At 45.6% G+C, this 121896-nt stretch overlaps 6 protein-coding genes across 8 annotated transcripts; 4 read left to right on the top strand and 2 right to left on the bottom strand.

Moving 5' to 3' along the window:
• Nucleotides 1–7986: 7986 nt before the first annotated feature.
• On the bottom strand, nucleotides 7987–12202 carry DMP1 (dentin matrix acidic phosphoprotein 1; the record flags this gene model as incomplete). The annotated part of the gene is given in 8 exon segments (XM_081999615.1): nucleotides 7987–9300; nucleotides 9460–9714; nucleotides 10201–10248; nucleotides 10349–10422; nucleotides 11263–11299; nucleotides 11303–11353; nucleotides 11355–11773; nucleotides 12142–12202. Coding segments are annotated over 8 exon segments (2259 nt in total).
• Nucleotides 12203–36490: 24288 nt separating this feature from the next.
• Nucleotides 36491–47395, top strand: SPARCL1 (SPARC like 1; the record flags this gene model as incomplete). The annotated part of the gene is made up of 10 exons (XM_081999487.1): nucleotides 36491–36544; nucleotides 36673–36726; nucleotides 39092–40261; nucleotides 41408–41477; nucleotides 42111–42229; nucleotides 42838–42958; nucleotides 43773–43909; nucleotides 44705–44853; nucleotides 45782–45930; nucleotides 47367–47395. The coding sequence occupies 10 exons, from the start codon at nucleotides 36491–36493 to the stop codon at nucleotides 47393–47395; spliced, it is 2052 nt and encodes a 683-aa protein (XP_081855613.1).
• Nucleotides 47396–58650: 11255 nt separating this feature from the next.
• On the bottom strand, nucleotides 58651–67578 carry NUDT9 (nudix hydrolase 9; the record flags this gene model as incomplete). The annotated part of the gene is made up of 8 exons (XM_081999112.1): nucleotides 67437–67578; nucleotides 65485–65721; nucleotides 63941–64036; nucleotides 63057–63143; nucleotides 61653–61764; nucleotides 60545–60691; nucleotides 60209–60293; nucleotides 58651–58826 (listed from the first exon to the last, which is right to left on the bottom strand). Exons 1-8 carry the CDS (start codon nucleotides 67568–67570, stop codon nucleotides 58651–58653), a joined length of 1074 nt encoding a protein of 357 aa, XP_081855238.1. The 5' UTR covers nucleotides 67571–67578.
• A 798-nt stretch (nucleotides 67579–68376) lies between these two features.
• Nucleotides 68377–74543, top strand: LOC309404681 (estradiol 17-beta-dehydrogenase 11-like; the record flags this gene model as incomplete). Its single annotated transcript, XM_081999204.1, has 7 exons — nucleotides 68377–68586; nucleotides 69643–69750; nucleotides 70384–70515; nucleotides 71711–71817; nucleotides 72423–72560; nucleotides 72824–72940; nucleotides 74448–74543. The coding sequence occupies 7 exons, from the start codon at nucleotides 68377–68379 to the stop codon at nucleotides 74533–74535; spliced, it is 900 nt and encodes a 299-aa protein (XP_081855330.1). The 3' UTR covers nucleotides 74536–74543.
• Nucleotides 74544–78619: 4076 nt separating this feature from the next.
• LOC309404624 (estradiol 17-beta-dehydrogenase 11-like) lies at nucleotides 78620–86104 on the top strand (the record flags this gene model as incomplete). Its single annotated transcript, XM_081999134.1, has 7 exons — nucleotides 78620–78829; nucleotides 80734–80841; nucleotides 81470–81601; nucleotides 82780–82886; nucleotides 84000–84137; nucleotides 84401–84517; nucleotides 85895–86104. The coding sequence occupies 7 exons, from the start codon at nucleotides 78620–78622 to the stop codon at nucleotides 85980–85982; spliced, it is 900 nt and encodes a 299-aa protein (XP_081855260.1). The 3' UTR covers nucleotides 85983–86104.
• A 19670-nt stretch (nucleotides 86105–105774) lies between these two features.
• Nucleotides 105775–121169, top strand: KLHL8 (kelch like family member 8; the record flags this gene model as incomplete). 3 transcript variants are annotated; one of them, XM_081999205.1, is made up of 9 exons in its annotated part: nucleotides 105775–106349; nucleotides 109639–110187; nucleotides 112772–112958; nucleotides 113658–113801; nucleotides 114943–115054; nucleotides 117157–117325; nucleotides 119224–119383; nucleotides 120410–120611; nucleotides 121046–121169. In XM_081999205.1, the coding sequence occupies exons 1-9, from the start codon at nucleotides 106140–106142 to the stop codon at nucleotides 121167–121169; spliced, it is 1857 nt and encodes a 618-aa protein (XP_081855331.1). In that variant the 5' UTR covers nucleotides 105775–106139. The 3 variants fall into 3 exon arrangements, with proteins under 3 accessions (XP_081855331.1, XP_081855332.1, XP_081855333.1); XM_081999206.1 differs by having other exon boundaries at nucleotides 109867–110187; XM_081999207.1 differs by lacking the exon at nucleotides 109639–110187.
• Nucleotides 121170–121896: the final 727 nt, after the last annotated feature.

The following is a 121896-nucleotide window of genomic DNA, read 5'->3' on the forward strand; positions in this document are numbered from 1 at the left end:
TGCCCCGCGCCTGGCGGCAGGGGACGGGGGCACGCGGGTGCTGCGGCTGCCCCCCTGCACCCATCTCCGCAGGGACATCCTTTCTCCTTCCCGCGTATTTATCGTTCCCTGCTGGGATTTCAGCCGCCCCCCCTCCCCAGCGCAGCCCCTGCTCCCCCTTCCCCAGATTTTCCCTCCAGCGAAGGCCCCTGGCAGCTCCTGCTCGCGGCCGGGCTGCGGCAGCTCGGGGCAGCGACTCCTCGCCGAACGCAGCGGCGTTTTCCACGGTGGCAAGAACTGCAAATCCCGCCCGACGCCTCCAGCCCCACGACCCTCAGAGAGGGAACGGCAGGGCTGGAAAATGCATGCCTTCAAGCAGGTCGATGATGCGCAGGTTAGCCAGCGACAAAACTACGCTTATTCAGGGCAGAAAAATCCGCTTTGCAGTGGAAGACCTGGACGCTCAGGTTTCTGCTCAAAACTGGGGGCTGCGCTTGCCGAAAGCCTCACCTCCATCCAGCGGAGCCCAGTTTGAGTCTGAATTTGATTGGGAAGCAAAGGATTTCCAGTTAACCAAATTCCCGGGTTAGGACCAGAACGACAAAGTTTTTTCTTTTGTTGTTACTTTGTCTTCTTGCTCATCACTACATCACCGGGTACGTCGTGGGGAGCCGCGCGCTGCTAACGAAACGCCATGCTCATCACACGCTTTTGGGGAGGGAGAGGTCGCTTGCAGCCGCCCTGGGGTCCGGCAGCCCCGGCAGCAAGCCGGGCCATGTGCTGGGTCTGCAGGACGGGGCTGCAGGACGCAGCTGCGCCTGCCCCACGGGCTTCAAAGCCCGTTGTGTCACGGTGAGGAGCCCTAATTACAAGGGAGGCCGGGAGCTGGCCATGGCTTTCAGCTGGCGCCGCGGGCCAGGAAAACCCACACACACCAAAAAAAAAAAAAAAAAAAAAAGAAAGAAAAGAAAAAAAAAAAAAAGGCAGCCGTGCAGTTTTCCAATGCCAACACAGCAGCCTCCGGTAAAGAGAGACACCAGCACCATGAGGGACCCGGCACCCCCCAGCCCCACGGGGCTGGGGGCGGCTGGAGGGGCTGCCCTGCTGGGGGGTGATGCAGGGGCACAGGAGAGAGGCAGCCCTGCTTCCCGCTTCCCCACGCCGTCACGGGCTGCCCCATGCCTGAGAGCAGCGGGCAGGTGCCCAGCTTTGAGCTTGAACTTCATCAGGCCTAGGGAACAGAGAGCGCTGGTGGGAGGTGATTTTTAATGTAATTAAAGGGCTGCTGCTCCGGGTTGCTTAAAAAAAGAAAACGGACTATAAAAACGCGGATTTCACCCAAGATCCCTAAAAAGCACCAGGATAATTAACGTGTGCCGAAGTGCCTCGTGCGGCCAGCACCTATGTTTAGCTCCTGGTCCGGGGAGCGGGTGCTGCCTGGGCAGGCCACCGGCAGCAGCAACCTCACGGCACCATGCGGGAAGACCAGCAGGGAAGTTGGCCAAGCGTATCCAAAACATTCCCATTTAAAATAAGAATATTACTACTGCCGCTGCTGCTACTACTACTACTAATAACAAAAATTTTAAAAGCATCACATCTCAGGGTTGGAGCGTTGTTCCGCTAATGCTTTTGCAAGAACTCCAGCTCTCCAAGGCAGCACGGCTTGTGGAGAGGTCACCTATTTGCCCAAAAGCAGCGTTTGGTACCTGTTACTAGAAGTGATCGCAGGATCTGGCAGCTCCCTGAAAATAATCTCGCCTTTGTAGAGAAACAGCTGGAAACAAAACATGGAACAGCTCGCCCGCCTCCAGGGGATGTGCCAACAGGTGACAGCAGCAAAACCCCGTTTTTCGGGAGCACATCAAGGTGACGAGGCAGGTGTGCAGCCCACCTGCGCAAGCGCAATGGTTTCCCTTCCGCCCTCCCATCAGCTTTTTCAACGCGTACAAGTACGCGGCCGCGCTGCTCCTTACAGGCTTTGGTGAGCGAGCTGGGGGCTAGGCAGGCAGCCCGCTCCCCGAGCCCGGCACGGGCGCACCGCTGCCCTCGCCCAACGGACGGCGACGAACCCCCCAGGCAGGCGCTGCCGCGCCCCGGCCCTGCCGCCGGCCCCGCCACCCAGCGCCGGCGCGGTTTGCGCCAGCCGCCGGCACCGGCTTCGCGCTGCGACCGGCTGGGCTTGCGCCCGGCGCGGCCCAGCGAGGACACTGCGCACCGCTTCGATGTAATTGCCCGAGCCCGAGGGGACCTCGTGGTCAGGGCGTCCCTGTCTGGCGCAGGCTGACATGGCTCCTTATGTCCAAATTTAATTATTATTTTTGCAGGGCGGTAAACGAGCAGAGCAGCCCGCTCCCGTCCTGCCCGGGTCCACCGCGGGGCCGCGGTTGTGGTCGGGGCTGCACCGTCCTATTTCCACGCCCTGGAGCTATTCTGGAAGGAAACCTCAGGGCCAAAAATAAGTAAAGAAAACAAAACCAGAAGGACACTTTGAGCGTGGTGGGGAGAGGCTGAGGTGCTGCTGCGGCCAGGGAAAGGGGCACCTCCAAAAAGTGCGTGAGGGGCACCGCAGGCAGTGCTTGCCCCGGCTCCCAGCTCTGCCCACGCGCCGTCAGGGACAGGAGCGTGCGTTCCCCGGCCATGATCTGGGGAGCAAAGTGATGACCAAGGAGAGGGTGCACCAGCAACAGCGTAAGGACAAGGGAGCCCTCTCTCATCCCCCCTTACCTCTCATGGCACGAACCCAAATGCAAACCTGCACCAGCTGGGCACGCAGCTGTTATTATTTTAGACTAAAAGCAGGAGGGGAGAACACCGAGAACGTACCACGTTATCGGCCTCAGTCATCGGTATACACGACCTTTATATATTGGTCCCCTGCAACTAAACATTTCATATGATTTTCCTTTCTCTCTGAGGCAGGAAATCAAATAAAGGAAATTAATTCTATTTACACGCCTGTCAAAACGTGGCCCACGAGTAATCCAAGTGCTTCGAGGCAACCTGAACTCTGGGAACAGAAACCCAGCAAATCACCGAGGCAAGGTCACAGTGTTATCACAAATCACAGCACTCACCACCACCCAGGTCCTCGTGCATGTGAGCAATCCGTATGTCGTATTTCCTCTGGTTTTTTACTTCTTTTGTTTTTTTTCAGGAGGAATAAACTGCACGTCAGTTTCTTCAAACCACACACTACAAGAAGAAGTTACCAGAGCTGGTCCCACCACCAGTCTGCTGCCTCCATCCACGTGTGAGAGCCCTCAGACACAGCCACATGACAGAAACAGGTTGGAAAAAACCAAATAAACTCCCAAAAAGCCTCATTTTCAGGAGCAAAGCAGGTAGAGAGCCCAGGGTTCACTGCAGAGGTACCCACCAACCACCTGCACAGCCAGCTCAGGAACTAAGCTCTCTCCCAGAGTCAAAGCAGTGTCCCCGCACAACCAGGCGTCTGGATGGCGCGGAGGCACGCCGCTCCCCGCGCCGCGCCGGCTGCCTACCTCCCCGCCACTGCACGCCTGCTCGAGCCTGCAAAAAACACCGCGTTTGGCCTTAAAAAGTCGCCATTTGCAGCAGAGGCAGAGCGCACTGTGTGTGTCAGCGGGGAACTGCTGCGCTTGCGCTGGTTGTTATTGTCTACATACATGAGTTGCACAAAACTTGTATACGTATCCATGTACGTGTCTTAACACCCAGGCAGTCGTTTTATTTTTGAAAAAGAAGGCTTTGAAATTTTTCACGCTATAATGAACCTGCTTTTTGCTCTGCAGGTGAAACAGCATCAGGTCTGGGGACAGGAGAGGGCTGGTGCTGCCTCCACTCCCCAGCTGCAGGTTCAGCTCCTGTTTTCAGAAACCTGATGCCTTCTGCTAAAACAAAACACCAGCTCTTTGCAGCTTTGTATTTCAGGGTGTGAAAACAGACAAACCTGAACTGCAAACCCCCTTGCTGACCGGGCGGCTTTAAGGTCTCCATAGAGAGTTTGGGGGTGCACAGCAGTAAAAGGAGCTGGAAGAAAAATTTCCTTAGAGCATTTAAAAGGTTTGTAGTATTTTGGGGTTCCACCACGGGCAGAAGTTGTTTTCCCATAGCTGAGACATTTCTTTTGTTCAGATTGGCTGCAGCAGCGATTCCGTCAGAGGGTTTTCCTCCCCATTGGAAAGGGCAGAGAAACGCAATGGAACTCTCCCAGGCCCACCGTGCGCTTGGCGAGGAGCGGTTCCCGTCAGAGAAATCCGTCATGGGGGACACAGGAGAGATGATCCCATCAGATTGCTTCTTCCACAGATATTCCCATTTTGCTAAAGACGAACAGGGGCCAAGGAGAAGCCCTGCAGCCGCCTGCGGCGTTCAGCCCACCATGGGAAGCCCAGGGTGCTTGGCAGCACTGCCAAAAAAGCCGCTGCTGGCTGGAGAGGTGCTCTGCAGGTCGTGAGGGTCTCTGTTTCTCCCACCAAATCCAGGAAAATAAGGGGGTTGAATAAATGCAGCTTGCGTGCTGCGGCTGCCCCAAGTCCAGCTGCTGCAGCCGGGCTCGGTGCTGCTGCCTCCCGACCACACTGCTACGGCCACACTGGCTACTTATTAAAAACAGATTTTTTTCTTCTTGGAAAGGACAAAAATATAAACAAGAAAGTTTTCTTTTAAGATGATGCAGACTTGTGTTTTCAGAAACCCAAATGTGACCAAAAATATCTACTTTAAACCCCAATGCTGATTCCTAGGTAATTCACTGCGTTCAGCTCTAGAGGCCACCCCCAATGCACAAAAAATGCCATGTGGGTGGATAAGAAAAACGCATACGTTGATGTGGGTATTTTTTATCCTTGCCTAACCCACCAGGCAAGCTGACCCTTACTACTCCATCACACAATCAACCCGAAACGGGATGCAGGAACACCTCCAGCGACGGCAGAGTCCGCGGCCGACCTTCCCGGCTGCTTTTCCTGCCTGGCAGAGAGCAGGAGCACTCCCCTTGGATGCTCACCACGCCCAGGCACGTACTGCAAAAAAGAAACACACGGGCTGCTGCTAAAAATGCCTTAAAATCCTCAAAGCGAGCATCTTTCGGCCGCACCATCTCTGTCCATCTAAAACCTCACCCCGTGAAGCGCTGCCTGCCACCAAGCCCCTCCGGATGGCAAGTGGGGTGGCCCTGCTCACACAGGGATGAACAGCATTTGATGGGGACAGCCCCGCGTCCCCAAAAACCTGCCCGTCCTCGCAGACACGTGCTGCCCGGTGCTGGGCATGTCCCTGCACGGGGCCAACACGAGCAGCTCCCTCCCTGCGGCCAGGCGGGAGGTTTCCCCAGCGAAGGGCCGAATTTCCCTGGCACCGGGAGCGACGGTCCCGTGGGAAGCCGTCCCGGCCGGCAGCAGCCAGCTCTGGCACCAGCTCCCCGGCCTTTGGGGAGCAGCCAGCCAGCGGGAGGCAGATTTCGGGCGTTGCTGGCGGGGCCGTGCGTGCAACCGCAGCACGTCCCTGGGAGGGCACGTGCAGAGGACCCACGTGCTGGGGGAGCGCAGCCGGCTGCCCGCCCAGCGCCGGGCGCCGTGGGGTGCTGCATGCCTTCTTTCCAAGGCACACACCCCGCCTGCTCAAACTAAAGTCAAATCAACCCTGTTTTTCTCTCCGTGCATGAAACAAGAGGAGGACGAGCGCTCGTCATGCCCTTTGCGGGGGGGGGGGAAGGTGAGCGGCCCCCTCCCAAGCCATGCCGCGCTGCCGCTCGCCCCAGCGCCGCTGGCACAAGGGTGAGGACGGACAGAGGGTCGTGCACAGCCTAAAGGGTCATGCACAAACTGCAAGGAGCAGCTTCACGGAGCCTGTTTCATCCCGCGCTCGCGACGTCTCGGCCACCCTGCTCACGGGCTGGGCTCACGGCAGGAGCTGCGGGGCACCCCTTGCTTTCCTGGAGGGACCCGAAAAAAACTCCCAGTCCCCACCAGCTGTCCCCACGCAAACACCACCTCTGATGGCCCCGGGGACGCGACCCAGCCCCACAGTGCCCGGAACGTCCCGGCCGCCGGCACAGCAGCAGCGCTCGCTCCACACGGGAGAGTTCACAGCAGCGCCCAGCCCTGCGCTGCCGCGCAGAGGAGCAGCAAACACATCGTTACCACCATTTTAAACCAAAGCAACAGCTGTCACCCAGACCTTCTTGCACCTCTGGGCTGCAGCCAAACCCGTGCTTGCTGTCCTTCACCCCAGCAATGGGGCTGTGCACCAACATTCTGGTACCCACGAGCCTGACAGGCATTGTCACCATCACAGTATCCCCAACTACTCAGGCAGCTAATGCAAGGGGTCCAAAAAATAAGGGGCAAGTCATAGCCAAGGTATCTACCGTGAAGTGGGGATCAGTGGGGCGGAGGAAGCAGGGTCAGGAAAGAGGCTCATTCCCACGGCAGCAGCGTGGGGAAGCTGGACATTTCAGAGCTGATGTTACACAGAATTAGAAAAAGCTTACACAGGGTGGAAATTAAAACATAAAGTCCACTAAAACCAGGAGCTGTTCAGCTCCCAGCTTTTGTAGTGGTGGAAAGAGTCTACAAATTAAGTGCAGTTCTGCTATAAGTAGTAAAAAATGATTTAATTTCTTCACCGGTTCTTGAATTTTTGCAAAAATACCGCTGACCCAAGGCAGCTGAAAGGCATGCAGCCGCTCGTGCTGAGCCCTTGGAGACTGTCCCCTGCAGAGCCACAACTTCATCCTGCAAAACTGTGCAGCTACGCGCAGTTCCGGCTACTGCAGCGGCTGCCCCCATCAGCATTGATACCCATGCTGTACAGCTCGTCACACACACCTGAACAAGTAAGAAGGGCCTGGAAGGGATTTTAAACAAACAATGTGGTGTTTACTTGCTTGCCGGTAGGAGAAAAAAAAAAAAAAAAAAAAGGCACACTGAGTAAAAGAGGCTTCGCCCATGATCTACAAGCCCACGAGCGCCCATGTTGCTGCTGCAGGGGACCTGGTGCCCGGGGCCCCCCTGGGCACCCGGAGCCAGCGGTCCGGGAGAGCCCCCGTGCCCTGGGCCATCTCCTTCCCAGCGCCTCAGGAACAGCCCTTGCTCCCATTGCAGCAGGCGATGGCCATAATATAGCAAAGCCCCAGGCCCAGCTTGCTGGGGTCACTAGCCAGCTTTTCCACCCCGCTGCTGGGATGACCCTTGGGGAGCCTGGAAATGGGGGGGTAGGAACACTCCTCAGCCTCTGCTTTCCCCCTCACCCCAGGATGCTGCGGCTCCCCATGCAAACAGCCTGCCCTTTGCCCCCCGCTTGCTTCAGTCCGACCCAGAATCGCAGCACCCGCCTCCCCCAGGAGAGAGGAAGAGGAACACCTCAAACTGCACCACTGTGGAGTTGAATGTTTTTAATGGCAGTTAAAGAAACCAACAGGGTACGTTTCAGCTTTGAAATACAAGTGCAAAAAGGATACAATAGAATGTTTTCTGTACATTTCTTACAAAATATTACATACATCCCGTCCTGAAGTGGTACTTCACACGCTGCTGACCCCACGCACCACGTGTGCCCACCAGCTGTAGCTTTGCCTCCTTATGTGCAGGACATGGAGCTAACGCAAAGCTCCCGTTGGAGTCTGGGCAGACACTTTTAGGTCAGTGGTAGGTAAATACCAGGGGTGAGCGCAGGGACCTCTCTGCCCAGCGTGCCCAGGCGCGGCTGCCTGAGTCCTGAGCCGCCGCTGTGCCCCTGTGGCAAGCGGGCAGCACCTCCCTGCTGGCACTCACAGCTCTCGGCTGCTCGCCGGCTTGGTGTAGGAAATGGCTTTTCTCGCTGCGGTTTGGCATCTTCCCTGTGTCTGGCATCACCCCCGGCTTTGCGCCCCATTGAGTGTGGCCAGGTTGAGCCCTGGTGAACCCGCCTCCATTTTATCCACAGTATCTTCTCAGGAAGAAGTCAACCAGGCTATATAGCAAATAAATTAAACCCCTCCTCCTCCCCATACCCCCCAGCACCGATGAGGCTATGGGGCACACATCAGTACCCGTCCTGGCAGTCGTTGTCATCGTAGTCGACAGCAGGCTTGTTGCGGTAGACACCCAGCCGCCGCTTGCGGCTCCCGCTCTCCAGGCTCTGCGGTGAGCTGTCATCCCCGCGGCTGCTGGACTCGCGGGTTACGTCCTCCTGGGAGTGGCTGTCCTCATCGTCATCCTCCTCCTCCTCCTCCTGGGACTCACTGTTGTTGCTCTCTGTGGACCTGCTGTCCTCACCTGCATTGTCCTCTTGGCTGCCGTCATCCTCCGGGGATGCGCTCTGGCTCTCGGCTGATGTGCTTGGCACATCCCCATCAGGGTCAGAGTCATTCTCATCCTCCTTTGACTCCTCCATAGTGTCCTCTGTGGACAGGGTCTGGTCACCGTCATCTTCCCTGGACTTGCTCCGGTCGCCCTCCGTTTCCCTGGACTCGCTGTCAGGCAGAGGCAGCGCACTCCTGTCCTCCTCAGACTCTGGGTCCTCCCGCCCTTCCTGGGACCGGCTGCTGCTGCGCTCGCTCGACGTGCTCACCACCTCCCGGGAGATGTCCTCCAGGGACTCCCCCAGCTCTTCATCTGACCGGTCGGCAGTGCTCTCCCTGGACTCACTGTCCTCACCCTCCCTGGAAGGGCTGTCTTCCCCATCCCCATCCTCCCCGGAGCGGCTGGTGCTGTTTTCCTCTGACTGGCTGGTGACAGGCTCTTCTGACTGACTGTTGTCCTCCATGGATGGGCTGTCTTCTCCTGAGTCAGTGTCCTCCACATCTGGGGACCTGCTGTCGCCCTCCTCCCAGCGGTGGGAGCCAGCCCCGTGGCCACTCTCGCGACTGCTCCCGGGGACACGGCGGCCAGCACGGCGGCCCTTGTAGCTGCTGCCCGGGCCATCAAAGACGGAGGGGTCATCACCCTGCATGGCTTCGTCCTCGAAGTCGTAGCTCTCCTCCTCCTCCTCCTGGCTGCTGCTGCTGCCCCGTCCCTGCCTGTAGGTCCGCTCATACCGGCTGCCGAGGTAGTTCCTGTACCGCCAGTGATCCGCCCCGATGCTCTCGCTGCTGCTACTGCTGCTGCTGTCGCCGTGCCCTCTGCCAGCCCCAGCATCCCCACGGCCAGCGTCACGGCCATGTTCGCCTGCCCCGTCGGCACCAGCCACGTAAGTAGGACCTTCGCCTCCCTCCTCTTCCCCGTTCTCATCGAAGGTGTCGTCCCCGCTGTCATCCTCCTCATCTAGGAGCCCGCCAGTGCCGGGGGGAAGCCCATTGACTCCAGTGCCGTGGTGCTCTCCGTTGTCACCGTCAGCAGCATCACGTGCGTCCTCCTCCTGTGGTGGTGACAAACAGAGTTGAATGCAAAGGCTTGCAGGTCACAGGCGCTACCAGCACTGCTCACCATGCAGGCCAAGCGCTACCCTGACCGACACCAGATTTGGGGCTAAGTGCGCTTTCCTGGCAGAGAAAAACGCCCCTCCTCGCTCACTCACCAGGAAACCAAGGCTGTTCCCCTCCCGGGTACTCGCATCCTCGTGGTCCACCCAGTTCAGCTGCTGAGCCTCCCCAACTCTGCCTCCCTTGTCTCGGCCACCGCGCTTGACCAGCTCCTCGCCCACAGTGTTCCCATCCGCCGAGTCCCCAGCAAGGGCATTGTCTCCCCTCCCTGCACTGGCAGGAGGATCTCTGCCATCTCCACCACCCAGGAGGTTGCCCAGCTTGTTGATGTAATCTTCACTTGTGGTGTCCTGGAGGCAAAACATGACACGGTGCTTTGGTTCATTAGATACCACTGCACATTTACTGCTACCGCTGCAGGATGATGTATCGCTCCTAAGCCATGCAAGTCCTCAAGCCTTTTTCACTGCTCACACCTCAGCCCTTCAGTTGTTTCTGCTGATGCAAAAAAAAAAAAAAAAGCAGCCACCAACAAAAGGGCAACCCAGAAAAGCCCAAACCATGATGGTTTAGAGCACAGAGACTCATTTTTCAGGACCAACACAGCAGAACTCGTCAGCTGAATTGGGAATGTGCACAGGGAGGCAAGGTGAGATGAGGTGAAGCCAACCCAGCTTGAAAAGACTGAGTAGACAGGCAAAGCTCAAAGACCAGCAGAAGTGACAGCTCTTCCCCCAGGTGCCTGGTCCAAGGATGCCTGCCCAGGGCTGGTTCCCCATCCCAGACTTGCCCCAGAGCAGCTGCCACCTGCGGGACCGGGGCACCCGCCGGCTTACCTGCTGCTGGGCGCTGCGGCGGGGGCGGGCGGGCTCGCGGCTGGGCACCTAAACATGTCCAGGAGACATCTGATGAGCGATTGGTGCGCCTTGGCTGGGAGAAACTGCCGGGGTTTGGGGTTTGGGTACCTGTCCAGTGGGTACTTACAGGGTGAGCGCAGGCTACGGCCCAGAGGAGCAGCACCAGGAACGCAGCCCTCATGTTAGTTGTGGTCCCTGTGGCTGCAACGGGGAGCAAAGTGTTTGCACACTAGAGTAAAGCATTTGCACGTGCCCGTGGCTGTAACTTGTCCCCACAAAGTCCTTCCAACTGATAAAGCCTTGCCGTCCTGGCACGCGGCGCTCAGCCTGACATGTCATCAAACAAGCCAAGGACTTTGTCCTCATGCCCCCTCCTGGCACCTCCCGTGCAGGAACTTCCCTTCAGTTTGGGATGTGAAACACCTGGCCATGTTCTTGCAGATTTTTTGTCTGAGCATCATTAAAGAGCGGGAAAGCTTCTCTGAATTCCCTGTTCCTGCAGTACTGTCACCCGCCACCCAGCCGAGCTCGGTGGCCATGAGGGGAGCCGGCACCACAGGTGGGCAGCGCTGTGAGACCACGGGGTGCAGAGCTGCGCCTCCCACCCGGCGTGGTCCCCACGGCCCCAGAAAGCCTCCCGCCGCCCCAAGCAGAGCACCCCACGGATCAGATAACCCCACGGAGAGCTGCATCCCCAATGGCTGCTGGGTCGGTCTGGCACCCCCAGCGGCACTGCTGCCTGCGCAGCGGGGTCTTTCCTCCAGCTCTGCTCTCATTTTCCATTTCCCTTCAGCAGCCCAGCAGCACATCCCCATGGAGCACGCTAACGGCACTGCACGTCACCCTGCACCCGAAACACGCTGGTGCAAAGAGCCGCGCTCCCCATTTCTTCCCTTATGAAGCAACAACTACATCCCAGCTTGCAAGTCTCTCCCGCTTTCCACCAAAACTTGCAAGGAAATCTACAATCCCCCGTCCCCAAACATCACCGTTTTAATCCCAGACGATGCCAAAGCAACCCAAAGAAACCAAAACCTTTACCTTGAGGTGTGGTGCAAGCCGGCGTCTCCTCCGGTGCTCAGGTTGGGGCGAGCAGGCTGCCTGCGTTGGGATGCCCCGGGCTGTGTGTGCCCCGGTGTGGCTGCGCAGGCATTTAACCGCTGGCTGGCGCCGGCCCCGGGCAAGGGGCAGCCAATGGCACCGGCGGGCAGCGCTGCCGCGCGCGGAGGTGTCGCCGGGAACTGGCCTCCCACGCTTCCTCCGGCCTCCGCCGGGACGCCGGCCCTAAAAAAGCTCCTTGTGGTTGCAGGATGACGAGACGGGCTGGCAGTTAATGACTGACTGTGCCGGCCCTGTGTTTTGACTGCTAAATTTATGCCGTTCACACACTTCCCGCCGTGACACACGCAAACAGCTATGGCGTCACCCACGCCGAGCACCGGACCCTGGCCCGGGGACAGCATCCTCCTAACGCATGCGCTTGGGAGTGGCGTTTGCCCCGTGCCGTGGGCCGGGGTGCCAAAACCCGCACGGGACCGGTCCCCCGCCAGGGCTCAGCCTTCCCCCGCGCCTCGGGGCGGGAGCGCAGGACCCCGCGCTGGAAGGGGAGGACATGCTTATTTTCACGTCCCTGCAGGCGCTCGCGCAAGGGAGAAGGGAAATACTCAACAGGGGCACGCAGGGAGGGTCCCACCCCCCGCACGGAGGGGCCGTGGCACCCTTGGCGCTTCCTCCAGCTGCTGGCCTGGAGGTAAAGCCTCTGCTCTGGAAAACACAGGCATATGAATACATACCCACGCACCACATACGCCCCAGGGTTTCTCGGTTTAGCATGGGTCACCCACCCCAAACAACGCAGTAAGCCGGCGGCGCAGGCAGCCCTTGCTCGCCCGCAGATGGTACGAGAGGGAGCCGACAAACCTCCACGTGTGCACACACGCACACTCCCTGGCACAGCGCGGTTTTCGGGCAGGACCGGCATGCCCCAGCTGTACAGCCAGCTTTTCCCTCCGCCCCAGCCTGGGCTGAAGGAAGGCGACTTCCTCGCCTGTATTTGGCCGCCGCTCAATCCTCCGTGCCCGAAACACCTGCTGATAAAAACATGCCACAAGTGCAAATAGGTTGCTTCGAAGCAGGCTGCGTCAATCCGCTCTGCAAGCGGGGCTCTCCCCACAGCCAAGCTGTGGGCGATGGGCACAGCCACGGGGCAAGGGGGCCGGGAGGAGGGTGCCTACGGGTGTTTTATTGAGGGGGAAGCGTAAATGACGGCATTGATGCTCTTGCAAGGAGCGTTTGCATGTCCTCCCCAGGCGGGAGGAGGTATTTCTGCTGCCCTGTGCAGAAGAAAAAGGCCTTCAGAGAGCAGAGCCCGGCTCTTAGGGAGCCGCCGTGGCAGCGGAAGCCCGTGCAACGCGGTTCGCCTTCAGCGGCAAATGGCTCCTGGCCTGCCCTGCTGCAAAGCCCTGGCGAACCAGAGCCGCCTGCAATGGCCCCTCGGTGCAGGGACCCCGATGGCCAGAGGTGGGGGCAACAGGCCAGGGGACGTGTCGAGGGCTGCTGCTTTACAGGGACTCGCAGGAGGTGCTGGCGCTGCCAAATAAGTGACTTAAGGAAACCTGAGCCGGGTCAGGATTGAGCCAGGGCTCTGCAGGCTGCAGATTACCTGCGTTTGCCCGGGATGTACCGCCCGCAGGCAGCAGCATCCATGAAGCATCCCCTGTGCTGCGACACGCCCGCAGCTCGACAGAGCATCTTGTGAAAGTAGACGTGTAGGTCTGCTGTCGCTTAACTCCTTCCTCCAAAATCTCCCGCCTTCTCCCCCGTTTCCAGCCAGGGGCCCCTGTGCGTCTGCCCTGCGAGGGCTGTGCAAGGACCGTGCTGAGCCCAACCAGCGTCTTTTTTCTCCTTCTTCCTGCCCGCCATGCAGGGAGGCCCCAGTGCTGCCCTGGCCCCACTGCTCTCCCCACAGCCCCTCGGCCTCGAGACAGGCATCGTCAAGCTGCTCGCTTTCATGCACACACCCCCCACACCCCCCTTTGGCAGATGTTTTCCCTCTTTTTCCCTACCCGACCCCTGCTGCAGATACTGTGGGACTTATTTTCGTCTTGACCTGCGACAAAATTATACCCCTCTCCCCAGCCAGATATGAGTTCACGTTGCCAACCTTTTTTAGGCACCTCCAACAATTACCATGTTTTGTTCTTTTTTTTTTTTTTTTTTTATGTCAAACCTGCATTTAACTCAGCCCCCAAAGACCTGGTGCTGCCTCGCCTCGCGTCCAAGCGCTGCTGTGCAAGAAGGGGATAAACACCAACCTGTGCGTATTCAACTTTTTTATAACACAGGTCACTCGTTGCCGCACTGGCCACCCGCCCCAAGGTCATCTCCTTCCCCTCTGGTGTCCCCAGAATGCCCATGGCACCAGGTCACCCAACAGCATTCGCTGCCAGCACCCCAACCTGACCCCAAATCCCTGAGACCTCCAATAGCCCTGAGTGGAAAGGGTCCGTCCCCCAAACCCCTTTCAGAGACCATCCCACAGCATCAGCCAGGCTGCCCAAGCAGCTCTGCCTTTGTTTTCCAAAGGCAGGCAACCCCCGTCCACACATCAGCCTTTAGAAAAACCCCAAACAAAACAAAAATATCTAGGATTATTTTTGTTACACCAGAGGTGAGAAATGGACTGTGGGTGGAGGAAGCGGCTGCCTGACTGGTGTTTTAAAGGTCCCTGTGCGTTACCCCAAGTCCTGCTCTCCCAAGGTGCTCAGTCCCTGGAGATGGCCAGGATGGGAAGCAGTGGGGCAAGGAAGATGGGAGAAACCTGGCCAGGCTAATGCTGGCACCCTCAGGCTACCAGGGAGGAGGTGGCTGAGTCAGAGACAAGAGGACTGGCAGAGCTGGCAAAAAGATGCGGGTATATCACTTTTCTTTTTGACAAGTTGGACGGTGCGGTGTTCATGAGGACAGAGAAGAGATACGAGTGCAGACAGCAGGAGGGATTGGAGATGCCAAAACCGAGAGAGAAGTTGGCCCTGCAGGGAGCAAGGTGACAGTGGAGGACGTAACAGCTGCTCTCCTCCACCAGCTGAGACATCTCAGCATTGAAAACTCAAGAAATTAATATTGTTCCAAAAAACCACCGTCCTCTCCTTTTTTTCAGTCCAAGGTATTTTCATAGTATTTATGCTGCTGGTGCACTTCTCTCCCGATTATACCTATGGGTTTTGACAGCAGCATCAAAGGGAAAAGGATCGATGAACGAGCTGGAGCAGCAGAGACCAGGATAAGAGCAGGACTCAAGGCACACGTGCTCGGCCCTTTCCCAAACACTCGACACCAGCTCCTGCCTCAGGCTCAGATCCGAGTTGCTGAGCGCTCACTGGCAGCAGGTGCTACAGGGCAGTGCTGCGTTTCCAGTTTGGAGCAGGCAGGAAGAACCTTGCCTCCTAAATACCCGTTTCCCCCGTAGGGGCCGTGTTAGCACCAGGAACTACCCAGCACCCAATCCCAAGGGATTCATTCCCACACCGCTCCTCCAAAATAGGCTGCTCAGCCTTGCGAACCAGCCAGGTTGCCACGTGGCAACCTGCTTTGCAGGTGGACGGACCACAGCTGGCGGCTGCGGGCGAGCGGGGGGAAGCAGCGGCTTTGGCTCCTCCGCACGCGCGAGGGACCTGGGCAAAGGCGTCGTGCCTGTCCCCTCAAGTCCGAGTAAATATTACCTGCGCTTCATAGCATCAGTGTGACACATAACGCAGTAGCTAATGATAACATTTTAGGTGATTGAAGAACAGCATTGCTATTTCAACTCCTCCCGGCAGCAAGCCTCGCAGTTACAAGTGCTGATGGAAGTTTACCGCCGTGTTTTTTTCACAGCGCGGAGGCGTGCACAAGTTTGGTTTATGCTAAGCCTTTAAAATTCGCTATTTCTCCTCACTGGAAAAAAACCACATCATCGGAGCCTGACTCCTGGAGCCCTGAATTACAGACACACACGGGGCCCCCCTAATGCTAGACCCCTGCACAAGACCAACAGCCCTCTCCCCTTGCCCCCCGACAGCACAGGGGTAGGATCATTAACCCCCGCTTAGGTGTCTACCATGGAGTTTCCTTTACAGCCAGAGAAAACAAGCATTTTTAAGGCACCAATCATTTGCCCTATTTCAGGCTGAAATGCATCGCAGGCTGTTCGAAGTCTCCGTGACGCTGCTGAAGGAAGGCGGCAGGCATGCCGATCTTGTCCTACCGACAAGATGCTCCGTGCTCTTTCCCAACACATGTGCAAGGCAAGTTCCCAAGGCCCCTCTTCTCCCCACCTCCCATGCCAGCCCCACGCTCCCTTCACTTCCATTTCCAGCATTTTCATACCACCCTCCTCTGAGCAACGGGCTCCAGGCTCTTCACAAATGTTTTTCCCCCAGAAGAAAATGCCAAGCAGAGGCACTTGTCAAAACTAGACCTGTGTGTCCCCCGTCCCTCCTGGAGGCTGCAGGCAGACGGGCTGGACAGTGAGGACCCAGCCCCGCAGGGACTCTCAAAATTAACTCTCGAAATTAAAAGCAGCTATGGGAGGAACGACGCGATTACTTGTTCCTGATGCGAGATGTGCTCACCTAACAGGTGCCAGCTCCATTTCTGGTACAGGAGCCGCAAGTGCTGCTTGTGGGTACGCTCCTATTGCCGGCTGCTGGTTTGCGGGCACACCCAACCACCACGTACAAAAGCCCCTTCCCAAATGCCTGTAGCAGCCGGCAAGTACAAATGGTGTACTTGCTCAGCCACTTGCACCTACATTTTTGGGGACAGTACAAGGCTGGCCCCTCCACGGCCCCCCTCCCTCCTCACCACCGTCTCCACACACATGGGTCCAGCTCTTCGGGGCAGGGGAGCTGCAAAACCGGCACATCACCTTGGGGGTCTGCTTGGAGGAAGGCTCACAGGCGTTGCACTTGTTCCGCACCCCTTCGCAGTTTGCGCTTCTACTCGTTGCCGGAGCAAAATGCAGGGAGCAATATTTGGTATCCGCATTGCGCCCGTTGCAGCTGGAAGTTGTGGCTGGGCGAGTACCTTGTGCCACCTCCCCCAGATGTGCCCGACCAGATTCTCAGGTCCTACACATCCACCTTTATCAGCCGGCTTGGCCCAATTCCCTAATTTGAGGCCGTGACTTCACCAGCTGTGGACCAGGTGCCCAGTTTCTGTCTGGCCACTGTCAGATCTAACGTGTCTTCCTGCACACAGGCACTACTGCAGCTTGCTGCTCGCAGTCAAAATAAGGGCAGGGACAGACGCCGGGCTCTGCCCTGCGTCGGGCACTGGTCTCGACACGGGTGGCACGGGCACTGGGCAGCCCCGCTGCGGCTGGGCTGTTCGGGCTCAGCGCTAACAGCGGTCATCGTGGCAACAGCAATGGGTAATTACAGCTCCTAAACTTTCATTCAGAGTACAATTACCTTCGACAACCATTCCCTGTTAGTCCCTTGGGAGGTGGGATCAATAAGTATTTGTCAACCACAAGCTGGAAATGGAGCGATAACAGAGCCTTAGTGTGAAAGGCCCTCTCCGGCCCTCTCCCTGCGCTCACCCCTGCTCCAGCCGGAATTGCAGGGATCTGTGCCAGACGCCGGCAGAGCAGCACGGCGTCGGTGCTCTCGGGAAATAAAACGCAGCGGTGAGCTGGGGCCGGCTTTGCCCGCGCATCAGCTGCCAGCGTGGGGTGACCTGCTCCAAGCTGCAGGTGTGAAATGGGGCCAGCTGCGCTGCGCCTGCCTGCCAGATGTCCGCGAGCGTTTCACAGCACCCTGACTTCTTGCTGGACGGAAAAAACCCATCAGAAGGAAATGACTGATTGAAATGACTGTATGGAACAGGGACGGCACGAGTGCGAAGGGGTGATGCGGAGGCACCGGCTGCCTGGGGTGGGCAGAGAGGGTTGGCAGCTCCAGGGATGAAGACATCTGTACGGAGAGCCAGACCCTCCTCCTGGAGGGCGGTCAGCACTCCTCTGGTTCCTGGACTGTCATTATGACTCACTCGGTCTAAATTTGTCGCCGCTCGGTGTAGCTGGACAGGAAGCATTACCACAGTCCCCTGGGAGCCCGGAAAAGCTGGATAGACACCGTCAGCGCAGCCCTGAGGAAGAGGCCAGCAGCAGTTTGGCTCATACCGCCAAAGGACAGAAGCCAGTTTGCAGCATTTTCTCCACTACGAGCTTCATCCCGTGAAGACGCTGAGCAGCCGCGAGCTGTGGCAGCCCAGCCTTCGGCTGGCCGCCTGTGTGTGCAGAGTGCACAATCCCGTCAGAGAACATGAGAGGAAGGTGGTCGCCGTCACTAACCTTTCAGTTAGTGAAGTGGTTCACTTCAGAGTGGGAAGCCTGCCCCAGAGTCAAAGCATCATCTCTCATGACAAGGTCTGCAACTCTCCCTGCAGATGGGCCCTGCTCCAGGCCCCATTGGAAAGAGGGTTGCCAGACCCTTAGTCTGGCTTGGGATGATAAAACGTATCTCCAAGTTTGTCCAGTTTGCAATGAGCTAAATCCCTGAAATGCTTGAGCTGAGATGTTCTCCCCTAGTGCTGTCAACGTGCTTTTCCCTAGGCTTACTCATCCTTTGTTTTTAATCCTCAAAATGTTAATAACAATTTTTTTTTTAAAAAAGACCCCCCAAAAAAACCCACAACCGAAACAAAAGACCCACTACCAAACCCTAAACAACCGCCCAAAAAAACAAAACAGAGAAGTCTCAACCGATACAACTGTAGAAAATAAAAGCATGACAGAAGTTATTGAGTCTCCGGGACAGCAGAAGTGCTTTCCAACAATCAAGAAGTCCTATTTCATTATATGCAAATTACCTCCTGTGCTCACAGAGTAATTAAACCCTCATTGTTCAAAACCTATCAAAAGCTCAGCTGCAGGACCACATCACGCATTGGGTGGGTTTCCCTCTGAGCTGAGCTCACTCAGCACCGCACCCCTGCCATGCACAGCCAAACTGCTTGTCCCACGGCAGAGAAGGGAGTCAAACCTTCCGGGAAAAGATGCTCAGGGCAGAAGAGACAGGAGAATAGAAAGTCCAAAGTTGCCTGTTTCCTTGGAGTAGGAAGGACGGAGAAGGGGGAGGAAGGAGGAATCCAGATGTGTCCTTGTTCACCCACAAGCACCCTAAGCAGGCGCGAAGCCTACAGCTTTGCAATAAGCTAAGGAGTCCCATCACTGACCTTCTGCCCTCACCAGCCAGGAGAAACACTGTGCCTTTCTATTTGATTCATCAGGAATAGCCCCATTTCTAATGTCAAAATGCTTAGCAAACCCTAAAGGCATTTCACAGGTGTTTTGGCAAATCCTCTTCACTTAGTTGATGATCCAACTCTTCATTAACTATTATTACGAGCCCTGTAGCAACATCTTTCATGATATCCCGTATTGTATAATGGTCTATATAATAAAAATCCCTAGAATAGAAATTATCCTACATTATTTAGGAATCTACGTGCTTGCATTAAACCACTTTCAGTAAGAAACAAGTATTAAATCCAATGAGATGTTTCTTGGTTTTCCTCAGCTCCTAAGAGAGTGTATGAATACCGCGGGGGTGGGGAGGGGACGAGGTGGGGCGGGGGGGAAGCAGTGGTTTGAATGTCAGAGGGACAAAGGAAAACCTGGAATGATTAACTGCAAATGCTTTCCCTGAAAACAACCCGTGGGGCTGCAGGTGACAAACCCGTACGAGTGCTCGACCAGCAGCCACGGCGCGGGGTGCGTTTCCCAGGGAGGCTGCGCACAGCGCACTGCCAGCGCACCGATGGCAGCTCGGGAACATCACCCCAGCACTTGACAGCAGCCACCCCCGATCCTGAGGCAAGAATCTGCATTTCTGCTCCACATTCACATGGAATCAAATCTTACTGCTTTTAAGACCTAGATTTAGAAGATCTTCTATTTTATTCTCCCCGTGAATCAGTTTACTCAATTCAGATATGGGTTATAGAACCGGATCAACCATTCCCTCTCAACAACATGATGACTTTAACACTCTTCCTCATTTGATCTATTCATGAATAAAGCTTCCCCCCCCGCCCCCCAGTTGTTCTTTGTAATTCCGTACCAATCAACTTAAATGAGCACACTGTAAATGACAGACTGAAGTCTTACACAACAGACTAATTCTGCTGGACAAGTACATTCACACTCTGTTAAACTTCCAGCTGAATTCAACGGTACACCTCAAAGGAGTTAGATGCGTGTGATTGCACGTGCTAATCGCTACCTTTTGACTCGGGCTATTTCCTCTTCACTACTCTCTCTCGAAACCCCTCTTGTCACACAATGCTTTTTTTCTGCATGCTGAATGCATAGAAGAATATTGCACAGGAAATAATACAAGCAGAAATCTTAAAAAAAATGCTCGTAAGCAATGAATACTGGATAAACAATTACCCTCATGCACAGAATTCACACTTTTGCATGACCAGTCGCAAATGAAAAGATGTGGAGATACGTTTGATAACCAAGCAGGGAGGACAGATGCAAACAAATTCAGGCAAGGTGCTGGCTGGGGAAGCAAGGGCAAGAGCCACTGCCTGTTCCCAACATGTGCGGTCCCACAGCTGGAGCAGGTACACAACACTTCCCTGCAGGTTTGGTTTTTTTTTTAGTAACTTCAGGGTTCAAGACATTGACAAAAGCTTTCCTGAGGGTTTCTAGCATTTGCGCCTCTTGAAATGTCTGCAAGTTCCAGCACTGCCTGCCTTCCCAAGTCACGTATGCACCGTAAGGTGCCGGTGCTGCGGGAGCAGCCCTGCTCTGCCCAAATGTAATTACAAAGTACACGTCGTGGCTTTCGGTAAGGAAGTGGCGTCACCACCTCTGTCTTCCGCCAGCCACCTCTCCAGAAGCAGCCCAAATGGGAACGCAGAGCCATGAAAGGACTTCCTCCGTCCTCCCAGCCACGCGGGGCAGGAGCGGGAGGGTCCCTGGAAGCATCACCCCGGATTACACGTCCAGGCGTCCTCTGCCTCTGCCTTCTCTTCGCTGAAGAAATCGGGCTAGAATCACAAAAACTGATCCATCTCACCCGTACTCCTCTCAGCATTGTGGGATTAAGCACTTCGCTACCCAGCCCACATTCAGATCTTGCCTATGCCCACAGCCATCATCTCTTCATACGACTAATGTGCTCCAGCTCCAGCAGGTAAGCTCAAATCTGTCCATCCCCTCCAACGCCCAGTCACACAACTGAAAAATAAATGGAATAAAGGGAGGTTTCGGTTTGATTCTCCTTGCAATTTTTTTTTTCCTTTTAATGAAACCAAAGCCCAAAATAAAATTAGCGTGAGCTGGCCGAGCGTTAATGCAAACAGTGCACTCCAACAGGCACTGTCCAAAACCACTCACTTTTGTGAACTTTTCAAGAAAACCCACTTCCCAGCGCAGATCCATTAGCAGAACCAGCCCACGCCGGCTGCGCGCTGTACTGGAGCAGCCCTGCAGCACAGCATCGCCGCTGCCGCCGGCGGCCCTAAGCTTTCTGCTGAGCTGGCGACCGACGCCAGCCAGGCTTGCCCTGCCTAAGCTTTTCCTGATCCGCCCAGTGTTGTACTGGGTTTGGCTGGGACAGCCTTTTCGTTAGCTGACCAGGTGCTTACGGCCACGACTCCAAGACAGTGATGCAGCGTAGGGAAATGCTGCCGTGATGGAGGCGCGGGATGCAGCACGGAGGGGCAGAGGTGTGCGAGGCGAGAGACAGGCACGTGCTTGGGTGCTGCAGACCCCTCTGCCATGCACAGCCTGGAGCTTCTGCCCTTAAGGGTGACAAAGAAACTAGCAAATGTATAGTATTCTTGAGAATTTTACACTTCGAAATAGTCTAAATTATTCTTCCTTTCCTTTTCTCTAAGGGTTAGATCCTGATGTAACAGCCGTGGAGATCTTGCTCTACAATGCGTGCTGCTGCTGAAAGGCTGTTTTTTTCTGTCTGTGGACCTCAGGAGCTGAATTTCTGGGGCAAGCCATGTGGCAGTCACAGCCCCCTGCAAGGTGGTGCCTCTGCAGAGTGCTCTGTTTGCTGCTGGTTTGGGTGCTGCTTCCCTCTGAGCACAGGGAGACAGGCACCCGTGCCCACGCAGGGAGAAGGTGCAGCATCCTTCTCCTTCCCACCACCTCATCCCATGGTGAAACTATAATTTGATTCCTCTCTCCACAACTATTTTTGGATTTTCAGCACTGAAATTAGTATAACTCATTCAGACAGGAAGCCGTTGCTACAGCGCTAGAGAAGGGTACTTGGAAATGAATACCAGTCTTTGATTAAAAGATAGATGTCTAAAACCCTTTTCATAAAACATACCGAAACAGACATATAAAAAAGGGCCTATGAAAAGAATGCTCTACTCCCTTATCTTTACTTCATTTAGGGAAAAAGCAGTGGAAACACTTTTAGAACAGTATAATTTACCAAGGAGCTTCTACAATGGCGAGGAAATGATCAAACAAAGCTCTTTAAGTAAAAGTAAATAACAAGAAAATGAAATAAATAGAAATCAAAGTTTTAGTATGCAAGACACAGCTTGAATGTCCAGTGTAAACACAACCATGCTCCACGTGATTGTGTTTGGTCCACATGGTCGTCTACAAAGCCGTCACCAAAAACTAATGTAGAACCCATACAAAAGGGGTGAGATGGATTTGTGTAAAAATCCAAGGAATTGACTGAAGAACAGTCAGACACACCACTTAAACCAGCTCAACGACATCGAGCCTTCACTAACCCCAAACTTTGCCTAAAGAGGAAACAAGCTCATGTAAATGCCTTCTGCGTTTCTGATGCTGGTGGAGCTAGAGATGATGGACATCTTACGGCAAGAGTGTTTCCCTCTCCTCACTCCTCCCTTCTCGCCAGAAGGCCCCTGTCACCCATGAAAAGCAAGCTGCCGGCTGATTCCCCTCCCAGCTCACCCCATCTCATTGCCCCTTTGCTCCCATCTCCCCGATACACTCTCCGGTGACCTCACTACAAGAAGGATGTGGAGGTGCTGGAGCGTGTCCAGAGAAAGGCAACGAAGCTGGTGAGGGGTCTGGAGCAGGAGGAGCGGCTGAGGGAACTGGGGTTCCTCAGTCTGGAGAAGAGGAGGCTGAGGGGAGACCTTATCGTGCTCTACAACTACCTGAAAGGGGGTTGTGGCGACGTGGGTGTTGGTCTCTTCTCCCAAGTAACTAGTGATAGGATGAGAGGAAATGGCTTCAAGTTGCGCCAGGGGAGGTTTAGATTGGATATTAGGAAAAATTTCTTTACTGAGAGAGTGGTCAGGCATTGGAACAGGCTGCCCAGGGAGGTGATGGAGTCGTCATTGCTGGAAGTATTCAAAAAACGCGTGGACGTGGCACTTCAGGACATGGTTTTGCGGGCTTGGTGGTGTTGGGTTGATGGTTGGACTTGATGATCTTAGATGTCTTTTCCAACCTTAATGATTCTGTGATTCTATGAGCTACCCCAAAGAGGCATTGGGACTGCAACGAAAACCACTAGCCGCTGTAACACTGATGCTGCTCAGGTCTGCGAGATATTTCTCTCCTCCCAGCGTCCTGTTCCCTGCACGTTAGTTAATTTTGTTTTGAAATAAACACCTCTTCAAATACCTTTCCCTCCAGAGACCTAAAATGTGTCGGGCGTGGACTGCCTTCTAAAACTGCTCCCATCTGGTAATTCACAAGTAGTATTTTTAAACTCATTGCTCGCTGAACAACAGACATTACACCCACCCACCCACAGACACTTCTTTGCCTTGCGCGAGGCTGTAAGCAGCGAGACGTCACACACGCAGATGGCAGGTTTGATAGGAGCCTGACCTTCATGCTGTCACGAATAACACACGCTCCTCGGTATTTATTTCTGGTTGAGGAAGAGGCAATTGCAGAAAGTCAAGGATGCACGCAGCAAGGGAAAACCCAAGGGAAGAGAGGAGCAGTCACTCAGGGCAGAAGCTGGGGGCACAATACCACGGGGGCTACCAAAACCCTCCTGTGCCCTGCAAACCCCTGAGAGCAGCTGTCCTCAGCCAAGGGAAAAACCCCCAAGAGCTGCCATCCCAGAGGTCCCAGCAGCAAGGGAAGCTCCCCGAAATGCTGCCTTGGCGGCAGGGCAAGGGGACCCAGGAGCAGGGCAGGGCTTGTTCAGCTATACAAAACCACACTTGGTTTTTGCTGATTCCTGAGCAAGAGGGAGCCAGCATTAGAGCTGAAATAAGCCACTTACAGGCTCTGGGGAATATTAGCAGCAGAACCAGGACCATGACAGGAGATGTTGATTCAGGATCAGCATGGCCTTAGCCTGGCGTACCAACAAGGAACAGATCAAGTGCAATGTTGCATAATCTTTATGTCTCCTTATGGAGCCTTGCTGCTTGTCATCACCAAAGATAACAGCACTTATTAAATAAATAGCCTTGACAAACTCCTTTGTGAGCCTTGACATACTTTTTACATCAACTTCCCCATCACAAGCGGGTATGGCTTTTTTCTCCACTCACATTTGTTTCATGGTGTTCCCAAACAGCTGCTTCACGTGGCAGTCAGGTTCAATACTGGATTAAATGGCATCCATCCATAATATGAAACGTGTTTGACCCCCCACACTGAGACTTAAACCTATCTACACAGGCAGCCTTAGGGCAAGTACTCAGTGGAACATCAGCAACAAGGTAGATGAGCCACAACAACGTCCGACGCTATTCGGACAGCAGTCTCCGCTGTGTGACTGCCTGCGTCCGTCTTACGCTTCCTCGAAAGCCTCTAACTGCACGGCGTGTCTGAAATGATTAAGTGCAATAACCACCAACTCTTCAGCCACACGTGGAGATTGCATGACTTGCGCGACATGAGGGCTTTCAGCAGAACTGCCCTTAAAATATCCACGCTGACCTCAATCTCTGTGTCTCGTTATTAAAGCAAATGCACAACGTGAATAATATGGCAAGACAAAGCACATCTCCGCAGCCCTGAACGACAGAAGGGTTCAGGTACAGATAAGATCTTCTCACTTTAGGGCCATGTCTACTTCTTGCTGGATTAAGGGCTTCTCCTGTTCTTTTTTTTCCCTCTTCTTCTTTTTAAGAATTTGGTCAACAAACCGTTGTGAACAATATAGACCATTAGCTGAGTCTGTCTGGCTGAAGGGCAAAATAACTATCCCTCAGTCTGAGCTTTAAAATAGCTCCTCCCCAACGGGAGTCAAATGTTCCCCGGCTGGGAAAGATGTTTATTTCTCTCCCTCTTTTTTAAACATTTAATTTCAGCTTAGGTAGGCAATGTGGTCAAACATGACACAGCCCAGCGCAGCAGCTCACAGGAGACAGGATGAGAGTCTCTAATACACTAACTGCATCACGCCTTGAGAGACGAAAGCCGGATTTAGCAGCAGCACACGGGCAGCCTCATCAGAGCCTCAGCCCATTTTGGAGTCAGTTCCCCTGCAGTGTAGGTGTGACCCATGTCCATACATGCAGGCAACAAGAGTCCTGGCTGGCACTTGCTCTCTTCTCAGACATCGTGAAAATCATACACAGAAATATGTTCAGTACAGCATTTAATAAAGATAGATCTCTCGATATTAAAGAGCAGCAATATTTAAAAATAGCAATATATGGGTTTGGCAAATCGAGATTGCTGAAGGATTGGAAAACGCCACGTAAAAAAATAAAGGAAGTATAACGTGCAAGCAGACAGAACTCCTGCTATATGGAATAAGACATTGATGATGGGGGGTTCCTGGATGAGTGCATCAGGTAAACTGTGAAACCACATAGCCTGTACGGCTCTTGAACCTGTTTTTAGATGCAGAGTTGATCAAGTAACAGGCTGAAAAGAACACATAGGAGGACTTTTAACTTAGTCTCTCTGTGATTTTTAAAATGTTTTTAATGCTATGCCACACTTTGTTGAGATTTTTCACTGAAAAACCTCTTAGGACTTACCTCAGTTTCAAAATATTCATCATCAGCTCATATCCATTTATTATTATGCACCATCTTAAGAAATGCCTGTTAATCTCGAAAGGACTCAGGACATTCCTGATCTCTAATTGCAAAGGGCAGCTTTCAGAGTCAAAAAAGCTGTGCTGAAATTTAATTTTTCAGAGTATAAAAATTTCAGTCCAAATTCAATACAAGGAGCCTTCAGAAGGCAGTCGAGTTTTCTTTCTTTTGAGGTAGAATAGAAGGAAGGGGTAACGTACTAATATCACTTAGTCCAGAGGATGTAATATACATGCATATATTTACATACATGTATATTATATAAACACTCTAATTATCAGTGATTTATTTTCAGTAGATAAATTAATTTAGAAAGCAACGCATGTAAAAATACTCGGGTGAACTCCCCTACCAGAATATCTATTATAAGATACCTAAAGAGCCACGACTGGCCATACACTGAAATATCTAGATATTCTCCGGCCTCCTCAAGAACAAGGCACAGAAGACCCCTCCTGGTATTCCTTCGGCACGGCACAACCGAGCTGAGGTTGAACAGAGGTGGTCAGAGGCACCAACTGCCTCCTTTCCCCAGCACGATCTCCAACCAGCTTTTCTACCCAGCTAACTCCCAAGGAAACTAAACTCCCCATGAGACGCCTCTAATGGTCCACACCAACCCAAGCAATTATTTCCAATAGGAAAGGCCAAGTGGTACTTGCCAGCATTTCCAATGGGAGCTGCTACAGGCTGTGGCCTTTTGAAAAACTATATATATAGGTGTCCTAAATGAAGGGCGTTTCACAGGCTCATGATAGGCTTCACGTGGACCATTTGGTGAGGAAGTTACAGAGACTCCCCTTAATTCCCTGATCAGCTGTTAACTGATAACTAACCAGAGATACGCTTAGAGCCTTATCAACCCCATCTGGCAGACTACGATCTGCTACAACCTGGGAAGCCATGGCACATGCACATCAGCACCGCGTGACCAGTCAGACCCAAACTGTCTTATGCCTGTCTGCTGTTTTGCGGTTCTTCTTTTTTCCCTCCAGTAAAAAGAGAAAAAACAGGGACACATAAGCTAGGTACTATATCATGGCTACAACAGCCAGTGTACATGCACAGTTTCTTTATCTACTCTAAAAACCCCATCTGAATTCCAATTTGCTTATGTTTTTTTTCATTTCAGGGTAGAACATATTTGACGGACAAGTCAAACTTTATTTGTGCACCAGAACTAGCACTGAAGTCAAAACCTGCTTTACATTTAAAAAACCTGTAAATTGAACCCTTGCAGCTGGTACGGGAGTGGATGGCTCAACACCACTCTCTTGCGGGCAGAGCTCCGACGGCCTGCAGCTGTACGGAGCATGCAGATGTGCAGACAGCTCCAATAAAAACAGACGTCTTCCCAGTCCAAGTCCCTCTCCCCCGCAGTCACTCATACCCACAGACCTTTTCTGCCAGGGAACACAACGCAAGACAGACATATTAACAAATGTAGCGTAAACTTCTCTGAGTTTTTCCTCTCCTCCTTCTGTTTCAAGTGTCTGTTTAGCAGCTGTCACTCACAGTGAGACACAGATAAATCAATCTTTTTCACCTCCCTGTACTCATCTGTCTGTCTTCCATGTTTAATCTTTATCGTTTGCTGAATATTCCCCCCCTTCACTTTCCTCTACGTGTAGGTTTTTTTTTCCTTCCAGCAGCCATACTCCTCCTCACTGCAGGTCAGACTTACTGAAGACCAGCACATAATATTCACCAGTATAAGCACTCATTTTGCCCGAAAATACTCTTAAGGAGAACTCCACACATCCAATTTTCCCACCCTCCTGCTGGATAATGAAGAACTTCACCATGACAGTGTGGGCTGCCATTCAAGAGCTGAGGTCTAAAATGAAACAGAGCATTTCATGTGAGGTACATCAGCAATTGCAGAGCACCGCAGACAGCCAAAATGGGACCCACCGATGCTCCGGTCACAGCGATACATCATGTTGATGGAAGCTGGCACGTTCACTGCTGTCTAACAGCCACGCATGGCTCAGGCAATTTGAGGAATATCTGGTCTTAACTAATTAAATCAGGGTTTAGTCCAAAGTCTACTGCAACGAGAAAGCGTCTCTCCACTGACGTGGCTGCCGAGATGGGTCCCACGGTTCTGTATCCAGCACACAGGCTACAAGCACAGCACTGAAACACGAATGGGAACCAAAGCAAAGATCAAGCCAGGATATCAGGACCTCTGGCGTAATACTGGTATTAAATGAATTCATGCCCTTCTATTGTTGAGCCAGAATTGACGCAGCCATATACTTCGCTAAAAGGTCATCTAGCTGTCAAACACACTCGTGCTCAAGTACTTCCTCCCGAGCAAAATAGAAGCCGGGACAGGATATAATCATTCTGTTTCCAAATGAAATCATCCTAATGAGTCACAACAGTAATTTCTAGGTTGCAGTTTTCCAGCACAGCAACTACGTGGCTTCCCCCTCGCCCCCGTGCTTTACCACGATGGTACAGCACCTCTTCCTGGTGAGAGAACTCTTAATCCATCAGTGAAAGAGTTTCCAAAAATTATGCCCCCTGACACAGTGGGACTGGCTACAGACTTCCTACTAGTACTGATGGCTCTCAGACAGGCTCGATCTGCCTGATGACACTCAGAAAAAAAACAGGGATCTTTTCTCGGCCAATGCATTTTGTCATCAAATGCAAAACCAGAAATTTTGATTTAATGAAGCGTTTTGCATCCTTCAGCATCCTCAAACCCAAAACATTTCCTCCCCCACCACCCTGTTAAGTCCCAAGAAAGCTGTTTAAACACAGAAACAGGCAAAGCTTAGAAATCACATACATATTTTCCAACAATAATCTCCAAACCCCTACAAATTTCAGCTTCAAGTTCCCGCACAGCTCTTAGCAGCCTGGCACTTTTTTGTGAATTAACAATTTCAAGGCAATATTAATAGCCATTATCTGAAAACTTTACGAGAAAAAGAGCTAAATACTTAGCTAACGTAAGGTTATCATTGATGTATTTGTCCTAATTTCTGGGGAGCCACCTGAATTTTCTCTATTAGCTGAGGATCTGTCCATACCTGGAATATTTAAAAATCACAGACGAACACTTCTCTTTGATCCCCTAATAAAGCTAATCTGATAGTGCAAAGAGGGATGCTCATGGCACAAAACAAAGTTTTGAATAGATAAAACCAATCATCTTTTAGTAATGCACAACGAAAGGAAAAACAAATGGGAAGTTCTGAAATATCACCACTCCTTTCAGATGCTGACTGGCTGACAGAGCAGCAGAATTTCAACTCCAATAGGCATTAATTAGTTTCCAGGCAGAGAAGCAGAAATAAAAGGGGAAGGGATTTAAAGAATTTCTCATGGGGTTTTGTCGAAGTTTTATTTTCTGCTTGGTCTACAGAGAGAGGGCTCAGCTGTGATTTCAGCCTCTCTCTTTTTTTTTCCCTTTCCTTTTATTAACAATAAACTTCACAGTGGGCCACAAAAAACATGGTAAATTTTTGTACCTTTCTCACTGTATCTTGTCTAATCACCTTCACAATGTCTATTACCTGTTGGGATGAACAGATGTTGGGATTCACAGCTAGTAAAACCGTAACCTTAAAAAAAATGTTAAAACATTATCTAAAATGACTGAATTTTCAGCATTTGCATTACAGTTCCTACCATTCATACACTTTATTTCATTTTACTTTGACCTTTCTTCCAATCATGTCAGCACAATATGCAAAGCATCCTTGTTAATAAGACATGATATCGGCAGAATGGGAAATGGGAGGCCTGATCTGCCGACTTTACCGCTTACGCCACTGGAAATGCCTCTGCTCCTACACTGGTGCATCTGCTTCACTATTTCTGATCTGAGAACCTCCCAGAAAATATTCCAGGTCAGGAGGTGCATTTTATGGAATAATGAAATGAGGGGGGGGAAAAAAAAAAGTTAAACTCATTAATACTGCATCATTACAAAACCAAAAGCCACAAAGCATCTGTTGCAGGCAGGCACCACTTGTAGAGGTTTTCACACTTACACCAGCTTGCTCTGTACCGCTGCTATCAAGCAGACGGCATACCCATGGCAACAGCTTCAAAATAGCTAGCTCCTAAGAGTTATGCAAGACTCTTCAACCGACCCTATTTTTTACATTTTTACTTTAGAGCTTTGCTCTTCACTCCTCTACCTTCTTCATTTTTTACAGGCTTACGTGCGCCAGGTAGAGAATATTGAAAAAGCACTGAAAAGTTTAGCAAGGACCGGCATCCTCCATGCTTCATTTCCCCCCAGGCCCACAATGTGACTGCCCTGGCTGATCCCTCAGTTCAGCTCTTCCGGGGCCAGCCAATGCAGCAGAAACTATCGCACCCTTTGGCTCCCCTCCCCACAAACCACTAAATATGTCCTTCCCACACAACGGCTGAGTTCCACTGGCCCAGAGCCTGTGAACACTGAATGGTCTTTCTGATTCGATTAATTCAGCAGAATTACGCTAGCCCGCTGCCCCCCGTCTCATCCCATGGAAGCCTAGGAGGTTGTTTCCTTTAGTTTTACCAAGACCCATAGAGAATCATCTTCCTTCATTGAAGCTTACAGCAAAATACACTTGCTGAGAGAGTCCATATCAGACACCAAAATATAACACAGGAAAAGCAGCAAGATTTTGCAAGGCTCAAGGACTTCCAGTTCATCGGGGGCTAACCAAGAAGGAGCACCTCTTCTACTGCTATGGTACGGTTTCGTCTTTATTTTTAATTAAAACCTTAGAATGCCTTGTATCTAACTCTCTGCAAATTTTTTTCACTTACTGTGAAATAGCTGAAGCTTTCATAAAGTATTGTTGTTTGTTTTAAGGATAAATCATTTCAGACGTTTATGCCTAGAACAGAAAGAAATGTTCTTTATAAGAGAAAGCACTGTATAGTTATTGTGTTGAGGAAGATGACCTTTATCTTGCTGCTGGGACTATTATTTTCCCTGTGATCCTGCAATACAATAAAGCATTATGCAATGGCCAAGAAGAGTCAAGCAAAATACATGCCTCTTGCAGAAGCATACAATCTTCCAGCTGAAAGCCACGGTGCGACCTGATTTCCCAATACTTGTCACAGTCTCCTGTAATATCAATTCAGGAACCTTAATCCAATAGACAAGGACACAAAACGCAGATTCACCCTCTTCTTTTCCCATAGAGGGGAAGATAGAAAGAGGCTATTTCCAGGGCTCTGGAAAAAAAACCCAAACCAAACCTAAAACCCCAGATCTCAAGATGTAGAAAATAAAACGGTAAAAGGGAAGCATCACAGATCAAACCATTACATTAAGTTAATGTGAATGGCTTATTTAAAAACTGTTTTAACATGTCCTGAAATACTTTTGACTTGGGTTATTTTTTTGCATTCAGCCATCAAGGACTTATGGCTGATGGCTTTTGCAGCTGTGAAACTGGTAGCATCAGAGAGATCAATTCTCATTAGCAGCTATTTACTGGTACAGAATGATTCATGCTTTGGTATTTACTTTCTTATTACAATCTCTTCTTTTACTCAGATCAGACCTCTGCCTCAAACTCTGCCTTTTATTTTTATATATTGACACACTTGTATAACATGGATACACACATGCTCTCACAAGGGCTTTTGAAACAGACCTAGACATGAGAATGTACTGTACCAGTTGTAATTTAAGAGTATCATGTGTACATCCTGGTTATAGAAAGAACAGACATTGCACAGAGAATTCTCTGTTTCCACATGAAATTATCATTAATTTCCCCTCGTACACAAATACTTGTACACAAAACTCCATCCACTTAGAGCGTTACAGCTGTGCTCATCACCTGGCTATGAAATCTACACCTTTACAGCGTTTATCAATGAGGATGTGGGCATCAGCATTTCTTGCTAACAACCTTGATGTAGCACCAAGCAGAGACCTTTTACAATAATTACAAGACATCCAATTTTACTGCAGTCCAAAAAAGTTTCAGTGGGGTGATTTTAAAAAATCACATTACATGGTTTCTCAATGATACTTTGGGGATATATGAATGAAAGCTCAATTCCGAAACTTCTCTATCATTTTAATAATTAGGAAAATCATAGTGTCTTAAAACCGACTAGAGGTTTTACAAAAGCTTATTACCCCAGTCTCATCCGCATGAAATGAGCATTCATGCCCATCCTACACAATAAGAAACTGAGTTCCAAATTTGACCCGTTGTCTTCCAGATGTCTTTTCTAAACGCCAGACAACATCCACACTCATTAGCGATGGCAAGGGATCAGGCAACTTCATCTTCTAGAGTTAGGTCCAACGACAAAAGCCTACGCAAGGGTTTCTGCCAATGCTAGAGCTGAAAGTAGGTCAGTCTGCATGATTTCTTTTGTTAAACATGAGGCATTTGTCACCTTCACCCACAGCCTTTGCAAGTTAATCACTTCTGGGTGGCATTTATAAAAGCAAGAGAACCTGCTAGGTCGCAGCTGCATGAGGTTTGCTATTTCAGTGGCTGACAACAATGCTGAATCAGAAACAAAATACAGACACAGCAGGAAAGACTGCACTTGGCATCTCATCTATTCTTGAAATTCTCTCTAGTTTTTGATTAAAGGTGCAGACTTCCTGCTATGAGCAATGAGAAACAGTGAACCCTGATGAAATTCCTGGGTGACTGGCCTGGACTGGTGGACAAAATACATGTGGTACAGCACAGCTGAGAAGGACAGATGCCATTCAAGCCCTCTAGATAAAAATATCATTGATCAGTATTTCAAGTGAGTGCTGACACACGATTAGAACAACAGCCCTTGTGCAGTCTTCCCGTCAGGAATAAGCTCACAAGTAGTCTCTCTGCTCCCCAAGAGTGCACTCCTCAAGTTTCAGCAAAGACGCCAGCAACTGCGGAGCCATGAGGGGTGAAATAACCCCTGAGCAAGAGTCTCCACAACTGAAGGCTGAAGGACATGAGCAGTCTTCTCAGCTAAGACTTGAACTGTTGAGTTATAACCTTTGGGTTTCCAAAGAGAAGACAGGCAATCATGAACCTTTAAACGGAATTTTTTTAATGCCTTTATCTTAAGGATAAACTGACATTCAACCTGTGATCCATTTTTCCACCTCTCCTTACTGGAGGGGAAAGTGTTACCGTTTGCAAGTTCAGCAAACCAAGTAGATGGATAAGCATTCAATCTTTTAAAACCTACGGATGTATCAGAGGCTTCGGTTACCCCATCATATACTTCTGTAAGTCTGACCACAGGCTGGGACTGATGTTCACCATGCCCAGCAGGCCCTCAGATGCATACAGGGATGACAATGCAGGGCTGTCACGTGCAGCCCGTACTCAGAGAGGCAAGTCCTCTTCATAAAACAACTCTTCGCAAGTCCTGGCAGAGGCTGTCACGAGCTGGACGTACTCCGCTGTGCAGCAGCTGCAGGATCCTACCTTGGAGCTGTCTAACATGGCCCACTGCATCTGTGTTCAAGAAGACTGAGTGCACCAAAGCACCCTTAGCTCCATCTCAGCTCAGCAGCTCTGTGCTGTCCTCTGAAAAAGGGTCATTCAGCGGTTGTTTACTCAGAGCAATTATCACAACCACATCAAGAAAAGCAATTATTTTTTTTTCCATTTTAAGCTGAGTTACGTGTATCCTGCTGGGAATCCACTGTGATGGAATAAATGACTTGGAGCTTTTGCCTTCTCCAAGTTTCAGGCAAAACATATTCTTCTTTCCAGGCCTGAAAACGGGTGGAGGGCTTGTGCTGCTGTCTCAATATTCTGAGCTGAAGTATTGTTAAATTCTTTATTTCTTGGTCAAAAAAGAAAACATTCAAGAAATTTCATATTCATCTTTTGGCTAAGTTTTCCTACAGATTTTCCTGCAGAGTATAGTGACTGCATTTCTCCAGGGGGATATCTGCTTGCTTTTAAAATAGCTTCTTGTGTAACAGTTCTTTACTGACAGTTCTATTGATCTTATGTTACAAGAGCTTGTTTTTAGAAATTCTGTTCTGTAGGACAAATTTGGAAATTAACAAAGTGTCTTCACGTTTAGATTTCAGTGTAAAAAAAAAAAGTAAATGTCACAGTGCAGACCCTTGCATCTTATGACAATCAGCTAATCCTTAATTTCTTCCATCACCATCTTCTTAACTGCCATATATTACATACGAGACACAAGAGCTTTCTCATCTCTGCACCTGCTCAGGATGGCTATTCTATTACTTCAGCAAAAATGACTTTTCCTTCCTAACACTGAAAGATTAAATGAGCAAGTGCAAAAATCCCATTGCCATGAGCCACAACCTTTGCAGCGAGAAGGGCCGTAGGCTTGCAAGAAGAGTTCCTCGTGGTTTTTTCCCCCCTCTTAGCTTTACCCTTCAAGCTGCAAATCCCCTGGTTCCTGCTCCAGCAGCTAAAGCCCTTCACATGGATGGCATGTAGCACGCAAAAATGTTCTCCTGGATTCTGGCAAAAGGTCTTGGCATATTGCACAACCTGGAGCCTAACCTAATGTGGAGTGACACCAACAGAAACACTCCTTTCACCCCTGGAGGACAGAAGAGACCACTGACCATTGTACCTCTTGAAGTGGTGGTTGTGATTGACTGACTGCAGCTTTTATAACAGTCATCCCAACTTCCCCTGCTGCTCTCCCTTCGTGAGTACTGTCAGCATCGAAAAAATCTTTGTGACTTGAACTTGTCTGGCAGTTTCCAGCCACCAGTTGCAAACAGCTACTGGCTGCACAATGGGACTGGTATCACAGGAAGGAGACACAGAATTACATGGTTAACTTAGAGCAGGCAGGTCTACTACCAGGCACCATCTAAACCCCAAAATTCCGTGCTCTGAAAACAGCAGGAGGAGACACTTACTGCACAGGAATTGGTATTGCTGCTAGAAAGGCAAAAACCAGGAATTAACACTGGCAATACTTGCACATGCATTACAGTTTAAGAGCGTGGTTTGAAATGTTACTTAATGTTTAGTGCAGATTATCCTATGGAGGAAATATCCTCCAATCCTTGCAACTCATTTGGATTATCATGACTGGAAAAAAAAAGATACTCAACTGGACTATGTTCCTACACTCCATTCAAGGTGGTCAGATTTCCCCAATAATTAAAGACTTATGCTTCCTATGGGCCACTGTGGGCTAGTTACTAAGAGAAAAATACAAAAGCCCCATCCTGCCACCTTAACTCAGATTTACTCCAACCACTTTTTCATTATTTGGACAAAGGTGGCAAAGGCACCAGTCTCACAGCTGGTTACAGAGCCAAATTCAAAAATTGTAATTATAGATAAAATACAACATGCAGAGCTTTTTGTTTATAGCTGTCAAACTAGTTTACCAAAACAAATGCAACAAATAAGATTTTTAGAAAAAGAAACCCAGTTAAGTGACATGCCCAGAGCTGTTTTGCTCACCAGGTGCAGAGAGAAATAGAAATCAAGACTACCTAATTCAAATACTTCTTTCCTCAGTCACTTGCCAGGCCTTCAAATGCATGGTATACAGTTTTTAGGGCCATACATGAAACTGGATTATGCCCTGTGTATCTGGCTAGTCGCCTGCATGACCCTGAGTCTAACAAAATTTGCCTTGATCTGAAGTGACTGACATGCACAGTCCAGTGAGGCATTTTGCATAGGCTCATTAACGGCTTTTGTTGTATCCTGCCTCTCCCTCTGAAAACATCTTAAACAACTAACTCTGGATGCCAAAGAGATAATTAGATAAGAGATAATTTGGGGACTACATCAGTTAACTGCAAGAAAAATGGTTTGCATAGCAGATATGCCCTGCTAATGAAGTATTTTGCTCTTCATTAACTAAAAAATATTGACATTAAATAATGCATAACACAGGGATCTTCCAACATCTAGATCTTCAGATCTAAGCACAGCAGTAGCCAGGATGCTTTTGCAAGCTTCTACACCAAAAATGAATGTAATGCTCAAAGTCTTGCTTCTTGCTTCACCATTCTGGCTCCCATAAACACAAGCTCCTCTGCAATTCTCCTTTTGGGGTTTCGGGTTCCTCCCCTGCCCCAAGAAAAACCATCTGGGTGAACAACATTTTAAAACCATACATTGAGCCTCATGTGACTGAATACAGTTGACCTAACTGGCTGAAACCACTACCAGTTTCTTCATATGCCAGGGAGTCCAGTCAGCAACAGACGACGTTCGTCAACGAAGGACAACGTGTTTCGTTAGGAAAGGGGGAAGCAATGAAAAGGGACATGTGTTAGGCGGAAAGTGACAGTATTTTAAAGGGCAAGGGGCGATGAAGACCGAGAAGACAATTTCCAAGGAAGACCAGTCAGCAGAATAATAGCAGAAACCCAAGCAGATTGATAATCCTACCGATTCCGTATGAATACAGAAAAAAGAACATGAGGAAATTAAAAGAGTAAGAAAGCAATGCAGTAAAAAAAAAGAAGAAGGGGAAACAGAAACAATATGACTTGTTTGTTTTTGCTTTTCCCAGTGATACAGCTAAACTTCCAGTTCATGTGCACTGCAAAAGTGAGAAAATCTGCTGGTGACATCCGAGGTAAAAATGAGTTGCCTGTCTTTCACTCACATTAAGATATTAGCATAGACTGAGGAAATTCCCAGTGCATTGCAAGTTCTTCCAGCTATCCGTCTCACACACTACTGCGTAGCAGAGTTGGGTTTGTTGCTTCCAAAGCAGGACGGCACCTGTCTGTCAAGCAGCCCAGACAGCATTTCTGGGCTCTGAGACCTGCTGAGCAGAACTTTACCACTTAATTCTTCCCGCTAGAGCCACAAACGACAGCAGCCAGGAGACACCTTGGCTGTAGAGATGCCACAAACAGGCATTGTCTTAGAACTACATAAAAAGGGACATTATTCACAAAGTAGTATCTCAGAAGAGTGGATGAGGATTTACATGGTTGAACCTATGTACAGTCATAACTCTGCCTTTCAGTAACACCACTCGAGTTTGTGAACACAGCATACAGCTTGAGTCCTGTAAAAGAACGAAGGCCAAAGTGTCCTCTAGATCAGCTGGTCTAACACCTGAGTTTACATACACCTGGACACTGCATGGAAATTGCGTGGGTTTTCAGACTAAGCAAGCGACTACATTGCTCCCATCCAGCATTTCTAGACCGTTATGCCCAAATCCTAACTTTATTTCTTTTCATGTTTCTTGCAGAAAGGAAACCTCTAAACTCTACCACTGCACCGTTAACTATTGTCCTCTACGAGATCTGGAGAGCATGAAGGCTGTAGCTCTCTTCATTTGTCTTGTAGGATCAGCTTTTGCTATTCCAGTAAGTCCTCATCATGCTATTATTACTGGGCACTTAATTTTCCATTCTGTGAATACTCTATGTTATCCCATTGACCTATACAAGACTTTCATTTACATATAGATATTGAATATATTTGTCTATTCTAGACCCATCCCTTACACTACAAACTCGGAACCCGTGGACAGAAAACTCCAGAAAAGGTAATCTTCTTGTTCTATAAACATTAAGAGGCAACCTATATTATTTATTTCAAATATATAAAACACAATAGCACATATGCAGCAATTTGATTTAGGTTAAAAAAAATATAGGCCCCCTCACCGCAAGAATTAGTACCAAGCATCTAATGCCTCGCATATTACATAGCTAGAAACAGAACGGGATAAAATCTAAAGCTCACAAGAAGTTTCACTTATTTGAAAAAATTACTGTAAATGAATCCCCACATATAATTATTTCACCTGTATTTGTACAAACAGTAAGCTTCGCTGACAGTCGAACTGGTGGTTATGGCTGCTTGAGTAAACAAGGAAGACGCATTCCTCAATTTATCACACCAAGTGATCATATGCAGTCTCAATGATGTAAGAATTTTAGCCACCATGTATTTCATAATATGAAATAATATGTGAATATTTCATATTCACGATGCAGAGCATTAGGTACAGCTCATCTTGGAAAAGTACACTGTGGCTGACAAGCCAGATTCACTACCGTCGGGTCTGTGTGACAGATGACTTCAGCAGCCCCATGCCATATACACATGCTAATAACAGAGCTCACAGTTTTGCATTCATGGTTGATCAGAATTAAAGTTCCTTTTTATTGCACCATTCTGGTGAGCATCTCTGGTTCAGACACAAATGGACCTTGACTCCAAGCCAATTAATGTTTTGGAATAACTAAATTCAGAGCATGCTCTGTAGTAAGAAATGCAAAATCCCAACTCTTACGCTAACCTTTTTTTTTTTTTAATTGTGAATTATATCCCACTCTGTGCAGCTTTTCAGATGCATTTCATGTTGATTCGGATGGTGCTCTGCATTATGAAAACCAAAAAATTAACTTTTCCTAATGAAGTATCCAGCGGAACAAATTATGGTATAAACACTAGTTTGCAGCCTACAGCTGTCTCCCAGAAACAACTCATACTGAAGACACTTGCATCAAAGCAAAATATTGCAAGACCCGGCTTGGGTCTCTTAACATGATGGCAAATTTCAGTCAATGTAGCTGTAATTAGCTACTGATAGGGGATAATTGGCCTTTGATAGATGTTGCATATTCACTTGGAACTGATGATCACTTTTTGTGAGGTCTTCAAGAAATGTGCATTTAATCTGGAAAAGTTCTTCACTGAATTTGTTAGATGTGAGCAAGCATACAATCTTTCCCTGAAAAAGTGAGAGTTGGAAATGACTTAGTGAATTTATTGCCTAGTACTTTTCCTGCATCAGCAAGTACCGTAGGCAAAAGACAAACCTGTAAAACATTCAGATACCTTGACACTAGGAAATAGGATATAGCTGATCTGCCAAGAGCTGAATTAATGTTTCTTATCCTACCATTTTTTAAAATTTGTACGGGTATTTGTTAACGGAGTGTTTGCTTCCAAGCAGTCACGACTCTGCCCACACCAGAGAAAATGCTATACCAGCAACTTGGGCACGGAGAAGGTCTGATCTTCCTAAATAAACCCCCACAAAAGCTTTAAGGGAAATGAGCATCAGTAAGCGATAAGTAACACTGGACAGCCATAGGTGGTGTTCAGAAATACATCAGACGTTGCTGCTATTGGAAGCGCCTGGGCTCGCCCAGCGGCTGCTGTGATGCAAAGAGCGGCAGAAAGGCAATTGCTGCAGCAAGAGCTAATGGTCACTCCAGTACCTGCTTTCTCCTCAAGAATTTGAACCTTTTCCACTGAAGTTACTAGTTTTGCTGTTGGCTTGGCAGCAGTCAGCAAACACCTACGACTCCTGCCAGTGAGCTTGCGATATGGTAGTTGCCAACAAATACAATAGTTCCCGATGAACTCAGCTAGGAAGCAATGATGTATCAGACTCAAAGTAGATTAATACGTTGATTATGAAATAGTTAAGATGCAGTGCACTGCTCCGGAATTACTACCCCAACACCTTGTGAAAAGTGCTCTCTCTCTCCCTGCCTCGCTTTTCCCAGGCGTCCCATTTATCTATGTAGGAAAATGAATATCTGCAGTGATAATTACTGCAGCCTACAGGCGCCTGAAGTTATGACACCAAATTACTAACTAAGCATTTTGAGATTTCACAAGACATCCCCTATGCATCTCTCTCTTACGAGATCTAAAACAGGCTTCTTCAGAAACTCCAAGTATAAAAGAAGGCGCAGATAAACAAATTTGCTGAGAAATGGAACTTAAATCAGCTGTGAATTTGATGCTCTGGGCTAGCTTGAGCGGAGCATTTACAAAGAAAACAAATAAAGTCAGTGTCATGCTTTGCAGTACAAGGAAAAAATAACATTGTATTGACTTCAAATAAATTCTAAGATTTATTAATCTAGTTGTTAATTTATTTTTTTAAGACTGAAGATATTAATCCTGAAGCCCCAAAGGAAGAGAACTCAGGGCATATAGACAAGGGTGATTCGCTGCCCAGTCACAAAAACCTAAAACCAGAGTTATCAGTACCAGATGCTGAGCACAGGGATGAGCCCCAAACCACTAGAAAACAAGGAAGAACTGGTAGCGAGCATCAAGTGAAAAACAGCCTAAAAAGCATCAATTTCCTTGCGCTGCACAATAAACCAGATTTGGCTTCTGATAACCGGGACAGTGACTCTGGAAGCAGCGGCAGAGAACAGCCCAGCTCTGAGCATTACCAGTTCAGGAGGCATGAGAAACACAGCAATACAGCCAACCGGCATGTTCTGGGCAATACAGAAAATCCAGTGGATGCTCTCAGTCTTGATCATGAGCGTAACACGTGGAAATATAATAAAAATACAGTTGGCCTATCTGAAAAAAACAGTGAAAGTGATGAAGAAGGTGTGGAAGAAGAGGATGAGGAATGGGGTGAAGAAACCGATTACAGTGATATGAAGAACAAAGGCCACCAGACAAATGAAGGTAACCAATATAAAAGACAGCAAAATGAAAACAGCATGCAATCTGATGAGATCCTGAGAGATCCCAGCCAACCAATCCAGATAACCAAGAGACATGGTGAGACGTTTGACCTAGAGGAAGAAGAGAGGGAGAACAGCCAGACGAAGCCCTATAAAGAAGAAATCCCCCTCTCTCAAAAAATCAGTAACGAAGATCAGGATGACAAACAGCAAAGCCAAGATATGAGAGACAACATTCAATTAAACTATCAGAGTGATCATGACACAGTGGTGAAAAGACAACATACGGAGGACAGTAGTGTTGATGACAATGGTCACGACAGTGGTGATGTTGATGGCGAGGAAGATCGCAGCAATACCTGGAAAGAAGCAGCCTATGAGGAAGAGGAGAGAATCCAGAGTAATGACCAGGAGAGCATCAGTACTGAGCATGACGGGGAAGGAACCACCAAAGATGACACTGCGGTTCGTAGAGAGACCGAGGATTACCCAGATGTCAAGATTAAAGATCTTATTCACTCTGGACAAGATAACTACGATCGTGAGCCACCTAATTCTGACAGCAAGCAACAACTGGAAATGAGTAGCTCTGTTCAGAGCATGAATTCAATGGAAACTGAAGATAAGGTAAATTCTCTTTAAAATACATTTGGAATACTAGAAAAAAAGGTGGGGGGGGACCAGTGCCAAATTTAAATTCCTGATGATTGTAAGGACATTTTGGAGAAAAAACAGGTGTAATAATTTATTAATATGCAGAAATCTCATCTCCCCTCTTATCCACTATTCCTCTGGTTCATGCTGTGTGACTTCACATGTAACATTTAGATGACTTGTACTAGAAAGGAAGTGAGCACCACTCATGTAAGGGCTCCAGCCCTGATGGGCTGTATAATGAAACACACAAATACATGTGGATACACAGGTACAAAACCGGGAACCTAGTCTCGAGCCAGCTAGGAAAGCCTGTTCACTTCTCTCTCCCAAAGACTTTAAACACTACCGTACAAAAGTGAACAGCTTGGAGAGGCAGGGACAGAGTCCCCAGAATAACTACCATCCTCGTGGCTAGGGCACTTTCACTAGGTGGATGTGGGCTTTGTCCCTTCAAAGGAGGATGTTGCACTTACTTAGATCTTCTGCACCCCGGTTAGCCATTAGATAACCAGCGGACTATCAAGGGTGTTCTTCAAAAGAAAGGAGTGAGTTTTCCTACGGCCGTTACATAAGGATCTGTAATATTAAAAAAAAATTACGGGAGGCATCTGTTTGAAAGAGGGCAGGCACCTCCCCACGGCACCAAAGAAGAGTCAGAACTGAAGATGCATCCTTCCCTTCTCCTGCTTCATGCCTCTGGCCCGGCAGCTCACGGTGCCGCTGCTCCCCGGCACTACCGAGAGGCAGCTCATGCTCCCTGACCTGGAGGTCCCCAGTGCCAACTAAGACTTGAAGCACCAATTCTGCCAAGCCCAAGGCACTCCGCTGCTCTATGTCACGGACGGCAGAACCTCCGGGTGCTCAGGCCTTACTGAGCTCCTGCTTCTCTCTCTCCACCTCCTACTTTTTTTTCCCCTCCCGAATAACAGAGCGCTTTGATCCTACCAGAGGCTTTATGCACGTCCCGCGCATTTTGCACAGCAACCTCTTTCTGCTGCAGACAGAACAGACTGTGCCTCAGTCAGCTCCAACTTGTACCTGAAAAAACTTTGCCCAAGCGTTTTTTTCTTCCCGAGATTTACCACAACCTCTGCTTATATCTCTGTCACTGTACAGGTTAAGACTACAGGCAGTTCCTACGGTGAGACGGAAAGTGCAAACAACCAGAGTGAGGAGGCTCTCCTGGGTAAGCCATAAGCAAAGCCATCACGTAACTGCTAACTCTCTGCGGCTGGGGAATCTGCTGGTCTGCATTTCTTTTCTGCCTTTGGCAGCGCACTATTTCACATGGCTGAACTGTGCTTGTGCATAATCCTGCACCACAGTCGTGTTCCCAGAGAATCCCTTCCATACAGCCTTGGATTTACTCATTTGTTTGTGAAAAACATTTGTAGACAGTGCACAAATTTTTGTGTCAGTTATAAAGGAATGGGAATTACCGTGCATTGAGGCTGTTCAGTTTCAGAACAGTAGCTTGAATCCAGCTAGGAGTGGGACAAGTGCCAGTGCTGTATTCAGCAAGGACGGATGGGGTGTGTTTCACCAAAAGAGGCTTGGAAGTGAATGTCAGTCCTTATAGCAGAAATAGCTTTTTATGAGAAATTTATTTCCCCATCCACCTCAAACCTGGAACTGCTAGAAGTCTCACAGCAATCCTCACTTAAAGTTTGGTCTGCATTTTAAGAAACTTACAAAAAGCAGTTGACTTCTTGGTGAATACTGGGCTGTATTTTGCTTTGACTGTCAGTAGTACCTGACAGAGACATTTGGCTTCGTCCCATCCCCTCTAACAGCCCCTCCTTCTTGCTATGATCACTAGACCCATGTAGGAATTTCCACTGCAAAAGAGGTAAGGTCTGCCATGCGGATAAACAAGGGAAACCCAGCTGTATTTGCCAAGACCCTGCTGCTTGCCCTTCTACCAAAGACTACGAGCATGTAAGTACTTCATTCAGTGCACAGCATGGGGGAAAGCTGACTACAATGTTTACAACATAACACATTCCCCTGCTATTATTTAGAATAAGTCTACCCGCAAAAGCATGCAACTGGGTTTGGGTGATTCCAGTAATTGTAAAAGTAAGTAAGTATGAAGTACCCAAACTCACTGACTATAGTTTGAGAATAGCATGAACACATGTAGCTACGTAGTACCTGAAGTGATTTGCTTCACTTATGCTCTCAGGGATCATAGTTTTTCCCTGTCACTAAAAGTTCTATTTATCCATTTGATGGTTTAGAGCACGTACTAAATCCTAGTACATATTTAGTATAATAATCCTGTACCATTGCAGAAACTATATTACTACCACACAAAAATAAATTCAAGTGTCTTGAAACTGGGTGTGTAAGTTCAGACAACTAATCCTTATGTAGACACATAACAACTACAATTTTCAATGCTTCTGATCACATGTATTCTCTGTGAGTATTCACAATTGCTACACCATATGTTAACAATAGTTTTATTATTGTAATGCCTATATGAGTGACCAGAATTTTTCTCACCACAGTGGGGGTGGTTTTGTTTTTCACTCCTCCTCTAGGTTTGTGGTACGGATAATAAGACTTATGATGGCACATGTCAACTCTTTGGCACCAAATGTCAACTTGAAGGGACAAAAATGGGACGCCAGCTGCACCTAGACTATATAGGCTCCTGCAAATGTAAGGCTTGTTTTTCTATGAAGAATTCACTTAGCTATAAGGAGCCAGTAGTCTTAACTTAGGGCTAGCTGGTGGTTATCTGCTTTCTTCCCATGCTCTCCCCCTTCTGCATCAATTATTTGCTAATTAAGACGTTCAAACCCTAAACATGTCTAAAAAGTCACTTTTTCTATAATTAGAGGGTATTAAACATCTGAATCCTAAAGACATCCCTTGAGTGCTTACACCGATTTGTCATCAACCCTGCACTGTCTTACATGCTCCCATTGCTATAGCATCTGAAGATTTTTTTTAAAATACCTTGATCAGAAAACCAGTATTTACAGTCAGTTAATAAATGAAAATGTCAAGTAACAAAAAAAACCCCCAAAACAAACAAACAAACAAAAAACCAACAAAAAACTACTGAGATGCCAAATACAGAAGTCTGGATCTAAAAGCCCAAACTGATTTCCAAGCTCTTCAACTGCTGCATACCCTGGGAGGAAAATGCACTCTCAGTCAGAATATTCCTTTGCTGCCAAGAACTCGGCTTTCATGCAACTGACTGATAAGAGTTTCACTGCACAACTCAGCTCAGAAGCTGCGCAGATACGTAAAGGTTGTGGCTTGCACACTTGGTTAAGCATGTGCACCAAAGACTTGTAGATTTATAGTTGAACCCATTATTTGCATTCCAGATTTTATGTATTAACAGTTCCATCAATTTTAATCTTGACTGGAAGTTTGCTAGCAAGACTCAAATCTAACCTGGCTCAAAAATATGAGGACTTTGCAGATCACTTGTTAACAAAAGCTTTCCTGTTTGGCACAGACATCCCCCACTGTACTGATTATGAAGTGGATCAGTTCCCTCTCCGGATGCGAGACTGGCTCAAAAACATCCTTATGCAATATTATGAACGTGATCTGGGTACTTCTGGATTTCTAACTGAAAAGCAAAGGAGTAAGGTCAGCAATCCTTTTCAAATAAGACCATGCAGTTGCATTGTTAGAGCCAGACTAACCATGTGAAAAAAAAGTAGTTTACATCTTACGAGTTTTCCCGTTTCCTATGAGCGTTCCCTTTGTGGTTAATGCAATTTAGACTTGATTAGATTCACAAGTTGCAAGTGAATTGGTGACAGTAGTTTGTTTTTGAAGATATAGATGCCATAACTGCCTAAAAAGCCATAGCTGTTAGAAAACAGTGTAAGTTAAACCAAGACCTGGCTTCTCTAACTCTGGAATAGGAGGTACATGCAGTAGACCACAGCAGGTTTATACAAAATATCCTTGAGCAACACCAAAGACTACTTACACAGTTATCCGGAGGGACTTTGACCTACCTGGAACGTCTCGTACTAAGGGATACAAACTAGGTGACTTCTGAGATGGCTTATTTCACACCAAAAGCTGAGTTGCTTGCCTCAGAACAGAAGATCAACAAATGTGATCAAATTGGTTTAATCTCCTACCAACCTGAGGCTACTGCCCAGCTTAGCTGAGTCTGACAATTAGACCACAGGAATTTCAATTCCTTTCTAGTTACCTCCAAAGTTGACATAGACAGCAACAAAAATCATCTGGACTACTTGAAACAAGCCTTTCATGCTTTGTATGGTCACAAACACTAAAACTCACTTCCCCGGTGGTATTTTATCATGTTTCATTTCTCCAAACCATTCTATTCTCTTGCTGGATAGTTCTCTTCAGGACAGATCTTCATCCCTCAACAAAAAATATCAACTTTTCTGTTATGTTCAGGTAAAAAAAATCTATCAGAATGACAAGCGCCTCATGGCTGGTGACCACACAGTTGAGCTGCTCCTGCATGACTTTGAGAAAAATTATCACATGTATGTGTATCCTGTGCACTGGCAGTTTCATCAGCTTGATCAACACCCTGTTGACAGGTAAAAAAAATAAATCTTTGGGTTCTGTTTCAATTTGCTGTTTAAGCTCAGGCTGGTTTACTTTTCTAAACCACTTTAAAGATTCTCTACACACAGGACCAGTCTCTCAGCTGATAGAAGCCAGTAGCCTCCTCTTTCTAAGGCGGCATTCATCTCTACCACAAAACTTCTCTCATTGTTTTGCTGAAGCGATGTCTTAGGTCAGAACCTGCTATCCTCTTGCCTTTCATAATCACCATGTATGACACCTTAAGGTCTACAGTGTCGTAATAGCTACTAATGCCCTGATCCTGGAAGAAAACAAGGCTCATAAGATCCTTGTTATTACTGAAGCTAAAAGCAACCGGCTAAGTACAAAGGACAGAGGCCTGTCAGCAATAATTCACTAGTGAGGTACCCATAGTTTTCAACTAATACTACACAAGTCTTTCCATTTAAGGAGCAGCTACATTAAGACAGCACCAGTGTCACAATTCAGAGGAAGTCCCCAGCTTCTGAGAACGTGACTCAGACTTCAGGCTTTTGGTCACGACGCTCGGTGGTGGGGTCCATGTTTCAAGGCTGCAGGCCCTCAACACCTTGTGCTGATTACAACTACTGTCCTAGAACATAGCTGAGGGCCTTTGCAAGCTTGATCTCCTGAAGATTAAGGGCAAAACTTCACAACTGATGAGTTGTGAACTAGTCACAGCAATAGGTCTAGAAAAATAAGTTAGTGAACAAATAGTTAAAACATTTTAGTTTACTAGGTATCGTAATCATCATCATAGGAATGAGGGGACAGATTCACTACAGAATCACCATAACAGAACCCACCAGGGCATCTGTCAAAGCCACTGTTGTCATCTTCTAGCAGCTTCAATCATCTTTGATGTTTCTGATGATTTATTAATGAAATACAGCTCTACATACTTGCTCTTTCTTTCAGATTGTTAACACACTCAGAGCTTGCACCTTTGAGAGCCTCCCTTGTTCCCATGGAACACTGCATAACCCGTTTCTTCCATGAGTGCGATGGAGACCAAGACAAACTCATTGCTTTGAAGGAATGGTGCCACTGCTTTGGGATTAAGGAAGGTAAACCTAAAAGAACAGGCAGATGTACAGGACAAAATGTTCCTATCAAGACTAGGCACATTCTCAGACCACAACATACAGGAAAGAAATTGTAGCCAGAAGCTCATGGCTACTGTGCACAGAGGCAAAAGGAACATAAATGGCAAGACTGCAAAAGGTCCAAGGTTCTGAATTGTTTTATAGAGATAAGAAAAAGTAATCTTTTCCATGAGGAAAAATCTGGGAGGTAGTGTGTACTAAGTATGAATTCATTCCTGTGTGGTGTCTGAGCCTGTATGTTCTGCATGTCTGTCTCTCAGGAAACACTGTTTTATCCTTCAGTGCCAAAGAAAAGGCAAAGCAAGCTTGTACTTTTAAATTAGTGGTCAAAGCATAAAGTCAAGCATAAATGCCTTGACTTAAAAGGCATTTAAAGATCTCAAGCCAAGTAGGGAAAACAACAGAAATCTCTCACTGATCAAGAAATTATGCTCACCTCTAGATTACCATATACAACATAAACGCTGTCAATCACACTGTAGTTGTGGGCCAAACCGTCTATTTTACCCAATCTGTCAGATGCAATATATGGTCAGATGGTGCCCACCAGACTGCATGCATCAGGAGGCTTAGGCAGAGGCAAGGACAGCTTCTGAATCCTAAATGGACTAGCAAGGTATATGTTTGGTTCAGCTCAACCCACGTTGAGACTTCTCTAGGTACTACTGTGCTGGTGATGTCTCTATAATTAGGCAGCAGCTGAACAGAAGCTGTCATGACAGCAATTTGAGATTTACATGACTACATTAAACCTAAGGCATTCTTTTGCAATCTACCTTCTGATCTAACCCTGAGTGACAGCTGAACAGTACTGCCAGTGATTAAGCAAGGGTAGCAGTAGCACAGGTTATTCTAGAACAGTTATGGGACAGAAGGCGCTTGGCCAAGCATGTGGACTGAAGAAATGTGTTCAAAATCCTACTAGCATCTCCCTAATTTTAAGTGGAGGTTGATTCTGGTCAGACGTCAGACATGCAGAGCCTTCACTCTCCCCAGAATTTTTCCAGCTCTTCCAGTGACACTTTACCAGTCACAAACCATGTGGGGAAGTAAGCTGCAAAGAGTTATCATAATACACATGTACTGCTGCCAATGATTGTTCCTCCAAAAAGGGTTTAGGGTCTGTCATTTGTGAAGATGGGGTGGAAGGGTTTCTTGGCTCACAAACAGATCAAGGAGACCTAACACTAGAAACAAGAAAGCACCTATCAAGAAGGGTCTAAATGAACGGTGTCTGAATATGATAGCAGCAACCATACTTGTTTTTTTGTTAGGGATAGCGTCTCCTTATATGAGCCCTCTGAAACTTTAGTGTATCACTTCCTCGGTAGTGATACAGAATAAAAATGTCTCTTTGGCATAAATTATTAATAATATTTTCTTCTTCTTTGTTACAGAAGACATAAATGAAAATCTCTTGTTCTGAGCCTGGCTGAACAGAATCCCAGTGCTGCCCTAAAACTGCTGAAATACGTGAATCCCATTTATTTCTGTAATTAACAGCTTCATAGTTTTCAAGGCGAAGGTGGCATAAGGTTCACTGCATTCTTATCAAACATCACAAATGCAGAAAACTTCTACATTCATTAACAGCAAAAAAATTTATGTACTCCAAATGGTCCATAGCTAAACAACCAGTGTTTTACCTGGTTACATCGGGATACATTCCTAGCATGTATGCATGATATCTCTGAACCAGTAAGTAGTACTAACCTGATGACCGAGTTGTTCACAGCACTCTTCAGTAGAATTATAGGAGGTGAATTTTACCATACACTGAAGAAAATCACCTTAAAATAGGACTTGTTTCCTTTATTCACTGTACTGTCGGTTTAATTTTCTGCATAGAAGCCTCAAATAAAATAAAAATCTACTTAGATATATGGGTTTTGTCACAACTTTGTCAAAGAAAAGGTATCAAGGCAATGGTTAAACGGAAATTTCATTTTAGGTTTAAGGCAGAAGAAACTAGAGTGTAGATCATATACACCAGACCTTAAACCATAATTCCTAAAATACATAAAAAATCAGCACTTTTCAGATACTCTTCCCCCAGCTCTCGAACAGTAATAATACCAATGCCATACAGCAGAACTCCTGTTGACAAACTGTGTAACAAGCTAATTGTATGAGCATCGTCACTGAGGATGAATGTCAAAAGACTGATTAGCAACAGGTCCACCATCACAAGGAGCAGAGGATATCACAGCTCCAATGTCTCCCTATTCTCCTTAGCAGGCACATTCTTCCTTCTTCCCACAGGAGCACCAACTACTGCTACCATTTTTTCTGAGAAACAAATGCTAACTATTTCTTTTACCATCTCCCAACTTCTGCTTGCCTGAAGACAGGCACAATTTAAGCACAAAAACAGGACAGAATGAGATTATTCATGAATCCCATTAACTTTGTGGTTTTAAGCCAAGCACTTCACTGGAAACACTCCAGGCATGCTCTGCTGTAAGCAAGAAACCCCAAATGCTACTCCTACAAAGGAAGATCAGAAAACACCTTTCACCTGAATCATGTCTCCTTTCCAATGAAAGGAAAATGGGATTCAGAAATGCTCTTTTGGTAGCTGAAATAGCAGAAGACCACTTGCCCCTTGCTAATTTGCTCTTGAACCAGCAAGGGCTGCTAATCCTAGCCCAACCCCAGCCTGATGCCCTGGGAGACGATGAATTAAGCTATGATTATTTTCAACACAGGAACTTCTTACACAAACACAAGATTATGTTCCACCAAAACCAGTTTCACTGACCCACAAGCCTGACTTGTCGCCCACTTCACATTCTGTAACATCACACAACAGTGTACATAAATCAACCCAGATTGCAGGTACAAAAGCATATTCTCTGTGCTAATTCTATTTGAAAAAGATCCTTTTTCTGGGACTTCAAATGTCTCAAGGAAAAAGTAATTTTGACAGCATTTTGTCTGCCTGACTGCAGCCTATTGCTTATTTGCTCTTTCTGCAGCCCAGAGTCAGCCACCTTAAAACAATCAAATATAGTTCACACAAGGACAACTCACGAAGGATTGACCTATTTTCCACTGAGGCTAATACTCACCATTGCTCCACTCAAACCAAGTACTAGAAAAAGATACAATTAAATTAATTTTATCAAGGCAAACAGGGAAAATTTTCCTTTAAACAGTCCAAGTTCTGCAGGGCAAACAACCACCATCACCAAGATGATTACAGCTGTGGATATATAAAGCACCTAACGTATTAAGGAGCAGATCAGCATCCCACCTGTTTTGAAATTCTCAGTGATGCTGCCACTTCCAGTTTTCCACTGCAAGACACAGAAAAGGGGCATTTGATAATGCATGTATATATAGATGCTACAGTCATAGTACGAAAAAAATTTTCACCTGAGCTCTTGTAGTCTGCAAGGAGGCAAGCACCACCAGTATTTAATCTACAAATTACAAAAACAGTAACAGTAAGAATGATGAATGAAAGCTAGTTTCCCCATCAGCGCTTTAACTATATTGTTACTATTCTATCTTAACTTATAAATATTTTAATTTTTATTATTTCTTTACTTTTTGAAGTAGATAAGATAAAGCTTGTGATAATTTTATTGACCTTATGTAGATTTGATTGTTTCCACTTAGTTTTAATGAACATAAATTAAACATGTGTTTAGTCATAAATAGTCCCTCTGCAAGAGAGAATCAACAGTGAAATCACATTCCTACCAAAGGCAGCCTTTGAGACACACACACGTATTCACATACACATGCACATATACAGTACACTCATAAATGCACTCATTGCTCACACTTAAACCATGGCACAATCTTATCCACTGCGTGCAGCTGGTTATAACATGAATGGGACTAAAATTATCTGACCTACTGACTTTCTATTTCAGCTAAAGCAGCAGGACAGTATTAAATGAGAAGAAAAGCTAGATAGATGGATAGATGTTTTTAGATAGATCCATTAAGGGATATCAAAGTCCAAGATGCAAACATAACTTCCAAGCCTAATGGAAGACGGACAATATGTGGGATAGTCCAGGAGAAACATCAACCTGCATTTCCTCTCTCCTCCTATTCTAAGCCACTGCTGCAGACATAACACCTGAGCAGACAATCCTTCCCTCTGATCCAGGACAACCACTAAGTCCTTTGTAGATCAAGTCTGTCCTCAGGACCTAGAACTGTATGTGTCAGGGCAAGTATTCTCATCAGCTACATGCACTAATCCTCGCAACAATCAGTTCAGCAGAAGTGGCCTGCTCTCATCCATTTAGATCTCACCTGCTATGAGGCAGGACATTCAGCTCTCAAGGCAAGCATGAGCTCCTTCTTCGTTAAATGTGGCTTGAGTCACTGCGAGTAGAGCTTTCAAGACAACACAAATAGGCTTAAAAAAAGAAAAAAGTTTAGCTATATTTTGTTAGTTTAGGCTTAAGAACAAACAGAACGCCATAAATACCACAAATGAGCAATACCACCTCTGTCCAGATTCCACCAACTGGCACCAAATAGCAGTTAAATCACAAAACATTTCCTCCAAAATTTAGTGAAATCATTCACTTAAGTGGTTGTGAAGAGGTGCATGGATCTGATCCAACATTAACAAGCCAGAAGGATATAGCTGCCAAAGGCAAGCTGTTTTATCTCTTTTCACTGACTTGGCCATATGAACCTCCTTTTCAAAGGAGATCAATCTCCTTATCAGTGCTGTACTGATACCAGATATGTTTGCATTAAGTTTAATTTTCGGTCCTCCTGCATGGCTACACGGAAGACTCCAAAAAGAAGGAAATACAGGTAACCACCACACCGCCTGTGGATTCTGGCTCAACAGTCCATGCCAACAGGTGTGGGGTTGCAATTTTGTACTTTGTGGCAGAACACTGATAAGCTTTGCTTGAACGCTGTCCTAAAAAACCATCCTTACACTATAAACTCTGGATAATGTGTTCTTCCTCTTGACGGCCTTGCATGTACTCTACAGGAAAAGAAACGATTAGCATTTCAGCACATTTCCCAAATATATCTGAAGTGTATTTCCATTTCTATCTGGTTTTGGGTTTTGTTTCAGGTTTTTGCTTTGTTTTTTACATTCACTGTTAGTAGTTATTTTCACTGAGGATGAGAACAATCTTTCCTACTAGTCAACAAATCACTGTGCAAACGCAAACATGCCAGTGTAGAAAATCCTATAAAAAGCATATTTTCTTCTTTCTGCTCTTTAACCCTGTGCTTTATGACCAATATCACAGAATCATAGAATAGTTTGGGTTGGAAGGGGCCTTTAAAGGTCATCTAGTCTAACCCCCCTGCAATAGCAGGGACATCTTCAAGTAGATCAGGTTGCTCAGAGCCCCGTCCAACCTGACCTTGAATGTTTCCAGGGATGAAGCATCTACCACCTCTCTGGGCAAACTGTGCCAGGGTTTCACCACCCCCATTGTGAAAAATTTCTTCCTTATATCTAGTCTGAATTGGCTGTCTTTTAGTTTAAAACCATACCCCTTGTCCTGTTGCTACAGGCCCTGCTAAAAAGTCTGTTTCCATCTCTCTTATAAGTCCCCTTCAGGTACTGGGAGGCTGCAATAAGGTCTCCCTGGAGCCTTCTCTTCTCCAGGCTGTGAACAACCCCAACTCTCTCAGCCTGTCCTCACAGGAGAGGTGTTCCATCCCTCTGATCATTTTTGTGGCCCTCTTCTGGATCCGCTCCAACCTGTCCATGTCTTTCCTGTGCTGAGGGCTCCAGAGCTGAACGCAAGACTCCAGGTGGGGTCTCACCAGAGCAGAGTGGAGGAGCGGAATCACCTTCCTCCACCTGCTGGCCACACTGCTTTGGATGCAGCCCAGGATGTGGTTGGCTTTCTGGGCTGCGAGCGCACATTGCCAGCTCATGTCCAACTCTTCATCCACCAGTACTCCCAAGTCCTTCTCGGCAGGGCTGCTCTCGATCCCTTCATCCCCAGCCTGTACTGATACCGGGGGTTGCCCTGACCCATGTGCAGGACCCTGCACTGTATCTATTCTATGATCTACTCTATCTGTATCTACCTAATATCTCTATCTATCTATTACCTACTCTATTGCCTCCACAACAGGCAAATAGGATGCTTTGTAACAAGTTTACACTTCACCTCACATCCTTATGAAGCTGCAAGAGCAAGTGTGATCCAACAAGTAAGCATTACACTTTACATCCTCAGGCATATCCCCATAAAAAGAGCACGGGAATGAGCTGTTCATGTCAGTGGTCTCAAACAGATCCAACTTAATGCCATCTTCTGAATTGCATCCTACAAGCTTTTCCCCAGATACATGTATTAATTTAAGCTTCTTATTTACCAGTTCAGACTTTTCTACTAAAATAATCACCAAACAGAAGGACCAAGCAAACACCGTAATTGAAAACTTATTTAGAGATTTGCCTTTCAATAGCTTTTTGCTTAACCTGCTTATAGTCAGATGTCAGAAAGCACAGCTCGCACACTGCAAGTATGCTGCCGGTGTACAGCTGGCCTCAAAAGGTAGCAGTGACTTTAATTCACAAGTTTCCATTTCTTCAGGAAAAAGGAGGTAATTTTTGCATTTGTAACACTCCCTCTCAGTTAGCAGCTTCACTGCTCCAGGCATTATCACCCAAGTATTCCTTCAGCAGAACTCTACAGTCAGAGTACCTATGTTAAAAAAATACACAACAAATATTCCTTTTATAACACACACACTTCCATTGCCAAACCCATCAATCCTCCAAGGATTAGTCGGGGTCATAAAAAAAAACAAAAGCAAACTGGCTTCTTTATCAGCTGAGCAGTAAACTAAACATCCAAAAGGTCTTAAGAAGTTATGATTCATGACCTCTTGTGGTTTGCTGATGTAAGCCATAGTACTCAAAACTGTATATATAGAGACCAGCCATCCACACAACACTATCACTGGAGCTGACTTCGTCTGATCCACTGACCAGCTGTTCACTATGCAATCCAAAGGTAATATAGATGCTTTAATGTTACCTGGACTAAATTCCATAACAAAAGTCATTTGGGCTATGGCAGTAGACTGCATGACTGTGAATGGGAAGGAAAAACTTTGTTCCCCTGGTGAGCGTGGTCAGGCACTGGCATAGGTTGCTTAGAGAGGTTGTGGATTCTCCATCCTGGGAAATGATCAACACCCGAATGGACAGTCCTAGACAACTTGCTCTAGCTGACCCTGTTTGACCATGTCTGGGAAATGGACTAAATCTCCAAATGTCCCTCAACCCTGCCAACCTCAACTATTGTGTGGGTCTGAAAAAAAAGCATGTGACAACAACTACTCAGAGAAATACCAATGCTCTGCTGTTATGCCTGTTGCTTTAAAAAAAAAAAAATTGCAAAAGGCTTCCATAAGTATTGTTAGGAAAGAGTAAAATTAGGGAGAGGTAAAACCAGAGGCAAAAATAATGAGAAGTAAAATGCTGATGAGACCTCAAAGCACAGACAAGGCAGCAGGATACAGAAGAATAGCAAGCTTTATTCCATAATGACTTAGCCTGACCATGTACATGAGCAACTAAGATAGAGAGGTTAACAGTTAAGGTCACACCACAAGTCATACTCAACTAGGAACAGCTCCTGCTGTCCGATTTTCCTTTCTCTCTACACCGAGGAGAGCCATACTCCCCACAGGTCTTTCCTTTTGCCAAAACCAGGACACTGTAACTCTTTGTTTTCAATCTGTTTCACAGGACTCTCTCTCAAAATGCAATTCCTGTTGCTTTCCTGTGTTCTGAGCATGGTTCTTGCTGTTGCAAACGCAGTAAGTACTGACGAAGAAACTAAACGGGCATCCAATGTGGGAATTGTTTACATTGTAAACTGGAAATCACATGCTTTTTATCTAACACAGCAACCTTAAAAATACTCCCATTTGGTACAGTCCTAAATGTATTTATGTTATTACCATTCTAGATTCGCAACTTCTTATTAAGCCCTCCTTAAACTTTAAAGAAAAAAAAAATAATTGTAAGCACTAGAAACAAGCTCATACCCAGCTCAACAATGGGGCCTGTATTTTCTCCATTAGCTATTTCAGCTGACAGTATTACAGACATTGAAGATTAATAAGCTCCCTTTGCAGAGCTACCTTTGTTTTCTAACAGGAGAGGAAAAAATCAAAATCAAAATTAAGTACTTGATAATTCATTTATTTTTTTAAAGAAATACAAGCAGGATGAATTATACCTTACTCAAAGAAAATTCATCCTTTTTCTACAGGATAGCAGCAGCAACAGCAACAGCAACAGCGACAGCAACAGTGACAGCAACAGCAACAGCAACAGCGACAGCAGCAGCAGCAGCAGCAGCAGCGACAGCGACAGCGACAGCGACAGCAGCAGCGACAGCGACAGCGACAGCAACGGTTCAGACAGTATGGAGGATGTAAGTCTTTTCTTTGTTAGCCTAAGAGAATCTCAATAGTTCTAACATTTGTATTTAACTGGGGATTTTGGTACTGAACAGGAAAACACTGACACAAGATGACTTTCTTTCCACAGCAACCAAATGGTGTCTTTGAAACTTTTAATAACGTTTTTGGACTACAAGGCAGCAGGGCTGCTCTGCAGGCTTATCAAGCTCAAGTCTGAGGTAACCCAACTGCCCGCTAGTACAACGGGACGTAAGACTGCAGGAAGCTCTAGCTGGCCAGGGAGCACTCCATCAGGGATATTGAGAGCAGCTTCTGAATGACAAACCACCATAGAAGGGAGCTGGGGAGGGACTGCAATTTATCTTTGAAGCTTGAGGAGAGTAATCCACTTTGCTTTCTAATTAGCAGATATGCATTCTATGGGGTAACTGGTTTCTTTAACACAAAAACCCTCTATTTCTTCAGCTTGAAAAGAGGTTACAAACTTTCTCAAAATTCTGCTGCTGTTCCTTAGATATTCTTTGCGTATTTTTCTGGGTATCCAAAGCCTTGGGGAAGGATGATCTCTTAGGTATTTAAAAAATAGTCGTTTAGGATTAAGTTAGAAAAACGACACATATGGCTGAAAAATAATGCTTTCCAACCCATCTAACTTGCATTAATATACAAGCGAATATCATCCATATAAAGAAGTTGATCATTTTCCTAAAGATTTGCCAAACATCCCACTACATTTGCCTGTTTATAAACTTTCAGTGTTGTAATTATGCAATAAATTTTAGGATGCAAATAAGCATCAAGACTTAATTAGTAAGGTACTGTGACACACATAAAGTAATTGCATTCTGTAGAGCACACCATCTAAGATCACACACTCCAACTGAAAATTATCTAACCAGAAAGCTTTCCTGGAAACATGACAATCAAAAAACATACAACCAAGTCCACTTAGCCTGTCAAAAAAAGGCTTCAACACAAGACCAGTGAGGACTGAAAAGATTCTTTACAGAAACTTTGCTTTCCAGGAATAACACACTGGCTATGGAAACAGTGTAGTTTTTCTAACTCACTGAGTATGGTACGTTCAGAATTGCAATTATTTTCTCCTGTTTTCACTGTCAGTACTGTGGATTATAAGTGCTTCATATGTAAACAGTAACATTCAAGGAAAAAAATCATGCTATTTTGACACGCCACAGTATAGTCACCTGTGTTCCCAGCCATGATAAGCTGCACATTCACCTCCCATGAAACTTAAGAAGGGTGTGCTGTTGTGGTCATGCTTTCAAAACCCAACTACACTGCTAGAGGCCTGCTCTGCATAATGCATTAATTCACATTAAAGTAATTAACTGCTATTAATTCTAACCTGCCATTCTCTTCTTACTCTGCAGATACCTTGAAAATTATGGATATCTCCTACAGAACACTGCTGCTTCTAGACAATCTTCAACTTCCTACAGCTGCTTCCCACCTTTTGTCTCCCCAGTGCACTGGAAACAGAGGATAAGTAACAACCAAGTCCTGTTTCACATGCCCACCTCTGAAGCCAGTGTGGGTTATAGTGCACAGCTCTCTCAAACCTTGTCTGATTACTTGTTAAGCTTGAATAAAAGCTGAGCATCAAATTCCTCAGTTGTCTTCATATTTTCTTAAGAAAAAATACACCGAAGTAATTTCAGTGATCCTGCTTCCAAAGACCAGGAATAGAAAGGGAAGGGAACTCCTGAAGCTGGCTATGCCTTCTGTTCACTCTGAGTTTCACAGGTTCTCTCTGGTCTTCATCTTGCCCTACCAGGTATTACCCAGCCTCCATACTATGCTGAGGACAGATTAATCAAAATAGTTTCTGCCTAAGCAACCACTAGATCTTACCTATGATTTGAAGAAAGATTTTTGCATAAACCAAGTCTGTGGAAGCTTCTACTGCAACAGAAAACATTTACGCTGTTTCAGTAAGACCACAAAAGAAATCACATATGCAGGAAGGGGCGAGAAAGGATTGAAAGAAAAACTAGTAACTCTTAGCATCAATTTTTCCTTTGAAAGGAACATGCTAATAACTATAGAAGATTCCCAGGTTTCCCCATATAAATGCACAGGACTCCTCCAGATCTCATTAGCTAATTGGGAGGAAGGGGTGGTGTTGAAAAGGAGCAAGCTCTAAAATCATTCATTCATTATTCAGGATGTGGCCAACAGTCTCAACAATGTATGAGCACGTCACAGTACTGTTACACAAGGTAATTCTAGACCATGACATTTATCACCACCATACTTCAACACATGGCTCAAAATTCATTAATATTCCCCCCCCTCAGGTGTCAACCACAACTTTTAGCTGTTAACTGTCACCAACTCTTGACACTATTACACAATTAACAGCAATTACCACTTGATTAGATACACAGGAAGAAATGTCAGCAACTGTTGTGCAGGTCTTGTTATCAGCATAAATGCCATAGGAGGTCCACATCAGCCTCCTGACTGCAAGTTACTCACATTACCTAAACTGTAAAAAACCACCACAACTTAAAAGACACAGATGGCTGAAAAATAATGCTTTCCAACCCATCTAACTTGCATTAGATATTTAATTAATTTAATATAATTTAATTAATATTAGCTATTAATGCATATATATTGCATTAATATATTTTAAGGCTGCTCTTTCCAATTATCCTGTTCATGGCACAGTCTCCCCAACAGCTGTACTGCCATAAGCAGTGGGAAGAGAGGAACCTTGAAATCCAGCTCCCAAAATCAGTCATCCTTCAACAGTTATCTTTTTAGACAAAGGCACTGTCAGACATTCAGATGTGAATACCATCTATACTGTAAACTAGAAAGCAATTAGATGCGAAAACTAATCTCTCAAAATTGAAAAATCACTGAAAAGACTTCTTAAGTGAAATGACTTTTGGGGCCAGTCTTGTTTAATACCTTTATTGATGACCTGGATGAGGGGATCGAGTGCCCCCTCAGTAAGTTTGCAGATGACACCAAGTTGGGCGGCAGTCTTGATCTGCTCAAGGGCAAGAAGGCTCTGCAGAGGGATCTGGACAGGCTGGATCGATGGGCAGAGGTCAACTGTATGAGGTTTAATAAGGCCAAGTGCAGGGTCCTGCATTTGGGTCACAACAACCCCATGCAACGCTACAGGCTTGGGGAGGAGTGGCTGGAGAGCTGCCCGGCAGAAAAGGACCTGGGGGTGCTGGTTGACAGCTGGCTGAACAGGAGCCAGCAGTGTTCCCAGGTGGCCAAGAAGGCCAACAGCATCCTGGCCTGTATCAGAAATTGTGTGGCCAGCAGGAGGAGGGAAGTGATTGTGCCCCTGTACTCAGCACTGGTGAGGCCGCACCTCAAATCCTGTGATCAGTTTTGGGCCCCTCCCTACATGAAGGACATTGAGGTGCTGGAGCACAGCCAAAGAAGGGCCACAAAGCTGGTGAGGGGTCTGGAGAACAAGTCTTATGAGGATTGGCTGAGGGGGCTGGGGTTGTTCAGTCAGGAGAAGAGGAGGCTGAGGGGAGACCTTATCGCTCTCTACAGCTACATGAAAGGGGGTTGTGGTGAGGTGGGTGCTGGTCTCTTCTCCCAAGTAACTAGTGACAGGACAAGAGGAAATGCACCAGGGGAGGTTTAGACTGGATGTTAGGAAAAATTTCTTTACTGAGAGAGTGGACAAACATTGCAACAGGGTGCCCAGGGAGGTGGTGGAGTCACTAGCACTGGAAGTGTTCAAAAAAACAGGTAGACATGGCACTTCAGGACATGGTTTAGTGGGCAGGGTGGTGTTGGGTTGATGGGTGGACTTGATGATCTTGAAGGTATTTTCCAACCTTAATGATTCTGTGACTCAGAAAAGAAACTTCACTTTATTATGTAGCACTTAAGTCATTATTCAGTGTATCATCCTACAAGTCTCACATCCCTTAAGGATTCATATTCCTGGTGAGAAATCAGTGCAAAAATACAGTGCTAAAGTGTACAGCCTGTGAATGACAAGCAGTCAGAATCCCAATGTTGCCATGCACATCTGCAGATATTAAGAAATACCTGTAAATAATGAAGACAAGAAAGCAAAACAAAGTAACAGCTCCACACTCATCTCATTTCACACTAGCTGAGAAATCAAAAGCAGCAATCTGAAGTCTCTGAAAAAGCCTCTATCACAGCCAGATGCTTTTGCCAGCTGAATTTCCACTGAAAAGGATAATGTCATCTGTTTCCTAGCTGGAACATATTCTCCCCTTGGTGTCCGTCAGTTCATCATTTACATCACTCATGGCACTCAGGACCAGGATCCTCACTCCAGTGGGCTCCCCATTTCTCAGTCACAAGCTTTATGAAGTAGCTATGACTTGCATACAGCTGGAGCTTCTCACTGATGTCAACCCACTTCACTACTCCGGCATCATCACCTGCTTCCAGAGGCAAATTATCCATTGTCTCACCTGTTCACAAAACAAGAGTTAGGACATGCTATTGCATCTTTTTTCCTGTTTTTTCTCCTCTGATCATCTGATCAGTTCTGCTTTTCCACACGGTTCCTTCACAGACAGCAAACTTCAACTGCTTCTCAGAGAGAAACCAATTGAGTTGCTCATTGATTCTGTGCCAGAAACGTTTTTCATACTTGCGCTATTTTAAGGCAAATCTGAGTGGCAAAGGTGGTGTTAACTCCTTGTCACCACTCCTAGGGTACCATCAGCAGCATGACAAGTTCATTATGACACGTACTCACTACCACAAGCTTAGCCAATCCCTCTGTCTTCATTTTTGTTTGGCTAACATTTAACTGCTTCCTTTCTCAGGTACTGTTCTACAGACAAACTGAATTCTGAAATTTATATATGCTTATGGAAAACCAGAATAATTAGAATTTTACTTAAGGCCCCAAAATCAAAAATAGTACTTAAGGAAGCATGCAGAAAAGCTTCTGAATTGCTCTCTGAAGTTTCTTACTCTGTTTCCAGAAAGAATCCCAGGGCTTCATAGACTACAACAACCAAATAAATGCTTTTACAAGTGTTACAAAATGTGTATTAGAAACAAAGACAAAAGAAACAGTATCTTTACTGTTTCTGGGGGCTGATAAATCAAGGACCAACAACATGTGAAACTTCACACTAGTATCTACTACCCAAAACACAGTGGAAGTGTCACTATATGAAGTCTGACTTGAACAAGTCAATGACTCCTAATTAGACTGATTTATCTTAAAAGGTGAGAGGTAAGAATCCAAGATAACAGATCAATCTAAGAACTACCAATGTATGCCCATTCCTACTGATTTACAGAAGTAAAATAAGGTCCAATAATTACTCTGGCAGAGTAACCATGATAAAAGGTCTCAGAGCAATTACAACAGCAAAGCAATAAATGCAGTGAAAATCTGCCAGCAGCCACAGGCAATGTTGCTGAAGCACACATTAGCTACTAAAGGAAAAATAACAAAAGACAATCCTTCCACACCAGACTCATTAAAAAGGAAAATTAAACCAACTCAAGATAAAGAGTCACAAGAAGAAACCCTTGTCCAATGTTCAATCTCCATACAAAGGCACATGGTCTATAGCTTAGAACTTGCTAAATAATTTTCCATATGTTCCTCATTTCAAAACTGACAGAAACCAAAGGGGAATGACAGCTACCTGTCATGTCTGACCATCTTAGGAGACAAGAGACCCTCATGTCCATTGGTTTTAAACCAATATTTTACACCTGACTTGCATGCTTCCCCAATTTCATTGCCAACCTCAGGCCAACATACATCCCAACTTCAAAACAACATATAGAGTAAAAGGCAACTAAAAGCACACGTGGAGACACCCACCGGTTTCATCATGATAGTTCACAGCCTCTGTCTCCATCCAGGCATTGTCAGTGTTACGAGGGTCATCCACATATCCTCTGTACACCTAAGGCCCCAAACAGACCAAAACAAGTTCAGTGTCACAACAAACAAGATGGAATCAATACAAAGATTTTTTTTCTTTCCCCTCCAATACATTTGCCCTTAAAGAGTTTTCAATAGTCCCTTCCACTTCCTACACCATGCCAAGCTGAGCAGCACAGCTTATTTTCATTTCAGCTACACTTTTTCAAGTTTCATACAGCTGCAAGTTACATGCATAGCTCAAGAAGCTATCACAAGAGGCACAAAGCTCACCACAAAGTGTTCCTGGCTGAACAGCTTGTGGAGTTGCTTCTCCAATTCTGCTTTCTCCTCAGGCGATTTCTGCAAGGAATTCAAGGCCTCCTCCCCAAATTCTCGCTTCAGGGTAGCGCTAATCTTCTCCCCTGGATCTACCATGCCCTTAGAAGGGGGAAAAGAAAAAAAAAGGTGACTATCCCTCAGATTCCACTTGTTTTTACTCCTCTAACTAGCTTTTAGTATATTACATCCACCTGCATCATACTGTGGACATGGGAGTGATATCTGAGGCAAATGGAAGATTCTAGCATGCAGGTTGGTAGGACCTAACACGATCAAAAAGATTAATGAAACCAGAGCTAGTAGTCAAGATGAAGAAGTATTTGTACTTAAGCAGTAAACCATGAAGACTTAGCTGTTCCTGCACTCTTGAATAACATAACTGTCATGAGGTCAGCAGACTCCACAGTAACTGGGGTAAAAGCAAAGGCAGCAGGAGGGATTGCAACCACCAACTCAACTGAGTGACTATGAAAATCGCCCCCCACTCATCCTAGGAGCATGTGTGCCAATTTGAATATGTGTAACCAATAATGAGCAATGTGGTAATTACTAGCTAATGAATGTAAACTCGGGAGGGTTCTCTATTGTTTTCGCTAATTGTGTAACAGGATAGATGTGGTGATTCTTGTTTGTGGTGTGCTAGCTTTGTGGAATACCACCTAGAGCCCATATCTGTGCAAACATGCTATAAATAAAATACCTCTACTCTGTGTCTATATTGGTGTGTTGCACACCAGGTATACAATCCCACTTTTGGGACAACAGGAGGAACTTCACACTTAGTTGTAAAGAGCAAGCACATACATCCTTCAAAACCTGCAATGGATTGAATTGAGCCTGCATCAAGCAAAAGACATGGTCAAAATTAAATATGAATACTGCCTTGCAATGCAGAAACAGCAGAAGGCAATACCAGCTGATGCTTGGGCAAAGCTAGTCTAAGAAGCATTTCTCCTCACATCTGCAACACGAGGTCATTCATCACAAAGCACGCTTTTATCATGTGCATGCCAGTTATTGCCTCACGGCCTTACCAGCAGGGAAATGTCTTTGCTCTTACCCCTGGAATGGCCCATTCCCCACAGTCTCTCCTCTTGATAGCTACGAACTGTAAGATGTTTTTGCCAGTAACTGGATGAGCAACTTTATTGCCACTTCTGTCCCTTTTCCACCTGCAGTAAACAACAGACAAGAACATGCTTTTGCATGAGCACCTGGGAGAGGAACAGCAAGGTGCCTGTGCTGTCACCTGTGTGGAGGCAAAGCAGAGAAAGAACAGTCAGTGGCAGACTGATGGATGCCATCCAGCAAGATCATAACCAAGGGCAAAACACTGTTTTTCACACACCTCTACCAACTGTCTTCCTCAGCCAAAAGGGCAGAAGCAGCTGAAGAGCCACATTTCTGTAGCCATGCTGACAGCAGCAGCTCCTTTGACAGCTATGTCCAGCACATCCCATCAGCTGCACCGCTCACTGCACTGCGCTTGTGCCTATTCATAACAAGAGGCTAAGTACGCGTTCTGCTAGAACAAAACATACATGCAGGCTGCAACACCCCTGAACTGCTCACCCAGCACCAGGCCACAAACACCCACCATTGCCTTCAGTAAAGAATTAAGAACTACCAATAAAGCAAAAAGCTGTCTAAACAAAGACAAAATAAAAACAGCCACGGAAACAACTCAGTAGCATTGGCAACCTTCTGAAAAGGGGAAATAAAATGCATTAAGGTGATTTTCACAATGGTTCTGCCTTCAGCACAGCACTTCCTAGCTTGCACCTTTGTTAACTATGCAACCTTTTCTGAATGCTTTCTTTGTGTAAAAGAGTTAGCATGCACACACAGATCCTGCTGGCAAAAGCATCAATAGAACAGAGCATACACTGACAAAAAAAAAAAAGGAGCCTAATCCCACCTCCTCCCATAATATACTAGGCCACGTTAGTATTTCTTACAAAGCAAAAGCAGGCACACCACTTTTTTTTTGCAGTTGAGTCATTATGACAGAAAAACCTATTTCTGCAATTTAATATGCCTCCTCTAAGGCCTTTTGGCATATTATGTATACCGTATCAAAGTATCACATAAATCTTTTCAGTTTTTACATTTGTTACTGAAGATTGTTTGTATAATGTATTTCTACTGAATTATGCTTCCTGGGTTGTTGTTTTGGTTTGGTTTCGGTTTTTTTTTTTTACATCTGCTTCCTCCACATTTCAGAGGCAATTGCTTGTCATTAGCAATGAGTCCTTACTCTTTTCCAGAGATAAAGACTAAAATATTATGAAATTTGTGTTCCACACATCTCTATATCTCTCTATTCAGATACCCATATCTGAATGGGCTTACAAATAGATGAACATACACACAAGGCCCATGAAAAGTAACAGCCTGTCCAGAGATGCACAGAAAAAGCAAAATGCATTTTTTTTTCCTCTACTGCAGAGCACCTGTCCCTTACCTAGTTACAACAGGATCAGCAGCATGGTTTGGTCCCCAGCGCCCTAACAATCCTCTGCCTGTGAGGCCAGTCCTTCCCACTGGATTTCTGAAATAAGCAGCACAATACATTAAACATATTTACTTCCCCACATTCAAAATACGCTCCAAGTACTGTAAAAAAGCAGCTTTAAAGAAGCTTAAATAATAACAAAGGAAAGGATAGCAACATATGTTTGGTGCCACCATGTGCTTTAAAAGGCATAAGAGACAAAGCGTGGTTTTCTCCTTCATCAACCTCTTTTTGTATTTGATAGTACAGGGAAAGGAAATATACAAAATGGCTTTGACATTTCCCAGATCTTGTGTCCCGAGATACTCCTGATTAAGTGTTACTCCCATTGTGCACACAACCTTCCCTGAAAACAGAATCTAGTTTCCAAGGCTACAGATGCACAGAACATTCAATTATGTACAAATGACAGAAAGAAAATAAATTTTTTTTAGGCAAGATTACCTATCTGTGCTATACCAGGTTTGTCAGTGGAAGAACACACTCTTCCACTCCACCATAACACACAAGTGGTACAAAAGATTCAGAGCCTAACTGGTCAAACTGTGGAAACAATTAATTCAACAGACCCTACTATTAACAATGTTAGGCCACCTCTGACTCCAGCGCCACCACAAATCTCTGTTGTGGCAGTACCAGCTAATCTTTTAGTGCCTCTCCCCCACAACCTTCTTCCAGAAAGAACTCTCTGACCCTGATGTATCATTTTTCCTGTCTCTAGGGGAGACCATCTTAATTTTGTTCTAGCAATTACCATGTATCAAAACTGACAGATCTGTAAGAGCTCTGCAACTATATCACTGAAATGAATATGCAAACAAAAAAACACTCACCGAGGCCTCCCGTTTTCAACCACATACAAGCCATTCAGGCTTTTCCTCTCCACTTCTCCATCTCTCTCATTGAATTTGGGAGAAAAACCTTTATCGCTGCGTGGAAAAGAATAATTTAATAGACTTAAGTCATAAAATGCAAAACACCCCCTCTGCCCCACAAAAGCTTGAAGGCCAGCCACCACATTGGCAACACCCATTTGGCCAATGAGCAGTTTCTACCAGAACTTAAATTGCAGGCCCTCCCTTTTCTATAGGGGGCTATGAACTCTCAGCTTTTACTGATGACAGTTTTCCTGTATTTAGTTCTGCAGACATAAGTACACCCCTCTAAAGTATTTAATATTGAAACACTTTGTCTAAAGGAAAACCTAGAGATGCAAAGGTTTTCTTGTTAAGGTTAGAGAACACAGAAGGACATTATTCATTGATAAAATGAAAAAATACTTTGCTAATTTAAAAAAATGAGAAGAAATTTTTATTAGATATGATTTATCAGAGTTACAAGCTAATAATTAACAACTTTCAAAATTGGTTTAATGCCAATCTCCTTATGTGCACCCTGAAAACTGGTAGAGAAGCAGCTATCCGTCTACAGAAGCTTATTTCCTTTCCTAAAAGCAATTCCTCTCAAACCATCACAGGTTTCAAGCTACTGACTAGCTTCTTCCACACATAATTTGTTTGGGAAGTTACACTAATACCTTAAAAAAAAAATCACTGCAGTTTCAAGTATTACCAACACCTACTAAATAACTACCTGACACTTTCCCAACTATGCCTTGGCAGAACATCAGCAGCCCTATAGTCTGAGGAGTAGCATGCCTTGCAATCAGCAGCATACTAGACCAAATTAGGAGCAAATAGAAGCACATGTTCACACAACAACGGGAAACAAGGAAGGTATCACTGAAAACTCAAGTATCATTATCTTCTGATCTTTCTACACAGATGTGTATACACAGGAATCACCATTTCACATTATCACAAGTCACATTAGACGCATGCATCTAACTTTCTAGCCAAGAGGCATACAGCATTCCTTGAGGAGAAGTATTCACAGAATCAATAAAAATGAATAACACATTCACAAAAATAATTAGCCATGCATTCAACCTGTCACATTTCCTGAGTCAGAGCACTCACAATTACAATTCTACTTGACTTCTTTTTTTCACCTTGCATTCAATCCAAGAACAAACAAATATAATATAAAAGTGTTCTGCCAAATTCTTAAGGAGAATTAGGAGATTTTTTTTTTACTTAGCTCAAAACACAGAAGAAGCACTACACAGCATCAACAGCTGTCCATTGTTCCAATTAACACTACTCTTACCTCAATCACCAGCTCAGTAAAATGATGTGTAAAAGACCTTCAGAGCTAACCCAAACCACTCCATTCTCTAACCACTATTTTTCTAGGTCTTGACTTTCACACATCACTGTAGAATCACAATGTCACTTAAGCTGATGATCTTATTAACACAGCTGATCACTATTTCCTGCTTCTGTGTTCACAGAAGAGAGACACAATTTCCACTCACTTGATTTGCGGATCTGCCCAGTTGGGTCCAGCCAAAACAGACACTGCAGTGTACTCCACAGGATTATAATCTTTCCACTCAATCAGCCAGCCCACTTTATCTCCAGGAACTTGGCTACGCTCAATATGTGATCCTGGATACGGGGAGGTGAGAGCTTTGCTGTGGTAGAACTTAACATTATAACTGCTGAACATGTTAACAGGATGAAGATGGGACCAACAGTTTGCAGACGAGTTACTGAAAGAAGAAAAACCACCTCATTCATTAGGCTTTAACCCTGTTATTTAATCCCAGATCTGCATAGTACATTATAGCAAAAGGAACAGACTAAGCTTTTTCCACAAAACAGCTCTCAGTAATATATTATTGCTTCTTTCAGATGTCATGCAAATGTATGCCTGGGCCAACAATTTTACCTTCAGCTTCTTGATGCAGAAGAGTACTCTGCCAGATACACATGAAGATTTCATACCATGAGTGATAAGCTGAGAACTAGAACTGCCATTCCAGACTGTGTGGAACACTGACCCGCTATTCATTATACACAAGGAACATCTCAAAGAGTTTTATCGTAAGTGTAGCAGGAAGGCCTGCCTGAGCATTAAATCTCTACATGGGCATCTCATCAACAAACCAACCCAGCCTTACAAAAGTCCTGCTCCAACATCCAGTGGTACGTAGATAAGAACAAGAATGAAATATCCAAAAGCCTGAGCAACACCGCTCTAAAAGTTGCTGTGACCACCAAAATATTATTTTGTGCAATACCAAGTAGGATAACACATACTTTGTTTTTCAATTTCAAACAAGGCTAGAACTGTCAAGCCAGTTAAGTTAAAAGAAAAAAAAAATACTGGAGACCTCTAGTGATTTTATTTTGCCATGGGTTTTCAAGAGCTGAAAGACCAGTCAACAATAAAATACTTAACAGCAGATTGGGTTACAGTGCCTGATCATCAGCTCTTAAAAACTCTACACAGACTTGCATCAGCACACAAAGTGGCCTTCCTGTACTTAAATTTTTTTTTAACTATTACAAAAATAAAGCAGATTACTCTAGATAAGAGGCTTAAAGTTCAGCAATGGGCTTTAACATGCAAGAGTACACTAAACCAAAAATATTTATAAGGTCTTAGTGAAAAGCTTTTTTTTTTTTTAAAATCAATAAAGAATCACTTCCAGCATATAAAGAAATATCTCTCCTCTGCAAAAATGCATCCAAGTTTTAACAATTTAACATCTGAGCAAGGTGATGATGGGAGCAATGAGTTTCACATAAAAAAGAAAAAAGCAACTCATACATTAAGTATTAACTCTGCTATCTGAATGCACATGTAAATACTAGATTATAACTAGTAGAACAGCTCAGGCATTTTCAAAAACAGCAGTTCCAGTTCTAAACGCCTCACTCATGTTATGAAATCTTCAGTTGCACCTAGGAGAGTAGGTTCTGTTTCATGCTGAAGTTGAGAATTCATTGGTCACAGTCACAGCATGCATGTGCTGTCACATTCACTGCTGAGATGATGTTCTCAAGAGCACAATTCCACTCACGAACCCCTTGAGGCTCAAAAATCCTTTAACAGAGACAAGGAGAAGGGCACATGTGATAGGGAGCCAGCCTCCTCATCATGTTATATGACGTTTTTGGTGTTACATCACTTTTATATTTTTCAATAAGTGCATCAGTTTAGTTTTAAAGGACAACCTGAATTTTGTTTCTTCAATGTCCAAAAGGGACACCCTCAGCTACACAGCACATCCCACATCAAGCTCCCTCTAGCTGGCAAGGCAGCCCTGAGATCTTGGCAGCTCCCTCGAGAGCAGAGAACCACCTCAACGGGGCCAAACGCCAGCAGAGCCACCGACTCAGGCAGGCTCCGCGACTCGGGAGCACCAGCCCCAGCCTGGCCTGGGCACCGCCCAGCTCCACCATCAACCGGCCATGGTACCTGAGGGGCGGCCGGCGCTGGAGAACACACCGGCCAGGCTGGGCGGACAGCACAACAGTGAAAGAAAACACGGCGACTGCCCGAGCGAAACCGGGCACAGCCGCCGCACGCAGGACGCCGACGAAGAGTAGCATCGACGCTGCCACCGACCCCACCTCGGCAGGAGCAACCCCCGACTCAGCTCCACAGGGCTGGGCCCGTGCCCAGACCTGAGATACAGGCGCTCGACCGGTTAGGACCGGCAGCCCGCTCCGAGCTGCCGCGCCTTCCCCAAGCCCCGGGCAGGGAGCCGCAGGGGCCACCCGAGCGCTGACCGCTACCTGCTGGGCCCGGCGGGGCCGGGCCGCTGCGCTACCCCTCCCACCCAAAGGCCACAGCTCCCCGCCGCCAAGGGCCCTCTTTACAAGCCAGCCTCCCATTGGGCGGAGCGCCACCAATCGAGAGTGCCTCCAGCCCACCGGCTTTTCCCCTCCCGTGGACATGCCCCCTCCCCAAGCGCCGCTCTCTGATTGGTCGACGTGCACCCTGAGAGGTAAGGCCGCCTTGCAGGGCCGGCCCGACAAATCGGTGGACGCCGCTCCTAGCGCCCTGACCTCAGCGATCGCGGCCAGGCCACGGCGACCGCGATCGCCGCGTTTCACGGAGCCCAGCGCGGCGAGGGGAGCCGGGGGCCCGGCCGGGGCGGGGCGGGTGGTGCGGGGAGGGCCGCGGCGAGGGGGTGGTTCCTGCCAGGGAAGAGGCCCGTGACTGACAGGGCGAGCTCCGGCGGGCCGGGTGCGTCCCCTGGCGGCAGTGGAGGGGAGCGCCCCGCCGAGCCCGGTCAAGCCCCCCCAACACCGCACGCACAGGTCCGCCCCGCTCCCGCCCCGGGCGCGCTGCGCTGCGTCAGACGTTGCAGGGCACAGCTCAGTTCCGCAATCAAAGGACTTTCAGGAAAACAATGAATCCGTTTCTGGATCTTCTCCTGTTTATGGGGACGCTCGTCTACTCCTACTTAGAGGCTTTTGTGAAGCTTTTTGTCCCTGTGAAGAGAAAGTCTGTCAGCGGAGAGCTTGTTCTCATCACGGGTGCTGGCCATGGCGTAGGGAGAGCAACGGCCTTCGAGTTTGCCAAGCGTCAAAGCAGACTGGTTCTGTGGGACATCAATAAGGTAATGGTACAATTCATGTCTTGACTCACTAATCTCCTGGGCTTTTAATGGCATCAGAAGGGCTGCATACAAATTACATGCACACTGGTCTCCCAATGTGTAAAGGGCTGCTGCCAAGTAGCATGTTCTCCGTGTTCACTGGAATGGTGGAGAAAGGAATAAGCTTAGTAGCGAGCCGGACCTGGCTTTGCCGCTGGGAAATAGATTGCAAGGGTGGGTGTAAGCAGGCACTGAAATACAATGCCATAGGAGGTGGTGAAACCCGAAGGTTTTAGGAGTGTGCTTGCCCAATCCAACTGCCTTGACAAAGGCCTCATCCCTGGGTGCCATCAGCCTCAAGCAGCAGCTGGGGCTGAGCAGAGCTGCCCAGTCACACACCCCAGGGACCTGCACAGCTTCTGTCAAGTGCTGAGCTGTCCCTGGCCGTTTGTGAACTGGGGCTTTTCACTGCACAGATCCCCATTGGCATGGCTTTCTGGCACCTGGGGACAAGGCTACAGCAAAGTCACTTCTGCCCTCACTTAGTGGGTTGATGTAATGACTTAGGGGAGCTTCCGTTCTCTGCGTGACAAATGCTGTTCTCGTAAGAAACGTCTCTCTACGAGGTGCACTTGGGAGCATGCTGCTCCTCCCACATCTAGTCGGTGAATACAGGAACGCATGGGGCCACTTTTCGTATGATGGGGGTTTCAGCTGGGCCCGTGTTTTAAGAGCTCTGCTTGCAGTCAGTGTCTGCCTGCTGTGCCATGAAAGCCACCGAGTGCCCCCTTTCTGCAGCCTAGCTATGTGTGCTTTACCAAGGAAAACCCACTCTTGTTGCCGCATTCCCTTTCTGGCAGTTGCTCTACGGAGGTCTGAAATCTAAGGTCGAAATGCAAGTCCTGCCACAGACCCTGGCTACAGCGCTTTCCTGGGGTGGCCATCAACTGCTCAGGCAGCGGTTATGGCAATCAAGAGACATCTTCAGCCTCTAAGCGATCTGCCACGGTGCCCAAGCAGCAACATGTGGGCAGCGTACAGTTGCGCACGCGTGGCTTTTTTTTCTGCCTCTTGCAGCACGGCGTTGAGGAAACAGCAGCAGAATGCGAAAGGCTGGGAGCCACTGTTCAAGCCTTTGTGGTGGACTGCAGCAAAAGGGAGGAAATCTACAACGCTGCAGAGAAGGTAGGGGAGCAGGGGCACGTCCAAAGGCTTACCCAAACGTGCTTGGTTGTCAGAAAAGCTAGGAAAACAAGAGAAGAGGTATTGCACGCAAGTCATGCAAGCCCTTCGAATCTCCCCACTTCTTGCTGCTTTTTGTATGGAGAGTGAAGTAGCACTTCCGAGATTGCAGCCAGTCTCATCGTCTTTTGTGAGGCTCCAGCGTATCACACCTCGATGCCAAGTTTGCCCTTTAGACTTCCAGCCCCTGAAGGAACTTCTGCCTTTTAGTTTCCTGAACAGCACACAGACAACACTGGAGACTTTTGAAACATTGTAGTGTAAAGGATATGGTCCAGCTGGCTCAAAACAGTCTGCACACCCATAGTCCCAACTGTGACTATGCAGAGCATGCTGTGTCTGTGGGCAGTGTGTGGAAGGCTGTAAATGCTAGCAGTAATTAAGGGAGACGCATCAGCTTTAAACCACATTTCATGGTACTACTGCATGGTTCCTACCACACCTGGAAACGTGGCGCAATCTTCCTCTCCTTAAAAGAAACAACGTTAAGAATTACATTGTTGCTCGTCTCCCACAGCCTTGCATTTTGTTGATAACAAATAACACGCACTATTCTGGGTTTTTTCTGTCCAAAAGGTGAAAAAGGACATTGGGGATGTCTCCATCCTGGTGAATAACGCTGGTGTGATTACAGCTGCTGACCTGCTCTCGACTCAGGACCACCAGATTGAAAAGATGTTTGAAGTCAACATTCTTGCTCACATGTGGGTAAGGGCCATTACCATCTTCATACCTCCCTTTTTTTGGCGAGTGTTGTTGAGGAAGCATATTTACACTAACAATTAATTTCAGCTACCCGTGAATGACAAAAGTGTCTTTCGGACATGTGTAGCACAGCGTCACCCAGTTAGACTGACTGTTGGGAAACTTGATTACCCTCTTGCAGATCTGAGCCTGGCCCAGGTTTTTCATTCTCTGTTTTCATTCTCTCTTTTGTCTCCATGAGCTAGCCGGCGACGGCCTCATCTGCAGCATGGGTTGGTCTCTGTCAGAGCTGTATTAGGGTTCCTCATTGCACAGGTAGCTTGGGCACCCACCGCTGAGAACTGAGACCCTGCAAGTAGAAGATACACAGCTGAAACATAGAAAGCAATGTTTTTATCAGCTGACCTGCACAAAAGGCAGCCGGCACATGGCCCGAGTGGCCGGGCAGGTTGCGGGTCAGGCCAAGCTGGGGAGGGGCAGCCCCACAGCTCGCAGCACAGCCCGGCCAATCTCCCTGGGCGCTCTTCCTCTCATGCTTTGTACCTCACGGTGCCGCCACCTTCCCTCCTGGCTCCTTGAGCTCCTTCTGAGCCTGTCTCCCATCAATCCTGCCTCTCCTTGTGATCTGTACCTCCCTCACCTCTCTGCAGACTTTCTCCCAGCTTTCTCCCAGCAGCCTGAGAGGTGACACAGATGGGCCCTGTCAGAGCGGGGCCATGGCTCCTCGGCAGGCTCGCAGCCAACCCCTGGGCTAGGGCAGCTGCCAGCCTGGGGTAGAGAGTGGGAGGGTTTCACCGTTCAGGACTTGTTCTTTGTGGCGGAAGAAAAGAGAAGCTACAGGTTGACCAGTGTTTTATCGCGCGTGTGGGCATTGAGACGCTGGCAGTGTTGACACTGATGCCTGAAACCTAAAATGCTGCATAGAAAGATGTGGGGATTGGCTCCTCTTTATAGCAAACTTCCTGAAACATTTCCGCTTGGAAAAGAGGCTGCCGATTGTACCAGCTCAACGGAGAATGGGTATCTCTGTGGCTCTCAGAATCGCAGATGCTGTGCAGCCCATAGCATTCGCGACAGCATTAGCTGCTTAATTAATGATAGTCAGGGTCAGTGTTGAATATGCCTAAGAAAACATTGTTCTTTTCTTCCTTCTCCCCACACTCCCATTTTTTGCCTCTTGGTTTCAATGACTTTCAAGACCACAAGAGCTTTTCTGCCAACCATGATGAACAACAACCACGGTCACATTGTCACGGTGGCTTCGGCAGCAGGTCATTTTGTGACTTCTTTCATGGTGGCTTATTGGTAAGTGATTTTAAAGTCATCTCTCTCCAATTTTTCTGGTTTTAATTGTGCCTTCTCCATCAGAAAGCACAGAGTAACCAAAGTAATCCTCCCAATGAATACTGTACGTCCAAAGGACTGTGCTAAGCAGGAAAAAAGCACAACAGCCAGCACTTAAGGATGCCTGGAGATTCCCCCCGATTTGCTTATTAGCCCTGACTGAATCAGGAGCAATGCTTCTATGACAGAAGAGCCATGTGACACATCAACTAATAAAAGCTTCTCCTTTTTTCTCTCCCTCACCGATCCAGACTTTTGCTTAGCAAAAAAGGTATCCCCTTCCCTTTTCCGTCTTAGAAAGTAGCACTCCTGTGCGGTGGTGTAGTGTGGTCAATTAAATGCCTAACGAGTAGCTTTTGATCTTACGAGTAGCTTTTGATCTTTTGAGCAGCAATATCTAATCTGGGCACAGGGAAAGTCAGAATTATTCCCTGCACTCTTTCCTCAGCTGGATTACATTTTTTTTCCTCCTGCTCAGTATTGTGTGATCTTTTAGGCCATTTCTGTTGTAGAAAGATAGAAATGCTATTTCTGCCTTCTCATATGTGCTTTTTCCCCTCCTGCAGTTCAAGCAAGTTTGCTGCAGTTGGATTTCATAAAGCTCTGACAGAGGAGCTGTCTACCCTGGGAAAGGATGGAATAAAAACTACATGTCTTTGTCCAGTTTTTATAAACACTGGATTTGTCAAAAACCCCAGTACCAGGTACCTGCCAAAACTCTGCTTTCCTGTCCTTCCTTCTTTGCATCAAGGCACTATGGATTAGCCCCAGCTTTAGGCTTTGTATTCCAACTGACTATACAAAAATGGTATATACGATTGGCTAAAGAAAATCTGTAGTGTCATTTCACCCACCTAATGGTTGCATTTGAATTACCTGAGTTTGTGCATATGTGAAGCATCCTACATCAGCCAGTACCACCCCTGTTCTACCACCATAGCTCTTACATGTATGCTTTCCTGTGTAGGCTTGGAAAGATTCTGGAGATTGAAGAAGTTGTAGAGGCACTGATGGAAGGAATACTGACCAACCAGAAAATGGTTTTTGTTCCATCACATCTAAGCATTGCTTTATTTTCTGAAATGTAAGTAGCAAAATTGAAAAAAGAAGGGGCGGGAGGGGAACATATCAATGCTAACTACCAGAGTATACAAGCATCAAACTTGTAACATCTGATTCAAGATTAAGTTTTATTTTATGAGGAACTGCATTTTGCCCTCACAGTAGTAAAAGATATGATTTGGCAGCATAGAGAAACCCTGGAATGACAGCTGGACAGCAGAAGTTCAGGTTCAACCCTGTTTCATTTATTTTGTGCTATCGTCAGTGTTTGACATCGCTATACTCAGTTATTTATCAGTCCAGATTTGACATCATTATGCCTATAGTAACTAGGTAATGTGCAACCATCTGCTGCAGAGAGAGTATGTTTTTGAAACAACCACCCATCTGAGATATTTTAGTATGAGAAAAACGCATAACAATGTAATGAAATAGCAGTGGTTCTTTCTAGAGACAAAAGGAGACATCATCCACTAAAAATTTTGTTGAGCTTGTCATAGGACATTATGATCCACTTTCTGCAGCTAACTATTCTCAGTGGAGAACTCGACAGCTCTACAGGCTGATAGGCAGGGAGAGGGAGAAAAAGAGAACACTTTTCTTTACAGATCACCCTTTCGCTTGGGCTTGTGAAACAACAGTTTATATGAACCAGCAGCCCCAGTGTAGTTTTTAGTATTTGTTCCTTCATTCAACAGAAAGATTGAGGTCACAGAGGTTGGGAAAGTTTCTTCAGAATGGCTCTACTGCTTCTCTTTGCCATGTAAAGCAATTGTAGTCCTCTCACACGTCTTTAATATCCTGTGTAGCTGCTCTGCTGAGGACGTGTTTTTACAAGAGCTCAGGTTCCAAATCTGGAATTTCACATCAGAACAAATAAATAAGTTAACTTTTCATTTAACTTTTACAGTATTTCATGAAACACTTGTTAATCTCATTTTTTGAAAACCCAACACCAGACAGTGGGAAAAATCTTTTAAGTCTTTTTGCATCTCCAAGAACTGCATGCTGACTGCAATTCTGCAGAAGCATAGACAAGTCAAACCTAATGCTGTCAGCATTAGGAGCCCTTAGGATAACTTTGGTTTTTTGTCTTAATTTGGGGCATGGGGTCACAGAGATATGACTCAGAAGAAATCCTAGGAGAGGAAACTGCAACTCAGTTTTAATATCTCATCTTTCCGTAGGCCTGCTGCTTTTCAGAGCATAAAACACACAATACACATCGATCTGTGTTCAATATTGAACCTCTTGGATCCTGCAGCAATATTGCAACCCAGATACTGCCCAGTAGATACCTGCCTTGGAACTGTCATAAAAGGACATGGGTGGAATTGGAGTTAAAACTAGTCAGAGATTGATGAGGGCTACGTATTCTTTGGAAATAATGCCCAGTTCAAGTCTTAGTCTCAATCCATGTGTACATGCTTCTGCTCCCAGACCAGCTCTTCTCTCACCTGCAGTGCCACTTTTTCCCATAACTTAAGTTTCTTATCCCACATTTAATTTAATGTTATTATCTCTTTCAGGTTGTTTCCAGAACGCGCCCTGGATGTTCTGAAAAAGATGACCAATGCCAAGTTTGATGCAGTCGTTGGGCAGAGAAGCACCCAGTGAAAAGCAGCAACTGATTCTCATTTCCCAGTGGCGCGAGTGAAAACAGAACATGTGCTGAGCGTGGTTCAGCTGGTTCTATTCAGAGCAAAACTAAGACAGATGCTTCCAGGCCACCATTTCGAAGCACACCTAAGGGTTTATCCCACACCTACTGCAGGGACATACCTGCATAACATGGAGTGTTAACAAGGCAGAGGTGCATCTCTCTAAGACTAAAGGGCTGCTTTGGCTGTACATCATATTGCCTCTATCTCCCAGTGCTGAGGAAGGTAGAAGTTCCTGCGAAGCCCACCTTTGACACAGCACAGCTGGGTTCTTGGGAGCAAGGGGATTGCCTGCGAATATGTTAATCTGGACTCATCCCTGAGCAAAAGTATCTTGCAAGAAGCAATTTACAGAGGAGGTGGGTGGCCTGTTTCACCTCAGTTTATCTTTTTAAATTTTTAAAAAATTGTGCTCTAATGAACACTCACAATTTCGTGTGCTTTTGTAGGCGAGTACCTGAAATAGTACAGCCTTGTTTGTAATGTAATATGTAATTACACTGATTACCAATTATGCATTAGCACCATCAACACTCCTTATTCCGAATAAATACAGTTCTCTAACCCAAAGGTGTCCCTCAGCAATGAAAGTGGTAACCAGGTCCAAGCAAGGACAGTGGAGCAGGTGCCACGACGGTGAAAGGGCCAGCCAAAGTCTGCCCTCCACCAGGCCAGGCTGCAGGGACAAGGCAGGTCCGCGGTCACACCAGGAAGCCACATCAGGATCAGCAAGGTACAGGGCCAGGCGTGGCACACCGACAGCGCAGCCCACGCAAGGGCTAGGGCCAAGGCCAGGGCCAAGTGCGGGTGCCAGGCCGGGGGCAGAGGGTGCACGGGGGAAGGCTCCAGAGGAGCCCTCTCACAGCTTGACACAAGCTAGTGGCCCGCTCTGACAGCATCCACCCTGACCAGGAGGCTAAACCCCCAAAGGTCTTTGGCCTGTGGTGCACACTGATGAAACACGGGTCAAAGACCTCTTCAGAGCACAGATTATCTTTCCACCTACTTGTGCAACTCCTGACTGCACCAGGCACTTGCTGGCTCACAGCTATCCCGCGGGGCCTGAACACGCTGCCACCTTTGGAAATGGGTGGCTTCCAGTAGAATTCATTCTGCTCACCTGAGCATTTCGTGTTGTTCTGTAAACTGAGGTTCTTCAGAAAAGGGAGAGCCCTGATCATCCAGCTCCTTCTGCTCTTTTGTGGCAACAGGTAAAAGTTTGTGCTGCCAGAGCACATCTGTGTGGTTTTTTGTTATGTTCCTTTCCACCTATGCTTACCTAGCGAGGAGTCAAAGGATCTAAAACCACAGATACTTCAAAAGCCCTGTCAGAGGGAACAGCATACTGGCCAAAATGCTTGTCCTTAAGACCGGAGCCTAAGGGCTAAATCATTACTTTACTTCTTTGTAATTATTTGACATCTGTTGCTTGTATTGCTGGCAAACATTCTTAACTTTCCACTCAGCTTATCCTCTCCTCGTACACACCTTTCACATTTCTGCCATTTCATGGCTTGAATCCTTGCTCAAAGGAAGGATCCAGTACGGTCTAATGACGCCAAAGAGAAAGCTCCAAAAGCCCCTTGAGATGCACAAGTCAACATCCTGATGAGTAGGCTGTCTTCTCAGACAAGGGAAGGACTGGCTCAGTAGGACACATCAGGCAAGACATTTGGCCTCTCCTGACCGGCTATTCACACTAGCCCTGAGCATCATCCAGATTCTGCTGGCAGCATTAAATTGGAAGACAAAATCCATCTAGGGAATGACAGCACTCTCCTGCAGAGTCTGTTTCTCAGCACACTTGCACCTAAGGAAAGGGAGACTGTGTTCACTCCTGCTTTGCCAGATCTAGTCCAGTCTCTCAGAGCCCAGATAAATTACCAGGCAACGTAACTGGTGCACTACTCCATATGTGGCTACAGTTCCTCTCTGTGTCTCCTACAGCTGCAAGCCTTCTGCTTGGCATAAAGGAACAGATGCAAAAGGAAGGATTTAAGCCTTCATCCCCTGAACACCAGTGACAGAAATGAATTAGCATGCTTCCCCAGGCTCCTCGGTTCTCTTCCGGTCCACAACACACAACTGAAGCTTAACCCTGGTCATTATGGGTGCCCAGCAAGAGCCTATGCAAGCAAGCTTCATATAGCCACCTTCAGCTAAGTCCCAAATTTGAAGAGTGGCACCTCACATCCTGGCTTAGCACTCCTTATGAGTCGGGTTAGTGACCCTGGCCTCATGCTCTGCCTCCCACTGAGGTGTCTCTTGGTTGGAGTCAGCGCTTCTCTGCCATCCCTGCCTCCCCCGTCTCAGCCACAGCACTGACTGGAGCCCCGTGCCAGGAAAATGACAGCACCGCTGAGCCATGCAATTAGGGTCTGGCCCGAATGCCAATGTGTTAATTAAGAACAAAATGAAGTTCCAGGAGCAAAGTAGGAAGTGCCTAGCTCTGAATCTCTCTGCTGGAGCTGACCCAGTCTCCTGCAGACAAGATGAGCAACAGTGCAGCCAAACCACCAGGACAAAAAAATCCTTTTCAGCAATTCTAATCTTAACTGCAGACCAATTCTGGTCAGTGGACAGATGTTTATGCAACCTTCACTCTTCCTCAAGTGTCTCAAAAATATCCTTAAGTAAAATTGTGAACATGACCTGGATGCATTTAGTTTTCTATCTGAAAAGCAAAGGAGTAAGGTCAGCGATCCTGTTCAAATAAGACCATACAGTTATATTGTTCGAGCCAGACAAACCACCTGAAATTAGTTCTCTCCCATTTCCTACAAGCATTCCTGTTCTGGTTAAGGTTCTGGATGCTCCATTACACACAACCAAGTCCAAGCATGAGTTGTGCAATTTAGACTCCATTATATAAGGATGACCCAATTCATGCAGTCAATGCCATTTTCCAAAGGACACAGGCATTCAAAGGAAGGACTTGGACTCACCATGAAGAAAACTGCTCAAGGACCTCATGAGACCAAGCAACTGGGCAGTCACACTGCAGGATTTGAGACAGAATTACAACACATTGAAGGGACCCTCAAGATGTTTTTGCCAATAACTGGACAAGCAACTGTATTGCCACTTCCATCCCTCTTCTACCTGCAGCAAATGACAAATAAGAACATGCTTTGCTGCTTCTTGACACAAGGGCCTGGGAGAGGAACAGCAAGGTGCCCGCACTGCCACCTGTGCGGCGGCAAACAAAGTGGAGAAAGAACAGTCACGGGGGACTGACGGGTGCCGTCCAGCAAGATCGCAACCAAGGGCAAAACACTGAATTTTTTGCACACCTCCACCAACGCGTTTTCCTCAAAGGGGCGGAAACCGCTGAAGAGCCACATTTCCGTAGCCACGCTGGCAGCACGCGGCTCCTTTCACAGCTATATAAAGCACATCCCATCAGCTGCACCACTCACCGCGCTGCGCTGGTGCCCCTCCGTAACGAGGCGATACGTACGCCTCCTGCTAGAACAGGACACACGCAGGCTGCAACAGCCCTGAACGGCTCAGCCCGCACCAGCACAAGGCCAGCGGGCAGCGCGGGGCTCTGTGGAGCACCCCTCCCCGCACTGCCGCCCGCGCCCCGCGCAGGGGACACCACAACCCCCTACCACCGCCCCGCCAACCGCCCTCTTTACACGCCGGCCTCTCATTGGGCGGAGCGCCACCAATCGCGAGCGCCTCCAGCCCACCGGCTTTTCCACTCCCATGGACACGCCCCTTCCCAAAACGCCGCTCTCTGGTTGGTCGTATCGCCCCTGGGAAGTGGGGCGGGCGCGCGGCCGGTGGGACTGTTGGCGGGCGCCGCTCCTCGCGCTCTGTTATCGAAGCTCGCGGTTCCCGCGTGTCGGGGAGCCCCGCGCGGCACGGGACGGCCGCGGCCAGGGGGCGGTTCCTGCCGAGACAGGGGCCCGTGACTGACAGGACGAGCGGCGCGTGCTCCGGCGGGCCGCGGGCTGCTGGTAAATCAATAACCCCCATCCTCGTCAAAAGAGATTAAAGTTCAGTCAGGCAATCAAAGGACTTTCAGGAAAACAATGAATCCGTTTCTGGACAGCCTCCTGTTTATGGGGACGCTCGTCTACTCCTACTTAGAGGCTTTTGTGAAGCTTTTTGTCCCTGTGAAGAGAAAGTCTGTCAGCGGAGAGCTTGTTCTCATCACAGGTGCTGGCCATGGCGTAGGGAGAGCAACGGCCTTCGAGTTTGCCAAGCGCCAAAGCAGACTGGTTCTGTGGGACATCAATAAGGTAATGGTACAATTCATGTCTTGACTCGCTAATCTCTGAGGCCACTGGGCTTTTAATGGCGTCAGAAGGGCTGCAACACAACTTGCATCCACATCAACTCCTTCCACATCCGCCCTCATCAGCTCACGGACAGCTCACTGACTGAGCTGAGCGCCAGTGCAGGGCTTGGCCCCACTTGGAGCAGAGGACGTAGGTGCCTGGGTCCCACAGTTACTCAGGGCTATTCAGCAAGGTAGCATGCACAGCACGACAAAGAGTACCTGCAAGAGGGAACGCTGCAGTCAGCAAGGTGCTGCTGGAGCCACTGTCTAGACTGGCAGAAAATGGCATGCTCAGACCAGAAGCCTGTTTCTACAGAGAAGCAGGTTTACCTTTTGCTCACTGTCTCTCTAGCCTCAGGTATTTTGCATACATTGCTGGAAGATGTGTCTCTACTCGTATTGATGGGCATCACTGCGTTGAGCTGCATGTGAGCCCTGCTGCCCTCTGGCACAGTTACGTGTCTAGACAGCGCCTTGCTAAATGTTTACGCTAGCCCAAACTCTGTATTTCAGATAATTTGACTAGAATGCAAAAAGACCTTAGCAAATGGAGGATGGACAGATACAAACAGACAGGATGTCATTCAGTAGGGATCAAGCCAAAGTGCTGTGCTAGGAGCTGTCGGCTGTATGCAGGGGGTGAGTGGCTGGGCAGCAGTGAACAGCAAAGGTTTCTGACACAGTGGATCAGCAACTGCAGAGGGGTTCATCATGTCGTTCTGAAGCTGCAAAAAAACCCAGCCCACCACAAACAAAAAACCCAAACACAATACAAGCCTAGCGTAAGGGGATGTGTAAATAGGGAGGATGTTGTCAAATATTTTCAGTGTCTGTTCATGCGAACCATTACAACTCAGGCCAGACACTGGAGGGGTGGGAGGGAGCATGGCACTGGTCTCCCAATGTGTAAAGGGCTGCTGCCAAGTAGCATGTTCTCCGTGTTCACTGGAATGGTGGAGAAAGGAATAAGCTTAGTAGCGAGCCGGACCTGGCTTTGCCGCTGGGAAATAGATTGCAAGGGTGGGTGTAAGCAGGCACTGAAATACAATGCCATAGGAGGTGGTGAAACCCGAAGGTTTTAGGAGTGTGCTTGCCCAATCCAACTGCCTTGACAAAGGCCTCATCCCTGGGTGCCATCAGCCTCAAGCAGCAGCTGGGGCTGAGCAGAGCTGCCCAGTCACACACCCCAGGGACCTGCACAGCTTCTGTCAAGTGCTGAGCTGTCCCTGGCCGTTTGTGAACTGGGGCTTTTCACTGCACAGATCCCCATTGGCATGGCTTTCTGGCACCTGGGGACAAGGCTACAGCAAAGTCACTTCTGCCCTCACTTAGTGGGTTGATGTAATGACTTAGGGGAGCTTCCGTTCTCTGCGTGACAAATGCTGTTCTCGTAAGAAACGTCTCTCTACGAGGTGCACTTGGGAGCATGCTGCTCCTCCCACATCTAGTCGGTGAATACAGGAACGCATGGGGCCACTTTTCGTATGATGGGGGTTTCAGCTGGGCCCGTGTTTTAAGAGCTCTGCTTGCAGTCAGTGTCTGCCTGCTGTGCCATGAAAGCCACCGAGTGCCCCCTTTCTGCAGCCTAGCTATGTGTGCTTTACCAAGGAAAACCCACTCTTGTTGCCGCATTCCCTTTCTGGCAGTTGCTCTACGGAGGTCTGAAATCTAAGGTCGAAATGCAAGTCCTGCCACAGACCCTGGCTACAGCGCTTTCCTGGGGTGGCCATCAACTGCTCAGGCAGCGGTTATGGCAATCAAGAGACATCTTCAGCCTCTAAGCGATCTGCCACGGTGCCCAAGCAGCAACATGTGGGCAGCGTACAGTTGCGCACGCGTGGCTTTTTTTTCTGCCTCTTGCAGCACGGCGTCGAGGACACAGCAGCAGAATGCGAAAGGCTGGGAGCCACTGTTCAAGCCTTTGTGGTGGACTGCAGCAAAAGGGAGGAAATCTACAACGCTGCAGAGAAGGTAGGGGAGCAGGGGCACGTCCAAAGGCTTACCCAAACGTGCTTGGTTGTCAGAAAAGCTAGGAAAACAAGAGAAGAGGTATTGCACGCAAGTCATGCAAGCCCTTCGAATCTCCCCACTTCTTGCTGCTTTTTGTAAGGAGAGTGAAGTAGCACTTCCGAGATCGCAGCCAGTCTCATCGTCTTTTGTGAGGCTCCAGCGTATCACACCTCAATGCCAAGTTTGCCCTTTAGACTTCCAGCCCCTGAAGGAACTTCTGCCTTTTAGTTTCCTGAACAGCACACAGACAACACTGGAGACATTTGAAACATTGTAGTGTAAAGGATATGGTCCAGCTGGCTCAAAACAGTCTGCACACCCATAGTCTGTGACTATGCAGAGCATGCTGTGTCTGTGGGCAGTGTGTGGAAGGCTGTAAATGCTAGCAGTAATTAAGGGAGACGCATCAGCTTTAAACCACATTTCATGGTACTACTGCATGGTTCCTACCACACCTGGAAACGTGGCGCAATCTTCCTCTCCTTAAAAGAAACAACGTTAAGAATTACATTGTTGCTCGTCTCCCACAGCCTTGCATTTTGTTGATAACAAATAACACGCACTATTCTGGGTTTTTTCTGTCCAAAAGGTGAAAAAGGACATTGGGGATGTCTCCATCCTGGTGAATAACGCTGGTGTGATTACAGCTGCTGACCTGCTCTCGACTCAGGACCACCAGATTGAAAAGATGTTTGAAGTCAACATTCTTGCTCACATGTGGGTAAGGGCCATTACCATCTTCATACCTCCCTTTTTTTGGCGAGTGTTGTTGAGGAAGCATATTTACACTAACAATTAATTTCAGCTACCCGTGAATGACAAAAGTGTCTTTCGGACATGTGTAGCACAGCGTCACCCAGTTAGACTGACTGTTGGGAAACTTGATTACCCTCTTGCAGATCTGAGCCTGGCCCAGGTTTTTCATTCTCTGTTTTCATTCTCTCTTTTGTCTCCATGAGCTAGCCGGCGACGGCCTCATCTGCAGCATGGGTTGGTCTCTGTCAGAGCTGTATTAGGGTTCCTCATTGCACAGGTAGCTTGGGCACCCACCGCTGAGAACTGAGACCCTGCAAGTAGAAGATACACAGCTGAAACATAGAAAGCAATGTTTTTATCAGCTGACCTGCACAAAAGGCAGCCGGCACATGGCCCGAGTGGCCGGGCAGGTTGCGGGTCAGGCCAAGCTGGGGAGGGGCAGCCCCACAGCTCGCAGCACAGCCCGGCCAATCTCCCTGGGCGCTCTTCCTCTCATGCTTTGTACCTCACGGTGCCGCCACCTTCCCTCCTGGCTCCTTGAGCTCCTTCTGAGCCTGTCTCCCATCAATCCTGCCTCTCCTTGTGATCTGTACCTCCCTCACCTCTCTGCAGACTTTCTCCCAGCAGCCTGAGAGGTGACACAGATGGGCCCTGTCAGAGCGGGGCCATGGCTCCTCGGCAGGCTCGCAGCCAACCCCTGGGCTAGGGCAGCTGCCAGCCTGGGGTAGAGAGTGGGAGGGTTTCACCGTTCAGGACTTGTTCTTTGTGGCGGAAGAAAAGAGAAGCTACAGGTTGACCAGTGTTTTATCGCGCGTGTGGGCATTGAGACGCTGGCAGTGTTGACACTGATGCCTGAAACCTAAAAAGCTGCATAGAAAGATGTGGGCTCCTCTTTATAGCAAACTTCCTGAAACATTTCCGCTTGGAAAAGAGGCTGCCGATTGTACCAGCTGAACGGAGAACGGGTATCTCTGTGGCTCTCAGAATCGCAGGTGCTGTGCAGCCCATAGCATTCTCGACAGCATTAGTTGCTTAATTAATGATAGTCAGGGTCAGTGTTGAATACGCCTAAGAAAACATTGTTCTTTTCCTCCTTCTCTCCACACCCCCATTTTTTGCCTCTTGGTTTCAATGACTTTCAAGATCACAAGAGCTTTTCTGCCAACCATGATGAACAACAACCACGGTCACATTGTCACGGTAGCTTCGGCAGCAGGTCATTTTGTGACTTCTTTCATGGTGGCTTATTGGTAAGTGATTTTAAAGTCATCTCTCTCCAATTTTTCTGGTTTTAATTGTGCCTTCTCCATCAGAAAGCACAGAGTAACCAAAGTAATCCTCCCAATGAATACTCCTTTCTTCTCTCCCTCACCGATCCAGACTTTAGCTTAGCAAAAAAGGTATCCGTTTCTCTTTTCCTTCTTAGAAAGTAGCACTCCTGTGCGGTGTTGTAGTGTGGTCAAGTAAACCCCTAATGAGTAGCTTTTGATCTTTCTGCCATTGTGCTAGTGACTGTAGGATATAGAAATGCTTCTGCCATCATGATATAAAATTACTTTTCTACCTGAAACACATCTAGATAATCATGGTGCGTGAACAGGAAAACTGTCAGATTGCTTATTCTCATTCTGTGTCAGCTCTAGCCCTCTATAATAGCAGCTCCAGGTGGAACAATCGTCTCCTGGGAACTCTCCTTCTTAGACAGTCACTCACTGCTGGCAATGTGAGAACTCCCCAGCTAGGGATTTTACTGGCATTTTATTGTTGAAATCAATGGCAATAAACAAACTGATTCTCTGATTCTACTTCCTTTTGGAGTTGATTCATACTCCTGGCCTGCACCAAGTTCTGTGGCATTAATCTCCTCAATTTTGCATGCATAAATGTTTCTCTATTTCAAAACTCACACACAAATGTCACAAGATACTCCTGTGTGGTACAACACAGTGTTGTTCTCCATTTCTACCCTGTCCACCCTTCCTAAGAGTAGAGCTTCAGGCCAAATTCCTTCCAAGAATCTTCTCACATGGGAAAAACGGGAAGTACATTGATTTATGCACATTAGTTATACTTTTCAGAGAATTCCTGACATTCATCTGTCTGTTCACCACTGAGGTAACGTTTTCTAAAAATGACCCGCTCTGCATTCCACAATTACTCCTCCAAGCAGCAATATCTAATCCAGCACTACACTCTGGGCACAGGGAAAGTCAGAATTATTCCCTGCCCTCTCTCCTCAGCTGGATTATGTGGGGTTTTTTTCCTTCCTGCTCAGTATTGTGTGATCTTTTAGGCCATTTCTGTTGTAGAAAGATAGAAATGCTATTTCTGCCTTCTCATATGTGCTTTTTCCCCTCCTGCAGTTCAAGCAAGTTTGCTGCAGTTGGATTTCATAAAGCTCTGACAGAGGAGCTGTCTACCCTGGGAAAGGATGGAATAAAAACTACATGTCTTTGTCCAGGTTTTATAAACACTGGATTTGTAAAAAACCCCAGTACAAGGTACCTGCCAAAACTCTGCTTTCCTGTCCTTCCTTCTTTGCATCAAGGCACTATGGATTAGCCCCAGCTTTAGGCTTTGTATTCCAACTGACTATACAAAAATGGTATATACGATTGGCTAAAGAAAATCTGTAGTGTCATTTCACCCACCTAATGGTTGCATTTGAATTACCTGAGTTTGTGCATATGTGAAGCATCCTACATCAGCCAGTACCACCCCTGTTCTACCACCATAGCTCTTACAAGTATGCTTTCCTGTGCAGGCTTGGAAAGATTCTGGAGATTGAAGAAGTTGTAGAGGCACTGATGGAAGGAATACTGACCAACCAGAAAATGGTTTTTGTTCCATCACATCTAAGCATTGGTTTATTTTCTGAAAGGTAAGTAAAAAAAATTAAAAAAAAAGGCAGGGGGACATATCAATGCTAACTACCAGAGTATACAAGCATCAAACTTGTAACATCTGATTCAAGATCAAGTTTTATTTTATGAGGAACTGCATTTTGCCCTCACAGTAGTAAAAGATATGATTTGGCAGCATAGAGAAACCCTGGAATGACAGCTGGACAGCAGAAGTTCAGGTTCAACCCTGTTTCACTTATTTTGTGCTATCATCAGTGTTTGACATCACTATACTCAGTTATTTATCAGTCCAGATTTGACATCATTATGCCTATAGTAACTAGGTAATGTGCAACCGTCTGCAGCAGAGAGCATTGTTTTTGAAACAACCACCCATCTGAGATATTTTAGTATGAGAAAAACGCATAACAAAGTAATGAAATAGCAGTGGTTCTTTCTAGTGACAACAGGAGACATCATCCACTGAAAGATTTTTTTGAGCCCTGTCATAGGACATTATGATCTACTTTCTGCAGCTAACTGTTGTCAGTGAAGAACTCGACAGCTCTACAGGCTGATGGGGGGAGAGAACAAAACATCATTTTTTCTTCATAGATCGCTATTTCCCTTTTGCCTGCAAAGAGCAGTTTCTGTGAAACAGCAGCCTCAGAAGTTCCAGAGAGAGCTGAGGACCTGCTGCTTCTTAGTATTTGTTTCTTCATGTCAACAAAAATAGTGAGGTCATAGAGGTTGGGAAAGTTGCTTCAGAAAGGCTCTACTGCTTCTCTTCGCCATGTAAAGCAATTGTAGTCCTCTCACATGTCTTTAATATCCTGTGTAGCTGCTCTGCTGAGGAGGTGTTTTCATGAGAGCTTAGGTTCCAAACCTAGAATTAACATCAGGGCAACTAAATGAAGTTTTTAGTTAACTTCTACAGTATCTCATGAAACACTTGGTAATTTCTTGCTTGTGAAAGTCAGCAAACTTGGGTCTAAGCCCAAATTTTTTTTTTATGAGGTGTAAAGATTTTTTTTTCCCCCCTCCCCCAAGAATTCCCCAAATTAACTAGATAAGTTTTGAAATCAAAGAGAAAGCAAATGAATGCATCTATGGTCAATATTAAAACTTCATGGATCCTGCATCAAGATTACAACCTGAATCATGTCCAGTACATAACTTGTCCTGGAATTGTCATAAAAGCAGATGGGTGGAATTGGAGTTAAAACTAGTCAGAGATTGATGTGGATTGATGTGTGTATTCTTTGGAAATAATGCCCAGTTCAAGTCTTAGTCTCAGTCTGTGTGTGTGCATGCTTCTGCTCCCAGACCAGCTCTTCTCTCACCTGCAGTGCCACTTTTTCCCATAACTTAAGTTTCTTATCCCACATGTAATTTCATGTTATTATCTCTTTCAGGTTTTTTCCAGAACGTGCCCTGCATCTTCTGAAAAACATGACTGATGTCAAGTTTGATGCAGTCATTGGGCAGAGAAGCACCCAGTGAAAAGCAGCAATTGATTCTCATTTCCCAATGGCGCTAGTGAAAACAGAACATGTGCTGAGCGTGGTTCAGCTGGTTCTATTCAGAGCAAAACTAAGACAGATGCTTCTAGGCCACCATTTCGAAGCACACCTAAGGGTTTATCCCACACCTACTGCAGGGACATACCTGCATAACATGGAGTGTTAACAAGGCAGAGGTGCATCTCTCTAAGACTAAAGGGCTGCTTTGGCTGTACATCATATTGCCTCTATCTCCCAGTGCTGAGGAAGGTAGGAGTTCCTGCGAAGCCCACCTTTGACACAGCACAGCTGGGTTCTTGGGAGCAAGGGGATTGCCTGCGAATATGTTAATCTGGACTCATCCCTGAGCAAAAGTATCTTGCAAGAAGCAATTTACAGAGGAGGTGGGTGGCCTGTTTCACCTCAATTTATCTTTTTAAATTTAAATAACGCTGTAATGCACACTATTTCATGTGCTTTTGTATCAAGTACTTGAAATAATATGTTTATATGTAATGTAATACCTAATTACATTGATTCTCAATTATGCATTAGCACCAAGAACATGCCTTATCCTGAATAAATACAGTTCTTTAACACAAAGTTGTCTCTTAGCAGTGAAAGTCATAATCAGGTCCCAGAGGTCCACTTAAGGTACAGTATCAAGTAATACACCCTTTCCCCATATCATCTCTCAAACTGCTCATCTGCAATTCCCAGACACCATTAAAACACCTTCCTGTGAAAACAGTGCACTCTTTCTCTAAAAATTACTGAGCGCCCTCCTGCATTTCATGCATGCTAGAGAATGTGATTTATTACATGAGAATGCAGACCAAGTTGGACTATTTTTCTCCTTATATTACAAGGCAAATAATCTAACCCGATGAAAATTCTGCAGTCTGTCTGCTTCAGTATTCATAAGTGAGACTTGTGTCTTAAAGAAAAGAGGAAGGTTATGCTGAACCAGGAAAACCTTCGTTCACATGTAGCAGGTGAGTTTAAGTTGAAGTCCACAGGGCTTCTGTGCCTGTGTACAATGCAAGAGAAGGCCTGAACTTCTGGAAACCCCTGAATACATCTTCATTTCAACTAATACTTTCATCACAGCACAAAGTTACACACATACCGATACTGGATAACATATGCCTCCACATATCTCTCTTCCTTCAATCTCCTCAAACACATACGCACCTGACAGAGTTTATGCATCCCACGCCTCTCAAATGCTGCCTCGCTGGCTGGAGAAGATGCTGCAGCAACAAGATCCCTGCATGACCCTGGGCTTAACCTTTCCAACCCTACTCTTCCCCTTCCAGGTGCAAGGGAGTAGCGGAGCAGGTATTTTTGGCAGAGGAGGCATGCCGGGTGCCACAGGTAGGGGCGAGGCAGGCATCACACCGATGGGGCACTGCCCCACTGCTCCCGAGCAAGGACAGCGGAGCAGGTGCCACGACGGTGAAAGGGCCAGCCAAAGTCTGCCCTCCACCAGGCCAGGCTGCAGGGACAAGGCAGGTCTGTGGTCACACCAGGAAGCCACATCAGGATCAGCAAGGTACAGGGCCAGGCGTGGCACACCGACAGCGCAGCCCACGCAAGGGCTAGGGCCAAGGCCAGGGCCAAGTGCGGGTGCCAGGCCGGGGGCAGAGGGTGCACGGGGGAAGGCTCCAGAGGAGCCCTCTCACAGCTCGACACAAGCTAGTGGCCCGCTCTGACAGCATCCACCCTGACCAGGAGGCTAAACCCCCAAAGGTCTTTGGCCTGTGGTGCACACTGATGAAACACAGGTCAAAGACCTCTTCAGAGCACAGATTATCTTTCCACCTACTTATGCAATTCCTGACTGCGCCAGGCACTTGCTGGCTCACAGCTATCCCGCGGGGCCTGAACACGCTGCCACCTTTGGCACAGCTGGAAATGGGTGGCTTCCAGTAGAATTCATTCTGCTCACCTGAGCATTTCGTGTTGTTCTGTAAACTGAGGTTCTTCAGAAAAGGGAGAGCCCTGATCATCCAGCTCCTTCTGCTCACAGGTGGCAACAGGTAGAAGTTTGTGCTGCTGGCAGCACAAATGGTTGCTCAATGTGCTAAATGACACCAAAATGGTTTCCTTTTTACTCATATAGCATTCATGTAAGACATTCAGGGTGTGTCAAAGCACAAGTTCCCAGCTTGGGGCCTTTTGCTTCATAGTGCAAAATTCCTGTAGCCAAGAAAGGGAAAGAAAGAAGGGGTTTGCAAATTTCAGGGAATGCAAAAAAACCAAAACATTAAAAGACAATTGAAGAGTATTAGAAAAGGGCTGTATTTAAAACCAAGACCCTCCAAACCCCAGAACATTTGAGAGAAGCATGCTTTGAATCCTGAAAGATAAGTGCCATCAATTTGCAAGCATGTTCAGCGAGCTGTTTTTTAAGTCTGTTTTCCATAGCTCACTCAGAGGCATCCCCCAAATCCAAGAACAGTGATTTAATATCTTGTGTCTACTCTGAAAAAAGTTCTTTGTTTTATGCTGCTTCTGCTTTTATTTGAGCTACGTATACAGCTCTTGCTAAGAGGACAGGCCTGTCACAACTGAGAGCCACTTCCTCTTCTCCATGTTGCCTGAGACTGCAAGCCTTGTGCTTGGCATAAAGGAACAGACGCAAAAGGAAGGATTTAAGCCTTCATCCTCTGAACACCAGTGACAGAAACGAATCAGCACACCTCCCCAGGCTCCTCGGTTCTCTTCCGGTCCACAACACACAACTGAAGCTTAACCCTGGTCATTATGGGTGCCCAGCAAGAGCCTACGCAAGCAAGCTTCATATAGCCACCTTCAGCTAAGTCCCAAATTTGAAGAGTGGCACCTCACATCCTGGCTTAGCACTCCTTATGAGTCGGGTTAGTGACCCTGGCCTCATGCTCTGCCTCCCGCCGAGGTGTCTCTTGGTTGGAGTCGGCGCTTCTCTGCCATCCCTGCCTCCCCCGTCTCGGCCACAGCACTGACTGGAGCCCCGTGCCAGGAAAATGACAGCACCACTGAGCCATGCAATTAGGGTCTGGCCCGAACGCCAATGTGTTAATTAAGAACAAAATGAAGTTCCAGGAGCAAAGTAGGAAGTGCCTAGTTCTGAATCTCTCTGCTGGAGCTGACCCAGTCTCCCGCTGACAAGATGAACAACAGTGCAGATAAAGCACCAGGACATCGGCTAGAGGTCTGCAGAGCTCCTTCCCCAGCTCGTGCAGCTGTTGCCATTTCAGAAAGCACAGGCATGTGAGGACTAACAAATCCACAGGGTTTTTAGGTACTGGGTGCACTATGTATTGCCTGAGCTGCCACACCCAGCATGCAGATGCCACTGCTGTGAATGCCCTGCTAGCTGACAGAGGCTCTGTTCCCCAGCGTCGCAGGCATGAAAGATAACTATTGGTATCACAAACCCTATGGCCATGTTTGCAAGCTACGTGGCCAGGCACCACGCTCATGCACTGTTTTGCAGTCATCCATGCCGTCGAAGCATTAGCATGTTTCCTGGCACAGCTCTGGCCCATAACCTCATCCGGCAGCCCGTGCTCTGGCACAGTGTGGGGGCAGCACGACCCCGGGTACAGAGCTGCTGGGCGGGCAGGGTGGGTGAGACCATCTGCTCTGCAAGAGGAGTGGAAGTTTACAGAGACGGAAGGCTTCTGAGGACACCATCCAAATCAACATTAAATAAAACACAGAAGCAGCTGTGATAAGTTTCCCCTTTGTCCACTATATATGCAGACCTGACAGGTCTGAAATTGGAGTGGCTCATTATTAGAGGAAGGAACCCCATTTAACAACAATATTTAATGACAATATTTAATGTTCATAATTACTGTCTTCATCATGATAGAGACTCTTGAAAATTTTACCTAAGTGGCTTCAGCTCATCTCAGTCACATTGAGTCTTACTAAATTTCTAATAGCATGGATTAAAGCTCCCACAGCACTGCAGTCTGATCTGTCTCGATAGCCAAGTCTTCTACTTCTTCAGAGACTGACTCTGATGCATTTTTCCAAAGTCCTTGTATCCTTCTCAGAATGTTAGGACAATCATCCCAAATTGTGTTTCTTGTCACAAACCTCAGCCACTTACAAGTGAAAATCATGTCTGTACATCTTATTCCCACTGTCTGCTAGCACTGAAGCCCTAACCTCACGATTTCGGCAATACTCATAGTATTTTAATGCTTGCAGGTAATTCCAGTATGCATTAAAAACATGCAATTTTAGGCAGCATTTCAGAACATGGATTTCTAAATGCACAGAACTTCCTGAACCCAGCAGTTCAATGAAAGTTGGGGGGTTTTTTTGGTTCCCCCCCCCCCCAATTAAGCATCTGAGATGGTGGCTGTTCACACTGTTGCAAAACTGTCTGCAAAATTCAGTTCTGAAACAAATTTCTGGTACCCTAAACCTTTCAGATTCTTTCATTCTGCATCTAGTATCTGGCCATGCATTTTGCTCTTTTCCAAGCAGGTCTCTGCTTTCTGTACTTTTGCTACAGTTTGAGCTCACCACTAAGAGGATCGCAGTTTTACTGCAAAACCTCTATTAGCATACAAATAACTTATATTTATCCAACAAGCTAGGTGTTACTAGGTGTAAATACTCTCTCATGCAAATTATTTCCCTCTGTATTCTCAGCCTTCTAATGTTCATAGCTGATCATGTTCCAAAATATCACAATCAAAATGTTTTTTAAGAAACATTCTAGTTAAATAGGTGCTGCAACAGGAAAATATGCTCATTGCTCAAAAATAATCCAGTAACAATAGCGACTGTGTTTTTATATAAAGGTATTCCATACACTCATGTTCACTAGTACCTACCAGTTTGCTAATCACAAGGTAACCTCTAACGTGAAAAAAAAAACTGGACACCGAGCAGAAATTTGCACTAATCTTTTGATTAGTAGCTTTGATGATGAAATGGTGCTGCTCTCTTTTGAAGACCACATAGCTTTGATGATGAAATGGTGCTTTCTTTTGAAGAGTTGGCCTGGAATATAGTACATAAGAAGTTCTTTGAGCCTTCTAGCATTGACACCTGCACTCTGAGAGGTTGTAAATCATGTAATAACTGTTTTTAATATTATGCAGAGGCAGCAGTCTGCATTTACTCTCACCTAGTGATTTCTGTGTAGTTACACTGAAATTATACTGGCAAAAGACAAGATTCAAGTTTCTCTGGTACGAAAAAAAAGGGGGGGGGGGGGGGAGAAGTATTTATCTGGAGCTTTCAAAGCCCTTAAAGCATGCACATGCAGTTAACACCAGTTCTGGCTGCGTAACCGAATCATCAGTGTTCATCTTCCCAGCTAAATACTTAGTTCATGTGGCACATTTCCACTTCCATCTTCCTCTCTGACATAAAATGGTATCAAGAGCCCTTTTAAACACAAACACAATTCCAAAAGGATTTTAGTGAGCTTGTGGGACTGTGGTGAGTTGACCTTGGCTGGATGTCAGGTGCCACCAAGCTGCTCTATCACTCCCCTCCTCAGCAGGGCAGGGTGACAGAAATTAGGATGGAAAAAAACCCAAACCACCAAACATGTGGGTCAAGGTAAAGGCAGTTTAATAAGCAAAAAGTGTGAGGAAGCAAAAGAAAACAAAGACTTATTCTCTACTTCCCATCAGCAGGTGATGTTCAGCCACTTCCTGCCAAGAAGGGCTTCAGTACACATAGCAGTTGTGCTGGAAGACAAACATTGAAAAAAGAAATGGCCCCCCACCCCTCCTTTCTCTTAGCTTTTATTGCTGAGCTGACATCATATGGTATGGAATATCCCTTTGGCCAGTTTGGGTCAGCTGTCCTGGCTGTGTCCCCTCCCAAGATCTTGCCCCCACCCAGCCTACTGGTGAGAGAGGAATGATGGAGAGACAGCCTTGATGCTGTGTGAGCACTGCCCAGCAGTAGCCAAAACACTGGTGTGTTATCAACACCCTTCTAGCTACCAATACAAAGCACAGCGCTGTGAGGGCTGCTGTGAGGAAAATTAACTCCATCTCAGCCAGACCCAATACAGGGACAAAAGAAGATAAAACATTTTAGATGGATTGGTTATTTCCTTAGAAGTACCATTTTAGGTCACTCAGAGCTACATGTCAGTTCCTGTGAATTTAATGAATACTTTCAGGCAAAAAAAAAAGTGTAAAACATTTTGAGGAAGATAAATTGACCTAAGTTTAATTTTACAGAGGAAAAACAAATGCAAACTTCTTTTAAGTCACCAAAACAAAATATGTGATTTCCATGGCTCTGATATGGAAAAGAAAACCTTTACTCCAGGATATGATGATGTAGATCCTGCTTCCCAAAGGCTCTGCATTTTATACATATATAGGTTAGTTGTTACATGATAGATCTCTGGCCACACAGCTAATGTCAGCCACAGATCCCACTGTGCCTGTTTAAAATCACATATGTGATAACTGTTTGTCATTTTAGGAAGATTAGAAGAGTACAAGTGCAGTAAGAATATTCTACTGAACATGAGCTAAACTTTATTCCTCACAAGGACAAAGAATGTCAGAGCAAAACCAATCTGACATTAGCACGCTAATTGACAGAGGCACAGTTACAGCTAAGACAGCTACGTTGCTCCCGAGATTCAAGTGAGTATCTCTGCACAGGACTATGGAGGTACTTTGTAAAGGATACTCCTTTTATACCTGTTAATTGCAATGGATGCGACATCAGGAATGAGTGGCTGAGAATCACTCAAAAGTGCAATATTTTATGAACGCAGTTTATACTGTTTATATGTTCATTTTCTAGATAAAGAATTCCTGACTCACAAGGATTATTTTGTTCCTAATCCATACAGTTAATCAGTAACCAATTTAGGGGCAGGAGTGGCTGTAGCTCATTTCATGCTCTCCCTTCTCAGGGGCAAGCAACAGATTAAAAAGGAAAGAATGGCAGCATGTGCCAAACAGAGGTCTATTTTGCTTTAGCAGGATGATGGAAGTCCATGTATACCCCAGCTCTTTAAGAAAGCAGCAGCACAGATTTTTCAGATAGTTATTTTTCAAGCCATGGATTGTTTCAATCTTGCCCTGTCACACACAACACTGTCTTTACATATGCAACTCAGAAGTCATGAAATTTAGGATGGTCCATACACAGTTACATTAAGGACAGATCCTCTCAAGTTGTTAAACACATAATATAGGTTATTGATAAATCCTAAAGCATGATCCTCAAAAACCTAAAGGCAGTTTTAGATAACGTCTGTGCTGTGCAATGCTGAGCTACCTCAGCACGAGCTCAAAGGCACTGAGAACAAGCTGTTTTGCATATATAGCTAGCCCCATGCTTATCTGCTACCTTGGAGCCCAGCAGTGGTGCAGCTGTGTTAGTACACCTCTGGAGTAACATGCTTGGGAGAGGGATTGATCAGCAGCTAACTCTAGGATCTCTGGACGATACCAGGTGACACAGTGCAAACCTATACTCAGTGCATGACACCTTCTTGGCAAGATAGAACTATCTGGTATTCCATCTCCACCCAAAGCCTCCTCAAGGCAGATGTTTATGCTCCTGCGGGATCTCACCCTGTAGGCGTATCTGACACATGCTGATTTAGCTGAGTTTAACACACAAAGCCACAGTCACTCAACACCCAAAGATTCTTTTCACCCAAGCTTATGCCCTGTCTCTGAGCTGTGATGTCATGATTTCTCTTTTGGACCAAGCTAACTTCATTTTTCCCTGTGAAGAGTAACACTGAAAAAAAAAAAATCAGCTATTTAAGCTTTCACAGTTGGCTCTTTAGTCATATCTGCTTCTCGCTCTCTCTTTTCTTTTTTGAGAATTGTTACTATCAGGGAATAACAATATTTTAAAAGTAGTTTTTCAGATAGCACTCCTGTTCTCAAAGCATCCCTGCTTGATAAAAAGTCTCTATCCCTTGCTTGACTGGGCACAGTTGGAAACTATTGCTTAGTTTGTTAACATTAATCCTGGATACAAGATGTATTAAAAATAGACAGCAAAAAGATACATAATGATAAAGGCCAGTTTTAGGAATCTATGTTTTAATTTTTTTAGTTTCTCAGTTTAATAAGTCAGCCTTTACAGCAAGGAGATAAATTATCACAGAATCACAGTTCCCTTAAAGCCAACCAACCAAGTAGCTTAGCAACCATCCAAGCTTTATTCTTTTGTTGTAAATTATTTTAAATTATCACTAATCCTGCTACGAAACTGCCAATTCCATAGGCTCTACACTGCTTAACTTCAGATACAGTCCAAAGCTTGTGAGTTTGAGGTCCCTTTCACTACTGATATGCATCATGCAGCATAGCATACACAGGCTAGTATTTTGTGATCTTAAATTTTTGTTGCAGAGCTAAGGAGATGGCTGAATAAACTTAATTAAATACATTAGGAGACTAATCATCTTTCCATTTCCTAAAATGTAATTCCTGACCAGTGCAATTTTATAAATATTAACCGCATTTTCTAGAAGACATTTTCTGATTCTACAATTGCTAACCCAATAAGCCAGTACAGGTTTAAACTCAAGTCTCTAAGAGAACCCAATCGCATAAGTTATTTTATATTTACTAACAGAACAGGAAAAAAGTATGTACCAGAACAATCACAATGGATTGCCAGGAATCCAGTCTCAAAGCCTCTCCACGTTCAGGAAATGGTAACCTCTTGTAACCTCTTTCTGTCATCAGAGATTATACATCACAGATGTAAATCACTACTTGGAAGGACTCTGAAGATATACATCCACCTGAGGGCAGGAGGGGAGCACTGTGCAAAACCCTCAATGGCAGCAAAACTAAACAACTGCATCTTTGTGGGTTGAAGGCCTGATCAAACTATTACTGAATTCAATGGGAGCCTTTTTGGTGGTTTCCAGAGGTGCTGGGTGAGAGCCACAACACATTACAAGCAGTATTGCTAACTCTCAAAACCAGAAATAAGAGCACAAAGATGTTAGTTTCTCATTTAGAATAGCAGTTTCCTGCAGAACTGATTCCTCCTGCCTTTTTACACGACAGAGCGATGAACTTGCTCCAATCTCCGGCGCTCATCTCGGGAAGCTGGGAGGTAGGATTTCCTACAACTTCTGAAGTGTCAAGCTTTCATTTTGAAGAGGACCAATCTGGGGAAGTAAAGCATCTGCCAGGGTGGACATTGTGGACATACGATGTAGAAACTATGAGGCCAATAAAGAATAGAAGTGTGCACTACAACAGAAGGCAAGGAAAATACTGCAAAACACACAGCTCTGACAACCTTATTCCCATCAGACCATTATCTGTGTGCCTGTGGTTCCCAAGGCTTGCTGGGAAGCCCCCTTCTTAACCCTCTGACCAAGAGGTCTGTCTGTATTGGTCAGTTTGTTCGATCACAGCCTTCTGGAAACTCCTCATGGCCAGCAGCATCTCTGCCACGTACATACAGGTCAGTACCTTTCAAACACACCAATGGATTTGGGGAGGATTGCTTGGTGTTTTGTATTCAGAAAAATAGCCACTAAGGCACTGCTGAATTGGAATTTTCTGAGATGTGTTTATGCAAACCTAAAACGTTTTGATCAAAACTAGTGCACTCTGGGCAGTTCAGCACATCATGTAGTAATTTCAGCTGTTTGCTACTGAATTTTCACCACCTCTATGAAATAAATGGCTGGGGGTGGGGAATAACAACCCAAACCCATTAAACGGTTACATTTTAGGTAACAATAATTATCCCCATTTTCCTATGGGTAGTGTTCTGGTTCTTTCTCAAACAGGCCAGCTCAAACGGCAGTGTTATTTAATTGGACATTTTCACCTTTAAAAACTCCAAAATAAATGTGCATCTGCTTCTAAACATAGTATATGTGTATTCTGTGTGGAACCACAAACCTCCAGCCACTCATTCTCAGATAACACCTTCCTGCTTTTCAGCACAACTGTGTTGTATCCAGGAAAAAAAGGAAATCCTAGAATTATTATGCACATCTATAGAGGCGAACAGGGCAAGCAGCATGAGAGTCCAGCTTTCAACTCTGCAGTATGTAACTGGAAAAACTATTGAGCTATTTAGCTGTGAGGCTGGAAGCTGAGGGCATTTTCAGTTGGCTAGCTGTGCTTGCTTTTGTGCGAGGCAGTTATTTAAGGCGGCTCCGTACTTCCCAGGGCATGTATTTTTTTAATAAGGTCTTTCTTTGATTCTAACAGCCTGCAAAACATTCCTAGTCAACTCTTTTCAAGTTCTCAAGTCAAGCTTTAAGCAAAATGGGACCAAGACTTATCCTTACTACTCCACAGGCAGAGAGAGGGACTACAAAGAAAGAGACTGAGACAAACCTGGGGGAAAGTGTGTAATGAGGAAACTTACTCCTCCATTGAAGGGGGTGTATCGCAGCACTGTGCGAGGGATGTGTATATATACTGTACGGGCCAGAGCAGGTGGACAGGTGGGGAGGAAGGAGCTGTTGCAGCCTTTTCCTCTCTCCTAGATCCTTGTCTCTCTGAACTCATGGAGAGCAGTTCCTCCAAAATCTGAAGTGGGTTCACTCTGATCCATATTGCACTAGTTCAGATTTTGGGGGCACAGGGTGTTTCTCAGGAATTGTTCTGCCTGCCTCCGCTTCCCATTGAAGGGCAGCTTTATTGTGTGCCAAGAGGAAAGGAGATGAGCTTTGGTACCTGGCATTAAACCAGAAAAGGGAAACATGGTTATGAGAGCATAGCAAGCCAACAGACTCATTTTCACTGTGAAACTGTCCTGGGATGGATGCCTAGCACGTGCTCCAGCAGCGCTCATGTGCTATTTTTTTTTTTTTTTAAATTGTCCCAGAAAATACATTTTTCACAGAAATCATTCCCAACTGGAACGAGGGTAGTCAGAGACCAACTATAGCAAGAAAAGTAGCTATTCTCATATACCACTTGATAAATGAGCAGAGCTGGCACAGAAGGATTAGCCACCCTGCACAGCCGGCAGGCTCTTGCTGACCTCTGTGGTTCTCCTCTGTCCAAGAGGAAACAAAGCACGGACATAACGGACACCCTGTCACGAGCACCGGTGGGGTAAGGCGGTCGGAGGGCAGGCTGCCGCCCCGACCCCCCGCACGAGGCAGCGGGCCGCACCGCCCCGCCCTCCGCGGCGCGCATGCGCCCCAGCCGCTCGCCGTGCCCCGCGCGGGCGCCCGCCTCCTCCCGGCCGGCCGGCACTCCGCCGCACTCCGGCTTTCCGCGGCGGCGCAGGTGAGCGGGGCGGGCACCGGGAGGGAACCGGGTCTCTCGTCCCAGCCGGCGGGGCCGCCCCCCTCCGCTTCCTTTACCCCGCGCTCCTGCTGCCGCCCCTCGCCGTCGTACCGCGCTCGTCCTCGGTTCAGGGCCCGCCGCCGCCATGGCGGGCTGCCCCTGCCTTTATGTAACTCGCCCCCCTCCCCTCAGGTGTAACGGCTAGCGGCCCTGCTCGCTTTGGCGCGGGCGGGATGGTTTTTCCTCCTCCTCGCAGCCTCCCACGCCCACTCTCACCCCTGAAGCACCTCTGCCCGCCTCGCAGGGCGCCGACGGCCGGACGGCCCGCAGCGCCGCTCCCGCGGCCCGGGGCGGGGGGACGGTAACAGGCCCGGCTCCCTCTCGTTACAAACGGTTACTGCCACCGCCGGCTTCAGACGCCCTTTGGGGTCCGAGCCTGGATTTCTTGTAAATTAATCTAGAGTTGGTGCAAATCACCCAGGACTGGATCATGCCCATTGCAAGAGCACGCAAGGGTGGCATGCCGCCTGGGCTAGCCTCTCCTCAGCATCAGGAGGCACCCGTGGAGTCCTGCACTCGCAGAGCTCTTAGTTGCTGTACGATTCAAGCAGAGAGACAAAACCACATAAATAAACTGCGCTGGGAGTCCATGCATTTTAAGATCCCTCATGTAATTCACTAACTGTGGAGACCACAGCCCAAGAAAATAGTGTACTGCTCAGCTTACCATTGACATCTCATAATGGATAACAAGTAACTCCAAACCAAATATTTCTTGTGTTAAAAAACAAGAAATTACCTGTTGGTACTGGAGAGAGCCTCAAGAATAATTCCTTCCTTCTCAAATAAATGAGAACCTCAGATGCCCTAACTCCACCAGCTCTTTATATTGCCTACTTGAGTATCCTTCCTGCTTTGATAGGTTCCACCTTCCTACCTCCAGTTAAGCCGATTGCTCACTGGCTGCTGGGAAGTATCAGTTAATCAAGTTCTTATCCATAAGGGGTGTGGAGGTAGTTCACAAACCAGCTAAGGCCTTCTAGTCCATCGACCTGCATTTCCTCCTTTGCCTAGGCTTTCCTAGGTATTCTGCAGTAGTAGAAGTTCTAAAACATAGACACAGCTGGCTTTCTGTGCCTATTGCAAAGGCTTCTGGCAGTATAATCAAGAAACAGTTCACACATGTGTAGCTGTAGAAAAGTACCACAGCAGGTAAAATAACTCATTAAATTCTACCAAGTTAAAACCACAACAGGTGTGTCACATGTGGTTTTGATTGCTTGTAGCAGAGGTTAAGTTGCAAAAGGTTCAGCCACCTTCTTTAAGCAATTGGGTCTGAGGTTTTTGAGTTAGTGTTTACTGATTCTTTGTGAACTCTTGTAAGAAATGTATGCGCTTTGTAACATCCCAAGATTGTACCTGTTGTTTCTGTGCAGCGTGTGATCAGGAGTGTACTCATGACCTAACGGTTTATTTTATAAATTGTTAGTGAGGTGTTAGTAGCCTGGCATCCAGTTTTCTAGTTGGCCATTTATTTGTATTGATGTGGTCACAAAAAAGACATAATCGTTGTGTAAATACTACCAGTAATTTGATGCAAAGCAGCATAATACCATATGGGCCAGTGTCTTAGTTCTTCCTCAGCAGGCTTCCCCAAACAGATTTTGTAATAGTAATTTCCTGCATCAATAGTTGTAGCTTCTTGGGTTGTGAAGCCTTTTTCTCTTGCATAACCTCTGCCCCCTCTTGATTTCAAACAGATTTTGAAGGAGCCTTACAGCTCTGGGACAAAAGGAAGAGGATACTGTGTTATGGTTTGAGCTGTTTGACTTGTGAGCGTAATGTGAGGCTACAGCCTCAGTGAATCTTGACTCGTAAGACAAGAGAATATGATTGTTGGCAGCTAAGGCAGAGAACCCTGAGAGGATGGGGCTGGTGGGTGGATGGGAAACAGTGTTTGGCTACAGCTCTGGGATGCTCTGGTGGGTATGATTTACACGTCCAGGATAAGGGCAGCTGACTTAGAAATTATTTTGCTCTCCGTTAACACTTCCCAGAAAGGGCTGGACTAAACACTGCCATGGAAACCATTAAACTACTGTTATTTTTAATCAGGTCCGTCAGAGAAGACAACAGTACCTCTCCTTGGTAAGGGCCTATTCTGTGTTCCTACAAACGTAAAGTACTAGTTAAAATTTTTGTTACATATCTGTCAATACTTTACTATGCTCCCAAGAATTGCACTGATTTGCAGTGTTTTTTTCTTTTGTGTCCTACTTTTTGGGTATTCCCAAGGTTACCTTGCATAAATAACTCACTTAAGTACACCTGTATCTGCAAAGCAGAGTCCTTCTTCACTGTTCTGGGGCTTCTCATAGGTTTTGATGGTTGTTCTGAAGCAAATGTAAATCAAGCGTAAGTAAATCATAGCATATTAGGTTATTTGTTTTTGATTTTGCAAAATTGAACAAAATTGTCAACCTGTCATCCCATAAAACCCAGAAGACAGTTGGCCTTTCTGGTGTTCAGTGGAAGCTGGGATTAAACCTCAGCAGAACTTTGTTGAGCATATTCAAATACTGGATCAAAGGAAGCAGGGAAGAAGTTGTCTCAAAACAAGATTTAGGGATTGCCAGGCAGAATTATTTCCAAAATGAGATTTTATCTGACTATGCTTTTCACGCTCTACAAAACACCTTTTCTGTCCTTTTTCTGTTGCACTTCTCATTCACTGTTTCTGTGTCCACAGCACTGATGGTGTTTTGATTCTAGAAGCAGATGAAAGATAGTGCCAGCTGTACCCATTTTTCTGAGCTACTTCTGTGACAAGTAACACAAAACAGTAATATGTATTGTTTTTTGCTACAAATAAGCTTTGAAATACTGAAAGGATCTAGGCATTTTATATTAGTGTTGTCTAAGAAAACTTTTAATGAATTTCTACAAAAGGAAGCCTGGTGGTTTTAAACAAGCTAAACCAGTTAAATGTGTGGTTTCTGATTTTTTTTTTCTGTTAAATTAACTTTCTGCTGAAAAGTACAGTAGACTTAGGCTTGTAATACAGTGTGTAACTTGAACTCTCCCATGTTTTCCAACCTTGTCTGATTGGACTGAATTAGCATGGGCATCTGAGCAGTTTTGCATGAGGTTTACATAACTCCTTTGGTGGAATTGGTGAATGGAAACGGGAAGAGCAGTGAGATTTTTCTACACTATTTTGTCTTATCAGTTTTTTCTCCCCATGTTCCTTCTTGGTGATGCAGCTCTAACCAGACTAAACAGCGAACAGCTGCTTGTGCAGTCCCTGACAAAGCTGCTGCTTGGCTGCAGTTTGCACTGCAGCTGCCTCCTGCTCTTCCCACTGCTCTCCCTCTGTCTCTTCCTTAGCTCTGCCAGCTGCCCTCTTATCAAATGTTCAAGTTTTCTTAGTACAACACAGGACAACAGCTAGACTTGTTCTGTTAGATAAATTAAACTGGAGAAGATCTTGTCATGGCATATGCTTATCTAATCTTGTGGTCAGCAGCACCAGCGTATAACAACCCGCAGAGACTCATCAGGCTCTATATTAGACAAGTGAGTTTTACACAGCCACACCTACAAACTTACATATATTTATATGCATGCAGGCTGTTCCTACTTGAGTCACTTCCAAAAACTCCCTGCTCATAGGGCTACAAACATTGCATTTACAGAAGGCAAATTTCTTATCTCCTTCAATTAAAAGACCCTTCTGTTTTCTGAGTGAGGCTAACTGCCCTTCTCTGCACAGATCATGATGTGATTTTTTTTTCGTCTTGTGGGTGGGTGACCAAAATTACATACAGGATAGTTGGTGAAACTTCACTTGTATCTTGATTTGTCCTTGACTTCTGCCTTCCTTTTTCCATTTTCATTACCACTTCTCATAAAGAGCACTGGATTTATGGGTATCATAATACCTGTCATCTGAACACTGCCTAGTTACGGTTATAGTGGGAGTCTTGGTTTTGTTTCTGTTCTGTATCACTGAAATGTGTTCCTCCCTTGTGTCAGTGGAAGATGATCCCCTCTTTCAGGGGCACTGTCTCCCAAGGTGACAGTGGGACAAGGGGAAGAGGCCATGTACTCCAATGCCTAGGTTGGCTTGTTGGCTAGGATTCCTGGGGTTTAATTTCATGACAGGGGAAAACATGTCCTGCCACTGTCTAAAGTCTTACCTTTCTTTTTGCTTCAGTATTATTTGAGGTACTGCACCTTTACTGAACATAAGTACTGTATGTACTTGAGGAATTTTACACTTAACTCAGTTTCAGATTTAGCTAGAATGTTTGAATCAAAATCACTTTAGGATGTTACCGTTATGTGAATTGCAGCAGGTACAAGATAAAGTACTTGTTGCTCTGACCTCCCATTCCTGCTTGCTTTCCTAAGTTTGATAGTCAGGAATAGCTAGGAGGGGATCCTTGGTGCCTTGCCTGAGGACCAGCATTGAGGGGCAGAACACCAACCCTGGCATCTGGAACAGCTACACTCCGGGAACAGCAGACATCATCAATATTTCTGAATATTTAACTTGAACAAGAAAATTGCTGACCTGCTCTCAGCAAACAATGGGTGAGCTATAAACAATGTGTGGTTTGTTGTTTTTATTCAGACAGTTACTCCTTCATGGAAAGCGGAAGTTGTCAAGCAGCTGTCTGTAAGGAATAACAGATGATGTTATGAATGAGGCACTTCCTTTAGTTTCCTTACACTCTTAGTGTAGTCAGACTGTACCAAGCCTGGAAGACTTAATTGCCAAGATGAAAAGGGAGCACATGTTACTTGAGGTTTTGAATGGCTGTGGCAGTGTTTTGTTCTAGAGATGAAAGACCGTGTCTGTCTAAGTCTGCAGCATTCACCCAGTACTAAACTAACTACAACTGGATGTTATTGTTGCATTACTGTTGATTTGGGGAGCAAATTTGTAAATGGCTCTTCTCTCTGTTTGTGGATTCTTAGTACATAATTAACAGAGCATCATGCACGCTAACCTAAATGCTGATTAGTCCTCCTTGCTAGTGGTTCTTAGACTAGTGAACTTCTGTATAATTAAAGATGTGAAAATACAACTTCATGCTCTTTTCATATGCTATCCCTTTAAGGCTGTGCAATGACAAAAATATTTACCATGCCACTTCAAGCTGGAAGGAGGAGTAGGTTTGGACTTGAAATGTAATGACCTTCATGACTTCTGTGTGACCTATCTTGATGAATCAAGATATTAATGATATTGATCATGAAGCACTACTGAAACTCATTTCTGTTCCATTTAAAATCTGAGAACAGGAACGACCTATAGATAAGCATTCAGATCAGCCCAAATCCGTATTTTCTGCAATCTGTTCTTTCTTTCTGTCTGAGTCGTGATAGATTGTACTACACACTTCAATACATTATCTTAATATTGTGTTTTACATCTGTAATATTACTTCTGTTTGTGTTTAACTCTGGTAATGCACTGTGTTGATAAGACTGACTCTTTACAGAAGTATGGTAGTGGCTCTTGACTTACCTTAAACCTCTGATGGTGAAAATCCCTTGATTTTTCAAATGGACTATATAGTTCATAACAGGGCTATTTCTCAAGCCAGATACAATTAACAGCCAACTGGATATATACAGTGACTTGGCCCTCCTTCAAAGTTAGCTTTACAGCTGTCTTATGGCTACAGCTGGTACTTTCCATAGTAGATGATGATTTGTTTGAAGACTCAAACTGTGAGATGTTATAATTAAGACAAGTGGAGGATTTGTGGGTAGATATCTAAAAAAATTTGGATAATTGAGATGTATCACAGAAACAAGATGCTCCTGAATTGGTGATTTGGGGGAAGAATAAAAATCTTATCTAAGATATTATTATGTGTTACAAAGTCTCACCAAAATGAAACTGAAGTGTGTCAGAGTATTGCTATCTGAGTATTTCCTTGAGGTTATATTAAACATGTTAATTTTTAACATGTTGCAGAAACTTCTTTTTACCTGAGGAGCAGTAACTGATGTGCTGTTATGTTTCCATACACTTATTTAATACTGGGAGCTCCCTTGTACATGTGATTCTTCTATGTATGGCTATGTGCCTGAGTAATGGCCTTGGTCTCCTGTGGTGTGATTTCTAGTTCCCCTGCAATATCAAGCATGTACTTAGTATGTACTAAATATATAAATCCAACTGTGCGCTCAACTTCTTTTCTTACAAGTGAGAACTCAGAGCATCTCCAAGAGCTTCATTTGACATAAGCATCAGATACAGATGAAAAGCATTGCTTAAAATCAGTTACGTTTTGGTTTTGTGTTATTGCTCAGTTTATTTAAAACATAAAAAAAAGTCACCCCAACAGCACTGATTTATCTTAAGACTCATGGGTTTTGTGTTGGTGTTTACAATGGCATACCCAGAATAGGTAGAACATAAACCATCAACCTCTTTTACTGTGAGACACAAAATAGTTTTGGAAAGTGTTTGTGCAGTTGCAGTTACAGTGTAAGGATAAATGTAGCATATATGCCAGATGGAAAAACCTTATGACTTTGGGAGCTGTGAACAATTGTTTAGTAGTCAGTGGCAGTTCTGTCTGAAAGCAGCATTTCTACTCGACTGTAAAAATATTGTTAGGTGGTAAGCTAGGGAGCAGTGAAGTGAGAGGGTCAGTTAAGGACCAAAATAAGCAGGAGTTCCCTAGAAGTGTAGGCTAAAGATGCTATATCTTACCTGTGAATGAATAACACATGATGCCTTTCAAAACCCTTGTACAGCATTTCAACTTCTCTCTTTTTCCTCTTGCTTGTCTATGTTCACTTTTGTAACTTCAGTAGGTTGCCTCTGAAGCTCTGTGTTAGCTTCATATCTCAGTGGTAATAGTGACTTCTTCGAAGGACATGTTAAGCAAACCAAAGGTGGTGAGTACCGTAGTGGAGGATTAATTTGAAGTTAAAAGAGGAGAACTAAAATACAACCATTTTTCCTCCTAATGAACTAGAAAAAACATCTTAGTATAGTAGTTTGTCAAATCTGGCATAATAGAAGTTAAGTTTTCAGCAGAAAAAGGTGTTTCTTGCTATAAACTATGTAAATATCCTGTGATCCGTAATATCTTTGAGGTAGTTTGCGGTTTTGGAAGAAGTAAGATCTTTCTCTTAGATATCTTTTAAAGGAAGAATACTTACCTTGCTTACAGCACCATTAGTGAATATTCTAGGCACGTTTAGATCTTGCTTTAACCTGCCTGGCCCAGTGCAGCCAGCAGCCTTGTCACTGCTCAGGACATGGAGTTGGCAACAACCCTGTGACCTACAGCAGAAATGAGTATGATTGCCTCTAGTCACTCTTGCTCTTTCTCCAGTAGTGATGCATGAGGAGCTGTAAATTTAGTAAGAGGCACAGACACTTCCAAAATATCCCAGAAGAAAATCAGTTCTGCTCCCAGACATGTGACTTACTTACATTTTTGTTGTAGAATAATTTTTTGTTACTTCAATCAGTCCACTTTCTCCAACACCAGAGTCCATGAGCTGAAATCACTGAACTACAGCAGTCATCAACTCTTAGCATAGAATGAAGAATGAATGCATAATAAATTAACCAGAAAACATGAAAACCAAAGCTGGCCAGTGTAAGGAACATGCTACTAAATATGCTCTCCAGAAAGTTTGTCTTAAAACCTTACAAATCCATTTGCTTCCCATGTCAAAATCTAACAGAACTCTTGCTTGTAAGCTGAATCAGTAACTCTATGCTTTCAAACAATATTTCGTTTTTTCTTGCAGACTTTATAATCTTCCACAAAGCATGTGGATGCACAGCCTAACTCTCACTGAGTTGGCTTTCATGGCTTTTAGATAAACAGACCTGAAATGTAAAACATGCTACTGAACTGGGAAAAAATTAGGTCTTCCCCTAATGCTTAACTTTTTTTTGCAAATAAAAATATGGGCTTCAAGCTTAACCTAACAAGCTCACAGTAGTAGGAAGAGTAATATTTGAGTGACAGAAGCAGAAAAAGCCTTCTCCCTATTGTCTCTAGTATCCCTGATTTGTCTTTCAGCCCTGGGAAAGCTGTGATGTCAGAATAACTAAGATTCCCTTAGTCCGAGCTGTATAAATCTTAGACACCTTAAATATCTTCAGCTAAGCTGGATAAAGAGTCTAAAATAAAAGCTAGCAAGCAGGAGCATACTTTGTCATGCTTTAAGTATCAATTTGTTGGATTAATAAGGTTGCTAGATAAAAGGAAGTAATTTTCATTCCAGTATTTTTTTGTGAGTGTAAGTTCTTGTTTTCTAGTTCTGTAGAAGCTTTTTATATTTTGCTTACATTTGCATAAATTCACAAAACACTTAAGGATTGCTTTAGGTTTTGAAGAGACCTAGGAAGGCTGAGTAATAAGTATGTACAAAATACCCATCGGGGTCAGATCAATAGGCTGTCTGTGGCAGCACTGATTAGAGATGCAGTTTGGTACCAAAGCAGCATAGCTGTCTGTGGGCCATGTCCCTTCTGTTCCTCTGCCATCCACAGCAGTGAGATCAGAAATGTTGGAAGGTACATCCGTGCCTTTTCTTTTTCATGTCTTTTTCAAGAAGTTTGGGCAACAAGTTCACAGACATTGGCTTTTCCTAAAGGTACCTGCATAGGATTCTTGACTGTGGGTCTTTTTTCCCTCCTTCTCTTCCTACCTTTCCCAAGTAAGATTATAGGTAGTATTGATAAGATGTAATCAAAGTGTTAGGTACTAGCAGTACCTGCTTTTTGTGGGGTTTTTTTGTGGGTTTGTTTTGTTTTTTTTTAAACAGGAAGATGAACAGAACTTAACTGCATTTTAGAACTTGACTTCTGATGGGCTGGATTTTGTCTTGGCAGGAGTTTTTGAAGATTCACGTAGTGAAAGAAGAAACAGCCAATGGCTTCAGAATCCATGGTCCCAGAGCAGGCAAAACAACATCTGACAAAAGGAAAAAGGCGGCCGCAGCAGCAGCAAAAAACTAGGTCTTCCAACAGCGATGGTGAAGATGACATCTTTGTATTTGAAGCAAATGAGGCTTGGAAGGATTTTCACAGCTCTCTTCTTCACTTCTTTGAAGCTGGAGAGCTCTGCGATGTTACACTGAAGGTGATATTGTCACACATCCATTGCATTTAACAGTCTGAAGATTAAGCTATGAGGTGGCTGTGAATTTGTGTAGGGGTATGGAAGCCATAGAATACCTGTTGGATCCGAGGCATCTCTACATGGGGGTTTTTTTCGTATTTAGGAAGTTGACAGCCTAAATGTAAACACTGAAGATATTGACAGTCTGAGAAGGGAAGGCCGTGACATGGACTTGCAATTAGAAAAAAGAAAATTAAATTATAAAGGATAATTTGGAGTTTTTTCTAGGTCTGATTCAATATGCAATTCACCCAACTTGCCTTCTAAGGAGGTTCTCACAGTTGATCAGTATATTACTGTGCAGTGTCAGCTCCTTGTAGCCTCTTTGTTCTCACACACTTTCATCCCGAATTTCATCTCTATTTTTGCATTCTGTGTTGCTCTGCTAGATCTTTCCTGTCAAACAGGATATCTGGAACAAATCTAACTTCCAGCATTCTCAAAGAAAGAAAAAAAACCAAACCCAGACAATTATGTTCTACGGCTGATCAAAGAGTAAAGGAGGAGGAAGAAACCAGTTTTATGATTCTTCCGTAGCATTGCTTTAATGCATTCTTTGTAACTCAGCTGTATGTTACTTATATAGTGATCATAATAAATTTATATCTAGCATCTGTAACAGTGGTTGCTAGCACCTACAAATATTAAATATGGCTTAGCTAGACATCTTAGTAGTGCAAGATAGTTATGTAAGAAAAAGAGATGAAGCATAGCTCTTATACGAAGAACAAATGACAGATGCCTTTAGAAGAAGTTGTTTGCCTGCCACTTTTACTATTGGCTACTAACAGGGAAAGTCCTTGACAGATGTGTGTTCCTGGTGCTCCCCTGGTAGGCACCTCATCTTTCTAAAACATTTGGGAGACAAAGGAAATCTCTGAGAGGAAGAGGGCCTCTCTCTCCCTTCTGCTGCAGTGGACGACAGAAGTAGAATAAGCAAGAAAAGTTTTCTGTTCTGCTTCACAGCAGCTATTAAATTGCCTGTCACCAGGCACTGAGCAGGCAGTAGGTGCAGCAGCAAGTCAGTCCAGTGGCTCATAACAGTTGAGTGAATGCTTATACTGAAGCTGTTCTGGTCAGCACGAGAGCTGTGAAACAGAACTTGCCTGAGAGCTCATCATTGGGTCTTTCTACATCTGTTGTTTTAAAAGGCATTTTGGGGAAGAAGGTTCATGTCAGAAATCTTAACAACCCTCCTCTTCCCTTCTCTTGACCTCATCCTCGTCTTTCTCCCTTTCCACCCACCCTTGCAAAAAAGGCAGAAAGTCTTATTTTACAAACATAAGTTAAATGTATACTCCTGCTAGGGAAACTGGGCTTGGAAAATACACTTTACTGTGGCTGCAGTTTAACTTTCCCTAAATTAGGCTTGTATTAATGTTCATTTGTATTATTTGTGTGGACCTACTTTGGTAATTTAAGAATATTAGATTGCATGACTTGGCTTCCAGCCCTCAAGTAGAGAATATAATGTGTGGAGGCTAGAGCAACCTGTACATCTTACTGTAAAGCTTCCTAAACCAGTGATTTTCAAGTAACTGGTAACTATATCTTGAACTAGGATTTTCTAGAGGGCTTGATTTTTCTTTCTGTAGTGCTCAGACATTTCACATGTTTGCTTTAAGAACAATTACTTCTCTACTGAATTTTCTGCTTTTGTGTGTGACCTCTGATGGTGAGCGATTCTGACGTTGCTGTTGTCAGACCAACTATTGATTGGGAACTCTGGTTTAGAAATAGCAAGAACATGCTAGATATTTAAAATTAAGCAGATTTGGGTAAAATAGTGAAGGCACTTAATTTAAAAGAAAGATCTAATTAGAGTGAGATGATGGACAGAATAAAAATCTTTAAAGGTGAGAATGGCCTAGGAGCTTTCCCTGACATAGCAGACCAGCTGGTAGCATCTTTTTGCATCAGTACTGTAATTAGGTGGAGTGCTGACACTGCAACAGCGATAAACTGTGGGAGGACACAGGGAGACTTCCTCTGCTCCAAACAGTTAAAATCTGGAATTTCACCTACAGTATTGCTACTGTCATATGAACAGCTCCCTGTTAGAAGGCGGAGAGTGGCAGATGAATACCATCTGCTTTTCTCCTGTTGGTTTAGTTTTTTGTTCATTTGGTAGGTCTATGAATCGTTCCTTCTGAAGTGATCTAATTAACTCTCACACTGAACCAGCCATCTTTCCTCTCTTTTAATCTGCATACTCTTTCATGTGTGTTTGCTTTCTGTATTCAACTTACTGCTCACCAGGCAGGTTACACTTGTGTTGATAATACACACTTTTTAAAAGGATGGAGAAATTGCATATTGAATCAGAGCTAGAAAATACTCCAAATTATCTTTTATAATTTTTTTTTTAATTGCAAGACAGCTCACTGTAACACCTTCATCTGAAAATGAACATGTAATTTAAGTCTGTCAGTGTAACTGGTTGCTTAAGTCAGCTATCCCTTTATGCTAGTGCAAGCGGCAGAATGACAAAGGCTGTAGGAAACCACTCCTGTAACACAAATCAGTGGATTGTTCATTTACCGTCAGTATTTACGTTCTTTTTTAGTGTAACTGAATTCTAGAATTTTGTAAGTGAAAAGCTTATTTTGGGCTTTCTCATCAGAATTTTGAAAAATACTTCGTGTTTATGGGGAATACACTATCTTTTGTGGCTAAACAGCTTCTAAAAATCTTAAGGTGATTGGTAACTTCTAATAATCCTTGTAATAGCTGTTATTACTGCAGTTTTACATGAATTTGCTTCTATAAACAACATCATTATCAATTCCTCAACAGTAGTAAAAGTCCAAAGGTTTAAATTATGTAGTCTAAAAATGTCACTTTACAATTTTCCACCCCCTTTAAAGTCTCTGAATACACATAAAACAAAAAAGTGCCTAGGATTCTCCTCCTGCCTCCAAGATGCATCTAGAAGGATGATGCATCTAGATGAAACATCTAAGGATGTTTGATATCAAAAATAGGACACAGCTCTTAATGAAAAGCAAGTTCAGTGCATCAGTGCTATTGCTTCCTTGTGTTATGGCCTTGCCCAACTCTGGCAGCCAAGTTACAACTTGGATCTGCTTGGGATACATTGATCTAATGTCAGAAGTACAGGGCAAATGGAGTTAATTTGTTTGAACAAATTACAGTAGCTCAATGCATATCGAGTTCAGAATTCTTATTCGTAGCTGAAACTGACATTCCAGTAAAAGGCTGGGGGTGTTTTTTGTTCTTTTTTTTTCAGGTTGGTTCAAAGCTTATCTCCTGCCACAAACTGGTGTTAGCTTGTGTTATACCTTACTTCAGAGCCATGTTTCTTTCGGAAATGGCTGAAGCCAAGCAGACGTTGATTGAAATCAGGGACTTTGATGGCGATGCAATAGAAGACCTAGTGAAGTTTGTGTACTCCTCTCGGCTTACTCTGACAGTGGATAATGTCCAGCCTCTCTTGTACGCTGCTTGCATTCTTCAGGTGGAACTGGTAGCAAAGGCGTGCTGTGAATACATGAAGCTGCATTTTCATCCCTCCAACTGCCTGGCAGTCAGGGCCTTTGCAGAGAGTCACAACCGCATTGACTTGATGGACATGGCCGATCAGTATGCTTGCGAACATTTTACAGAAGTGGTAGAGTGCGAAGACTTTGTGAGTGTGTCACCACAGCACCTCCATAAACTCCTGTCCTCCAGTGACCTGAATATTGAAAATGAAAAGCAAGTTTACAATGCTGCTATCAAGTGGCTGCTAGCCAATCCACAGCATCATGCTGTGTGGCTGGATGAAATACTTGCTCAGGTAGGCCAGACCGATGTGCCGGGTGCCTGTCTCATCACTGGCTTAGTTGTATAATCAGCTGTACTTAGGTAGATCTCAAGGTGAAAAATGTTCTTAGCAGTTGGTGTCTCATCTGGTATTCACAGTTGTGAGTTGACAGTGGAAGCAGTTTAGATCTCTTGAATATCAGAAAGAAGTCATATTCTCCAGTTTCTGTAGTGAAAAGAGTACTCATGTTATGCTCATGGCTGGGGGATGGGGAGCCAACAAAAAGCTGCATCTGTGTTAGAGCAGAAACTTCTTAGATGTACACATAGTGGAGAACATAAAGCCATCACTTCACCTGATTTGATACTACTACAGCCTGAAACGCTTGGTTCCCTTGATGGTAAGTATTTGTACTTAAGAATTGAGAGCAAAGCTGTTTGAGGAGGTTTTTTATGTGGTCAGGAAAGTAAAACTGTAACAGATGTGTCACATCAAGTCATGCTATTTCTAGAATGTTCCATATATTTAATTAACAAAAGAAAGACCAAGATGTGTTAGCCCTACGAGCCAGCTAGGATACATATGCTAGACCTTTTAAGACTCACTAGTCTAGCACTGCTTGTTACCAGTAGGATCTGAAAGGAGTTTGCAGTTTAATTGTCTAGACTTGATGCAAGTCCACTGCTTCTGAAAGAAACACAGAGATGTATCAAAAGGTCACTCATCTGAACCTACTTAAACACCCGTCAGACTTCCTCCTGTCAAAGCATTAGGTATTTCAGTTATTTAAGTTCCATATGTGCTAGGTATGGGAGTTTAAAATACAGTATTTGAGACAGGTATGGAGAGCCTGTGCTGGGGAGGAAGGGGATATATGCCATGAGCTGCAAAATGCCCTATGTATCTTAGCAGGTAGGATCAACTGTGCTGGAGTTCAGTGACAACTGAAACAACTTGAATATTTTGCATTTGGCAGAATTGCTAATGTTGACATCATGTGAGTAACGAGAATGCTGCTGTCACTGTCTTCATGCATCATTTTTCACATTTTCTGGTGAAAGATCATAACTGTCTTCCAAAAACCTTCAGTTTCATCTAGACTAGCATGAGTTTTTTTGGTACAGAAAAAACCTTCTTTAGTATACTATCACTAAATTTACAGGCAATGAAATTTGAGATTTAAAACCAAAAAGATTAGTTTTTATTGCCCAGTTGTGCTAGCAGATAACAGCTTTATTCTGTTCATGGAAACCAGAGTCTAGAATGAAGCAATGAAAAAGTAAACCCCTTCCTGTAAATATGGGTTATTTGCCAGAGTGTGTGGAGCCATCAGTTGATTTGGACATTATTGCTAGCAGAAAAACGTGACTGGGCTTCTTGACAGTTATTATCCACAACATGGTCAGCCTTATGGGTTTCGCTGTTATAATGAGATTCTGAATTTGTCAGCCTTGAGTTCTTAACCGCATCACTAACTAACTTGATGAGTCTATTAGCAGGGCTACGGTGGTGCTTTTAATCAGCCTAAAATAAGCTGGGCCAAAGTAAAGGAAGAAGTGGGACTAAAAGTAAGTGGGTAAGGAAGAACTGGTTGAGATGCTTACTTGAAGACAGGGACACTTGTCAGCTACATAACAATCAACAGCACCATTCTGATGCTCTGAGAAAGCACCGGAGATACTGGACTTCTCCTTCACTATTGCTGCTGAGCTAACTGGGAGCTGCTTGACAGCGTTAACTTCAAACCTTCAAAACAAAAGGAAGTCAGATGGTGGTTTACTTTACTTCCCCCATTAACACCTGTGCCACCTTTGTGCCTGACTATACTTCATATTCCTCACTGTTTCTCTCACAAAGACAAATGAAAGGTTTGCTGAAATAAATGACTCTGGATAGGAGAACATTTCAAGGTGGTCTTAGAGAGGCTGACCTTATGTCAGATCTGCCCCATCACTGGGGATTACTCTGGGTGGTGACCACCTGTAACCTCACCCAGAAAGAGCCTTCCATTCCTCAGCCTGGTCACCAGCTGTCTTCTGGGAAACCATGGGAAGGATTTGGGGAAGGAAACAAGTAGCTTTTTTTTTTTTAAATCCTGTAGTCTGTCAAGTCCACGCTAGAGAAAGGTATTACTGCACTAGTAATACCTCCTTAATAGACACTTAGTTCATGCTGACAGTGTTTTCTTTTTGACTTGCCACCCAAAGAAAATGAACCATTCTAGCAAAAGCCCTCTTACGCTGGCATAGCAATATGCTGTAAATTCACAGCTCACACGAGCTATCCTGGTAAAATCACAGATGCTGCCTGCGCAGCGCCAGGCTGGCACAGTTGCAGTACAGGCAGCAGCACTTCTCCTTCCTCCGCTCAGCCTGGGCCAAGGGACAGTTCGCCACTGCTGCTTAAATGCAAATGCTTGTAGCAAATGTTAGTCACCAAAAAGAACTGTTCATATCGCCGTTATTCTGGAAAAAAAAAAATGAAAGCCGCTTTCTTTAGTGAAGAGTGTGGGCTGCCAGCTGGCTCAGAAGCTGCCATCTGTTATGCGTGCGTCACTGTAAATGGTGAGACTCAAGTCAGTTCAGCCAGTTACTCCAATTGTGTTCATTTCTGTCAGGTACGGCTGCCTCTCTTGCCCATTTGTTTCCTTATGGGTGTTGTGGCAAAGGAAGAGATTGTCAAGCAGAATCTAAAATGTAGGGATTTGCTGGATGAAGCAAGAAACTACCACCTTCACCTGAGCAGCAGGGCAGTGCCAGACTTTGAGTACTCCATTCGCACAACACCAAGGAAGCAGACTGCTGGTAATTAAATGTGTGTCTGATTATCCAGTAGGGAGTGGTGTGGAGAAAAGGTGGCACATCTGTGTGAGGCTAGATAGCTTGAGTATAAATGGTTGTTAATGACTTTTAGTGCAAAATTGGGAAAGCCTTTGTGAACCTCTCTGGTAATCAGGTAATGATGTGCTGCATTTTCCTAGCAGAACTTTAGCAGTCATTTTCATTCTTTAAAGCATTGTTTATTTATCCTGATCAGCTCTATCTCTATTAAAGCTAGAACTGCTAAGTATGTTACAACCAGGCAGTATGCACAAAGCTATGCAGAAAACAGTGGACATCCCTTTTGGTTCGAGAAGGTTGAGCTAACTTTTAAACTCCTTGGCTAACCTACACCTAAAGTGAGTGATGAATATTTGACTGCAAATCCTAATTTTTACATTGTTCTATTTAACAAACAATCTATTCATCGCCCTAAGCAAAATCACAAAAATCATATTTAAAATATGCATTGGTTTTGCAAGAGCATAGATAAATAGTTAATTGCCATAGCAGCACGCCAAGCAAAGGCCAAAATCCAGCATCCAGTTGTGCAGGGCAATGACCGTGCCCCTTGAAGTGAAATACAACTTTTCCTGAACTACATAATTTTCAGTTCATTTTGCTATACAACTTTATTCCCCATCTACCTGCTAGTTTTCTGGAAACCTGTTTTGTCTTCTTCAGGTGTGCTGTTTTGTGTTGGTGGTAGAGGTGGATCCGGTGACCCATTTCGCAGCATTGAATGTTACTCGATCAGTAAGAACAACTGGTTCTTCGGCCCCGAAATGAACAGCAGGAGAAGGCACGTGGGTGTGATCTCTGTGGGAGGTCAGTAACACTATTCAAGCAATGCTATTCAAAAGGCACTTGTTTGCTCCTTTTGCTGAAATTGGTACTTCTACTAAATAAATCTGTCTTGCAATGGCTTAACTGTTGGATATTCTTCAGTTTAGTTGAAGTCGTTTCCCCATGAAGGGGTTTTTGATTCTGAAACAATCTGAGAGGATGCTTACTGAAAAGACAGTACTGCAGTGAGAGAGCTGGGGTTGTTCAGCCGAGAGAAGAGAAGGCTCCAGGGAGACTTTATTGCAGCCTGCCAGTACTTAAGGGGGCTTACAAGAAAGATGGGGACAGACTTTTTAGCAGGGCCTGTTGCAACAGGACAAGGGGTAGTGGTTCTAAACTAAAAGATGGCACATTCAGACTAGATACAAGGAAGAAGTTTTTAACAATGAGGGTGGTGAAACACTGGCACAGGTTGCCCAGAGCAGTGGTAGATGCCCCATCCCTGGAAACATTCCAGGTCAGGTTGGATGGGGCTCTGAGCAACCTGATCTAGTTGAAGCTGTCCCTGCTCATGGCAGGGGAGTTGGACTAGATGACCTTTAAAGGTCCCTTCCAACCCAAACTATTCTATGATTCTATGAACCATATATAGCCTCTTACCTTAATAGGTGGTTTATATTTTTTTTAATCCATTTATAAAGAAATGGCCTTGCACAGCAGAGTCACCCAGAGTTTGCTAGCTCCCTTCATACTTAAATCCGTACAGGCAAATCACTTAGACCACAACTCTTCCAAGAGCAGACCTACCTTTATTTTTGGGTCTCCATCTTCTGAAACCATGTCCGTGCAGTCCAGAGCAGCTTAGCACCTACAATGTAACTTTTTCTTGTACACAGTAGCCCCTCTGCTGCTGCAGCAGAACAGAGGTTTTTTTTTTCCCCATAGAAGACGTGGAGAGACTGATATAAATGTCCAAAACTGATAGGAAGAATGAGAAGACTTTTTTTGTCTACATATCTCAAGCTTTGTATAAAAGTCCAAGTTAGAACAGATCTCTGAAAACATTTGAAAACTTTAACTTTTGAGTTTTTTGTGTCCACATAGGCAGGGATATTACACAAATAAAAACTGAAATGTTGCCAAAGAAACAATCTCTGTATCTAAATATGTGTACGTGTTTCAGGTAAAGTCTATGCAGTAGGTGGACATGATGGAAATGAACACTTAGGAAGCATGGAAGTATTTGATCCGCTCACAAACAAGTGGATGATGAAGGCATCAATGAACACAAAGAGGTATGTGTCCCATGATGCAAAATTTAAGTCCTAGTCTGTGATGTATCATTTCTTGCTGATGCTGAAAAACATACTGTCTGTCCTGCCTTTATTTGGGTTTCCAAACTGTGCTATTTTTAGGATTTTTTTTTTCCTATTTTGGGGCTTTATGCTATCAAACACCTTTATTTACTAGCTCTAAAGCAAACACAAATCTGCATCACATATTTGCACAAAGTTGTGTGTAACATACTGTAAGTATTTCAGTGCAAAACTGCATAATCCCTTTCTCTAGGGAGAGGCCCTGGCTGGTAGCATTGATTATGTTTACGCTTGGGCTTTCTTTTGTCACTTTATTACCCTTTTCTTTTTTTCTCTTTTGGTGGGTCTTGCTCCTCACACTCCATCTGTGCTTACATTCTGGTATCTAGGGCCTTTCTCCTATGTCTGATAAAGAACTTGAAACTGATTAACTGGTTCAGTGGGTTTTGTGCTCTTTTTAAGAATGAGCAAGATAACTGCCAGCAGAACATGCACAGTAAAATAATTCATGCCCAGGAAACCAATAGCTGCCTATGTTTTTTCCACAAAACGCCGGAAGCACTAAAACACTGAAAATCAGATTGAGGATTTTTCTTGCCTGTTGACATTTAAGATTCTTTTAAGGAGCTACTGGACTCACAGATCTGTACTTTTTTGTTTCTGCTGCCATTTAAATCAACGTCCTTCATTCTACATTCCATTTTGTTATTTGTTGTTTCTAAAAGCATCATGTACAAGTAGGAGTATCATACTGAGCATGGCTACGTCCTAAAGCTATTTGTAGCTGTCACCCAATCAAAGTAGAAGCCCTAGACTTCTAGAAGTGGCTTCTGGCTTCTCGTCCTCCCGCCTGCCACCACCCCAGGGCATATTCTTGGCAAACATCAGCCCTAGATTTCTGTGATGTTTCTTACTTGGTACCTTGGTAATTGAAAGTGCTGCCGTGCCTTGGCTCCGCTCCTCCTGTTCATGGAGGTGATGTTGGAATACTTAGTTGAGAAAAAAATGTCGCCATTGATGGTGTCTATGTTAATCTGCTGAGGCAACTTAGGATAAGCCCAGGCAATTGCCACAACGTTTGTTCTGTAGAAAGATTGTGCCTCCCTTGCTCCTGCCTAGGTATCTGCAAACTTGCCCTCTGTGTAATGAGGCAAGAATGTTCTCAGTGAAATGGTAAATCACCTGTCTTGGTAGTTGAAGCAGAAACTTCATGTTTACATCCTAGACCAGACTTTTCATTCTGTAGTACTGATTGTACTCTCATATTGGTAGATTGAATAGAAAAAAATCTGACAACTATTGTAACACAGACTTAAAATAACAGAATGGAAGAAATTGCAATTACATCTTGCTAGAGTTCAATCATGTACTATCTAGCAAAGGTTTGCTTTTTAATATGTATTAATATCACACCCCAAAAAATCATTCCCAAATTTTAGCAGCAGCTATACCAACAAAGTTAAAACCAGCAGGTTTTGGTTCTCCATCAGATTCAATAAAACAAGAATGGAGGTGTAAAATTCAGTACCAAGACAGAGAAATCACATCATAACTAAGATAATCTCATATATCCATGCATGTAAGTAGAGGACTTGGGCCTTGGGTGACATTCAGTCCTAACAGTATTCCATGCCCCTCACAGTTTTTTTTTTAGGTGGTTTTTTTTGGGTTTTTTGGGGGGTTTTTTTTGGTTTTTTTTTTTAAACAGGAGCTTTGTCTTTTTGCAGTCTAAAAATATTCTCGCTGCAACAGTCCTGTTCATGGATCACACGATAACATACAGATGCCTAGGGAAGCTGAGGTGAAGTTAAGATAAAGCTCTAGAGCTCCTCTTAGGAGAGGCTGCAAACATACAAAAGACTTTCAGGATAAAGCTGCAAGACTGACACAGGTGTGCAGAGGGCCAGACACAGTTACTGGTCATTTTGTATTATTAACTTACTTCACTTTTTAAATGTTCATTACTTTTTTCCCCCATAGTTTGAAACAGGTGCCAGTCAGGTAATATTTAACTCTTGTCTCTTTCCCATTCCCTTTCCTTAAGAATTTGCACTGAGGTATTGATCCTATGGTTTTCTTAGGAGAGGAATTGCTCTTGCCTCCCTTGGTGGCCCCGTTTACGCAATAGGAGGTTTAGATGACAACACTTGCTTCAGCGATGTGGAAAGATATGACATTGATTCTGATCGATGGAGTGCAGTTGCACCAATGAACACTCCCAGGGGAGGAGTTGGCTCTGTAGCCCTTGTGGTAAGTGACTGTTTCCTCCCAAGTCGGGGCCAACTTGATGGGCCAACCTGCTTTTACAAGGCAGAACACAAGATTTTAAACACAGCTGGTGGGTCTCAGCACCTGCAGTTATCAAAATCCTATGGAACCGTGCAAAGGGTGAGAATATTTATATATTTGATACACTCATATCAAATTGAACTGCACTCCCTGTTTCAATAGTATCTATCTGAAGTACTGGGAGCAAGTACCAGGACCCTTCTAACAGTATCAGACTAATGCTTCATGTCTCATTCAGAAGACTCTGGTTTGTCATGGTTACTAGGTTTAAAGGTACGGAATGCATCTACACTTTAATCCCTCTGTCACCATGTATACTCTGAAATTATCTATCTGCAACACTATGCAACTTTTTCACTTTTTTAACTGGAAGACAGCATTTACAAGTTGTCAGAGAATGAAGTCTGTTGTTGGAATTCTTAGGACTGTATGGCTGTATCATGTTTTCCTATAATTTTAACATTGCTTATGAAAAGCTGAGTAAATAAGAATCACAGAATCTTTGGCTTGGAAGGGACCTTTAAAGGTCATCTAGTCCAACCCCCCTGCAGTGAGCAGGGACATCTTCAAGTAGATCAGGTTGCTCAGAGCCCCGTCCAACCTGACCTTGAATGTTTCCAGGGATGGGACATCTACCACCTCCCTGGGCAACCTGTGACAGGGTTTCACCACCCTCGATGTGAAAAATTCTTCCTTATAGCTAGTCTGAATCAGTTCTCTTTTAGTTTAAAAGAGAGTACAGGCCCTGCTAAAAAGCCTGTCCCCATCTTTAAGCCCCCTTAAGTACTGGGAGGCTGCAATAAGGTCTCCCTGGAGCCTTCTCTTCCCGAGGCTGTGAACAACCCCAGCTCTCTCAGCCTGTCCTCACAGGAGAGGTGTTCCATCCCTCTGATCATTTTTGTGGCCCTCCTCTGGACCTGCTCCAACCTGTCCATGTCTTTCCTGTGCTGAGGGCTCCAGAGCTGGACGCAGGACTCCAGGTGGGGTCTCACCAGAGCAGAGTGGAGGGGCAAAATCCCCTCCCTCCACCTGCTGGCCACGCTTCTTTGGATGCAGCCCAGGATACAGTTGGCCTTCTGGGCTCTGAGCGCACATTGCCAGCTCATGTCCAGCTTTTCATCCACCAGTACCCCTGAGTCCTTCTCAGCAGGGCTACTCTTGATTCCTTCATCCCCCCAGCCTGTATTAATACCAGAGGTTGCCCCAACCCAGGTGCAGGACCCTGCACTTGACCTTGTTGAACCTCATCAGGTTCACATGGGCCCATTCCTTGAGCTTGGCCAGGTCCCTCTGGATGGCATCCCATCCCTCACGCATGTCAACTGCACCACTCATCTTGGTGTTGTCTGCAAACTTGCTGAGGGTGCCCTTGATCCCACTGTCTATGTCATTGACAAAGATATTAATCAGTACTGGTCCCCTGAGAGATACTGCTTGTCACCAATCTCCATCTAGACATTGAGCCATTGACCACTGGATGTGACCATCCAACCAATTCCTTGTCCACCAGTCTACCCATGAACTACATTATCTCTCCACTTCAGAGAGAAGGACGTTGTGGGGGACCGTGTCAGAGGCCTTGCAGAAGTCCAGATAGGCGACATCCGTAGCTCTTCCCTTGTTCACTGATGCGGTGACTCCATCATAGAAGGCCACTAGGTTGGTCAGGCAGGACTTGCCTTTGGTGAAGCCATGCTGGCTGTCTCAAATCACTTCCCTGCCCTCCATGTGCCTTATAGCATAGCTTCTAGGAGGATCTGCTCCATGGTCTCCCAGGCACAGAGGTGAGGCTGACAGGTTGGTAGTTCTGACATAAACATACATTGCAAATAATCTTTCGCTGTACAATTGTTTTCCAGAACCATGTTTACGCTGTGGGTGGCAATGATGGTGTAGCATCTCTTTCCAGTGTGGAGAAATACGATCCCCATTTGGATAAGTGGATAGAAGTGAAAGAGATGGGTCAGCGAAGAGCTGGCAACGGTGTCAGCGAGCTCCATGGCTGCTTATATGTTGTCGGTGAGTAGGGATATGTGTCATTTTGTAGTGCTGTTTCTGCCAAGTACTGGCATTTGGAAGAGGCTGTTGTTGCTAGATGAACTGGGGAACAGATAGACCTGTTCTGTACATAGTGTTCTTGGTCAGGAGAAGAAAGCAAGCACAACCAGGGCATGCTTAAGCGAAGGTATGTTAGTAAGGAAATAAAAAGCAGCTCCTAATATACATTTCAGGAGGGCTGTACTCTTCAGGACAGTATGTCTATATAGAAAATCCTCTTGAGACTCACTAATCTTGAGTTTCCTTTTAGGAAAATTATTTTTAAGTTCACACACTTTTCAAGCATTCTAGTTCTATTTTGAATGTAGACAACAGTAGCTTTTTCTCATGGTGATTACACTTATTCCACGGCCTGTTGTCCTAGGCCTGTCTTGTTCTGCTCTACCTTGCATTTACCTGCTTTCCTGAGGGAGGAAGGTGCCCGTTTGGTCTGCCGTAGTGTTGCGGAGCTCTGCCTTGTGTATTATCATAATCATGATTAAAAAAGTTTCAAGTAAAATGCTTCTCTGACAGCTGCCCCAGCAAGGGGAATGCATCACTGATGTCTGTCTTGAGGACTTTTTTCCTACTCAAGTAGAAGAGGTATTGATCCTGCAATAGCAGGATCCTGCAATAGCACTGCAAGAGCATGTTTTGCTTAAGCCAAAATAAGATCAGTACCATCCTTTTACTGGTCTTAATTTTTTTTATTCCAATTTAGAAGCTGTTTTATTATAACTATGTGTAAGAGGAATTCAGGGAGGAAAATAATAGAAATACCTCTCCTTGCAACTCAAGTAGAAGAAAACTATCACTCTTGGTGATGCTTGTACAGTGACAGGAGGGAGAGGTGTTAGGTTCTAATTTTTAGGAGCTTGTAAAAGTCATGTAAAGTGACAGAGCTGGACACTAGCCCACTGAATGCTGAGAATAGCCTGATAATGCCAGTCCTGGATATCACTCACACTAGAGGTGGCTAAAAACCAATCATGTGATAATTCTTTGCAGGTGGCTTTGATGACAACTCTCCACTGAGCTCAGTGGAGCGGTTTGACCCACGCAGTAACAAATGGGAATATGTAGCAGAGCTTACAACTCCGAGGGGTGGCGTTGGCATAGCGACACTGATGGGTAAAATTTTTGCAGTTGGAGGTCATAATGGCAACGCATACCTGAATACAGTGGAAGCATTCGATCCCATAGTGAATAGGTAATTAAATTTTTTTAATTTGACTTAATAAGACAATTAAATCTGCCTATATGAAAACACAACATAATAGAAATAGTATGCAGCAGAAGCCTATGTTTCTGGTAATAATTGAGTAATATCCATGACTAGTGACGCAGGAGTGCTTCTTATGGCACTGTGTTGTTCTTGTAAATATTTAAACACTTCCTCCTCATCATCCCTTGTCCTCTTCCCTTCATTCAGTAAGAATCTACATTCTTCTGGTTGTTTCAATCCGATTTTGTACTAAATTTACCAGAGAAGTAAGAATAATAATCTGGCGATGTGTGGTTTTGTGCAGAGTAAACAGCTAGGCTGTACAGTAGCATTTCAGGCACAGGAAAGAAATACTTCCAAGTTGCTCAGACAGGACAGGAACTTACTTTTCTTTTTTTCCCCTCTGCCATCTTCTTTAGGTGGGAACTTGTGGGCTCTGTGTCACACTGCAGGGCAGGGGCAGGCGTGGCTGTGTGCTCTTGTCTCAGCAGCCAGATTCGGGACGTGGGCCAAGGATCCAGCAACGTTGTTGACTGTATGTGAGCTCTATGGCCTCCTCCAAATTCCAGAGGAATGATAGCAGGGAGGCACTGCGGAACTTTTAAACACCGTGTTTTATATGGTAGGTTAAGAAATAAAACCAATACATTTTCTTTGTGAAAATGTTACCTTCTAGAACTGCAAAACTTTTGGTGGCTTTCTATCAATAGTGATACAGAAAAGCCTGTGAAAACATGGAATAAAAGTGTGACTCACAGGAGAAAACCTGCCAAGAGCTGCAATCATCCCATTTTTAAGAAGTTGTAATTTCAGAATCATCTGAGGCAGCTGTTGTAGGGACTGTAAACCAGGCAGGGGGTGAGGAGAGAGAGAAGCAGTTAGTACTGCTTACCCCTTACCCAACAGCCCTGCTGCATGTTTTCTGGAGGACTCCAGTGCCATTTAATAGAACTTATTTTCAGGAATGTAGTCTTAAACATTTCCTAATTGTACAAGAGCTTTGTAACACAAAGCATCTCAAGTTTTAGGAGGTAACAACATCCCTGTTGCACACTAAGATAATGAGCAGAGAAGTTCACTGCCCACCTCCCAAGAGACTGCTGACAGCAGTGGAAATTTGCAGGTACTCAGTCTGAAACCTGTCTTTCAAAGTACTTTCTGAAGCTAATACACCTGTCAGAAAGCTGAAAAGATTCTTGACCTGAATTAGCTGCTGCAATACTAGAATTCTCAAGTCTTCAAGAAAATCTATAGTAACTACTCCCCTGCA

Source organism: Phaethon aethereus (genome assembly GCF_964289735.1).
Source record: "Phaethon aethereus genome assembly, chromosome: 4".
In the NCBI taxonomy this organism is placed as follows: domain Eukaryota; kingdom Metazoa; phylum Chordata; class Aves; order Phaethontiformes; family Phaethontidae; genus Phaethon; species Phaethon aethereus.